Here is a 120,306-nt window from a genome sequence, read left to right as displayed (position 1 = left end):
TCCATGCACATTCTTTTATTCTCTGGCTCCTTTCCACACTGCCAGAGCACCCCCAGCCCTGAGAGTGCTGAGTGGGGCTGCCCTTGCTGCCCTGTGAGATGTGTGGGAGCACAGCACAGCAGCTGCAGGCTAATGCTTTTATTTCTGCAACGTGGATTCCTCAGAGCCTGCTAACAGGAGGTAGGGATCAAATCCATTCTTCTTGCATAACTGAACAGTGCATTCCCACTAGGCTACCTGGCAAGAGATCAAACCTCCCATGCCAGGCCTTTATAAAAAAATACATGAAAGAGAGAAATATTAAGAACAGCCGTGGCTAAGAGAAAAGCAACAGGTATTCTAAGGTCATCCATTTAGCCCTCATCCTAAATGACTTGTTCACCATAAAGTCAACACATACAAGACTCACAGAACCTGCAACATTCTATTTCACCCTGACATTCTATGACAACCATGCACAGAGTCTTATCCTCACATTCTGCAACACAGGGCTATTTGCCATGCAGTCCTGGCTACTCTCAGGGCTTTTGCTGGTCAGAGTGACCCTGACATAGGTTAGAAAGTCTCTTTTCCCAGCCTGGTGCTCCAAGAAGGAGTCAGAACTCTTAATTTCTCAGTCTTAAGGTGGTTTATTGTTCCTTATCTATAAAATTCTTTCTCCTGGCCTGCCGAGGTCTGCTCAGCAGGACACTGAGGCACTCTGCCTGCCCCCAGGGCACTGTTATCTTTTTATACTAAAAACTATGTGTACAATATTTACAATTACTTTCCAATACCTATCACCTATGTTAGACAGTGAGCTTCTACTCTAAACCACTCTAAAAGTGCCAACATCACAGCAGAAGATGGAGACCAAGAAGAAGAAGGAGAAAGACTGGACATGCCCAGATTCCTCCATCTTGCCCCCTGAACCCACATTCTAAAAACCCCAAAAATCTATTTCTCACCCCGTGACAAACTAATTATCATTCTACTTATAATTTCGTGGCTTGCAGATCCTCATATGAGGTAGGTAATTTGCTCCATGGGTCATAATCAAAACCACAGACACCTTGGGCTCTGTGCCAGGGTCTCTGAGCCCCCTGGCAGAGGTCCTGGCAATCCAGGACAGCCAGAGGGATGCCCTGAATTCTGACAGTCTACCACTTCATTTTCAAGCCAGAAGCCAGCTACTCAAAGCTTCTCCCCTTTGCTGCAGCCATGAGCCCCACTGCTGGCTGTCCTTCTGTTGCCACAACAAAGGCAGGAGTTGTCATGAATTCACTGTTTGCCCTCTGAAAAGGGTGAACCCAAGGAGGAAGGAGCCAGCTACAACTCCCAGCTAGAATGTGAGTGAGTCATTGTGAAGATCACTCTTCTTTTGATTCTGACATCCATTAAGTTTATTTAGAACAGTGTGGGTGCTAAATATTAGATGTTGCTTCCAAAAAAATTGAAGATTGATTTTTTTTATTTTATCATCCTGAAAGTCTCAAATAAAAATCAGCACGCTGATAAAAATTCACTGCACTCCCTCCCCCAGCTTTGGACATTACTTTTTTTTTTTTGTTTTGTTCTTAATTCTTCTGGACTTTTAATCCCTAAAAGGAGAAGAAAAAAGATGGAATTCTCAAAAACATTTCTTCCTTTTTATAAAAATAGCTCTTTTAAAATTTTGTATTTTTTAAATCACATATATTTAAACTAGGAACTTTAATAGTATTTTATCAGTTTCTAGCACTAGCTTCAATGTTTTTAAATGTACCTTTTAATGCTTCAATACCGAAGTCATTGCTGGATACAAATTAGGGGATTTCTGAATACATATGGAAAGGTAATAAAAAGAGAAGCATAAAAACAGATGCAAGACCCTACATTAAAGATTAGGACTAAAAGGAACTGGAGAGAAAGGTGCTCTATTAAAAGCCTACTGAAAATATTAGTGTGTATTAAGGCATTCTGACAAATGCTTGTCTGAATACTGACAGCAGGACACTCAAATCATTTTAGGACAGTCTGTTTCCAAGCAGAATAATGAGAGGTAAAAGCAAGGGGAAAAAAAAAAAAGAAGAAAAAAAAAGCCTTTGGCAAATAATCCATTTTCATTATTGTCACCATCAATTAGGATTCAGTCCTGCACCATGTAATTGCACTTTAGACATTGCCTCCTAAAAACATATTTCAGAAAATTAAGGAATATGTGATTAAGAAAAATTTGTACTTAAATGGAATTTGCACTTTAATAAAAGGTTGTTCCTGCAGACTTAGTTTCAAGCTGGAAACAATTTTTCATATCTTCAAAAATAAAAACTAAATAACAGAAATCAATATTCCCTGGGAACAAGACTCACAGCTGTGAGAAGTTCATCCAAACTCCTTGCTGTCAATAGCTAGCTTCTGTTTTAGGATTTAAGGGGATGTTCAAATTGGTTGGTTTGTGCAAATAATTGATTATTTGATTTAGTTGTTGAACCAAAAAATTAAACTCTGCTTTTTTTCCAAAGACATGCCCAAAACATTGTTTTCAGTGTATTTGGTAAATAATAAAATTTCCATAGTTTCAGGGTAAGTTATTTGCTATTTTTTGGTTGGAACCAACATTAATTCTGAAACCTTTTTTCCAGATATGTGCAATAAAAGCAAATTACGAGATTCATAGAAGAGCCTAGGCATTACATTCAGAGATTTTTTTCCCAGTTTCTACTGAAATGGAAATTTAGTGAAAACTCAAAATTCCTACCTGAAATATTTGCTTTCTGAATGAGAAGTGAAATACATGTTAAACATTTCCAATGAAATTATTAGTTTTGCATTTCAATCTTTCAGGTGCTTTGTATTGCTCTTCAGTATTCACATCAAGCTCACCTTATATGAGGCTATTATAATATTTCACATCAAAGCTTACTGTTTGAGGCTATTATAATTCCTCTGTGCTGCAGGCCAAATGTCCTGGTGGTCCTTAAAATTATGCCATATTAACTGCCTTGTAATAGCTGTATACCAAGGTGCCATGTTAATTCCACAGGAATTTTCTCTAAAAACATTTTTTTTTTTTTGCATTTGTGTTATAACATCAGATCCCTATTTAATTCTAAGACCTACAGATGCAATTTTTCTTTTCATTTACAAAGCAGTAGGATACATATCTCCCACTTCAGCCTTTAATTCCCCTTCCCTTTTGGAGTGATGTAAAGAGGCCAAAATAATAGTGTGCAACACAACACATATTTTAACAGCATTTTCTCATTGTTTCATAATAAAACCAGTGCTTTTGTTTAGTAAGTACTTCTATTAGTATTTCTACATGCCAGCAAAACAGCATAGCTCATTTTATAAAAAAGTAGTAGAGCTAAGCACCTGTAGATGACTCCAGGCTTTAATTTTTTCCCTGTTCCTGGGAAAAGACAAAGGGCTTAGGAAAAAAACCCAACAAAATGTAATCCTCATTGTTTTAAATCTCAAAAATATTCAGTGAGTGCATCTCAAATTCACAAAGAATTTTTCATTGTTCAGTTTGACAAATAAACAACTTATGACCACATTCATTTCATCGTGGCCTTCAGTTGCAGACGAGCACATCCACTAAAATGAGCCAGGAACCCAGGGTTTTCATCAGGAACACACAGCCAAGCTCCTAACCTCCCAGCTCAGGCTGAGCTTCAATCAACAACAAAAGACTTTTCTCAGAATGTGAATATGACCTTGAATTTCTCACTGAGCGCTGAGCATCAGGGCAGAGCCCAGAAATCCTGCAGGTTTGTGTGAGGAGGCCTCTTGGTCTATCTTTCTCCAGGTGTTTTGCTGCCAGGCAGAGGTGCTGGGTTGCATTGCTGAAGACAGGCAGCATCCTGCCCTGAGCAGTGGCACAGCAGCCTTGGGGCACCCCTGCCTTTGGCACAGGTGGTTCTGGATGTGTCCACACGTGTGTGGAGCAGGGACTTGACCTTTCTGGCATGCAGGGGAATAGGGAAGCACAGAGATGGCCAGGACAGGCCAGTGCAACAGCATTAGGAGCAAGAATCTGGCCTGTAAGGAAGAGTCAAAGGGCTCAGGACCTTCACAGAACAACTGCTACAGGGCAGAAAGAATATCAGAAAGGATCCAATCCTATAAACATAAGGAAGAGAAGGATTTTTGAGTGTACCCTACTTATCAGAAGGAAAATAAAAATATAAACCAGCCACAAGAATATCCCTTAAAATTCAAATTGGTCTAGTACTGGTGGCACTATATCCAGAGGACACTTGGGCTAGCACCTACCTCTTATTGTGCTGACTGGGATTTACATTTGAGAGGTCCTGACTTTATTTTGGGCTTTAGTCACAGAATCACAGAATGGCCAGGTTGATAGGACCTCTGGAGGTCATCTAGCCCAACCTCCCTGCTAAAGCAGGTTGCACAGGATCACATCAAGCTGGGTTTTGAAACTGGTGTCCAGTTCTGGGTTCCTCAGTTTAGGAAGGACATTGAGATGCTTGAGTGCATCCAGAGGGGCAACGAGGCTGGAGAGGGACTGGGAACACACACCCTGTGAGGAAGCACTGAGGGAGCTGGGGGTGTTTAGCCTGAAGAAAAGGAGACTCAGGGATGACCTTATCACTCTCCACAACTCCCTGAAAGGTGGCTGTAGGCAGCTGGGGGTTGGTCTCTTTCTCCAGGCAGCACTGACAGAACCATAGGACACAGTCTCAAGCTGCATCAAGGGAAATACAGGTTGGATGTTAGGAAAAAGTTTTTCACAGAAAGAGTGATAAAGTTCTGGAATGGTCTGCCTGGGAAGGTGGTGGAGTCACCATCCCTGGATGTGTTTAAAAACAGACTGGATATGGCACTGGGTGCCAGGGTTTAATTGAGGTGTCAGGGTTGGACTTGATGATCTTGAAGGTCTCTTCCAACCTTGTGATTCTGTGATTCTGTGATCTCCAGAGGAGACTCCACAGCCTCTCTGGACATCCTGTACCAGTGCTCTGTCACTCTCAAAGTAAATCAGTTTTTCCTCATATTCAGGTAGAACTCCCTGTGTTTCTATTTGTGCCCTGTGCTTCTTATGCCATTGCTGAGCCCCTCTGAGGAGAGTCTGGCCTGATCCTCTTGCCTGTATTCCTGAGAGTCATGCAAATGGTGGCACAATATTCTACCTTGTATTTTTTACTGCAGGGCAGTCCATCTGGACCAGCACTAGAAATAGTTTTGCTCCTTTTCCTCTCTGGAAATCCAACCAGGACAGGCAGACTATCACATGAAGAGTCCCTCCATTCTTTTGAATATAGGCAGCAGGACACATCACTAACTTCACAGAAGGGAAGGAAATACAAAAAAATTCATGCCAAGCCCAATATTGTTTCAGTCACATTTGGTATTTTATAGCCTGCTTTGTTCAGTCTGGTATAGTACTGTTTATGTCCTGAGATCTATGGTCTGAAACACAGGAATGTATGTTATGGAAGAATCCCCCCTGCTGCAGAATCTCAGCAGCCTCTCCATTTCCAGGAGCTCAGAACAACATGACAAACTAATGCCAGGTTTGCATTAAGAACAACTGGTTTTAATTTAGGTCCACCTGAAAATTAATTTTGGTCTTTTAAAACTGACTGGCTTCATTTCACAAGCAGAATTAAAGAATAAATATAATATTTTTTTCATTACATCAAAGGCCATATCAATAAAGTGTTAGCTGCATCTGAAAGAGTGGCAGAAGGAGGTAAATGGAAGTTGGCAGCTGATGCTTTGGCTAGACAGACTTTTGTGCTTGGCTTGAACTCACTGATTTCAAAATGAGGCCTCATGCACCTGCTTGCCTGGAGCAGCTTATAGGATTGGGGTCAGAACTGCAGCTACCAGGGAAGCCTCTCCCTCAACCCTGCCTCCAGTTTTTCTTTATCATTGTCATGCTTATATCATGTTTAGCAGAGCTAATGCAGCCTGATCTCTCTAAACCATGGCATACTAGTGGAAGAAAAAAACCAATGCTTGTCTGCCCTCTCCTCTGCACTCTCTTTCTTTTTATTTATTATTATTGTTACTATTGTTTGGTTTTTTTAAAATGATGACTCTGTGAGAATGCCAGATTTATTTTGGCAGATATGGCTGCTAATTCATATCTACTATCACTGAGAGACATGATCTGAATTTGTGATGTCTCTCTATTTATAATCCATTTGTTATCTTAATAAATATTTGTGATTTGTTTATCTGACACAGATGACATGTTTATTATTACAAATAAGCTTCTTGGTCATGATTCACATTGGTCTCTATTATTTTGGACTGTTTTCATTTATCTGTAGGCAGCTCATTCTGTTTTATATATTCTGTCACAGTTGGTTGTGTTTTGCCTTTTTGTGCTGATCTCTGTAAAAAAAGCCCAAAATATCACATAAAGTTAAAACCCAATGAGAATATGTCCAAAATCACCATTCTATGACATCTATCCAGCAGTAATTTCAATGTCAAACAGAGTACAAACCTGAACAGATGGGAAGCTTTTAAACAAATCATAACTTAAGTCATCAGCAAATAGCTCTGACTCCTTTAGGATCCAGACCTACACACTCTTCAAGTCTTACAAAATGGACTTCAACCCAACTTCCCAGTTTTGACTCTTCCTTTTGACTGTACTCAGCATGTCTTTATAACAAATATTCAGCCATTCTCCTCAGCTTACTGAGAGCACTTTAGGTACCTTTCTGCCTCTTTTTGCACATTCACTTTTCTTCTACAACTTGCACAGCAGTCTTGCCTGCAGACCAAACATCAGCCTCCCCCTTGCCTCAGTTCTGCCCAGCACGGTGACTGGCAGCCTGTACACCCTCAGTCCCTCCTTCTATCACTTCCACCAGTCTCCCTGTGTGCCATGCTGCCCAATCCACATCAGTTTTGTTCCCCACCATCCAGCCACTGGTACTGCTTGTGGCTCCTTAGCCCTTCCTTCCTCCAGAGACAAGACCCCTTGTCCTTTGCCATTTCTTTGCTTCCCAAGGTGAGCACTGCAGAGAGTGCAGTTCAGATAACTGAACTGTTATCTCTGCAATGGATGGAACCACAAAGCAGTGCTGCTGTGAGCTGTGGGGATTGTTTTCTTTATTTCATCCTTTAAAAATGAGTGTAGTGCTGTTTTTAGAAGATACTTCTGCTCACTATCTGAAAAGATCTGCTAGGCTGCTCTTACTTGAGCGGTGTACAAATAAGGTAGCCAGAACATCAGTGGGGAATTTCTTTCTGGACAAGGTAAATATTGTGAGTTTTCAGCTGCTTGCCTTATCACCAGATTGGCTTCAACCATTGCCAAAATCCCATCAGTTGTGAAGAAATTCACAAGACTGAATGGTTTGCACCAGAGCTTAGCCTCACTTTAAGCTAATTCATGCAACACAAAAGCCAGACCTGTGATCTGTCACCATTTGACCTAGTCTTTATGGGTCTCCCAAAACAGAGGGGCATTTTGTGTCCTCTGCATGAGGCACAGGTTCTACACTGTGGAATGAATCTCTGGTGGTGAATCTCTGAAACAATTCTGCAGTGTTCCTCAAAGAAAAGTCTGGAGCAAGTTCTTTCAGTTTTGAGTTTTGCCTGTTCATATGCTCCTTGAAATTCTTTCAGACACCAAAATAGAACAGAGAAATACTTGTCACAAGACAGCCTGTCTGAGCAGAAGGGATCCTGTCTACGAGCAGATTTGAAGACAAAAGCTGACCTGAGCAAAAGCCTGACCCCATAAATAATGAGCAACAAGAGACAGGAGCTCATCTCAGCAGCGACCCCTTCAGCAAACATTTGGGCTGCCTCTGGTTAGACCATGCTGCATAGCAGGAAGTCTGAGAGATTACCTCAAAAGCCAAAAAACCCCAAAGACTCGAGCTTTTAGAAAATTACATCATTTAAAGAGATCAGTCCATTTATCTTGTTAAAAATAATATCATCAGGTGATTTGATCAGTCACCTTCAAGAAGAGAACAAATTTTAGGACTAAGGAGCTCTTTACCCTGATAGAGAATGGCATAATTACTCATGTCTGGAAAATAAAAAGGATAACGAAATATAAGAAAAATATTCCAACTTGTCAACTATGACAGAGATAAACCACAGTGACAAAACATCATGGAATGAGACAAATTCTCTACCTTTTACTATCTTTCCAGTAGTACCAGAAGCATTTCTGGAGATACATTTTTCTTAAACTCATGTTCCAAGCTGCATGAGGTTATACAGTATGTAGCACATCAGGCCAGATGCTCTATTGATTTGTCCTGGCTTTAATTTCCCTGAGAAGTCAGCGTCTGCTTTCCCCTGTCATGAAACCTGAGCACAGACCAAACAAGCCCCACTGTCAAGGTGAACAGGACTGCACTGAGGCTCTGTGATCAGAAAGGGCTCTTTGTGCTTCACATGAGGATTGGGTAAAGGTAGGAAGAGTCCCCTGGTATCTTCTCCTTTAGCCCTGCAGCTAAAAGCCAGGTGTTGTGGTCTGCAGTCTTACCTTCTCTAAGCTGAATTCTTCAACAAGGTGAACTTTCTTGTGTTGAGGCTGTTGAAGTGTTAAGTTATACTGATAGCACAGAATTAGAAGCAAAGGGAAAATGTCTTCTATATACCAACATAAAGAGTTGAAATGTGGTAGGGACAAATGCTGTATTGTAGCCTGAGCTGAAATGCATCCTGTTCATGATGTTTGCTGTTCTCGTGACAGCATTTGATTTCCACCATTACAGAAAAACTTCTAGTTGGAGTATGAATTACACTTAAGATTATTCCATTTCTTTTTCTTTTTTATATTTTTTTTCCACTGTGTATCTTAAGCAAGGTCAGATCACATGAACTTGTCCCCTCTGAAATTTGGAGGAGCCAGTCAGATAATATTGGGAGAATCAAGCTCATATTCAGGTTGGTTTTTGGTTTTTTTTTTTAATTTTACTGCAGTATTTACAAAAGACTGAACAACTGTCAGCTCAAACAAAAACCTGACTGACTCTGAAGAAAATGTCTCTGTGTGGTTTTTGCTCTCTAGAATTAATCAATTAAGTGGTCAAAGCTTAATTTCATGAAAAAGGCAGAAGATAATGTAACATTTAGCAACATGAAAAGGGGAAGTGCGGTCTGAAGAGAGACCTTGATTCCTTTTAATTTGAAGTAAATAACAGAGGGCTGCAGTAGCACAGTTCAAACACAGTCAAGATTTTAAAATGTGTCAAAACCACACATCTCAACTAAGGCTACAATCCTGAATTTGTACCTTCTCCTGATGAGCAGCTGTTTTGAATACTTGCATTGCAGTTTAGCTGTACTCAACTGAAGAGGAAAAAAACCCAACCAAAACTGAAAGAAACCAAAGTATTTGCCCTTACTACATCTCAACTCTTTATGTTTAATTTATAAATTGAGATGTTTCCCACTGCTTATGGTATTATGGTATCAATATGAATTAACAATTCAACAGCCACAACACAAGAGAGAGAGAGAGGTTTCACCTTGCTGCAGATGCCAGGACTGCAGACCACAACACCTGGCTTTTAGGTGCTGGACTAGAGAGTGCCAGAGAACCCAAAGAACACTTTTTCAGTGTTCACTGGAAGCAGAGGAACCACTGCTGTTGATTCCAATGTTTTCTAATTACAGGCACTGAGCAGTGCCCTGTGTGACTGTGGGCAGCACTCTTCTCTTGTGTTAGCTTCATTTTATCCATCTGTTTAATGGGTGTCAGCAGATAGTGACTTGGCTTGGACTCAGGATGGTGAAACATCTCATTGATCTGAACAGTTTTGGATGCAGCCTCAAGTGAAAAAAGCCTGAGTGAAAGAAGCATTCAGGAGAAGCTTTTTGGTTTTTTTCCTCTGCTATAAATTATGCATGAGAACATTATTATTTTCTTGATTCTATCCTCTATTTCGAGATTATTAATCTAATTCCTGCAGAATTCTTTTTGGTCTGCAGCCTGTTTGCAAGCAGTTATGAGAAGCTTTACTTGAGCAGCTGCTAACTTCCAGGTGAGACTGAAAATGCCTCCATCTTCCCCCAGAAATCAGAATAAAAGATGGAAATACAGGACCATGATTCTTGCATCTCTTACCTCCCATCTTTTACTGTAGTTCTGTAGGGTTTTATATGGTTTGTGCTATGCTTCCTTGTGTGTTCTCCTTAAGAACTTAGATCAGATGGGAAATATCAGCTGTGGGGATTTCACTTACCTTTCTGACAGGAAGAAGGGGAGAAAATGTTAGATCAATTAAGGTGAGTTGGACAACATTCAATGTGTCCTTCCTTAAGGATCAAGGACTTGGTCTTAAACACAAATAATCTTTGTTGTATTCCATGTCCTTGTACACACCTTCCTAAATTCTCTTTCTCCTCAAACAAAGACAATATGCAGAAATGCAGGTCTTATAGAAGTATAAAATTCTTATCATAAGCTTATAAGTCCACAGAATCATAGCTGGGAACCTAAGCTATATGCCCTGCTTCTCCAACTGGAAGCACTTTGGATACTGAATTACCAGGGGGAAGTTGTTAACCTTGCAAGGTTAAGGCACGGAAGGTGGAGGAAATTGGGATCAAATGCAAGAAATGAGGAAAAGACTGCCTGGGTTTGCTGTGATGACCTCCTGTCCAAGAAGAGATAGAGTGTAACTGAGAAGGGAATGCCTCAAACAGAATTTCAAATGGAAAAACATGGGAAGTCTCTACCTGTCAAAGAGGCTGGAGTGATTTGCTTGCATCAGGTTTCAGTGAGCTGTTGAAAATTACAGCGAGATTAGGACCTCTCAGAAAATGTTACAAGAACATTCTGCAGTGCAAATTTTTCTGCAGTTGAAACGCTTACTACCTTCCCTATCATGTATGCTTCTTAGTATACCTTTATTTATGGATTAATTTTACTCTGAGTTAAATACCTAAAGAAATTTAAAATTAAATCATGTCGTATTAGACCTTTCCATTAAATCCTGAGGCTTGACTCATTTGCATTTTGTTGTGGATTTATAATGCATGCTTATTTTAATTACTACTGCTGCACTTTATTTGTAATTGTCTGTGCAATGCCCAAGCACCTTGCTAAGTGGATAAGGAAGCCACTTTATTCCATAAGAACATAATTAATCCATTATTATTCATTATTATTTTTCCTGGAATGGACTGAAAATAATCAGTACTTTGAAAAATACAATACCAACAAATTATCTGTGGCAAAAATAATTTTAACAGAATTCAGGCTTTCCTTATCTTTGCCATTGCTTCCTTCCAGATAATATCACTCCTAAAGAGAGAAGCAGCAGCATTAAATGACCTGAAGTTTGTGCTAAATGCCAAAGATGTTTGAAATCAGAGATCTGTTGTGTTGTGTGTGTGTGTAGTGTCATCACAGGTTTCTCCCCCCTCATCCCTCCTGCCGTATCCTCTCTCCCCAGCTTCCTGCACGGCCTTGGACAAATCATTTACCCAGTGTATGTCTGCATTTCCCTTTTTCTGATGGCTACAATCCTACCATTTACCTTGTACAGAGCAGTGCTTCACCAGCCTGCAGAGCTGTGCAAATGCTGCGTGCCAGGTATTGTGGCAGCATAATCAAACGGCCACAGTGATGGCTGGATAAAAGAGGAGGCGTTTTCCAGCCATGCAGGATCTTCCTCACAGACAGAAAGGAGACATTCACTTTCTGGGGATGTGCTTGCAGATTCCTCCTGGATGAATACTCCATCTTTACTGAATTTTCTTATTACAGAGGATTATGCAACTCTATTAACTCTTGAAGTTTTGTAAGGAAATCCTTGCATAGTCCCTCATGTTAGGCACAAAAGCATTCTGCTGCATTTCCTTTGGCACGTGTGCTCTCTTTAGAAACCTGGAAGGTCAGGGCTGGTTGTAGCCTTTTTGTCCACCAGTTACAACACCTGCACAGAAAACAGGTTTGTTTCTTTTTCTCCTGCTAATCTGCTTGGTTTTAGCTTACCAATACATCGTTGTAGGTCTCTGTTTAATTTATGACAAAGATTTATCAGTACAAATAAGGCTAATAAGGCTGGTCAAGCAAATTAAAGGTGCAGAAACCGGGAGTGAATACATCAGGTTCACTCTGTGCAGTAAAAGTCACATCTGATAGGCATTGAAGCATCATGACACAAGACTTCTAGGCTGTTTTGTCCCAGCCCCAAACATCCAAATCAGGATTATTTTTTCTTTTTCATTAGTGTTTCCTTAAGAATACATGCCATGACCTGGCTGGCTTTACCTGGACTGGCCAGTGTGATGTCTATGACCCTTATTTCTTCATCTCTTTTATCCAGCTGACCTGCAAAGGAACATGATGTCCACTGCAAAACCAGAACTCTGCACAGGGCTTGCCTTAAGCTTTAAAAGAACCTCCTCTGTTCTACCAAATAAGCAATCTGTGCCTGAAGTCTCTCCTAAAAATGCTCTGTGTGTGTGTGCATGCATATACAATTATGAGTGTGCACATAGCCACCCCTGTTTGTATCCCAGAATCTGCTAATGCCTTAAGCATGTTATTTCAGTGCTGTCCCTGGACTCTGTTCCAGTGAGGCAAGACTGAAATACTGCTGTTCAGCCCTGCCTTTGAAAGCAGACAGCATGCCAGCACAATTTCTCAAACCATCACTTCCACTCTTCCCCAAATATAGCTTAGGTGTTTTCACCTCCTGTCTTCCTGTGTGTGCCTTTCTTCACATTCCCCTGTAACCATCCCTCCCCTTGCTGAATAATGCCAGTTTCTGCTAAGTCAGTCTCCTGTCATAAAACATTATTGACACACTGGGCAATGAGATGGAGGAACATTTCCCATTCAGTTTTCCAATAAAATCATGAATGTGTCAGATTTGAATGCTCATATCCTTAAGAGTTCACTCTGGGGTCTTCCCCCAACACACAGGAGAAATGTGGCAATGTTGAATGATACTGCAAAGCCACCTCTAAGTGCCTGCAAGAGAACTGTGAATAGCAGCTCTGGTTTAGGAGAAGTCTGTGAACAGTTTCTAATCCTGGTGATTCTGTTTGCACTCGTTTCCATTCCTAAGGCTATCTGTGAACAGAAGAGACTGGAAATACACCTTTCAGCTCATCTGAAACAGAGATTCTCTTTCACATTTCTTCTATCCTCACTTCATGAAATTCTTGCTACAGAGCAGGTCTGGCTGATCTGAAAAGGCAAAATGAGAGTAGCTCTACACTCCTTGTAGAGTACTTGTACTATGAGTCAAATCTACTGGCATGCTTGTCTAAAACCTGACTGCTCGTGATGCCTCCTGGACCTTCTGCACTCACAATGAATGGATAGGATTTTACCCATTGCAAAAATAACTTCATGGACCTGCACAGAGGCTACTGAAAGTGATTTCATTACCCTTAACCAGGTTATTTACTGATGAATGTAATAGAAAGCACAGAGATAGTCTCTCAGACTCAAGGCTGTAAGTTTGCAAATACTTATGGCTGTGGATAAAGAAGAGCAAGAGAAGGTATTTCTTGAGAAATGAAGAAAACCTGCATGGAGTCTAACAGCAAAGGCCCTGCCTGTCAGCTCTCACATCCACAGCACCTACACCCCTAGCAAAACTCCACAATAAGCCCTAGCTTTCTTCCAAAGAACCTAAAGGACACTAAAAATTCCAAGCAAGTTCCTTTAACATCCCTTTTCCTCAGAAACTGCTTCTGAGACATTTAACCCTGCATTCAGGCTACACGAAGGACATTGAGGAGCTGGAGCAAGTCCAGAGAAGGGCAACGAAGCTGGAGAAGGGTCTGGAGCTAAAGCCATGTGAGGAGTGGCTGAGGGAGCTGGGGGTGTTTAGCCTGGAGGGGAAGAGGCTCAGGGGAGACCTTGTACCCCCTACAACTCCTGCAGATAAGAGGCTGTAGTGGGGTGGGGATCAGGCTCTTCTCCCAGGAAATCAGTGACTCCGCAAGGGGAAACGATCTCCAGTTGCTCCAGGGGAGCTTTAGGTTGGATATTACAAAAAATTTCTTCACTGCAAGAGTAGTTAAGCATTGGCTTAAAGCACAGGCTGCCCAGGGAAGTGTGGAAGTCCCAAACAGAAGCAGACATGGCTTTTAGTGCAATGATTTAGGGGGCATGGTGCTCTTCAGTCAAAGGTTGGGTTCATGATCTTGGAGAACGTTTCCAACCTTAATGATTCTGTTTCTAATCAGGTGAGCTAAAACCAGGGACGTTATCAACACGGCAGCCAAAACTAAACACAATTACTCAAATCATTTTAGAAAAAAAAAAAAAAAAAGAAAGAAAGAAACAAAGAAAGAAAGACATCGCATAGGCATCCTGGATAACGAAATCGCAAAGGCATCCTGGATAACGAAAGCACAGCAAGACTCAGAAAGGCCACTCAGGGATTCGGAGCCCGGGTACTGGAGGGGTTGCGAAGGGCTCCGCAGAGGGCTCGCCCCGGCACCGGCCGCTCCGTTCGGCAGCGCAGCCGGGCGGCACCGGCACCGGGGCGCGGCGGGGTGGGCGGAGGGCGGCGGCGGGCAGAGCAGCCGAGGGACCGCCGGGTCGGGACCGGGGGTCGGACGGGACCCGATTCCCGATTCCCGGCACACGCGCGTGCGCGGCGCGGCCGGGGGCGGGCTCGCGCGGGGGCCCCTCCCGCCCGCTCCCGCTCCCGCTCCCGTTCCCGCCCGGCCGCGGGAGCGCGCGGCCGCCGGCGGCGCGGGTGCGCGTGCCCGTGCCCGTGCGCGTCCCCGCATCCCGCGCCGCCGCTGCCGCCGGAGCGCCGGCGGGAGGGCGGGCGGGCGTGCGGGCGGCGGGGCCCGCGGCGGCGGCCGGGGCATGGAGAGCCTGCTGGAGAACCCGGTGCGCGCCGTGCTCTACCTGAAGGAGCTCACCGCCATCGTGCAGAACCAGCAGAGCCTCATCCATACCCAGCGCCAGCGCATCGACGAGCTGGAGCGGCGGCTGGACGAGCTGAGCACCGAGAACCGCAGCCTCCGCGGGCAGCAGCAGCAGCAGCAGCAGCCGGCGGCCCCCGCCGAGCCGCCCGCGGCCCCCGCCGAGCCGCCCCAGGCTCCCCCGGCCGAGCAGCCCCCGCCGCCGCCAGCGGGCCAGTCCGAGCCGCTTCAGCACCACCAACAGCTCCCGGCTCAGCCGCCGCCGCCCGCGGGCAAAGCGGCACCGGCGGGGCCCGGCGGCGGCGGGAGGGCTGCCGGCCACCAGCACCCCGCGGCGCAGCCCCACCAGCACCCCGGCGAGAAGGACGGCAGGGACAAGGGCTGCTGTGCCGCGCTGCTCCAGCACAAGACCCCCCAGGCCATCGGCAAAGGCGTCCTGAGCCGGAGAGCGGAGTAAGTGCACAGGGGAGAGGGGGCGGGCAGGGGTGGCGGCTCCCTCCGCGCCCGCATCCAGCCGGGAACTGGGTTATACCCCCGTGCAGCCTCGCAAGGAGGGAGAGGCAGTGTGTGGGTGGGTGGGGAATCCCTCCCTCGATGCGTTCTCGGGGAGAGCAGGCACGGTGCGAAGAGGAGCAAGGATGCTGCTTCCGAGACGCATCAGCCTCCCGCTTCACTGCGCTCATTCCCGTGGAGAAGTGTCTGTACCCCTTGGGCAGCGCACACACGGCATCGTGCCCTCATTGTCTGACAGAAATAAATAACTCCGTGATCGACGATGAGTGCGGCTTAGCCTCGCAAAGCACAGCAGCGCTGTGGTCGCTTCTGCTTGCCTTAAGTTGCTGGTATCTGTCTAAAAAACCCCCATCCTCCCTGGAGTGAGCTGGGGTTTTCCTGCCCTCGCTGATGTAAGGGGTGCATTACATTGCACGTGATGTATACAGATGCAGTGCTTAGGTTTGACATTTAGGGTGCTTATCACCCTCGCGTGTGGGTTGTCTTTGTTTTTTGGATTTGGGGTTTTTTTGGTGCGTGGCATCTGACACTGATCCAGCTCTCCAAAAGGACAAAGTATTTTTTGCTGGTGTCTCATCTTCAGTGAAGAAAGCTTGACTACTAGTATTGGATACTGAAATGCATTGGGTGTGCATGAATGTATAGTAAACAAGGATGAGCATTCCAGCACTATAGGTGGAGAGGGCTACTGTTGAAGAGCAACATTCTCTTGGATTATGTATTCACTATGTGCCATCAGTTCACCAGCTGGTAATTACAGCTGCAGTCAGTATTGTAATTTCCTTTGTTTAGGCACTTGGAAAGCAGGGGGATGTTTTCTGGTTGAAAGCCAGAGTTAGTAAAGTTAGAAGGAGAAGGAGCATAGTTTCTGCTGTGGCTTCTTTTAGATAAGAAAGAAACTAACTTAAGTAGTAAAACTAGATCAAATATCTTTCCTAGAATTGTCTCTATCGTCTTTGTTATAGGGATGTTAAAACAATTGAAGTGCACGACACACAAGTACATATGAAGCACACAAATGAAGCCTTTTGACAATTTCAATAAAGGGACCCTTCTCTCTCGTGTTTGTTTTGAATACACAAGCAGAACTACAACGTTGAGCTGGGTTTTCCACTGGTGTAAGCAGAGTTACACCACTTCATAACAGCTCAGCATCTATCATGTGATTCTGTGAAAATCAGTGAAGGTATTGCTATTGAAAGAAAGGCTATTAAAGGAATACGTACGGTCAAGGCATGCTTGGATCCCAAAAAGCATCTGCTTGCTTCTAAAATACTGCACTGTAAGACTCAATTTTTCAATCACAACTTAGAGGAAGTGAGTGGGCTCCTCAGAGTATTAATGCAGGTAGTAAGCCTTTGCAGGATCTGGCTCTTATTCATCATGAAATAGCTGGAGTTTAAAAAAAGAAGTGGGGCCAGATCCTGAACTCATGCCAATTGGTGTAAATCCAGAATAACATAGTCTGAATCCCTCAAGTCAATCCACTAAGAAACCCAAATAAAAATGCATAATCAACGCTATTGTTTTTTAAGGAGTGACTCCCTGCAGTGAAGGCTCTGTAAGAAGCATCATCTCGGCAAGGGCTTTCCTTGCTTCTGCACAGAGTTTCTAACATACGTCATTACACAGACTGAGAAATCAATTTCTCTGCATAAGACTAAAGACTTCCTCCTTATCTGAGCTCTTTTTGCACTGGGGTTTGACTGGGGGAAGAAGTGTAGGGTTTTTTTTCCTTCATGCCAAAATGCACGAAAGAGAAGAGCATTAAGAACCCAGCTGATTGCTGGTATATCATATGATGATCTTTCTGTTTCAGAGAGGTAGGGAGAAGGTTGGATGGAGCCTTTTTGTGGAAAGTCAGGGCTGCTGCTGGGGATAACAGAGCAATCCCTGCAGCGTTCTTCACTCAGGAAGATTAAAATAGACTGCTACTGTTTCCTTCTATAGCTTAGGCAAACCAAAATCTTTGTATAGAAAAGGAAATATGAGAGATGCTAAACAGTCTACATTTCTCATTTCTGCGGGTTCTTTTTTTCCCCCCACTGATTTTGTACACTGAGTTTCACACTCTCTCGTCTCTGACTGTTAGAGGGAAAGCAAAGAGACTGCAAAATCTAACTTAAAGGCAGCTTGGATGGAGGGTGATGAGTCTTTCACCACCAATTAACAGGATGCCCAATATACCTTATGGTTCAGCTTGCCAACCTGTGAGTTGTATTTTTGCTTTTGTGTGACAGCAGGGGACATATATGTTAATACCTGCACAGACCAGGTATCTGCTCTCTCTTCCTTCCTCCCCCCACGTCCAAACATGTTTTTCCCTGTTATAAACTCTGAAATTCAATGTTATCTTTTTTTTTTTTTCTTAGCCAAGAGTAGAGGACTGACTGCTCACTACAGAAAATGGCCACTCTAAATGGAACAAAAAGGATATTTTAGCATGTTTTGGGATACAGGGGCTAAAAGCAGGGGTTAAAGCAGCACCCAGGCAGTGCCCTGCTCTCTCTGCCCAGTAATGGAATTTCCTCTGCCTTCACAAAACAGGAGGTTCTGGCAATGTGTTTAAGGGTGGACTTGTTCTGGTCCTTCTCACCTCAGACACAGCCCATGGATTTTGCTCATTTTGAGTCAGGTTTGAGGGTTTTTTTGCAGCCCAGCTTACCTCAGGCTCTGGATAGAAGTGATGACCTGAGCTTTTGGACATGTGTGACTGTTCATGTCAGCTGGAACAGTCTTCTGCCAGGGATGTCTTCTGCAAAAGAAGCATCTCTCTTATTTTAAAGAAAACTTCAGTCTTTTTTTTTGCTGTTAGTTTTTGTAAAAATTGACAATTTTTTTTTCTTTAAAGCTTAAAAAAACCAAAACAACCAAACCCAACCAAAACCTACATTTTAAAAGGGAACAAAACCAAGATTATCTCTGTAAATGGAAGCATTCCTGACCTATGCAGAGGCCCCTAATTGTTGCTGCATGTCTTTGTGTGGGAAAGGTGGTACTCAGCTTTCCCGTGAAAGGAGAGGAGGCAAAGAAGAAAGATTTTTGCAGAGATTTTCAGCAAGAATTAGGCTGATTATTATTCCACGGCATCTGTCTCTTTCTACCTTAGGAGGCTATTGCATAAGCACCTCACAGTTTTAAAAACAAAAAAATAAGGTCATTCGTCATGGAATGTTTTACTTCAAAAATACAGGTTGCCAAATTAGCATAGCTCAGATCACCCTTACCACGCAGCCTCTTGTCTTAAGGGACCATGCCAAAGTGTCGGCAAATTCTGTGAATATAAATTTTCCATCCCTTTTTATCAGAACACAACCTTCCTTGCCAATCCCCAGTACCCTTCATTGAGTATCAGGGAAATGCCACAGGGTTGAATTTAGCAGATTAAGTCTAAATGACCCAAATCCTGCTGGCTTTTATCAGAGGAACTCTCAGTAGGAGCTGTCTATAGAAGGACTTCTGTTCTGAGCCCAGGAATTAGCAGGAAAACTCACTCTGATAAATACAATTAGAATAATAGCTAATAATCCATTATAGCTCCTTCCATCAAAAGACATGGCTGCAATTCACAAACATTCTGTATTAAAGTGGCATTAAAGTCTTCCTTTAACCATGTCATCAGCAGTGAAAAGAAGACATAGAAACAGTCTTTGTCTAGCATGACATAATGGATCTAAGTATTGTCTTTGAATTATTAGCCTGTGTTTGGTCTACAAGATAACTCTTCATGTAAAACAAACTCCATGAACTCTTAGAAGAATTTTTCTAAAGTCACATTTTCCCAGAGGTCTTAAAGCTCATTTTGGATTTGCCTTAGACTGAAATCTATATAATTTTATTTTGTACTGGATCGGGATAGAATTTTTTATCTTAGTAAAGAGGCAAGTTTTAAAAGATGATGTTAGAGTCACTTATTGCTCTTGTGTTCTGAGACTGTTTGCTGTTTTTTTTGTTAATTTCAAAAGCTCAATTATGTAACTTTAAAATGAAGATATTGCATATGCAGAGGTGCTGTTTTCCATAATTTTTCTTTTTAACTATGCGTTGATGTTCTATTCTATGGATTATCTCCAGGGTAAAGACATTAGAAAAAAATCCTACTGATTTCAATGGGAGCTAACAACAACTGTAAATATTATGGTTTACCATTAACATATTTTGCTATATTTGCGCATTGCACCAGCACAAAAAAAACCTGCAGCAATTAAAAAAGAAGATCAGAACAATTCCAAATGGCTCGTGTACCCCAGATATCCATTATTTTTTCACTTTGGGCACACAAGGAATGCTACTTTTGCCCTCTTCTTTCAGTGCCTCCAATTTCCTCCAGCATATTTCAGGGTTTAACTCCCCTGAGCTTTCACACACCAGAAATAGTTGCATTGGTGCTGCCCTGGGTTCTGCAAATCCCTGCTAGCAATGTTCTGTCTCAGCATCAGAAGTTATTTGGAGTTGAGTGCTGTAAGCAGGTTTCAAATGACAGAGGTCTGCATTGGCACAGCTTCACAGATGCTAAAGTCCTGCTTAGATGATTTTGGCATAAAGAGCACACTGAGAGGAAAACAGAAAGTAGACTCTCCTTGACTACATCTAATTTAAAGATACATCCATGCTGCTACCATTGCAGTCAGCTAAGACATACTTTATAACATATAACATACACTCACAATCAGCTAAGACATACTTTATAACTTCCATTTCAATAAGCTAAGACATACTTTATAACATATAACATATACTTGCAATCAGCTAAGGCATACTTTATAACTTTCATTGCAATCAGCTAAGACATACTTTATAACATATACTTTATAACTTGCATTTTACCTACAGCAGGGCCTGTAAAATGCTGGGCAGAGGAGTATGGAGTTAGTGATTCATGACAATATTTCAGAAATAATAGATGTAGTGAGAGATGGAAAAGCATTTAGCTTAGCAAGGGCTCAGGATGAAGTTCTAGCTATAAAATTGCTGAGTAAGGACAGCACAAGGACTTCCACAGGGAGAAGACTTCAGTAGGATGCTGTATAAAGTCCCAGCCAGAGCAGAACAGTGTCAAGGCTGAAATTTCTATTGTGGGAAATATTCCTGGTGGGATGGGAGCATCAGGGAGTAATATCAAGGAAGGAATTCTTGGGAAACAATGTCTAGCATGCTTTGGAATAGCAAAGATTTGTACTCATAATTTAGCAAGATGAGCTAGGGGCTGAAAACAACAGCCAAAAGCTGAAATTTAAAATACTTAAATAAGAAGGGATGCAAATGCATTATTTTGTGGAGTTTTTTTGTTTTGTTTTGTTTTTTAATAAGATGGTGACATTTTTATGTCACTCAACCTTTCTTCCATATGCTTTGTGTGGACCATTTGCTGTCGTTTCCCAGGCAGATCCAAGTTAAAGCTCTGTGAGAAGACTTTAGGACCAGGGGACTCACATGGCGACACAGTTAGCATTCAAAATAATACACACAGGGCTGGTTGGAAAAGTATTAAGGGGAAAATGTCCCAGCTGAGTCGGTGTTAACAATGTCCTTGAGAATTTCTGCCAGGGCCTCAGTGCCAGGTGGCTCTTGGGCTGGCTGTCCCACTCTTGGCAGCAACTTCCACATCCTTCATTAAATGATGTGCACAGGAACATACAGTTTAGGCATGGTTCAAACAGTTTGTGCATGCAGAAGGTGATATCTACTTATCTACTTATGTGAGAGAGACTGCACACATTCCCACCAACACCATATTTGAAATTATTTACAATTTTAGTCAGAATAAATCAGAGAAATCTCACTTCAGGATGCTCATCTAGTCCTTAGATAGTGCCAGAACAGAGCCTGTCAGCTGGAATTTGGGTCTTCTATTAATTATGGCATCTACTTACTCTTTAAAAAAAAGTTCACATGATAAAATGATGTGCACTTCTGCAAGCAAAAATACCTCTACACAAATATATAAATTAGACTGTAGAAATTTCTCAGCTGTAGTTTTTTTCCTTTTGCCTTGGAATGCAGGTTGAAACAGGAAAAAAGAGCTACTGCCTGTCTTTCATAATCTTTCTTTATATAGGGTTTATTCATCTTCTGCTTTCTCTGTTATTTTCCCTATAAATGCCATTTTAGATTGCTTGTTTTCTTCTTTCTTTCCTAGTTCAGCAGTGGTTTATTTCCTTTTTCCAGTCTCAGTTATGAAACCTTTTGTTTTTCTCCCTTAGGAAAACGTTATAGAAAGCCAGAAATAATTCTTTGTTTAAGAGATGGAAAATATTTTATTTGCTTTAGAATTACTTGTAGCCTGTGCTTGTTACTTGGTCCACATTACATGGAACCACATGAAAGCAACTAATAAAAAAATAAAAGTCATATATAAAGACAGAGTCTGAAAATTTTCTCTTTTTTTCCTATTTTTTTAAACATTATATATATACATACATATATATACACACACACATATATATATATATATTGCTTTTTTCCTCCTCAAAGAGATGTAACTTGAAACAAACTGGTATTATTCTTGTGTTCATCTATTCTGGAATATGTAATTTCATTTAGTTAAGCCCTTGGTGAGAATATGATAGTCTTGACTGTTGGATTTGTTCTGCCCAATGGCTCTATTTAAGATCTCAGTTCAAGCATTAGACTAGCAGTCCTAAAATCAAACTTTAATGCCTCCTAAATTTATTTTTAACAGACTTGTGATGCTGGACTGACCCTTTCATCTTTATGTATTCTAAGATCTGTGACAAAGCAGTTGGAGATCTATTGTTATAGACAGGAGTAGGCAGGTAGATCAGGAACAATCCTTTTTCTAAATTCCAGCATAGGAAGCAGCCTAAAGTTCCTGTCCTTTCTTGCAATGTGTACTGCAAAGCAATATGTATATTTGCACATAAAAAGAATGTATTTGCATGAGCATTTGTCCACAGCAGTGTCTCAGAGCCAAGCTGAAACAGCACCTAGTTTCTGTGCTTTTTACATACAGAAAAGCAAATCATCTGCTGGAGGAAATCAGTGCATCTTTACTGATTTCAGTACAGCCCTGACAATTTGCATCACCTGAGGATGGGAACCAGATTTTATGTATCTTTCCTCACACAGAAATACACATCCCTCCACTGGTGCAAATGAGTGCTGATAGCAGCAATGGATAGCAATGCACAGAGATAATAGTGAACAATGAGAAAACCATTAAGCAGCATTCTCATTCTCCCTGTAATAGGTTTCTGATGTTCTCTTACAGTATTTTAATACAAGGTGGTAGGAGTTTTGTTGCTTCAGGGTTATAAAGGCATATTTGCTCTTTAGATAATGAATTTTTTTTTATTTTCTCTGTGCTGTGTTTGCTCAGCCTGCTTCTTACACAGGTGTTATTGTATTATTTTATGCTCATTGCTCAGCCCTTATTTTCATGTGGTCTGAAGTTGCACTTTCTGAGAGAAATAGAAGTGGATCAATATCTTCCATGATTAATCACATCTAAGAGAGACCATTTTGATGAAATTGAAGTGATTTTAAATACAAAATTAAATCTTATCCCTCCTGCCCTCTTCCAGCTGAAAACAAGGGGTTCTGTGATCTGCAGAACTAATGAAGCTTGCCTTCCAGAAGATTTGTGTCACAGTTACATTTTCTGATGCATATCAAGATGTGAGTTCTGATCTAAGCTTCTCCTGGTGCTGAGGCTTTTATAACATCTCACTCCAACATGGAGACTTCTCTGTGGAGAAATGGCTTCAGTTCACTCAGCAGCAGCCTTTTCCTCATAGGAGAACCCACAAAGTTCTCTCTGTTACACCCTGCCAGCTACTTTTATGGAACTTGTTAGAGGTTAGTATCTCTGAAATCACTGTAACTGACTCAAACTTGGTTGAAACTCTCTGTAGGATTTGCAGTTACAAAGCAGAAACCAACACAGACACATACACACAGAGAGAAAGAGAGACACACAGGCCTAGGAAGAAAAAAGGAAAATATATATGGTCACAGAACTCACATTTTGCTTAGGAACCCAGGGAATAAAGATCAAGTCCTAGATCAATGAAGCAATGTACATCAGATGACTGAACAGTCCACTCCAAATCTGTGACCCTGTCTTGGAGCTGGTGTTCTGTTTTAATAGCTGCTTAAAAGTCTTGGAATATTAAAGGTAATGAAGAATTGGGGAATTACTGTAGCATTTCAGGGGACACACGGGTAGAGGTTTACCACTGGCAATGGAGTCTGTTGCTCCTCCTGGCTTTCCATATGAAGTTGGTGGATTATCTTGTTCCACCTGCCAATGTTTGCATGGGCATGGGCTGCTGCTGAGGAAGTTACTGCTAGAGAGTTTATATTTGCTGAAGCTCACTAAAGCATCTATGTCATTCTCAAGAGAAGTAGAAAATTGACACTGAAATTAATACAGATCTTAAGGAAGCTTGTGATATCCTTCAGGTTTTGCTGAACTTCAGACGTTTCTTCAAATTCTGACCTTTTATTAAAATTCAGGACATTGCTGTCAATCTGTTTGCCATGTTGGTTTCTAGGCACTCCTCTAAAGTGGTTCACATTATCCTGCTCCAGTGTGAGAATTGTTCTTACACTGTTTCTTCTTCAACCTCAACATCCAGCATCTTGGTATTGCAGTGCCTGGGTGGACCCTGCCTCCATGGAGCATCCTTCCATCTGCCGCCTGGAGCAGGGTTGTTTGGCCTTAAGGTTCTTCACAAAATTTTGAAGTCATAGCATATTTGAAAAGAAGGGTATCTCTCCATATTTATTGAGATTATTTCCTTTGGTTTTACCTCAGTTAAGGAACCAAGCTCAGGCCTCTTTTCTTGATTTTTTCCCCCACCGTGAGGAATCCTGATTCTGCCTCTTTTGGGCAGTTCAGCTCTTCAGTCAGTTCAGAATTCTCACAGATGTCCTTGTCTTTAATTTGTTGTTTTTTAATTTGCAAATCCATTCCCTGTAGGGCACCAGTAAATTGTCTGCCTAGGTACTCACATGGCCCCCTTCACCATAGTAGCTGAATATCTGGATTTGTCCTGATATCCAGGGACACTGGACAACTGACCTTCATCTGAACTAGCAGGGAAGCTGAGGAATCTCCTACCTTTGCTCTCAGGATTCACTGATTCCCTTACCAAAGACCTCTCTTCAAGTTATTTTCTTCTACAATGTTCTGTGCTAGTAAATCTATGTCCAGTCAAACTTCTGAAGTAGATAGACTGCATGGCTCAGTAATTCATGCTATTTTACAATCTAGGTAGGTCTAAGAGACAGATTCTGTCACCACTTAAATGCAAATCTGCTTGGCTGAATTCACTTAACTAGGTGGCTTCAAATTGGAAGAGACATGAGATAACATCTGATACACATCTGATGTTACAGATGTTCTTGAGCTGACTTCCATCCCACCACTGGAATTGGTTAGAGTTAGTTCTGCATACTGTCAGATTCTCTGCCTACTTGCCATGACACCCATTTGGGATGGCACAGCCAACTGCTGTAAAGCTTCCCCCAAGAATTCTTTATTACTCCTATAGGGACTGTGATCCCCATGTTAGCTTCAGGACCATCCAATGCTGTTTGCTTGTTTCTGCTGAGGAAGGGGTGAGTTTCTCTTTTTTGTTAAGCTGAATACAGAAATATTTTCCTCACTAGACATGCTCTGACTGGAACTATTACACCACCTTTATCACCTCATTTACCATGACTCCTACAGCCATGTGTGCAAGCTGATAGGGAATGCCAGATTGTACCCTTGTTGGAAGAAAAGTGTTGGCAAAAAGGTTGAATCTCAGACATTTAAAGGTATTTAGAATCTCAGTTTGAAAAAGTTTGAATCTCAGACATTTAAAGGTATTATTTAAAGGTATTTATCCCTAAAATGGAAGAAAGAATCTACTAGTTTTTAAGGCAGGAATCGGACTTCCGCCCAACTGTTTGCTTTCAGCAAGTTATTTTACAGGCAGGCAGAAGAAAGGAAGTACTGTGGCAGGGGAAGAGGAGAAGAAGAGGATGAGAGGCATCTACAGTGTCTCTGCTTTCTGCTAAGGGCAACCCTCAGGCTGGCTTTGAGTCTATATTAACTCAGTGTTCAAATCCCAAGCCTGGCAGCGTGGCTAGAGCGTTGCCTCAGGAGTGCATCGCAGCAGTGTGCACATCTGCATGCTCCCTGCAGCCTCTGCAGCACTCAGAGATGGGATATGCCATAACCTGGCCTTCAGCAGAGGATGTCTGTGCAGGAGGCTATGAGGTGATGGAAGAGTGGGCAGCAGTGGGGAGGAGTTACAAGGGTAAGGGGAGAAGACCCAGTGAAACTGTAGAATGCAGCAGAGGCTCCTGTGAAGTTTTTGAATGTGTGGTTCATTTACATGTGCAACTGTAATGATGCTGGGGGAGGGAAGGAATGACAGGGGTTTATGTTACATTTTTATGAAGCCTCTCATCAGCCAGAAATTAATAATAAACAGAAAACACTAAACTTTTATCCTTAACAGGTACCAACTGGTTGAAGCCCAGTAGGCAGCTCCTAGGCATAAGGAAGGAGCCCACTGCTGCATGCCCAGAGTTCATGTGACTAGCTCTCATCACTGTGGGGTGAGAGGTTTATCAGATCTCATAAAGCAATGCAGTTGAACCTGGCTGGATAATGCTTGGGAGATCTCCAAGAAACACCCAGAGTGCCAAGAGAGGACAGTGGAGTATGTCTGCAGATAGCACAATTTTTGGGATGTCTCTGCCTGCCATTAATACCTCTGTTTTTCAGGTTAAATGTTGGGGTCCCCTCACAGGATACACACACACAGAACAAAAGTGTTTTCCCTGTTCACATGCCAGAGTAAATTCATCCTCACACACCTCTCACTGTTTTGTCTCATTGATAACAGGCCTCCTTCTTCATTGTCTTCATCTTGTGAAATTGTTTTCTTTTGTGTGATGTAGGTTTGAGATGCTGACAAATCCTCACTAAGCAATTTACATCCTGCTACCTCAAGCACAAATAGTAATATAAAATAAAAGGAATCAAACCCCATGCTTTTGCTGCAGTTCTTTACAAGGCTTCATTGCAGTCTGCTATGAAAGAAACTGCAGTCTGCCACCAGAAACACTTGCATTTAAGAGATGAACACAAATACGTATTAATGTTACATTTTAAAGTGCTTTAGGAAGTAATGCACTTACTCACATGTGGAATATTGCTAGTAAATGTCCCTACCAATATCTAAAAGTGCACCAAGTAGCAAGCAGGTAAGCTCTAGTATACCTCTAACCTTGGAAAGGTCTTGTAGCAGGATGAATAATAGAAATACCGTGCAAATGTAAGTAATAATAATAACAATAATAATAATGTCTCTTCTGCATTACTGTCTAGCAGTAAACCCTTCAGTCCTTACAAAGGCAGTTCTCATTTGACAGGAGGGAATGAAGACATGGAAAACATTTTGCTAGAGTTCACCCAACCAGTCAAAGCTGAGAGTAAAACCTGTGTCCCAGGGCTCTGATCTGTCAAGTAGGTACAGTGAAAGAAAGAGACAAACGGCACAAGAAGCGTTAAATGTTATCAGGTCACTTCTGTAGCATAAATAATGTTCCTCTAAATCATGAAATTTGATTTGCTCCCTGGACAGCTTGATAACAGAAATAATTTTGGCCAATTAAAGATCTGTAATTTGGTCAAAAGTCTTAAGCAGACATTCATGATTTGTGTCAGTTATGCACACTAGAAAGAATGAGCAGTGGGGGCTGGAAACAAAACTGAATACTGAATTTGAGGAGGAACTGAGACACCTGGTTTCAGGTTGGCAGGGCTGTGGATGTGTATTACATGCAAGTCCAGCAAGGTTTCTTGCAGCAATGAACCATTTATGAGTTGCACAGAACAATGAGGGGTAAAGAGAAAAGGAAGGTTAAGAATCTATTGTCTGCTGTTTCACTCTGCTTTGATGGCAGAAAACTTAGCAAGCACATGGAAGACACCAGAAATATTCCTCTCATGGAAGCCAAAGGAAAAGCCTCTTACAGAGGCAGGCACTGCATGCAGCCTGGGGAAGCAAAAAGTAATTATCACACACAGAAGTGCACGTCAGTAAGCTGACAGAGGACCTTCTTCAAAAAACCCTGCCTAGCAAGACACACTTTCTTCTTCACTGCTGTATTTCCCCTCCCCCTGTTCTCCTGTTAAGGATGGAGCCAGAGAGGGGTCTGTGCCCTTGTCCCCTCATCACCTGGAACAATCACAGCAGTACATGCAATCACCAAGTCATGCAAAGCCTTGTGCTGTGAGATCTTTCCTGCCTCACCCAAGAAGAGCTCTTGTGTGATGGATGTGTCTGGCTTAATTGGATTCTGGGCTGAATTTTAATGTCCAGTAATAAGAAGAGCATTTGTGTTTGCTCATCCCTCCTGGTTGTGGTACAGGGTTTGAGGGTAACAAGTTTCATTAGCTTATTCTGATTAGCTTTTACCCAGGGACATCACTCTGAAATGGATCCTCCATCCTGCCTGGTTTCCCATTCTATGCTGGGGCAGACCCAGTGGTTCATAGACCCAAGTGCTCTGTGCACACTCTGGTGCATGGATGAGAGCAGGAACACTCAGGGAATTCTTACAGAACTTGTACCACAGTCAGTGGGTGTATTCAGTGTAGACTGGACTGCATTTGTTAGCAGCAGAGGTGGCAGGGGAGAGGGCAAGCATGCCTTCAGGATGTGAATGTGCCTTGGATGTTTATGGAGTTTCTTTCTCTTACCAGGAGGGGGTTATTTGTGTTAGTTACTTTCTCCTCTCAGCTTGTACTGTAGGATGATACTGATTTCTTCAGTTTGAAAAGACTTAGGATCTTGGAGTAACATGATCTCACTCTCTCTTCATTATCTTCCAGCTCTTTTTTTTTTATTTCTCCATTCTGGTGTTATTTGCTGCTGTTGAATTCCCTGAGGTGAGCACTAACCAGAGGCAAAATTAGTAACTGCTCTCCAGGGATCCAATGTGGCACTGGTTGGAGATATTTCACAAAAAAACAGTTAAAATATGACCAATTTAATGGCATTTCTCTATTACTAATCTTTCTGTCAAGGTCACAAAGAAAAGTTAGGACCTGAGTGCCTCCTTGTAGTACAGTGTCTTTTGCAAAGATAGCAAGAATGCTGCTGGCCTTCAGGAAAAGACCTTAGAGTCCTTCTCCAAACTTCACTGGCTTCTTCCAGACAGCACCTCTAGTTTGTTCTTACTGAGTTCACCTTTGTTCCTCTTCCTCACTTGCTATTTTAACCTCTTTTTGCCCCAAACCTCCGTTCTACAGCTCTGCTTTGAGAGCAGAGTGTGAGAGCTACACTGTAGTAGCTTTGTTTGAATCCAGCAGTGCTGAGAGCAAGGCTGTGAGGAAAGTTTCTGCTGTTCAATTCCCAGACATCTCTTGGGAGGACAAGGAGCATGGCATGCCAGCATGAACTGAACAGTAGGATAGGTAGGATGATAGACCTGTATCCTGATTAGAATATCAGAATATATTAGAATATCCTGATTAGAATATATATAGTCACTCACTATTGTCTCTGAATTGTCTAAGTGAGATGTGCTTTATGTCACCTCTACTCAGTTTTTATAGCTGGTGACTTACATGGGTTTCAGAAACCCACTGAATTAACAAAATCATCAGTAAGGAAAGATGGAAAGGAATATTTGCCCAATGTTTTTTTAAAATAATTTCACATTTAATTGTTTTATTTAGCGGTGCAGTGATGAATACAGAAAACAAGTCAGCTCTTTCGGCCTGTGTTTTCGGCATCAGAGTAAATGAGCACTTTCTGAACCTGGGACTAAAAATGCCACAGAGATAGCTTAGGAGAAACTCTGAGTAAGCAAAAAAGAAGTCATGCTACAAGAATGAAAAACTAAGTAGAGCATTCTAAGCAAGAGGAGTCAAGCTTGGGAAACTTCTGACAGAACATGAAAAACCACAGGTGGGAGCTCTCAGTAGGAAAGCAAAATGCAGACTGAAGCAGGCAAAATGCTGTCTACCTGTCACCAGTTCCTGCCCTACACTGAAACAGAGAGCCACAGCTACATGTGCAACTCAAATCAAGCATAGCCTTCCTCAGTATCAACCTTCAGACCACAGTCTGTGGGGCTAAAAGATTCCTCTTTTAGGAGGAGTCTCTCTCTCTCTCTCTCTCTCTTACTCTTTTAGACATCCTCTTTTGCCCCTCCGTTCCTGAGCTGTTGTAGCAGCAGATGTGTTGTGGCAGGTGCTGTGGGGTGAGCAGCAGCAGTGGCTTTGCTTTGGCACAAACTTCAGAGATTTAGTTATCAATATTAACGCTGCAATGGAGGATTCTCCTGTTTAAACTGAAATAGTTGGTTTTGTCTACTACTACCCTCTGCTAGCTGGGGAGATCTCCTATGGCAGACCATGGAGTGGCTGCCATCCCACAGGCTACTGTTGGGAAGGATGAAAGTTTGACAAGAAAGTCTCACAGATATGTATGCTTAGCAGAAAGATTTTTAAATGTTGAGTCTGATGAAGGAATAGAGATGGAAGCAAGTTTTGATATAGAAGAAAAGAATTGCTGAGCCAGTCTTACTGGATAACCAAGAAGGCAAAGGGTAGGTTAGGTAGAAGGGGTTTTTATGGCTTAGAGCAAAGGATAAACCCACCTCAAACAAGAAGATGTTTTTACCAAGCAGAAAGATGGCACAGGCAAACAAGTCAGCAAAGTTGCAAGTAGAAAAAAGGTCTCAGAATTTTCCACTGCAAGAAAACTGAAAAACAACTTCTAGCTTAAACTGTAATGTACTAACTTTTACTGACTGGAGAATAGTAACATGAATATGGTAATTATAGTAGTTATGATAGGCTATAGATAAAAGTTAAGGTATAGATTGGTTCTACTGTATTAAGATGCAAAGAAAAGCATATAATGCATTGTAACCAAAACCAAAGGGTCTCCAGGCCTGCCTGCAGCTGGAGCTGACAGCTGTAGGCACAGGCTCTGTCACCCATGATCCTGGTCTGCTGTAACGTCTTGGATCCAATAAACTGCATTTTGGAGAGCTGCCTGGAGCCCCACATCCCTCATTTCAGCTCTTACAGGCGACTATGTGTTTGGATTAAGATAAACTGAAGTGATCTTAGTGGTGTTTGTGTACCCTTTATGATGATGTTTCTGTGGCTGACAAATCCAAGTTTGCTCAGCAAAGATGCTGTGAAAATCCAGAACTCCATTTGTGAGGCTGGGGTTGCTGGGCAGGATAGAGATGAATGCAAGAGGTCTGCATTGTAAGGAAGAGACAGGGGGAACTGGAGGAAGTGATGCTGCAGGACTCAGATGAAGACTGAGTGTTGTGCAAAGGATTAGCAGGAGCTGCATTGGCAAGATGGGTGAAGGAGAAAGACTGGAACAGCATGAGAAAGAGCAGGACAGGGTTCTGTTTATCTGAAAGATGTTTATACATCTTTCTGCATGAGCAGAACTCTGTGGATGAGTAGGGCTGGGCTAGCAGGGTTTGGGCACTGCCAGCAATATGGGTGCTCAGGACTAAGCTAAAGCAGGTGCTGCAGGTGAGAAGAGCAGCAGAGCTGCACAAAGGATACCTGCCTGCACTCTGCTTGCCACAGACAGTTGCTATTAATCTTTTGCTTCCCCAAGCACTGATATTCATATAAATTATGAAGGAAAAAGGGAAGTTCCTCAAATAAGGAGGGAAAGGCTCTGTAGCTTCATATTTATGGACTTAGATAAAAGAGAACTTGATAGGCATCTGGAAAAGTGACATCTCAATTTTATCCTGCCTGTCACAATGATGAGTGCAAGCCTTGGCTGATTACTTGCCACGGACCCCTCCCTTTCCCTTGTCCTCTGTAAAGTTCTGTTTCTCAGGGTCTCATTTTCACTGAACAGCTCAGGTTGTTCTTTGTCCTTACAGCCTTGTGATCTCTGTTAGTACCAAGCCAGAAATCACCTCATTTGCTGATAGGTATTCTAGTTAATAATAGCAAATCCATCCACTGAGGATATTCCTGGCCTGCTTTGCAAGACAGGAATGCTGTTCCAATGGCACAATGCTGGCATACATGTGGGGATGCTTGCACCCACCTGTGTACCTGCAGGGTGCACACAGTCCATGCAGCCCTGAGAACATGGGATGTCCCATGATGCTCACCAAGCTGTATTTATAATGGTGGAAAGAGCATGACAATTCCATAGCTGGCTGAAAATCTCCTGGGTAGAAAGCCTGCTGAATTCCCATGCACAAGATTTCTCTCTGTGTGTATGACTGTTTGGGGATTTGACTATGAAGAATCTAAACCAATTTTCTCAATCAGTCTTTTGATGTTGTTGTTTTAATTATTAATTACATAAGAATAGGTTTTTAAAATAATTAGATGAAGCTATCTCCCAAACAGCATTCAAACCAGTCTCCAAGATAAAGATTTTCCACAGAATAAACCATAGACCTAAAAAGAAAATTACTCATATATTTTGTCTGTTTCCAGTGTCTTCCAGATGCTTAGTGTGACATTCCTGTTCTGAGACCTTGGCACAAATGGAGAGTAACCATGGAAGGCAATGAAGCCAATCCAGTGGAAGTCCACAGCCATGAACAGGCAGAAGTGAGGAGAGAGCAGGGGCTCTTGATGTCCTAGTGGACCTGCAGGCAACAGATTCCGATTTAATTAAACTTTTATTAGCTGGATTGAGCAGTTAATAGCAAAAGTTATTTCAGCCTTGGTAGAAGCACAGGCTGCATTGCTAACTGAAAAATAGATCTTGAATAAGCAAACAAGAAGGGCAGCACTGTCCCAGAAAAGGCTGTTGTCTGTGTGAGAATGATTAGCTGTAGGAATGGATATACAATGTGTCCCAGTGCCACAGCAGATTCCCGTGCACTGCTGCATATTTCAAGGTTCATGCCCATCCTGGTTCTAGCACAAGTGAGACAAAGATGCATGGGTAAATATTATTTTTCTTTTGTCTTGTGTTTTAACTTTTAGCCCAAACAGATTTTTATTTTCTAAACATGAAAAGTATGAAGCCTTTGTTACCCTATTTCCTATTGTTTAATTCAGTCAAGGATGCTGGAGAATCACAAATAGGAATGTCAACACACTCCTTTCCTTCAACACTCAAGTATTTAAATAAAAAAACCTCAAAGAAACTCATCATCACCAAGACCCTCAAAGAATGGAATGTAAGTTACCCTGCCTTTATCCCTCTTCCCCTACTTCCTCCCTGACACACGCTGTTGAGAAGAAGAGCCCCAGGTTCCTTTCAGTAAGGATCTGACACAAAAGAAGAAGGTAAATCTGAATAAAAACTGTGAGAGGAAAGGAGATATGAAATTAAAAAGACAGTGTCATATGAAGGCATCCTTTATAAATGCTAAAGAAGCAAAAAACAAAACACTTTATTATACCTTGCATTTCCCTGCCAATTATTTAGAGGGACACAAGAAAGCACCAGTCAGTCCATTGTGATACAGTCCATACTTAATAAGTTGCCTCTGTTTAGCCTCCTCCTTTAAAGACTGAGGGTCTTGAGACACACAGCAACACTTCCCAGGGAGAGATAATAAAGAGAACACTGATACAAGAACTTATTAGGAAAAATTAGTTTCAGGAGAGTGATTTATGTAAAGGATCTGGTAATCACCCCAGCCCCAATGCTGCCTGACAGCAGTGGTTTTTATGAAGGAAGTTAAACATCAGAATCACTGCTGCATGACCCTGTCCTTCAGAAGGCTGGCCTAATTAAACAAAGCAAAGCAAAACAACAAACAGCTGGAAGGAGGAGATGAGGCAGTAGCTAATGCTGTCAACTGCTACATTTCAGAGGCACAAAACTGCAGCACGTTGTGCACCGTGACACTCAGTCATCCAAACTTGCTGCTCCTGCATCAGACAGACTTACTGCTTACTCTTGAGCAGTCCATTCTCAGACCCAGCATTGCTGTTTTGAGGAGAGCTACAGGTGAGGTGGTGAGTTTCCCATTTTCAAATGTGTGAGTATTATCGCTCAATGCCAGAGGATCACAATTACTTCACAGCTTATGGAATTTCAAATGGAGCTTATTAGTGGAGGAGCCTCTGGATTTGTCTTTGAGGACCAACCTCCAGATGCATTTGAATTTCAGTTTGGTAAGATAGAAAAAAAATTAGGTTGTACATTCTTCTTGACTGTATTTTCCATTTCTTTCCATTGTTAACAATTCTTCATGTTACCTTTCATTTGAGTACTCCTTGGATTGATGTAAAAGCCCTAACTTTATTAGTTGCCAAGGCAGAATTGGGATGCCCAAACCCCATTTTAACACTCCCCATCCACCTCTGGTACTTCCATCACACTGTTTCCTTTTTTTTGTCTTGCTCCCTGAAGGTTTTTCTTCCTATAAATCTTCCATTGGTCAAAACCATCACATAGCTAGAAAGACAGAGGAATTTGATTTCATCTGAGGTCAAACAGTAAATGTGAGTGCCATTCCCTTGATCTTTTTGAGCAGCAGAGGCTACTAGTGTCTTTCTGAACCATTAGAAGAAAGGGAAAGGCTGAGGAAGGTGAAGGAAATGCTGGCATCTCCTAATTTCATCCTGACACTTGGAGCTCTCAGTACCAGCTGTAAAAAAGTTCCTGGCTCTAGTTCCTTGCAGACAAAAGCAGCTGTGCTGTAGATGTCTAGTGGCAAAAATCCACAGCACTTTTATTCTGTGTGCACTGCAGGCAGCAAAACCCTTTCCAACAAACTTGGAGCCTCCAGCAAAAGAGCAAAAGAAGAGAAGCCAGAACTAGAAAATGTCACAGAAAGAGAGCAAAAGAAAGCAAGAATATTACACAAGGCTTAATTACTGTAAAAATAAAGTGTGAAAGCTCAGACTCAATGACCCTGGAAAGCAAGCCAAGCTGTCTGCGGGAGAGAGTGAGGATTAAAAAAGACAGATAAGCTGAGGAACACTGATAAAGAATGCAGCAAATGTTTTGGTTTAGAATCTCCCAGAAAACAAATGGAAGAAAGGCACAGACTTACATATGCACAATCAAAGCAATCCCTCCCCATCCATAATACTTCAGCAGCCCACAGGAACCTGTCTATTCCTAGGCATCCACAGAACTTTGTTCAGGGCCCTTTGCAGATGAAAAGATAAACCTGTTGAGTTGGACTTAGATGGTCTGCATCTTTCATATCTACATAGAGACTATATTGAGAAATATTGAGTAGTATATAAAAGGAAAAAACCCAATTTCATAAAGATTCAGAACACCATTACTCCTTCTCTGCTTGCTAACATCTCATTGGCATCTCCTGGCCTCAGCTGGGGTTTAGCTTCTAAAAGGTGTCAGTCTACTTGCAGACACCTTCAGAGGTGTAAGAGTTCAGCTGTGGATTATGGAGAAGAGAGTGATAGGAAAGGTCACAAATAATTGTCTTTCCCATTTTAAGGATCATGACAGAAAATTTCAGGCTATGACACTGAAATGTTGAGTGAAGAACATCAAAGAATATCCTTCCAGCCTCTAATCTTTTCCATTCTAGCTAGCCACTGTTAGATTTCCAGAATTGGTGTAATATGGAGCTGTACACAGATGTGCAAGTTCAATTCACCCTTAGTCTCTTTGCTATTTAATATTCCTAAGGAAAATCAGACATGCATTTCCTTTCTTCATGGCCCTCAGCAGTGCCCAGCCCCATAGGTCATTCCCAGAACATCCCTTTGATACAACCAGGCAACACCACCTACTCCAAGCATGCTCTCAAGGTGCCCATGACCACTCCAATGGATTCTACTTCTCTTCCTCTATGATCCCAGATCTATGGTCTGCTAGAGGCTTTGGCTTGCTCTTTACAGGGGCTCCTACACAGTAGTGCAATTAAATTTCCATGTGTTTCCAAGAGTTGTGTGAACTTTATCAGGGCAATTCTTAGCATTCCTAGCTTGCACTGAAGCAGTTAAGAAATTCTCTCCCTCTATACCCCGCCTTAACAAGGTTTTTCAGAAGCACAATTCCCCTTAGAAAAAAAGAGTTTGTGAATTAAGGAGTTCAGAGCATATGTAATTGGAAACGAAACGGTTCCATCAAATAATGGCTGTGGACTGGAATTCCCCTCTTGCCCTGAGGGACATAGTATTTTTTTTTTTTCCAACACAGAAGAATATGAATTTCCATTTACAGAATCCTTTTTCTTTCTGAGCACTCAGACTGACCATTATTTGCCACTGAGACATGGCTGCCTCTGGGACAGGAGGCAGCAGCTCCCTGTAATCAGAATCGCCATTTACTCCACAAAATCTGTTGTACAGCTGGTGGGCTGAGACCAGGCTGTTACTGGTGCCCTGGTGAATTTTGTTAACCAAATGGAGTTTGACAGAAGACTCCATGTTTAGACAGACAAGCATGGAACAACAATACCAACAACAAAATTCCATTTAGTCTTACCAGGAGTTCAAGTGGCTTCAGCATTCCATGTTGCTGGGGGCACTGAGCCTTACAGCACCTGCCATGGCTCAGGTGCAGGGGTGCCTCAGAAGGAAGGGTACCACTTACTGCAGCATCCCCTTCAGTTTTTGTTGGAAGTCTTCAATCCAGCTGCATGCCCAGAATGACTCATTTATAACAGCCAAGGAAGTTTCTTCACCTGTGGGCCTACTGTGTATAGCTAAACAGATCTTTCCAACTCGATGAAGGAGGTCTAACAGCTGCAGCAAAATCTTGACTGTGGTATTTTCAGGGGCCCCTGTGGCAGGAAGGAATGATGAATCTGACTCCCTGTTCTTAGAAGGCTAATTTATTATTTTATGTTACTATATTATATAAAAGAATACTATACTAAAACTATACTAAAGAATAGAGAAAGGATACTTACAGAAGGCTGAACAAGATACTAATTAAAAACTTGTTACTCTCTCCTCAGAGTCCAACACAGCTTGACAGTGATTGGTCATTAAGTAAAAACAATTCACATGAAACCAATGAAACAATGACCAGTTGGTAAATAATGCCCCAACCACATTCCAAAGCAGCCAAACACAGGAGAAGCAAATCAGAAAATTATTGTTTTCATTTTTCTCTGAAATTTCTCAGCTTCCCAGGAGAAGAAATTCTGGAGAAGGGATTTTTCAGAAAATATGACAGTGACACTTGACACAGTCCTTCTGCTTTGGACTCTCAATATGACCCTGCTGTGAATTTTGCCATTCTAAACACAAAGATCTTACTCCAGTTCTTTCCAAAGGAGAGAAGCATGCCTTTGAACATGGCAAGGATACAACACAAGTAATGCCCAGTCTTATCCCTAAAACATTTCTATGTGCCAGTCATGAACTAGCTGAGCCTCAATCTGTGCCTGTTTCCACATTTTTTCTTATATAAAGGCATCTCACGCTGCAGTTTCCACTTGTGAAAGGAAACAAAGCTATCAAACACAAATAAAAGGGTAATTTCCCTTTTTCTAATCCAGTCAGCTGCAACAACATAGTCAGAAGTGCACAAAGGGTAGTGCAAAGTGATGAAGAATCCCAGAGAAGGTAATGGAGGTCTAAAAGCAGTAGAATGGCATACTCTTGTGGGAACTCACAAAATCCAGTCTGTACCCTTGCTTTAGGACAGTGAAATAATTTTAAGGAAACCAGACATCTTTCAAGGAGCACTGGTTTCTGAGGATTTGCTGCAGTCATGTGTGTTATCTTTAGCTTACCTGCAATGTACAGTGAAGCAGGGCAGCTCTTAGTTCCTATCCAAAATGGCTTACTGATCTGAGCATTTATTTGCAAAGAGAGTTCTGTTCAAAGGCAAAGAAACTGTCTTCTCAGGGGCTCGCAGTGGAGCAGCACATCTCAGATTTGGAATCTGAACAGCAGTGTTCCCATCTGCTCTGACTGGCTTTAAAATGCTCAGTCTTCCAAAGTCACCAGGACATTTCAGGTGCTCGGTTTTTATTAACACTCATGCAAAAAGAGCAGTTAGATCTTCCCAGAATGACTTAAATCCTTAAATAATCTTCCAGTATATTTTGCAAGAGAAAGTGTTTAGATATTCCTGGCTCAAAGCTCCTCCTCATAGGGCTCTGCAGCATCCTGACTGCCAGATCACACCTAAGAGATGGGTGGGCATTCAGTGCCACACTCTCTACTTTTCTCTCCCCACTACCTGCCTCATAAAGCACTTAGGGGATTACTGGGAGTATTTTAAAAGTTGCCTATATTTCTCATTCCAAACAGCTGCTCTACCTGAATTTTATGAAATGGGGTAAGTAGTGCCACAGAGGAAAAGCTGGCTTCACTGCTTTCTTCAACCAGCCATGTCCCTCATACTGGCTGAAGACTCAAGACACTCAAGTTTAGCATCCAGGCATTAATTTTTATCTCTTTCACCTCTTCTCCAGCAATGGAGTTTCCAACACCTCCCCCTCCTCAATACCAATGCAGTCACATTTGTATCCATGGTCACCACTACTGCATGAGGAAGACCATGTTACACCCTGGATCAGTGAATAGTTTTCCAATGTCTTTCCCATATCTATGGCATGGAAACAGACATCAGAATGCCAGCAGATGGGATGGGTGTGGGAGAGGAGGTGAGTGTCTTCACAGGTAGTTCTGAACTGTACTAACATGCTTTTACAGGAAAGTAGACTTCATTTCTCAGGTGAGGTTCAGCCACCTTAAGCCCAGCTGGATCATGCTGCTAAATGAGGGAGAAAACACTGCACTCAGTCTGGGATGATGGGACTGTGCTGCTGGAATAACAGCATCTAGTGCCTAGTCTCCAAGAAGATAAGTTAGAATTCAGAATCCCTTTCTACTGAGCACAAGCATAAGTTTTTGTAATCTCCCTCTGGCAATATTTGAGAATATTTATGGGCACTAAAACTGGTTAAGAAACCACCCACACATTTTCAATGTATGATAAAGTCTCATGAGAACCTGTATCTTTCAAAAAAATGCAATGCTTTAGAATCAGCAAACTGGTTTTTGTTCCTAGATTGTTCATTGGAAGGTCATTAAAAAAACCCCCAACATTTAAAAGTCTTTTAGTGTTCCTTCTGAGCCAAACAAACACTACTTGTCAGGAGGCTGTTTGGATTCTAGCAATTTTTACTAGTTATTGCTTAATGAATCGTCATTTAGACAATACCCTGAATACTTTGACTCCTTTTGCTTCACCCAGAAGTGATAATGGGTCATGGCATCCTTGGAGCAAGCTGTCAGAAAGCAACTCAACAATTTTACTTCTAATTGGACCCCTTAACAGAGCAAGGAAACTTCCTACGCATTATTCCAAGAATAGCAACAATGCCTTTTGAAAGAGGATTAGCAGGGTATTCAAGTGTGCCAGTTCTCCTCAACTCTGAAAGCTCCTCCACTGATGCCAAGCAGCCAGATTAGTCTGCAGGAGGAGGGAGCCTGCCCAGCCCTGATGGGGTGGTGTTCAGCATGGGTGACATAAGTTGAAATGGGGTGAGAACTCAGAGTGATTCCATGTGAGCAAGCACAGTTAGAGCAATTCCTACTGGCAGGCTCAGAAGAAGAATTCCCATCTACAAAAGCTGGCAAATTCTTTGAACCTAAAACCAAAGACAAGGCAAATGCTAGACCAACATGGAAGGAGGGAAAAAAGCTGCTTTCCATTCTATGCACATGGTACAGCCTCTTGCTTTCGTGTTCCTTCCTCATACTGTGAGTTCCACATAAAGGAATATGTGTTGGGATCAAGCACAGAAGAAGATAAACTTCATTATTTGAAGGCTGTACTTTGTTTGTGTGAGTTGTTTTACAAGGGGAAAATGTTTCAAATGCTTATGTGGAAATTTGTTGGTATTTGTTCCTGTTGGCTGGCTGAAATTTCCATTTTGCTGGGTCTCCATTTTATTTTTCCCTTTGCTTGCAGTAGTTTTTAGGGAAGGTAAGTTAGTAAAAGAGATTTGGTGTTGCCTATTAGGGCATGCTGCAACTTTTCAGTTTGATCATTTTATCATATCAACCCAAATTAAGTATGTTACTTATGCTGCCCCTCCTTCCTCCTGAGACACTTTCTGCCTGAATGGAAGCAGGCAAGCTGTGAGACTCAAAACATGTTAATGTGTGCCTTGAGAAAGGTAACATTTTTTACGATACCATGAAATAGACTCAAGTTCTAGACAAACCCTTTATCTCTGGTGCACATGTGCCATCTGCTTTTTTTGCAGTATAGTAGAATAGATGGAGAACTATTAGATGGAGTTTGGTTTAAGTAAACCTGGAAACTGGAATAGATAATCCTAATGACACCTACACATTCTCAAAGAGATCCTCCTTTATCTCAGTCAGGAAAAGATTCTTTCTCCATAAGAAGACATTAGGGCCTCCTCTACTCTCAAGCTACAGGTTTAGCCTTGTGCTGCTGCAAGACTTCCATGAGCTTTAGGGGTGATTCCAACAGAAAGGTATTGCTTGTTTTGTGTGCTGAGGAATCACTGGAGGTTCTCACTGCCTTATTGAGGTTCTGTGTTGTCTTCTGGAAAGGAGGAGACGGGTTAAAAGTCAGTGAAGCTGCTGTTAGTAACAAGTGAGCAGCACAGGTCAGCTTCATTCCTGTCCTTGTAGTTTATTAGTGAGGTGAACCCTTTCACTCCAGTTCATTTTGTGTTGCCCTTGCTACTTGCAATGAATGGCTTGCTTTGCTCAGCCTGTAAGCCCAGGTTTATGCTGCTCAGGTTCAAGGCTTTTCAATGTGAGCAGGTTACATAGCATCTGCAGCCCTGGCAGAGCAAGAATAACACCTAATCCACAGACACAGCATAAAGCTTTTGAGACAGACATACTCTGCTTCAACCACAGTTTAGGTTATGTAGTACAGCACCAGGACTCAGATGCCATTTTTGTCACAGAGAGGTGCCCAGTTCTGTTCCCCGTGCTGACTACTCAGTAAAGTAACTTACTTTAGGGAGACCTTTAGGGGAGCTACTGGGCAGAAGTGACTTGTACTCTGTTCTATGGGAAGTTTCTTCCTTATTTAAAGAGTCTTTTTGGTCTGCAAAGTATCACAAATCGGGGCAGAGGAAGGAGCCTGGGAGGGCTAGATTTCACAACGACAAGCTTTAGCAGTTAAGTGTAGGTTGTTTCTGTCTTTTAATCAGCACACAGCTCTTTCACCCCCTGACTTGTTTAATTCTTTGTGCTGGTTTCTTTCTCTCCTGTGAAATGAATTCTTTTGGCTCCTGTTCAATATGGTGTTAAGTACCTACTTAATCCTTTGCAGTAGTTTAAGTTGCTGAATAGAAAGGAAGCTTGGGTTATTGCTTAGAAACCAGGACTGAGCTGTTAAAGTAGGAACTTCATGCTACAGGCAGGCTTGCCGTGTGGCAGGGGACAAATTGCATGGCCTGGCTTCACTTCAGCATCCCCTGTGTGCACAGGTGAGGGTTACTCATTCCCCTTGCAGGGGGTAGCATGAGGTGTCTGCCAGTGGGGTTTGTGGGGGGCTTTGAGAATGCTGCCTTTGAAGGATGAACATTGTGGCTGCTGGATGGCAGGACACGTTTGACAGCACTCTGTGGAGCAAAAAAATGAGTGGGACTGTGCTTTGTAACAAAGGGAAGACAGTCTCAGAGACAGCTTTTGAAGCCAATTTCTATACATAATTGTAATATATTTCAATTTAGACACAATACAAGATGCCACAACTTCAGAAATGAGAGTAGGGGCTGAATCAGGCAGATGTACTGGAACATTCCTAGTGCTGTCCCAAAGCCAGCACTGAGATGTGGAACTGAGAGCCTCAGATGGAGAGAATCACATACTGTGCTTAACAACTCCATTTTCTCTTTGAGGCAGTTTAGGTGGAGCAGTTCGACTTACAAACACTGTTTGGTGAGAGAACTCTCAGGAGGGCAGTTTTAAATTGCTTACACATAATTCCTGTTTTTCCAGCAGCTCAAAGCAGCAAATATGGGTGACAAAACAACTTTCTCTCCCAACAGGTGGAAGATGGAGCCTGAAAGAGGCAAAGCTTGTAAGAGAAAGGCCAAGGAAAACAAAAGCAGAGAGAGCATTTTTCTTGTCTCTGACAAGGACTGATAATATTTTTGGTGTTTTTTATGTTTTGATGATTAGATCTGTAGAGATGTATGACACTCCAAATGCAACGGTACCATTTGCCGGTGGGAATACTAAGAAAAAGATGTGGAGGCTTAAATTTAGATACAGCTTAGCACTTTTTGCAGTTAAGATTCTTGGATTTAGAGCTCATTTGGGAAAGGAGAGAGGCATAGGTTCAAGTTCCCACTGATTCAGAGCAAAGATTTTGCTCTCCAGTCACTCAGAATTAGGCAGAAGAGGAACACAGGTCACTCAGTCTTCCACATGCCATATCAACAGTTGGAAAAGCCTGTTATGCAGGTCATTTATACAACCATCAGAGTTCTCCTTTTGGCCTTCTGCACACTCCTGAGAGGATGATGTAAGACAAGATACGAGATAACTAAACACAGAGATCATTCCTAGTGCTCTTTTCCTTTCAAATGGAATTTAGCCCTGCTGAGAAGTTCAGAGCTGACATCACTGTGGTCTGAGATTTCCTGTTTACCTCAGAAAACAAGTACAGCACAGGCTGTGGTGGCTCAGGCTTCCATGGAGTGCCTCAGCAAATCATCATCACCTCTCACCCAAAGGGATGCACCACAGGAGCACGGGGCTGTGCTCCTGCATCCACCATCACTTCTCCCTTTCAAAGTGTCTTCAGCCCAAGAATCAAAGGTCTTTCCAGACACTCCTAAATAATGTTCCTGCCACCCACAAGAGGTTCACTGATCTCAGTGAGGAAGTGGGGCAAGTACTTTTTTTTTTTTTCCTGAAAGTGATGTACTCACCCACCACCTGCCACTGCCAACTGTGCCTGCTCTCAGCATCAACTTAGTGGGGCACAGAAAGTCAGGTAGGACTTCGTAACACTAGCACACAGACTGAAGAGACATTAAGTGGGACAGTTGACACCTCTCTTGCTGTTGTTTCAGTCCTTTTGTGGCTCATACAGGATGAGATTGGCTCAGCTGGTTGGAGCATGGTGTTAGTAACACCAAGGTTGCAGGCTCAACCCCCATATGGGCCATTCACTTAAGAGTTGGGCTTGATGATCCTTGTGGGTCCCTTTCAACCCACTATTCTATCATCTGGAAATGAATATTATGTATTGTGGATTATATGTGAGCCATGGATTTTTCAGAACTGTATGCTTTTCACACATAATCTCTCTCTAAACACATTCTGTAGAAATATTCAGGATAAAATCATCAGGGGCACTTAAGATCAGGCTGTCGACTCTGTCTGAGTAAAATATTTCCATTTGAAAGTGTTTTGTTACAAATATAAAAAGATTGAAGACAGGGAGGACAACATAGGCATTGCTACAAGAGGTTGCTGTGGGAGAAGCCATATTGTTTATTGATTCTCCCACTTGCAATGGCAATAAATGACATTTCTCATGCTACAGACAGAAGAATAAGATCTGTTCATAAGTAAGAAGAGCCTTCATTTGCATGCAGATAGTTAGCATTTGAGTCAGGACAACCCTTAAGAGCTGAATTGGCTAGGATTCACTGCATGAGACTTGAAATCAGATTATATACAAACTCAGTGGAAATACTGTTTTAGTGGGAGCTGGAGGAGATCCCAGATGAATAACAATCAGATTCCCTTTCAACCCTTGCTCTTGGACAGCTGCTTCTTTTGTATGTGCTGGGAAAGATTAAAAAGTTTGGAAACAGTATCCATATGGTGCCTCATCACAGTTCTGGGGCATTCTTTGTCCTTCTCACTGCACAGAGGTGCTAGCAGTTTAGTAAGGCCAAGGTTTGGCATTCAGGAGTGTGATGTTAAAGGATTGTGTATAGGCAGCCAGGGTACATTCTGTTTCAATCAAACCCGTTCTGCCTTGGAAAAACTTAAAGGACAAAGGATGATTAGATGTAGCATCGAAGCCTACACAAGCAAGTAGGTGGTCAAAGACACTGCAAGCTTTATTTACCCTTCTTTGGCTGGCATATTGACAGCAGTTATTATATGTTTCCTCTGAAAAGAGTAAGAATTCCATAGAAGGCCTCCAAACTCCTCCCTTAGATTCTGTACCTCGGACTTGACATTGAGGTCTTGCTGTGTGTCATGGGAAAATTTTCAATCCTCTGGAATCCTTACAGGTTTTTGCTAATGGGGAATCTCTCAGTACATGTATTTTCTCCTTATATTTTATTTATGGGAAACTTCTAATATTGTTAACCTTTGCTAGAATCTCTGATCCTGTGAAAAGCCAGCTGCTTCATGCAGCACCTTAATAATGGTACTGAAACATGCAGTGGAGTCACGGCCAACAGATACACCCCATGGCTGATGCAGAAAAAAACCCCTATTTTTTTCTCTACTGATGCCTTTTATGCAATTCAGCACTGCTTTGCAAAGAGACTTGGGCTGTCCTATGGCAATATTAACTATGTGATCTCAATAAATGCTAAAAAATCATGATCCATTCAAGTGCAGCCTAACCACAAGAATCCAATCTGTAATGCAACCTGTTCAACAAGATGGGAAATTCTGTCTCCATCCAACTGAGAGTGGGTCACTGTTTGGAAGTGAGCATGGGAATAGAATCCAAGTCTTGCTATCATAAGACCTAATGAGACAAAGACTTCTACTTAAGTTATTTCAAGAGCATAACTTTGGCAAGGAAAAAAATTGCTATTCTAAGATCTTGCAGGTTCCAAAATAACATCCTGCTAGAACATCACAACGTACTCTTTCACTGAGCCTTGTCTGTGCTGGATCAAAAGTAGCAATATGATCTTCACTGCCTTAGTACTGTATTAGGGTAGAGACACTAGAATAAAATTGTTATGGCAGTGGTTGTTCCTTGAGATAAAGGAATTAAAGTACCTAGTTATGAGGACATAGGAACAGGGTCTGAAATATCTTATGTATTCCAGTTATTCTGGAAAATAACTTTGGAAAAAAAAAGATGGTGGTCTTCAACAAGCCTAAAAGGGTCAGAAAATCCCATTGTTTTGCTCAAAGGTATAAAGCCAGATGACCCCAAGTTGGGTGGGAGGGCTCTGTAGAGGGATCTAGACAGGCTGGATCAATGGGCCAAGACCAATGGTGTGAGGTCCAATATGGCAAAGTCCTTGCTGGGTCCCCTCCTTGGGTAACAGCAACCCTCTGCAGTGCTACAAGCCAGGGGAAGAGTGCCTGGAAAGCTGCCCATTGGAAAAGGTCCTGGGGGTGCTGCACCAGCTGTTGAACATGAGCCAGTGTATTCCCAGATGGCCAAGAAGTTTATTTTTTATTAAAAACTTATTTTGATGGTGTTCTTTTTCATGGGAGAAGCTTCACTGTCTCTTTTGTACAGCTCTGGGATCTCTTCATGCACCACACGCTTTTTATACCACACAGCTGCTGCCAAAACTGGAATTTCCCCCATCACACAGGTTCCAAGGCTAAACTGGAGTCTAGGCAGAATGTGTTCACCACAAGAATCAAGAGTTCAACAGCTCCAAGTGCTAAAGTAACCACAGATGCAGATACTGCCACTGCTGCTGCCTTTTCCCAAGATGGGAAATACCATCAGATCCCAACGTGCAGGGTCTGGAACCATCACTGATGTGGCTTCACAGCTGAAGTGTGAAAGCACAAATAGCACTGCCAGCTTATGCTGAGCCTCATGGTGTCAGCTTATGCTACAGCCCTGCTGGCACCAGGGTACTGAAGCAAACTTGTTAAATCTCAGTTGTTAGAGGAGATTGCCCAGCTGTAAGTACTGCAAAGTTCAAAAAGTCTGCATCAGCTGTCTTGTTTCAGGAGCAGAAGCATAATTAATCCCACAGCTTCTCGCTCTGAATTCTAGTAATTGTTTATGAAACTTACCTGAAATATCTCTACAGAAATCAGGCTCTTGCAATACAGAAAAATCTCTTATGTTTATGTTTCCAGAACCACACCTTAGAGGTTTTTTTTTTTTTCCTCCAAATACAAAAGGCATTTGAAGGAAAAAAATATGGCACATGGTGTGAAGTTCCAAACTTCATTAGGTAGAGAACAGTCATGGTTTTGGATGTGAAATGCTGAGCAAGTTCAGAGTCCCCACAAGGCACAAGTCAGCTGGAATAAGGCACTACAGAGATATCCAGGAGTGCAGTACAGTAGCCCACTTAATTCCAGGTGAACTGTACATATGGTTGCAGGTGAAGGCTGTACAGGTTCCCATAAGCATCACTGACTGAAGGACTGCTCCTTTGGCCAGATGTAAATCTATATCTACATATCTATATATAAGTGTTAACCAACATTGGTAACCTGTGCTGAGATAGGGCATGGATGAACAATTACTGTATACAAGGCTAAGAAGAGATGCCTTCTCCATTTTTGTGGTAATTTTTTCCCAGTTTTGCTGAACCAGAAAGAGTACAAAATAATCCAACTCCTGTGACTAAGACCAACCTAAACTGTCATTGTCTTGATAAATTGACTTGACAGAACACTGTATGTCCTACTAGTTATAAATCTCAGGAATTATTGAACAGTTAAGATGGGCAAAGGGAACAACTTTCATACATTTTCCAAATCTTAGAACACCTCATTAATTCCATCTGTTCTTTTGCAACTCTAGCAAGGTCACGATTTTATGAAGCTGTGAAATCTCCTCTTATCTAAAACCCAAGTATCTGTGATGATAATGTGCTGAGCATTCAAGGAGTGTCCTCTCCCCATTTGCACTGGTGCCAAATGGTACTTTCTTTCCAGGGCAGCTACTTATGCAAATACAGCTGCTCTTGGTGTCAGCCAGCTGCTGTGTCCGCAGCCAGCATCAAACACTGCCTGCTTTCCATATGTCAAGGCCCTGGTGGAAGCATGTGGGTGTGTGTGGAAGGGAAATGGGCAAATTAAATTTCCTCTGAAGCACTGGTGACTATTGCTATCTGTCCCCTGAGGCATTGGAGTCAGCTCTGCAACTGGGCCTGCACTTTTCCTCTGCTCTTCTCTTTCCCACAGCAGAAGCAACTCAGCTCTCCATCATTAGGGAGCAGCAACATTTAGCTTGGGTATGCCAGCAGGCAACCTGTGTCCAGTTCAGCATTCCTAATTCTCCTCGTGGTCCTTCCCCATTAGGAAATCACTTTCAGTTTTGAGGTCACTGATGCAGCAGCCCCAGATACCTGTAGGTGTGGTGGTAATTGGGTTTCCAGAGCCAAGGCCCCAAACCTGAGCTCTAAAGTCTTCTGCAAGCCAAGCCCTTTTCTTCCTCACTACATTCAATTGTAGGATTGTGTTAGAGTTTTGTGTCAAGCCTCAACAGCAGAGCTGGGGCAGCTCAGCCCTTGCCAGCAGAACTTACTGCACAGAACAATCCCGAAAATCCTTGGTGAGTGAGCAGAATGATATCACCACTGACATTTAGTGCCTCAGTCCAACGTGGTAGGAACGAGCTTTTCAGCTTTAGTTGCTGCTGCAATTCACTGTCATGCTGTGCTGGTATCAAGGGTGGAGCACAGAGCTGCCTGTGGGGACACAGAGCTGCTTTTGGGGGCTGAGACCTGCCTGAGGGGGGCTCAGAGCTGCAGGGGCACCATCAGCACATCTGGCCATGCAGTGCCAGCCAGGGACAGGTCTGCAGCAGACAGCACTGCCAGGGGGCACAGAGAGCTCAGAGGTGAGCTGTGGATGGAGCTAATTTGCATGTTTATGAGATTCTGCATTACTGAACAGTGCTCCTTCATTTACTTTTGTGTCATTCTCCCGTGCTAGGGACACTTTGATTTGAGCCTCTGGAAAATTCCAGGGCTTTCTTCCCATACTAAGGGGTTAAGATGAGTGAGAAGCCAGTAAAAAGTGTAAGCTTGATTAAAAACAGATCAAATACTCAGTCATAATAAAGATCCTTTTACTGAGTCCAATTCTGACACATTCAAAAAATAAAAATAATTTATTCTTAGTGAGGAAGAGACCTAAATTCCGTTTATATCTCACAGTCCCAGTAATTATGAAAGGGGTTGCCAATTCCACAAACACAAGCCTTTTGCTTTTTTTTTAGTGTTCATACACATTGGCCCAAAATAGGAGAGAAGAAAAAAGGTGTTTGCTCTGCTAGCAGAGCATTCAGGCAGAGTGCTGTTTCTGGATCTCTTCAGAAGAACCACAAACTCATTGGTATGAGGCTGACAAACTATAATTATTATATGAAGTACTGGAGGGGATTTGGAGCATGCTTATCAGTGTAATTAAAAGTGAGCTTTTGCCAGCTATTTCCATTTTATATAGTTATAAATCTATTATTTGAACAAAGGGCCTTTGCCTAGTACAAAATAGAAGAGGTATGAAAAGATGTTTCAAACTGCAGAAGATCTCTATCAGCATGCATTTGCTGACATGTAATTATTCCATTACATATATAACCTTTAAAAAATTATTATATTGTAGTTGGAAGTGAGGAATGTTGTCTTGGAAAAGGTCGCATGTTATCTTGGAAAAATAGCTTTCGATTAAGGAATTATTCGACACAGTTTCTGTTTATGGTAATTATTTAACCGAAATTATTTCAGGAACTTACACAAACTCCCCCTCACACATGCTTTGGATTTTTAGCAGCTTCCTAGTTGTGATATCTGAAGTGTAGTTTTGGCTACAACTTATGAAACCCCTGCTCACTGCAGTGAGTGCTGCGTGTGTCACCAGAGGATCCCTCCACATGATCAGATGCACACACACACAGAATATCAGACTGCTCTTTATACAGGAGCTGCTTTTCCTCAGTGCCACTACTCAGCCTGTGAGCAAGCCAAAGAAAATGATGTTGTGGCTTGTCTAGCACCAAAAGTCATCAACTGTTTCCACCACTGACAGAGGATCTGAAGGGGCTGAAGGTGCACATTGGACTGCAAAGCTCAACATACAGTGCTTCCTCCTCCCATGGCCACTTTGGCCTCTTCCTTTTTGTGCTTACAGGCACCAATCCAATTAGCAGACAGCCATGCCAATTTAAATGGAGTGAATGGACTCCCAATTGACATGTGATTCAACAATACTTCAGGAGATGGAGGCCCCCAATCCCTCTAGCAGCTAATGACAAACTCTCCTCTCCCCAGGAAGTTTTTTACTGAAAATTGATCATCAAGTACTATCATCTTCCTCATTCTTATTCCTACTGTCCCTAAGGAAAGAATAGCAAGAAAATAAACTTCTGAGTGAATCACTTCCACTGGGCACACAGGAGAGGGAACCTGAGAAGCATTCCGCATAAACCCAGAGTATTTCATCAACAAGTAATTCTGTAAGAGACACCAACACAGCAACATCAGAGATATGAGTATCCCTCTACACAGAGTTACCTAGCTTTTCCCAGGCCATCCAAATGTCACAAATTGGAATGTTTTGTTCCATCCTATTTAAGTACTATTTCCAAATCCCTTCAAGCTGCAATCTTTTATGAAAGTACTGCATGTGCATGCAATACATTACATTTAATTACTTTAGGGATCTAACTTTATACAGTAGATATTTGATCTTAAGTTTCCTCCTATGGACAATTTCTCTCATCTGTCTCTGGTTATAACAGAATTGGTCCACAGATAAATTGAGAGTGAGTTGATCCTCCTTAGTTCACCTTGGTATTTAATCCCGTCATAGCTGAAGCATCAAGAGCCACAAAACTGCACAAATGAATGCCCTAGCTAGCATGAGAAATGCTGAAAGTGGGTCCAAAACCTGGCCCCAGACTTTGCTTCTGGCTGTCACAAGGAGATATCAGTCAGACTGGGCCCAGAAGCCAGTATGGACTCTCCCTGCAGTTGATTCCTGAGCACATCCCATTCCTTTTCCCACTCTTGCCCATTTCCAGCATGTAGGAAAACCTGGCAGTTCGCCCAACCACACCTGGTAGACTTAACAAATGGCTGTGATTTCCTTCAAGTGTTTCTGGGTAACAAAATGGACTTCTCAGCAGCAATTTTCACTGAATACAGTGACAGGTGACATCTTTATGTCAAGTAGCCTGTCACAAAGACAGAACTATCTGTTTAGGTCCATGGCAGAGGAACAGACCCTGCTGAGCCATAATATGAGGCCACAGTTCATTTTCACCATTTACCAGGCACATTGCTGACTTTGATGCCAACAGTGCCACCTTACTTTAAAGAGGATCTATCACTTCATGCTCAGACCCTCTTTGTACACACCCACATGTCTACTAGTCATGTTCTTTGTACTAAAAATGTTGCAATTGGTGCAAAACACCACAAATTCTCTCTGAAATCCATGCACCCATCTGCCAGTTATGCCACATTTTCCCCCAAGAATTTCTTCAAGGTAAAAGTGAAGATGAACAGAAGAAATCCCTGCCACTTATATGGACTAAAGTAAGCTGAGAAACCAACTGTTCAGGAAGATATGGCATTAATCTCCCCATCCCTTGAAGCAGATGGTGATAAATGAATGGCACATGTGACATATCAGTTGTAGTCACCCAATGAGTTAACCAAAAAAGAGATCAGTTCACAGCAGCATTGGCTCAGACCCTCTTCCTCCAACACAGGAAATTCCATTTCCCCAGCACGGTGCTCTGTGCTTATCCTTGCAAGCTGTGCTGTTCTGAAAGCCCCACAATAGCTCAGAGACACTCATTTGCGTCACAGTGTCACACTGGATTGTCACCTTCCAAACAGGACTGTCTGCATATGGTATTTTATACTAGCAAGGGCAATTTCTTTTAAGATATTCTATAGGGTCTCTAAAATTGACATATTCTAGTGAGAAGCTGTAAATACTCTAGCAATGGGAATCCCATCTTCATCCCATCCCCAAGCACTGAAAGAAGAAATTTATAGTAATGCTGTGCAAAGGATGTGTGACTTAAAATGGATTTTTGTACCAAAAAAAGAAGATGATGATTAAGCAGGTGCTAGGTAAGTTTTAGAGGATGAGTGCTGATCTTTCAATAATCAAATTTATAGAGAAACATAATGGAAGAAGACATTTTCTCCAACACTCATGAGATGATCAAAGCAAGCCAAGTTCCAGACTACAAAACATATTTGATTTTTCATTTTTGGCAGGCAAGCAGAGAGAATAGATGCTCCTGGCAACTTCCCCCCACTCTTCCTCCCTCCTACCATGACTTTGAGTGGTGGAGAGAAGGAAGAACAGCTTTGAAAATTCTGAAGAGCTGTAGAATGACAGGCACTCAGGTGGACTGAAAAAGGGGCTACTGAGCATCCTGGCTAGGCTGGGCATGTCTGTGTGTGTTGTACATTTATCCATCGTGCTGCCATTTTGCAGCGGGGTTCCTTCATCAGTTTGCTTTTGTTAGGCAGGACTGTGTCCTGGAATTTAGACAGCATCAAGACACATCTTCATTTTTGCCATGCAATTAACTAGAGATGGAAGCCTGTGGAGGGTTATAGGCAGAACTAGACAGGCACTGGTCTGAAATAAGCTATGAAAATGCTTGATTCCTGAATCCCCTGAATCAGCGACACTCGGGTTGGGATTGTGGTAGTTGCTGGGAATGTAAAATAAAATGATAGTGATGCCTAAAGATTTCTAGCTTTTTGTATTTTTCATATATTTGTAGCTTTGTCAATTGCTAATGCATGGCTGTAGCTCTTATTACTTTTACCTCACATTTACCCCTTTCCCTTACATTTTGGAACAGTAAGCTAACCTAACTACATTCCTGAAATAATATGTAGTCTTATTCCAAGAAGAGAGCCAACTACAAGGATGTTCTGTTTTCTAACCAGAATCTGGAAAGACAAAACAAAGTGAGGAAAAGAAGCCCCTGGATGAATTCCAAAGGGGCAGTACCCAAGGAAATATTACCTAACCAACAACTCTCCTAATTGGACAATATATGATAGGTATACTAATCAACTAACCTTATAAAAATGGTAGAATTACGGTACCACATGCAGGTTTTGCCATATTGTGTACCTGAAGGCTTTCAAGTAAAGGTTTGCTTTTATATTATCATTCTAACATTGTTTGGGAAGGTTTGTTCTATTTCCAGGCAACAATAGCTTCGGGCTTGTTGCACTGCTACACTTCAATATCTTGGTTACTAAGGCCCGTGCCCCTCAACACAGAATTTTCTCAGTCAATCACTTTTGTGGTTCTGGTTTGTTTTTCTGAGATAGCCAACATCAAATGTTCAAGAGGAAATAATAAAAAAGAGCTATGGGCTTTCTAATGCTGGTAAGTTTGAGTCCTACACATTTGCTTTGGGAAGGATCTGCATTAAGTACTTTAATAGGATAATCTTTAAAATGTCCAGTTCCTCTCTGAATCTTACCAAATTCTTGCTGTCAAGAGTATCCCATAAGAATGAGAAGGCCATCAGATTTACAGGAACTTAATGAACTTAAATTCCAGAAATTACTTTTAATTTCTTTTTAAATGAAATGTGTATGTTTCCTTACAATATGAACCTTGTCCATACTCAGCTGCCTCCAAAACACTAGTCTAATGCCTTACAATTGAGATGACAGCTAGAAAATTTTGTGGTATTCTGCAGTGAAGAAGTGGGGAGAAGCAGCTAGCTGTTAGACAGTACTTTTGGAAACAGTGCCTTTTTGAGATCTCATTTCAACTCTCAGTATCAGGTTGACTGGAGTCAAAAATAGATCTATCACAGGAGGGAGGTGATAGAAGGAGTAACGTCTGCAGCTAACCTTAGCTAAGTTTTGTCACAGCTCCATGGGTAGGAGGAGCATTGAGCTACATTTTAGAGAGCCAGAGGACTGCAACTGGCCTTTCATTAACTTAGCATTGCTAAACAGTTGCTGTTTGTAGTTCTCCAGTGCTCATCTTAAGATAACAGCCAGTAAAACTTATCTGAGATGACTTCAGTTCTCCTTTGACTCTTTCTGCCTTTAATCTTCCCCTCCTAGGCCATGATTTTCTGCAACTCCATCTGTTCTCTTGGCAGCTATCTCAAAAAAGGCAAGATAGAGACAAGTGGCAAAAGACTCCAGGAAAGCTGAGATATCCAGCACTAAAACCAGTGACTTTTGGTTAAAGTCTCTTGCTTTTCTTCAAAATGTGGAGTTTTAAAGAGAAAACAGAAAGGCTGCATGAGCTGGACTCGTTATTTACTGATAGAGCATTGCTTGATTCAGCATTGTCAGATTTCTAAGAATTGCTGTGTGCTTGAGCCAAGGGCAGGGCTGCTGCTATGCAGGCCAGTGGGGCTCAAGGATCAGAATCCAGAGGCTGGTCGGTCCAGGCAGTGGCCTAACCCAGTGGTCTTCATTCATGGAGCATGCCAGCAGTCCTACAAAACTTACCAGAGCAGTGGGATGGATGCAGGGGTGTTGCACCATGGTAAAGAGAAGTGCATTCTGTGTACTCATGGTGGGAAGAATTTTAATTCTGTCTTGTTTTGGCATTTCTTGTAGTCTAAAATCATTCATGCAGAAAAACACAGAGCTTCTCCTTATCTTTGGGAACAGGCCACACAGGATATATGTTTAATTAAAGCTGACTGCTGGAGAACAGGGAGCACAACCATTTTCCATATGTTGTCTGGGGATTTGCTTTTGTGGGGGTGCAGGAGAACAAAAAGTAGTTAGGTTTTTTACCATAATACAGCTGTCTGCAGATGGGCATCTCTATTTCAAGACAGCTTTGATCAGAGCTAAACTAGTGGGCACTGATGTTTAGGGGGCAACTTGTATGGGCTAAAGTAAGCTGAGAAACCAACTGTTCAGGACTGTTCAAGACTCTGTTCTGACTGAGCAGAAGGCCACAGGCACTTACTTGTCCAAAGGGAGGATACAGTACTAAGGGAATTTTTAGGAAAGTTTTCTCCATTTGGCCCTGTGATGTGCAAGCTACAGAGACTTTACATTTTTGGACCTCAGTTGTTGTTCCCTCTACAATGCCAGTTTTTAAGAAAGAGGAAAAAAGCTTCTCCCCTTGGGATACATCAATGAAAGACCAAGGCAGCGTGAGTCATGGAGCCCCTTTGCTGCACAGTCCCACTCCCTGAGAAGCCAGAAAGGTAGAGCTAATTCCTGAGCTCACTAGACAGCTTGTGTTAGCCAGGAGGTTTGGCACAAGCCTCTCTAAAGTTCATCACAGAGCAGGAATTGCTGTGGCTGGACAGTTCATTCACAGATACCCCTATCGAGGCTGCAGGCAGCTGGCTGCATGACACCTCTTGTCAGGAGCAATGTTAAAGACAACTGAATAAAATTCAGTCAGCTGTTTTCTCTCAGAGGAGAGAGGGCTAATGTTTCAATTGACAGCATGGGTAAATTCGTGGCCAAGCTATCTCTGCATTTAAGATAGGTCTGGACTGTCAAATCCTTGCCTCCGGAGCATGCATCCCAGCTAGATGGAGCAAGGCACTGACAGGCTCAGGCTGTTCTCAGTCCTCCCTTTGCATCTGTGCTCACCCTTATCCTCTGCTGCTCCTCCACACTGGCCTCAGTGCTGGCAGCAATTACCCCAGCATGCCTCCTCCTCCTCCTCCCCCTGAGCCCCTTCCTCTTTTGTGCCACCCAACTCACCCAGAACACTTTTTCTTCTTGCTGGTTTTCCCTTCCAAGCTTTTATCAGTACACAGCCCAAGAGATAATAATTTGTTTATTTTTAAAGCAATACATTGGAAAAGAACAGTTCAACAGCATCCTGGTAGGTGGGGAGGAATTATCTCCACAATCACCAGCCTGATCAGCCTTCAACAGTGTGTGCTTAATTTCAGTCTTTGCAACGGTTTGAGGAAGGCAAAGCAGAGGATGTACAGAAAAATGTGGGCAAAAAAGCAAGCCCTGAACCCACCCTCTTAATTGGTTGACCATTGCCACCTACCAGGAGTACTTTAAAAGAAACAAAATTACAGATCCACACTCCAAAGTAGTGAGTGAAGTTACATTGCTCTTTCCCGATTTTTCAAAGGCTAAAACAAGACTCAGGCTTTCTAGGCTTCAACTCCGCAGAGGCCACATGTTCAAGTTATGTAGCCTTTCTGGCTTATGAAGTAAGATTTGTTTTAAAACACAACAAAAAGACAGCATAGAAAGGAAAAGAAAAAAAAAAAAAAAACAACAAACCACCATCAAAAGTATTACCCTGACTTATGACAGATACTAAACATCTCAAGGCTCACTTCAAACATCAAACTTGCAAAAGCTGACAACACCCCAGGGTGATAAAATCCAGGTAGCCACCAGACACTACAACCCTGGCAGGCCCTCTTGAATCACAGCAACAAAAATAACATCTTACCTGAAGATTTCACAGCATTAGGAAGACAGTTGCTTTCCTGGAGCACTTTCTTGAGGCTTAGAAGTGGCAGTGAGGCTCTAGGACACTTGCCTTTTCCATCCAGATGAGAGCTGCTTTCTCCTGATAACAATTAAGACACAACCTCTTAGGGTGGGAACGGGTCAACTTCTTCCGCAGGTTAACCCTCTCCCTGCTCCTGTCTGGGTGCTATGATGCAAAAGTGAGGGCTTGGATTTGAAAAATATCAGATATGACCAGGATCAAGAGATGGAAAGGAAGTGGAAAATGAACAGGAGTAGTCTCCAAGGTGGAACCCAGTCCCTCTGGTGTATGCCTGGGGATCACAAAAGAGAAAGAGAAGTTTATAGCGATTGGATGGAACTACTGTCAATGTACTTTTGCTTTGTGTGATTGGTCAAAAAACATTTACAGGGAGTTGTAACATTAACTTCTTGGTCTTCTGCCTGTAATGTGACCTGATAGCACCTTCCCATTGACAAAACCATGTAATGAGACCAATGCTGGAAAATAAAACAGCTCAAGACTCATTCCTAGCAGTCCTGCCCCATTCATGATTTGTACAGAGCCCCCGGCCGGCGATAGATATGGAGAAGAAAAAGTGACAACCACTGGTAACAAAACACCAAACCAATGAAGAGCAAGGAAATCCCAGACCCCAATAATGCTGTTGAGCTGTTGCATGACGTATGGGGAGTTTAGGTCATGAGGGTATAATTGTCCAGGGATTTCTTTTTTTGGGGTCCCTCTTTTGAGGCACCAAGCTCAAGACACCAAATACCATAACTGATTTCTTGCAATAAACCTATCTAATGGAAATGAGAACCCAGTGTCTGAAATTTCTGTAACTCTAGGATTTCTAACTTTGGATGAAATCTTTTGCCTTTCTTATCTAATAAACACATTTTTTGTGTTTTGTTTTCTTGTTTTGCTCAAGTAGATTACTTTTTTTGCTTTTCTCTTCTATGGTCTCTTTCTCTTGTAATGGTCTCAGTTCTCCTACTTGTGTTTGTCCTGTCAGTTCTCAACTATTATTCGTGATAATCCCCAGTAGTGATGTGCTAAGGCCATTTCTGTGCTCTAGGGAGGTTTCACAAGAAATGTCTGCTGAGGTAATTTAGCCACTGGTAAAAAAAGAAAATCAACTACTTTGCAATATATAGGAAAAATATACAAGAAAACACATTTAAGGACATATTTCTGTCCCAAAAGAAATAGAATGAAAGACAGAAAAAACTGTTTTTCATGAGATGTATGGGATTGTGAAACAAATGCTGCGAGAAGGAAAACTTTTGGTTTGTGCACTTTTGCCCCATTCTCCACCGGTTGACATCAGAAGCAGAACAGGTAAGGTAAGGGAATAGAGGGAATAGAACTGTCAGCCCCCTTCTCTCTGCTCCCCTCCACCTTGGAGTAAAAAATGTTCACATAATAATTAGACTACTCTTTCAGCATCACTGGGAGTCACTGTCCCCTTGGAGCAGCCCAAAAATAGCATTCTCCCTTGAGCTTTCTGCTGAGTGAAGGGAACCCTGACCAACTGTGGTTTGTTTTCTCTTACAGGAATGAAACTGTTTTACACCAGTTCTGTTGTCCAGCAGCTGACACCGAGCAGAAGCCTTCATCTCCAGACTCCTCACCAAGGTGGGAAATTGTTGTCAGCAAGACCTTTATTTTTTCTACTTCTTTATCATCCATCACTGATCTTCCTGCCCCAGACAAAACTCACATATTACACATGCCAATCCTCCTCCATGCTCCCCTCCATCCAATGTTCCCAGCATTGCTGTCCCTCTCTTTTCCCTCCCAGAGATTGTTGTTTGTACTGTGGTGAAATTGCCTGAAACCTCCTCAATCTCCACTCACACACAAAATGTTTTTTCAGCCTCTCTTCAAACATCCACTTCTGCTGACCCACATTCATGCTTGTAACTCTTCTTACTGTATGTGACACTGACACACAGATGCTTCTCTCTTCTCCTACAAATTATTTATCTCACACTATGAGGTTCCTGGACACACACATTATAACATTTAAAGTACAACAAAAGTCACCCAAAAAACTCAGGGTTCTGTCACACACCCTGAGATGGGGCGGGGGGAGCATTTTTACCTATGTGAGCTTGCCACAAACAACAGCTACAGACAGGTACTATTAACTTTCACCAGCTTGTATCCAGTGCAGCCAGGTGTGGGGACACCAGCAGTTCTCAGCTCTTCCTCATCAGGGAAAGATGTCAGTGCCAAGACCAGGAGGTCCAAAGAGCTTCAGAGGTACTTGAGATGCATATACTGCATTTAGGTTCCACACTTGGCCTTGTCCCTCTGTTCTTGCCATCTCCTTCCCCTCTCATGACTTCCCACCTTTACCTCTTACAGACCTGTTTTCCCAGGTCTCATCACCCTTCTGACAACAGCAAAGAGGTTTCTCTTTAAAGATGTCTCTCATTACACTGCTAGACTTTTACCTCTGACCTTTGGCACCTGTGTAAAAACCCTGAGTTACTACCAGGGCTCTGAACAGAACTGGGCAGCTGAGTTGCAGTAGTGAGGCTACTGCATTTTTATAATTACATTTGTCTTGTTCTACTCACTGGAGCAGACTGTGGTTTCTGATTCCCTTCCAAGCAAAAGTGTGAGTGCTGGACAACTGTGAGGAGAGCAGGGATGGCTGGGTGTGTATGCTCATAGATAGGGTTTGGCCACACTTGGAGACAGGGTAAAGAAGGAGCTCTCTTGCCCATTTGTGTATGAAGATGGAAGGGTTAACCCCCATGAGCACTCTGTGCTGGGAGCTTTCAGGCACTGGGGAAGTTTACATGGCAGCCCTGTCATGGCAGATGGGGAGATGCTGGCAAGGAAAAGGAGACAGCAGAGGAGGAGACCTTGGAGATTTCTGTGCTAGGGAAAGCCATCTCTCCCTTACATTTCCAGAGTGAGAGGGTTTTGTTTAAATGCTCTAGTTTGTCTAGAACTAAGGATCAGTTTTGCCATAGTGTTCTATCTTTATACCCTTATCCTTGACCCTGCCCCATTGTCCCGGCCTCCATCTTATTTCTGATCAGATCTCTTAGTTTCTAAGATGTTCTTATTCTACAAGGCTGTCAGTCCTACAGTCTAAATCTCTAGGATCATTTTTGTCACGTTCTTTGTCAAGCCTTCCTTTTGTCCTGCTAACTCCCAAAGGCCCTGCCTATCCCTTGAGCCCGAGTTTGCCTGCCCTCCTTCTGCTGGGATTGGACAGGTAAATTGAAGAAGGAGTGATCACCTGTTTCAGTAATTTAACAGCTTTGCATCTGAAGATGAGTCTGAGCCAGGAAATCGTGAATTTCGGATGAATGACAATGACCCCTATAGCATGTTGCAGCTGGGCTTCTCCTACTGATCTATGCCTGTCCATTTGATGCCTTTTGTAGCTTGCCCCACACTGCAGGCCTCATGCACTCCTTACTTTTTTTCCCCAGTCAGTCTTTCTTGGGTCCTTGCCATTTCTAATGCCTCCAGATCCCAACAGCAGTCCTGAATCTGCGTGTGACACTATATTCTATGCAGAGACAAAGATGGTTGAAGCCACCGTGGCTATTTGAAGGTGAGAAACAGTCAGAGAGTTATTGAACTCAATATTTAGCTTTATACTAGCCATAAAACATCTCCTAGTCTCTGCCAGGCCTTGAAGTCAGCACGGGCTTCCTTCATGTCCAAAGTTACACATACAATGCAGTGAGGAAGGCAAAAGAATGTCAGAGAGAGAAAAAAACAGAGTCAGCATGGAGCTGATATCCATAAGGTGTTCTGGAATGGCTCTAGGAGAAATCATATCATTTACAGAGTCTGTCACCGTGCTCAAATCATGAACAGGTTCCCCATTAAACCAAGGCAGAACAAAAGTCAGTCAAGACTGAAATATGTGGGTCAGACAGCTTGAATAGACAATCAGTTCCTGGGTGAGCCAAGCATATCCCTAAATAAGCTCATCAGGGCTCCTGGTGGGAGAGCCTGGTACATAGGGGCTCCCTGTGCAGCTCTCCTGTGTCCCACTGAATGGACAGCCAGTCACAAGTGGTGCTGCTGTGAATTCTGATAGACCAGCTCGGGTTTAGTCTCTCTTTCCCCCTTCTGATGATTTCCCTAAATGAGATAAATCCTGTCAGAACTGATGCCACTAATAACCATCAGCCATCTAGTTTTAATTAGAGTTTGCTTCATTAATGCCCCAACTCCTCTCAGCACAGCAGATTAAATAATGTACTTGCAGCTCATTTACACAAACCCCCAAACTGCAAGGCTGAGCTGCAATCCTTTAATTAAACAGCCTGGCTGATCCCTACCGCTGCCTTGGCTCATCAGTCTAAGCCGATTAAAGAGAATAGGGACTAATAAAGAGCATAAACAGCAAAGTGACTCTCAGCTCTTCAAGGGACTTGGAGATTCCAGTGGTGATCAGCTGCTTCCTCCTCCTCTAGCAGGAACTGTACCTCAGCCCACATCCCTTCTGTCTGGGACCTGCAAGAATGGTTCTGTTTTCAGCAGAAGCCCAGACTCGTCTTGTGGGACAGGAGTCCTTTGGGAGACTGAGGAAAAACACAGCAGAGAAGGAGAAAGAGGGACATCAAAACAGTGACATGAGTGGCTATCTGACTGCAGGAGAGACCAGCAGGAGCAGCCATACAGCTCAACAGAGGGACAGGAGGAGAAGCAAATGCAGGGAATAACAGTTGGAGGTTGAATGCCAGGAACAATCTGGGACAAAAGTTTGTCTCTGCTTGTGGTTTGTGATGGTCGTTGTTCTTGTGTGGTCTCTCCTAACATTCATCTGCAAGATTTCTTGCTCTTTCTTTGCTGCCAGCTAAAAATGCCTTGGCTTCACATGGATGGGAGTGATTAGTAACATGTCAGTGTCTAAACACTCAACAGAAGCCAGCTCAATGAGGTGGTTGAGATTATTCCCACTCATCTTGTTCTGCTTTGCTTCACTGACTGCCACAAGCAGAGCTAGCCCCCTTCTCTCCTCCCAAGTGTGAATTCCTTGTGGGGAAGTTGCATCTCCATGAGTTTAGCAATGCAAATTTCCCACCTGGCTGCTTAGCTGGGTTGCACCAGCAATTAGTAAAACTGGTGCTGTAGGCCATGAACATTAAGAGACAGATTTGATCCCAGATTCTGCCAAAAAGCTCAAAGCCAAAGTACTGGATGAGGTGATGGCAGCAGCAGCAGGCAGATTTCTGTTCCTGAGCTCTAAGGGCTTTCCCACATCAAAGGACAGTATAAATCCTTCACCATTGTCTCCACTGGACTTGTACACCACCAGCTTCATGACCATAAGCCATCTTGCAGGTTGGGTTTCTATAAGGGATGCCAAATATCTGGTTGAGTGACATGAAGAAACTCCAGGGATGGCAGTAGGAGCTAACCCTGCTCCTTTACTGAGGTGCTGATTAGACTCTAATTTAGCCAAACCCTGTAATTTCATAAAGCAACGGCTCTTTTTCTCACTGGCTTTTGCCTATTAATGGCAGGGTTTCATTCTAGGGACTTGAATAGCCCAGTAATTGCATTTCCCACTTCTCCCAGTCACATAGAGTGAAGGCTGGCATCCCAGAACAATGACCTTAAAATGTGTCCAGCAGCAGCCCAGTTCTAACGGGATTACAGACCATTTTCCTTTGTGTGAGGTAATAGGGCTGAGATTAGAAAGATTTGTTTCTATTAGAGTAATGAGAGGAAATTATGGAGTCACAATTGGAGGGAACAGTATATTCATTCAGTTGCCTTTCATAGGCTTTTCGAAGTCTGCCTCTGTGGTGCTGAATAGGAAATCAGCAGAAAATCACCTCTCCTCCTGTGATGGGAAAAGTTCTACAGAAAACTTTAAGCATCAGGGGCAGGTCTGCTTTGGCAATGGACTTGGGAATAGCACTGGAGTGCTGAAGCATTGTGGAAGAATTGCAGATGAGACCTGACCTGCTTTTGAGGCAAAGGAGACAGTTCTTTCAGGAAGAGAGAGCAATCTTCTGGAAGGGCTTGGGTGTGTACTTGAAAGAAGGGCTAGGATCTGAAGCTTTTCTTTGGAAAAGCTGTCTCTGTTCATATTTTCCACACTTTCCAATAGGGAGATGCTGCTTAGATCAGGGTTAAAACATGATTAGCACCACTCATTTAAAAATGTTTACTTCATGATTGTGGACCAATGAAATTCTAACTCAATATTGTTTAAACTTTCAACCCCTGTGGACTAATTTCTAAAGTGCCTGCTGGATTAGTCACCATAATAGATTGGCTGCTTCCTGGCACCACTTAGTGGTAAGGAGACATGTGAACCATTGGCTACTTCTCCAAGCCAGCCTTCCTAGCATTTCTGGAGAAATTCCTTCTTGCCCCACTTGTGGCCTACCAAAGTTCTGAAATGGAAGTGTGAATTCCACTATTCTTGCTGGAGGAAGCCCTTGGTGCTGGTTGCTCCATTTTTATATGTGGGAGGCTGATAAGTGGATGGGCAGATTTTGGACAATTTGTTCAAACCAAACCTTCAAACATCTTTCTTCATAGCTCTCTGAGCTGCATGAGTATGCTGCACCCTCAGCAGCACATGCTTAAAGTCCAAAATTTGATTTAATTTACTTCTGGACAACTCTGTCTCTTACTCTTCATGTCTCTTTACCTGAACTCTCTGTTTCCATTGAACATGCATTTGTTCTTTGTCCTGTGAAGTCATGTTGGAAGATGTTGGCACAAAGGAGCCATGAATTTTATCCACTGCACAGTCACAGCATCACGTCCCTCTTTGAATCCTCACTGCTGTAGCCCAGGAGAATCTCTCCTTCTGCTACAGCTCTCCCTTTGCCCTTGGGTCACTTTAGGTTCTCTAACAGTTAGATCCTCCTGAGAAATTCCCAAGACCATGTTTGGGTTGTGGTTGCTATGTCCCTTAAGGCTGAGGCCCGTGAAGTTGTTGAGAACTGAACCACTCACCAAGTGGATGCTTACTCTGGACATTACTGAAGTACCTTGATAAACAGTTGGACAGTGGCTCTTCAAGCATTACAGTTAAACAACTGAACTACTCAACATTTTATCCAAACTTGTGAAAGACTGACCTTGCCTGACAGGACAAATGCAAATCCAATTCATGAAATGGGAAATTATAATTTCTGATTTAGGATTGCTGGCAGGATATTGTATATGGAATCTGGAGGTCAGTGCTTCATCTCAGCTCAGAGCTGTTCTGTGGCTTTCGCTCAGGTGTGAAGCATGATGACGATTTTAGTCTGTATCAAATCAGATCTATAATCTTCCACTTCAAGAAGCCTAACAACTCTGCCTAATTGGCCCCCAGCTGGCAGTGTCAAGTGCATATTCCTAGAATTAGTGCACCAGGGAGGCTGAATTCTTCTCTGATTCTTAATGAGGAAGACTCCAGGTCAATCTGAACAGGATGTGGACATGCCAGTGCAAAGCAAGCCTCTACATTCATGGTCTTGTGTACTCTAAGGACAAATGACCATACACAAAGCTCACAGTCTGGCTTCTTCCCCAAAGTCCTCCAGAGCACTGCTTTTGAAAACACACATAAGTTGGAGCAACATTTCTGCTTTGCTAGCACATCCTGTTTGTACTTCTCATTTCTTTTTCTTATTGAGGTCATGGGCACAAAGAGAAGATTTTTTTTTATTGCTTCTTAACAGCTCATCACTTTTTCTTCCATCCCTGTAGACTTAATAACCCTGTTCCAGATAGTACCATTGGAGATTGCAGGAAGCTGCAAACAGGCAGATATGGGTCAACAAAGTTCACATAAATATTCCCCCAGCTCACAGTTTTCAGAGATTTGATTTCAGTCTGACACAAAGATGTGAGCCAAAAGTAATGTCTGTACCCAGATTTGGACTCTTCCTAAGCTTGGGAGTGAGCACACTCCTCACTTTTTATGGGTGTTTTGTACAGTGAGGACTAGGAGCTTCAGTTGCATAGCAGGAGCCTAAGTCCAGAATCACAAAGATGTTAAGTGAATGTAAATTTAGGGCAAATATGGAAACACTTAGAATTATATGCAAAAAATATTTTAAAAAACATCCTTAACATTGTAGCTACCAACAACCTTGGGAATCTCTTGCAGGGAGGTATAGTTGGGAAATCTTCTGGTACTATGACCTGGGAGGAATGGCTCTTTCTGGAAGCATCCAAAGAAACAGGAGGTCAGTTTCAGATGCATTGTCCCAGTTCTGTAGAGGAGCTCCACCAGGACATTTTGGCACTCTCTCCCACACAGGTATTTCCCTGCTCCTCTCCAACAGCTGGTGCAGCTACATTCAGGCAAGTGTGGAGAACATGAGGGTGGAGAAGTAAAGTGAGGAATAGATTGGCTCTTCAACAGGAAAAAAAATATTTCTAGTGGAATCTGGAGTCTCCCTGTCACAGTGGTCGCTTTGCTTGCTGCTATCAACACCTTCCTTCAGGAAGGTGGAAGACGCTAGGGGAGAGAGGCTGAAGAAAACACACTTGAAGTATCCTATTTTGAAACTGCAAAGATGCCCATCAGACATGTTTTCTGAGAGCCTGAAGCTGTATCCAGCCATTGCCTGGCCACATCTTCTTCCAGCTCTTTATTTTCCCCTGTTGCTTACGTGGGTCCTGCCCTAGAGGAATTTAGACCTGGATTCAAGTGCTTTTCTCCCACATGTGCCAGTACTTGCTGTTTCTTGGGCCATGGTGATATGTGTGCAAGGGGATCAATCATAGCCAACTTTACAGCTGTGGGAGCCACATTCTTCAGCTGTTGAGATCAAGTAGTGGCATTAACACTGGGCAATTCACTCTGGCTTGCAGATGATCCTCACATTCTCTCTCCTATACTGCAAAGAATTTCTTGTCCATGCCATGGCAACATTTTGGTACCAGAGGAATGCAATATAAACACCTGCTCTATCCTGTGTTTTCTGTGTGATAACGCTACAGACATGCATGGGAAGAAGCTGTGCCAGCCTTGGAAATCGCCCTGTATCTAACACTAGAAAATGGGCACAGATGCTTTGTAAAATAACAGCAGATGGACGATGGTGGAGCTCACACCATTCATCCTAATCTGCTGCTAATATCATCTGACCTGATCTGCATAAGTCAAGATGCACCCACCCCCAAAATGGAGCCATTCCAGACCTTTGTACACCAAGGTGTGCTCTGTTGAACTTGACAGGTGTTTTCTGTGGACCCTCTGTCCACATGCTTGTTAATGGCTTTCAAGACAGAGACACACAGGGCAAAGAGATGGAAAGAAAAGGGAGAGAGACTCATCCCAACAAATGTAACAGTGCTACTGTGAGAAAAATGGATGGCAAATGTACTATACAGAGAAGAAGAAAAACAGGAGAGAAGGACCAGGATAGCAGGAAAATAAAAAATAGTGTAAATGAAAGAAGGAACTGCAGGGAACAAGAAAATATGAGCAGAAGATAAATGAGCAGGGCCCTTGTCTGGAATAATCCTGTTCATGCCAGCATTCTTTGGCTGTGACACAATGAGACTGTGGCCTTTTATTACACATTTTTTTATAGTGTGATGCCAATCCAAAGGCCTTTGTCTTTTTGGTGCTCTGCAATACTAACTCACTCCTATGAAGGTTCATCTTCTGTTCCCCTATGGAACAGGCTCTGTCCTTGGATACACTAAGCTCTCCCTTTGGAAAAACATCTCTGTGCACTAGAGTTCCTTCTCCTGCATGTGGCCCTGGCAGATTTTAACATGCTTCAGTGTTGTCATTATATTGCAAAGGCTCTATTATCAGTACATTGCAAGGGTTCTATACTGCTAGAGTTTCGTACCTCCTTGATGTTTCTTGTAGGCAGCTCCTCTAAGCACTGACTCTTCCTTGTCCTCCCAGTAGCCAGCTGACTCCAGTTCCCTCTCAAGCAAACAACCCACTCTTTTATAGCACTCTTTTGATTGGCTACAGGTGTTAAAATCAGGCCTGTTCCCAATGTCTAATAATTGGCTCAGCTGCAACTCCTTAATGGGGTAAGATTACTTTCTCTACTACCTTTATTTCCTTATATTGTATCCCCCTACACTTCAGGAAGAACTGAAGAGTCTGAAATGCTGAAGAGGAGCACACTGTACAACTGCTCATGCCACAGTTCTGCAAACAGAAGTAGATAGCTGAGGGAGTGCATGCAAACAAGTTGGGAGGTATTTTGGACTGTTATCTCACCAAACCAAAAACTGCAGAACAGCTGTAGACTACTCCATTTTCTGTGAGAAAACATCATCCTGAAGAAAAGTATCATAAACAGGATCTGAGTTAAGTGAGATTTTTCTTGTGAGACTGTGAAACCTAATTCTGGCCACATCACTTGGAAGTGTGTTCCACTAACTTTTAACAACTTCTGCTTGGCACATTGATTCTCTAGACACACACCCTTAGATTGCAGCATCATCCCATTGGAAATGAATTGCCTGGTGATTAGAGCTGTGTGTCGCCTTTGTTATGTCCCACACTGGTATGGTGCTGCTTCCCTGTAAGCAGGTCATGATGCTGTTATTGTTGTCTGTGTGTCTGGGTTGACTGCATCCTCTCTCATTCCCCCTTTTGCAGAAAGAGGGGGATGGAGATAGGCTACCCTGTGTATACACTGCTAGTGCTTTCTTCCATGTGCCTCCAGAGGTCATTGGCAAAATAGAACTAGTTCTTGTAATCTCCCAGAATGCACTGATGTGAGAGGGTAAGTGGAGATGCACAAACCAGAATGGTGCAGAATGGTGGTGTGAAAAATATTGCTGTGCTGTTCAGCACAACTGGATCTGATAAGGATTATACAGAATGTGCTAAAATAGAGCATATTGGGCCAGATCCTCCACTGGAATAAAGCCATTTATAGCACCAGCCAGGATTCTGCTCAACAACCCAGTAGGATTGGTTGAGTCTAGGCAAACTTCATGGGTTTTTTATGATCTTGCCCCAAAAGTTCCATGTCTGAGTACAGGGAATAGGGGTAGGAAAAATTTCCATTCCTCATAGGTAAGAAAAGTTGAGGTGCCATAGGGAAACATGAGCTTCTGTGGCCAAATGTGTAACTTGCTAAGTCATCCTGTTTTCCAAATGGGAATTTAAAAGATAGAAAAAGAAATGGGGCCTCAGGGAAGAAATGTGACATGAAGTGGATCAGAGGGTAAGGAAGCAGCAGAGAAAAAATAGGTTAAAAACTGGAAAAGTAGAGCTTTGTGCCTACTGCATAAGGCTGTGGGGGTGGTCACTGCATTGGGGAAAGGAGGAGGGAATGCAAACCATGCTGTTTCTATCTTGGTCTGCAGCCAAAGGGCAATGCAAGCCTCTGGATCTGAACACAGTGGCAAAGTTAAAATCTAGATAAAGCTGGTGAATGCTGTTTGCATTGTCTGTATTGAGGGGGATGGTGACTTACGGCTGTGTTCCTCTTTATGTTGAGGAGAAGAAGGCTTCTTTCTGTTTGGTTTGACACAAGCAGTGACCTTCTGCTGGGCTGCAGTAATCACAAGAGATGAAATAGCTGAGATACTTGAGAATGGAAAAAAAATTTATCTGAGTTACACCAAGATCTACCTGTGAAGTGGCTCCTCTCTGCCTTGACAAATCAATTACCCTGATCCCTTAGGAAGGAGCCCAGAGGTGCAGTCCAACCTAGAGTCCAGCACAGCAGGAAGAAAAAGAAGACTAGAGAAGCCCTTGCCCAGGTCTATAAATACCATGTCCCTCACCCAGCTCATTGCTGGACTGGGAGAGCAATGGGCTGAGGGATATGCAAGCTTTCCTTGCCTTGTAGAGGCTCTGCTGCCTCCCAGCCCTGAATTCATCTCATTTTAGCAGTGCAATTCTATCTTCTGCATGATCGCACTGGCAGGCTTTTGTCAGCGAATTTGGTGATGTTCAAACCTGCCTCAGGGATGAGAGGCCAAGAGATCTGACTCAAAGTGGCAGAAAGACTGCTGCTGAGAAGCCAAGTTTCTCTTTCCCGGGGTGCTGAGCGGGCAGTAACACTAATGCAGGGTGCCATCTGTTCTTTCTTTCTCTAAAAGGTCGTGTTTACCAAACATTGCAGAAGCAAGAGAGGTCTGGGGTTAAAATAAAAGTAATTAAACCCTGCAGAGGAGGACCTCCTGTGCCTTTAGTGTCCACTTGGTGCTCTTCACACCTCAGTGAAGCACAAGCGGCCTGTTCAAAGCAGTCACAAGTAACCTTGTCTGCAGTGCCAGGCTGTGGGACTTGTGTCTAACCTGCAGAGACAGCACAGCAACCAGCCCGGGGTGCCAAGCCCCAAGGGGTGACAGGCAGCTCAGAAAGGGGCTACACTTCCTAAGCTGAGCCCTGTGCTCTGCAGCTGGTGAAACAGGAGGCACGGATGGGAAGAGGAAAGAGGGGTGTGCCAGAGAGGTGGCCCAAAGGCCATTCTGAGGTGTCATCCAGACACATGTAGCAACTATAAGAAAAAAAATTCTGACAGCCACCCACACCACCCAGAACAGCCAGCCTTGCACCATGAACACCACTTCTCATAAAGTGAGAGCTGCCTTAGCTATTCCCAGCCACCCTCTGGAGCCTGTCTGTCCTCTTGGAAAAGCATTATTCCTCTGGTAGATGAAATTTGTCATGCAGACCCAGGCCCTCAGACTGGTGGCCAGCCCAGTCTGACACCTGGACAGTCATCTTTGCACCAGGGTGTCATGGGGTGCTTCAGAAACATTTAGTTCCTGTAATGCTGCTCTGTAGCAAAAGGCACAACAGCACAACACTGTGGGAATTACACAGCGCATGGGGATCAAGTTTAAAGAGTAAATCTGAAATGAAGGTGTTGCAGACAACTTTTATGAAAAATCCTTTCCTTAGGATTTTTCCTCCTGAGAAGCTGAGAGGCCTCAGGAACAAAATGTAAACATGGATTATCTGCTGCTGTGGCATGCAACAGGTGGATCTGTGATTGGCCCATCTTGGATGTTTGTAATTAATGGCCAATCACAGCCCAGCTGGCTTGGACAGAGAGCCCGAGCCACAAACTTTTGTTAGCATTCTTTGCTATTCTATTCCTAGCTAGCCTTCTGATGAAATCCTTTCTGCTATTCTTTTAGTATAGTTTTAATGTAATATATATCATAAAATAATAAATCAAGCCTTCTGAAACATGGAGTCAGATCCTTGTCTCTTCCCTCATGCAAGAACCCCTGTGAGCACTGTCACATGAAGGCACTGACTTCAGCATGTTGGCCCCTGTGGGGCAGGAGGGTCTTGCTAGCGTTCCTGCATTCTCTGTCTGCTTAATGTACATCTCACCAAAAAGCTTCAAGTGGTGCTGAAAAGATGTTGCCTGGTTCAGTCTGTGCTAAAGGATGTTAAATTTAATTGATTTCCAACATATTTACTGTACCATACTGTCAAATCTGTTTTACAGGTGTGTGTGTGCGCCAGACCTTTTATGAAATAAGTAATATATTCTGGGATGGGTAATGAGCTTGGCTAATTACCATTAATTCCTCCTGGGTAAAACTAGTGTGAGAAGATGGCTTGATGCCACTGCTTTGCAAGGTGTTAAATGAATGTAGACAAAATCAGAATCTTGTTCCTGCATTTGTCTTTGTTGGGGGAGACTGTCTGAGAAAGCTGCAGCCTGGCTGGCAGGGGATGATTTGCCAAGATCAAGTTCCAAGTTCCCTGCCTTTCTGGCAGGGAGGACTTTTGCCTTCCATCAGTTTCAGCAGGCTCCCAGAGAGCATTGCCTCCAAATCACCCTAAAACTTGAACTTCTAAGCAAATCAGAAGCAATTCTTTTGCACTCAGCCCCCCTGCATGTCAGAAATCTCTGAACCTTGCAAAGATCCCATAATATATTACCAAGCCTGTCTCAGCCTTTTTTTTTTCCATTGAATTCTGATGAACCCATTCACCACATGTCATGGGTATCCTCAGGGAACACTGAAGTGAAATAAACTGAAAAGGCACTTTGGACCCTGCTAAGTCAGCAGTTGTTTTTTTGTTGTTGGAGTTTTTTGGGGGTGTTTTTTTTTGGTTTTTGGTTTGGTTTTTTTTCTGAGCAGGGAAGCTTAGGAAAGACAGAGGAAGCACAGGTTTTTGCAGACTTGGGGTCTGGACTCCATTCTGCTGGCATTAGCAGTGAACTCTTTTTCTAATTCTCTGTATGGTACTTTGCAGGGTTTTTTTTTTAATTCTGACATCTCTGAAGCTTTGAAGTCTATATACATCTAAGACCATGAGAGGCAATGAATCAGGCTATTAATCACTAACAGCAATTTAAGAACAGTATATGTACTATAACCAACCAATCCTCATAAGGAGCACTGAGAAATTGATGCATAAAATTTGTGGTCATTCACAACTAGTCCAGGTAGTCATTGCCTCAGTTACAGGTCACAATCCTGCTCTCTGACCTTGAATGCTATAAAGAAGGCATTTGGTAAGTTATACATGGGAAACAGAAATATGGTCTTCTCCTGGAGTGACACAGAGACACAAAAAAGAGCCAAGATCAGCCTCTGCAGTACTTTTGTAACACCTCACAGCCCTAGCTTCCTTCTGTATGATTAGCTAGACCTTTTTGCATAACCATTGTACCTGGCAACAAGAACATTCTGTTTTTCAGTTTCTTAAACCACCCACCAAATCCAGAGGAACCACTGCTATTTGTTGTTACTCTGTTATTGCTCTTATTTATGTGCACATTTTTTTCTTCTTGGAAAAGGAGAGAAGGCACAAAGAGATGAGTTTTGTGTGGTGACCACATGGGAGCTCTGCAGCTCTGGAGTGATCAGTGAGAAGGCTCAGTTTTAATTTCTTACAGGACTAACATTATTGTCCTTGAGAAGAATGGCTCTTCTTGTCCTTGAGCCCTGTTCAGTCACTCAGCCACCCTGCAAACACTTTTCTGAGAGCTCTGAAAACTCCTCTCAGACCGTGAACTCATTCTGGTATTTGACAGTGGTGCAATGGAATGTCTGGAGCATCCAACTTGTGTGTTCCTGCCTGCAGGTCTGCCTTGAAATGGCCTTGAGATGTTTGAGGGGAAGGGGCTGTGTGTTGTTCCTCAAGTCACGCAGTATGAGAATGTCTAAGCCTGACAGTCAAGATACAATAGATAACCATGGTTCATCTCCACAGTTGTCAATTAGAATTGCACTTCTCCTTTCCCAGCTGGAAACAGCTCCTTTCCCAGCTCCTTTCCCAGCTGGAAACATGTATTTCCAGCAGCAAAGAGGTGATGAGGAGTATGCAAGGAAGTGTAATATCCTGATGCTCTAGCAGGTGCAAAGCAGTCATATCTCTCCCAGGACAGACAGTGACACAACAGCTCTGTGCAGACATGTGGAGTTGATACAGCTAGAAATGGGTATATGGCTTCTCTGGCTTGGTCATTTAGTGTCACTGATTTGGTCTTTATGCTTCCATAAGAGCAGGGAGAGAGAAAAAAGAGAGTAATAAAAAAACCTCACTATTATAACATTTCTCCTCCATCTTCTCCCTTCATCCTTCCCTTACTCTAATCCTTATATAAAATCTTCCCAAGAAACCTGCACATAAAAGCTTAGTATCAGAAGTCTGATTTACTTGTGCTAAATAAAAATATATATGGGTGCCAGCTGAATTGTCTCAATGAGAGCTTTGTCACCATCCTGCCTTCTTGAAACAAGCACTGGGATTCAGCTCACAACCCTGATACCCCTGTTTTGAAATGCTAGACTGGGGATAGTACTTTATATGAGCCCTGAGTCAGATTGTCTGTAGTAACCATTTCTGTTAACAAAGCTGTCTGCAGCAGGCATATACATGTCAACCGTGCAAATGAGCAGGACATACCTGAAACATGAGAGATGTTTTTCACAGCAGATGGAATCTATTTGTAACAGTGACTGGGCTCGTTGTGGGTCATAAAAGTCATGTAGGAACATCTAGGAAGAAGAGAACAGCTGAATTTGTAGTTTTCCTTTTCACCTGATTGCAAACAATTCACATTAATATTGCAACTTTGAATCAAACAGAATTCAAAGAAATTATGAACCTTCTCTACCTGATTGTATGACTGTAAAAGCTGTGCATTATGGTGGCATATGATACTTGAGGACAGCAAGTAAAGAGCACTTACTACAGCTGAAACTGCAGGGGTGATGCTGGGATTCAAACTAATTGAACTAGTTGGAGTTTGGCTGGGACTTTGGGATTCACACCTTAGACTCTGCATGGGACTCTTACAGGTGGTTTGACCAATTGTTACAGGTGATTAGACCAATTTTTTCATCCAAGAAACAGAACAAGCAATAGCTCCATTCCCTTTCTTCATCCCACAGCCAGGGAGTCTGCTTACTGGCCAAGGGAAAGCAGGTGAATCCCCCTAATTTGCTTAATAACATTTTTTTTCCCCCAGAGATCTTTCATGCTATGCTTTCTATCCTTCCTCTCCTTACTTTCCTTACTGTTTGGTTTTTTTTGTTACTGTGACCATAATAGCTCTTGAACTTTCTTTTGTTAAGAACCCTGTGTCCTACCAATGCAAATCAACTGTGTCACTCAGGACAGAGGAAAACTTGTTAAGTTTTAAAACTTGTCAGACTTGTTACGTTTTTATTTATTTCACTGTAGCATCAGTTTTCATCCTCAACAGTGTATTTTATTTCTTATTTGTGGCTTCATCAGCCATTGCTGCTAGAAAACCAAGAATAGGCTTTCCCAAAACACTTCCTCAGAAACAGGTTCAAGATGAGAGTAAACCTGGGAGAAATAGAGACTTTGTACGTGGAACCATAGGGCTGTAATGGTAACAGTCAGACTGCTAATCAAAACCAGTCTTTACCCTTTTTTTCCACTGCTTAAAAGTCACTGAAGTTTACTGCTGAAACTGAAATTTCCCAGGTTTGTTCAAAGGTGAAATTTGCTTTTTTGTTTGTTTGTTCCTAGATTTTTTTCACACTAAAAGAACTTAAAAATAGTTCAATGGTTCAGCCATTTTATGATTTTTTCCCCCACAACAGAACATGTAGAAACTCCCACTCTAGCAGGAGTGTTTGCTATTGCGTCCTGGATAGCACCGCAGCCAAACCAGCATGGGGTTAAAAATTCTATATTTAGCATAAAAACATCTAGCTGACAAATGCCTTTGAGTGCTCCAATGGAATCTGAGTTTGACTTGACTGAATTTTGACCCTGAGGAAATTCCATGCATAAGCACAATCCATTCTGTATGGCTGTGTCCACTGGGCTCAGAGCATGCATGGAGAAGGAAGGAAAGGTTAATGTGTTTGTGTGCTTAGCTCATGTCCTTATCCCAGCACAAAGTCTTTAGGGACCTCAGTAATGCCCTGGGGGAGCAGTGCTGAGGGGGATGGTGCTTCTCACACATCTGTGCCTGAATAGTCCTTCCAGTCTTAGGGCCCTCCTGTGTCTTGAATAACCTAAATGCCTAATGAGGTTAAAGGAGGCTTCTTGAGCAATTTGGGTTGGTCCAACACCCTGTGCCTCATTGGCCAGGGTCAGAATTGGGTGTGGGGAGAGTACCTAGGGTCAGACAGAGCCCATTATCAGTAGGTCAGTGGTGTTGTGGCAAGTCCAAGGTCAAGTTAAGGAGTCAGTCTTTGGGGTCCAGATCATGTGTGTCCATGGCCATATAAAGGGGAAAGCTGCAGAGCTGGGGACCAGCACTCCTACAGTGTTGCTGGATCAGGGATTGGTGGGTCCAGGCTGGGGAGAGAGCCTGGGGAACCTTAATGTCTGGAAATGCTTAAGAGCTGCCTGGAAAAGGCCCAGATTAACTTTATCTGCCTCTGAAAATGGCTCTTCTTTGAGCAGGGAGTTGGAGGAGACACCTCCAGCCTTCCCTCCCAGTCTAGGTTAGTCTGATTCTACAAAGCCTGCTGATTTGCTCTTATATTGCCAGTGGATGCAGGATATCCTGTGAATGTTACTCAGGCTCTACACTCTGCGTGACAGAAGACCAAGCAGAGATGAACCCACGAGAGGTGATGTCCTCCTTACAGAGCAGCGGCACCGAGCGCTGCAAACCCTTACACACACTCCATGTTCTACCCAGACCAGCCAGTGGAGTCCTCAGGAAAACAGAGCTAAGCACATGTGCCAGTGCTTAGAGGACCATCATGTCAGGGAATATTTGCTGGCATTTAGAGTCCATTCAGGCTTCAAGGGGAGTCAGGGGAAGGCGAGCTCTCCATCTGACTGCCTCGGGGCTGACCTGCCCTAAAGAAGGTCACACCGGCCACTGTGGCCCTGACTCAGCTGAGCAATTTGGAGTGTGTGTCTTGTTGAATGAGAGCTTATGCATCTAGCTGAAATTGCTTTATAGGGCACAGTCCAGATCCCACTGAAATGCTCAGGAAGCTTTTGCCATGCACTTCAATGAAAATGTGATCAAATCTATGTCACCTGATTTTCCTTTAGGCTGAGGATAAAAACTGCTGCTTTGCTGGTTAAAGTCAGAATGGACAGTACAAGGGCTGCCAATAAAAATGTTACAGTAGAGATATGTAAGGGAAAAATCCTTTAGTAAGATTTCCTGCTATGTAGATAGACATAGAAGAGAAAGAATTAAAAATAAAGAGTTAAAAATATCTTTAGATGTAGGAAAAATTGTAGCATCAGGAATAGAACAATGCAAACTTTGATAAGGTGTTCAACCTAAAAGAACAGTTTTATGCTTCATTTTAATGTATTTCCTGACTGATGATTATGCAAAGATGTCACTTTAATACTCTTTGACAAAGTTGGTCATATAGCACTTACGTATGAGCATTTACGTAAGAGACTGATTTCTTCTGTGAATTTATTTTTTAAGTCTAACTGGTGACTATAAGCATGTGTATAAAAGAAGAAACTTTCTAAATTTAAATCCTTCATCTTTCTTAATTCTGAAGTTGTGGTAGTGTCTGGCTCATCAGATTTGGAGCCCTCTTAGAAACTGTGGGAATGTTTCTAAATTTGATTGTTAATCTATTGAACAGAAAAGCTGCCACTGGAGAGAATAAACTTCCTTTTAAAGTACTAGTAAATGTGCAAAAGTGCTCAGAGGCTTAGGAGGCAAAGTCTATTTACAGCTAGAAGATTTGGACTCTTAAGGGCATACAGCACTTTTGAAAATGAGACTTAAATGCTTCTAAGTAATTTGGGCACTACATAAAATCATATCTAATTTACCTCTCTTTGCTCTGACATCAACACCAATCATAAAATGATTTATTATCTAGTTGATAGCAGAACTGGTTATATGTGGAGCAAATCCAAGAGAAAGAGATATGTTTCAGAAGTGAATTAAATCATTTAATAGCATTTAAGTATGGGAGGCAATACACATCCTTGGTTTCAGTGAAATTAAATGCATTGGTTCCGTGTAATTATATCCAAACTGGATGTTGTTCTCAGCTGAATGCTCATCCCTTGGAAACCACTGGAAACGTGTCTGATGCACTTGCTGGAGTAGCAGCCAGTAGGCTTGTGCACTTTTGGAAATCATAAATTATTCCTCTGTAGCTACAAGAAGGAGGCTAAGGTAACAATGAACAAACACTCTCATGGTTCAAACAGAACCCCAGAACAACAAAATCTTGTTTGAATTTGGATGATTTTGGAATATACTTTTTAAGAAGGGTTAAGTACAGACTTCCTCATCACTTCAGTGGATCAGACATGCTAATCCCATCGTACCTGGAGCAAGATGTCCCCTTCTCTTAGGGTGCACTGTTGTCAGACCCTGGCTTCACACGGCTGCTGCTGTGGCTGACAGGAGAAAAGTGAACTTTCCTTTCTCCACAAGATCTCAGTGGCATAGCAATTTGTGGGTGAGGAAGAGGCAGCTTCTTTCATGGAAGCTCTGCAGTCTGCTATGGCTGTATTGGAGATACCCTTTAAAGGGTCAGGATCTCAGGGCTGGCTGGCTCTGTTGCCCCTTCGTATTCTCAGCTCTCCAAGAGTTTCTCTGGAAACTCAGCACCATTCAGCCGCCCCTGCCCCATTTCCCACATGCCCTTAGGAACTCCAAGGGGAAACTGGTTCCTTGGGATCCAGGCTCCATGCCAGATGGGACTCAAGATGTGCAGAGATGCTGAGCAGTAGGTGGCAGGTGCACAGGGGTGATTGCCAGCTGCTCCAAAGGGCAGGAAAGGTGTCCACAGACCATGACACCTTCCTTGGCTCTCCACCTCCTCCAACTGCAGCAGCTGGAATGGAGGAAACCAGGCAGTTTGAGGAGTCACAGGATTGGTTCATACAGGGATGCCTGCCCTTGGAGAGGGAGGCATCAGAGCTTTGGATAGATCAACCTCCAATCCTGATGCATCACTGGAGGAGACCCCTGACAGCCCAGGCTCCCTAGACATTTAAAACGCAGCTCAGGGAAGGAGTATAACAAACAGCAGCAAACATGGTCATAAATCAAATATAATATAAACAAATAAAAAAGCAAAACATTGCGTTTTGTTCACAGTGACGATCCCAGCGGTTCCACAAGCAAGAAAGCCGGGTGTGAAACGGAGGATCCGAAGGAGGCCGGCAGACAGAGTGGCCAGGAAGGCAGGTCCGACCCGCTAAGAGCCCAGCATGAGGAGCTCCAAGAAGAGCAGGCAGCGGGGTGTTCCCCTCTGGTGCAGAAGGCGAGCCTCCACCACACGGGCTCCCCAGTGAGAGTGCAGCGCAGCAAAGGGACGGCCTCGTGTTCCCATGCGGCTGCCTCCGATTATGAGCTCTCCCTTGACCTAAAGAATAAACAGGTACCAAGGCTTCCTCCTCAGGCTGTGGGAGAAGGGGATGGGGAGGGTGGGACTGTATTTGCACTGTGGTGGAATGACTTTCAGCAAATACATTAGCCTTTTGTTCACCTGGAGCTTCTGCCCTGCCTAGCCTCCACGTGAGGCTGATGGAGGAAGTAGATTCCCCTCTGTGACTGAGTCACTCTTTCACCCAAACTGCTGGCATCTGCTCCTCATTGCCTGGATTCAGTGGTCCAAAATGGACCTGGAAACCCAGTTGTGAGTGTAGGCTTAGAGATGGGTTGCAGGCAGCCAAAAGCAGCAGCATCCAAGGGTAGTGCCTTACTCTCAAGTGTACAGTGTGAACTGGGCTCCCAGCAAATGGTTGTTCCAAATTACTTCCCTCATGGATGAGTCTCCAAGAACCATCTTGCCATCTTGGAGCATGCAGGGCAGGCCCCCAGCACACTTCTGTACTAGCATGAGCTTTCAAGAGGAAGTGGGATTTATTCAATGAGTGTCCTGCACAGCATCTACCACAATGTTTGTGCACTGCTGCCACCACTGCCTTCAGTCCAGAGGAGGATGCTGAAGAGATAGGCAAGTTTACCAAAGTAAAAGAAAATTATTCAGTCCTACAAGTTGCATTCTGTGCCTGGGGCTACAGCCTAGCTCCAGAGCACAAGCATGCCCATCTCTAGCTGTGTGTCCCGGTGGACTCCCAGCAGGAGACAGTGGGACAGGGGCTAATGGCAGCTGGCCTCCTCCTTCACAGGTGCTATGTGTCCCCTCCCTTCTCATCTCTACAGATTACTGTCCAGGAGAGCTGTTGTGCAAAACAGAACCTAAAGCACAATTTGTGCCTTTTCCCTGGGAAGGCAGCTCAGTCAGAGGCTGTAGGACAGGCAGACCCTGCAGTCTGTGAGGTGAGGAGGACAAGTGACAGGGGGAGAGTTCAGTGGAAGCTGTGCTATTGCAGCTGAAGGGTCTCTGCTAATGAGGTTTCCACAGAAGAAGCTGCTACTTTCTGGGACATCTCTCTACCACTTCCCTCAAGGCACAGATGCTGTCCCTAAACATACATGTCAGATCAATGACCAATAGATTTCCGAGCAAAAGAGATACATTTGCTCTCTAATCCTGTCTTTCTCAAAATGCTGCATACTCAGACAGAATTCTTGCATCACACCAGGAAAAAAATAAGAGAGACTAATTAACGGGCTTCACAAGCTAACGTGAATATCTTCAGGGTGTGCCACATCTTGACTGCATGTTCTTAGCCTACAGCTGCTCTGGTTTGTCCTGGGGAGTGTCTGTCCTGCGTTATTTTAGCTTTAAGGTCATGTTGCCATATCATTGTTCTTGCAGCAGAGGCCAAATCTGCCCTGGATGCATGTGAACAAGAGAGACATGTTCAGCTGATTGTTCATTAATGTCTGGTGCCTCACAGAAACGACCTTGCAGGGACTGAGCCTATTTCCTCGGTGAAACCACGCACACCAAAGGGGCCTTACAATTTGTGTGCCTCTCCAGACTCACAGGTGTCTTCAGTGAATTGCCTGCAGCCTCTGGAAGGGGGGTTTTTCAGGCCATGAAAAGTATAATTCTTCCACTGTAGTATGTGTTTTTATAGATACTCCTCTCAGTTTACTCATCAGGTAGATTTCTTAAATGGGAATAACAGTGATAGGACCTGCACCGTGCTGTCCCAGTAGAACACTACTTATAGGAGAACTTGTAATACAGGAATAGAACTCACAGTAAAAGAAAAGGTGCAAGGAGACATTTTCAGTTTCATTGCACAATTGAAGTCACATTTACCTTTTGAGAGAGAATTGAGTGCTAGTAAGGAAGAAGGGTAAAGTGCAGCCTCCTCTGCAAGACTTGGACCAGTCATAGCCCCTCAGCATCATCCTAGAGAGTTGGTGAGTGGCTTCATGGCTCTCCTTGCTCCCTTCCCTGTTGTCATTATATTGCAAGAGTTCTATTGTCATTACATTGTAAGGGTTCCTTATTGCTAGAGTTTCATACCTCCCTGATATTTCTTGTAGGCAGCTCCTCTGGGCACTAACTCTTCCTTGTCCTCACAGCAGCTAACTAACTCCAGTTCCTACCAATCCACTCTTTTATAACACTCTTCTGATTGGCTACAGCTGCAGCCTGTTAACATCAGGCCTGCTCCTAATCTTTAGTAATTGGTTCAGCTGCAGCCCTTAGGGGATAAGATTACTTTCTATACTACCTTTATTTACTTATATTCTATTCCCCTACACTACCCCATGAAGCAGAGAATTCTGACAGTGCACAGAGCAGAAGTACTCTATGCTGGGAGGCTGGAACAGAGACTCAAGTACTAAAGTTCCCCTGTGCTTAGACTCTATTGTAATGTAGGGAAAATGCTTTCAGTCATACATACACTTGGGCTGTGCTGAAGGGCAGCACATGTCCTATGGATAAAGGAAAACACTCCATTAACAAATATCCCTTATAGCAACGTCCTGCATTGTGAGAGGCTGGAGGGAGGGAGAAGCATTAAAAATGAGTGACATGCATGCTTTTTAAGTATTTTTTTTTAATTTTTTTTTTTGCCTTAAGTGATTCAGATTCTGTCCCTGAGCCTGATTCTTTTCTGGTTATAACATGGTGGCAGCCTGGGTAGAAAACCAGTGCTAACAGAGAATAAGTGGTCTCTCCTGGCAGATTTATAAATTTATGCCTACGGCACCAAAGCCATGGGGTGTGCACCTCAAATGTTTGGCCATATCCAGGCCTGCAGTTTGGCTTGCCTTGACCTTGTTAAATCTCCCTTCATACGCAATCCCTCATGGCAGTGGATATTTCACAGCCATTTCTAATTCAGCCACAATTGCTCAGAATGAGTGTTCATACTGAGGCCCAGAAATGTATTAAGCTAATTATTCTTTGAAATCCCCCCCGATCCCCCTCCTGCTCTCCCCTTCCTTTGGCGCCGGCTGTCAGATCATTCCCCAGAGAAGAGTAGCTTTAAGTAGGCAATTACTTGTAATTCGTGGGGTTTATTAGGAGCAAGAGAAGGCCAATCATGTCTGGCCTTTCTCAGCTCTCAGATGAGAACAGAAGGTTCCTCCAGCCATCCAGACTTATATCTCCATTACCCATGACTGCTGTGGTGCTAACAGACGCCCTCCCCTCCTCTGGAGGGGAAGAACACAGGCTACAGCTGTGTGAAATCCTTAATTCCTTTGGACTGTTAGTTAGCTCAGTCTGACAGCAAATGAGTATGTCTCAGACATCCATAAGCAGCAAATGTCTGGGCAACAGCAAAGAAAGAGAGACAGAGACCCACTGCTAGCAAACAAGGGTGGGGAGGGCACTTCTCTCTATGGGGATGCTGCATATAGCTCTGCCAGTCTTCTCAAGCATCCCTTGGAACACTCCCTGTCCCTGTTATGCCTGCTGAAAGATACTGTAGGATTCCTCTTGCTTTGGACGGTGCCAGCAGGCAGCGGATCACATGCAGAACTCGGCCTTGCACCCCTGGTATGAACTAGAAAACAAACTAGTTGATGAGGAGCCCTCTCACTTCAGATCTTGTTCTGCTCCTTAATGCCTTAGTCCTTTGGGAGGACTGAGATTATGGACTGCAAAAAGCTGGTGGTGTTTTTTATCGAGGTACTGACAGCTTGCTCTGTTCCTTTAGACTTTTAGAAGGATCTCTCCTCACTAGCTATTAAAGCCTGCCATTTTTGGCACTGTCCTTGCATGAGATAAACTGGCCTTTTACTTTAGATCAGCAATGACATCTTGTCTTGGCCTCTAATAAGATCAGAGCATATGAATTTCTTGTTTTCAGAATGGCTGTCACCTCCTTGGAAACCTCAGATAATTGTAAGGCTCTTGCTTCTGCTTTATTTTGCACTTTACTGTTATTCTGTCTCTCTCATTTGTTCCTCTTTTTCTCCTAACACAATTAGCTCTACATTTTCATTATTCATTAACCAGATCATTATTTCAATGGTGAGTAGTCAGTAATAACTGTCTGGGTTGGGCCTTTGCAGGTTACTGATGTAATTTATATTTATTTGCATGAGCCTTCATCCTGAAGGAATGGGTCAAGGGATAGTTCAGTCTCTTTCCAGGCAGGCCAACTTTAAAGACATGTATCAGGAGTGTTGATTTTATGGCAGGATTTAAGATGTCCTTGTTTATCCAAAAGGCCTGCTGCCAGGTCTTGTGGTAAATGACACTGTACCCATGATTATTGGGGGGTGATTTTTAGCAACATTTATGCAGACCATTTCTGGGAGGGCAGCAGTGAAAGTATTAGGCAAATGTTCTTTAAATTAGGGGTAAACAGAGCTCTGAGCCAGCTACCTCTGCAACTGCAGTAGCCAACGCCATCACTAAGAAAATTGCTGGTATTTCTTAGTGCTGGGCTTTGATGTTCGCCTTGGACAGACCATGAGCTCAAGGGCAAGGCAGGCAGAAAACAGAATCACCTGATCACCTGATGTTTGAGCACAAGGCAAAGGTCCCTGCTTCATGTCCAGAGAGGGAAATATGAAAGGATGTGCTCCCCATCCCACTCTCTTCCATAAATGTCAGCCTCCCAGTGCTTGCTCCACAGCCAGGACACCAGCGCAGACACAAAATGGCTGGCTTAGGTTGCTCCTCTCTGCCTGTCATCTCCCAAGGTCACATTATCTTCCTCTACTTCCAGAGGAGTCAGTATTGGAGAGATTCCAGAGGTCATTTACACTTCTCATAGCTGTCAGATCAGGTCTTTACGTGTCCCTACATCACTCACTGGTGGTTTTATCTGTAACTTACGTCATGCTATGAAAAAGAAGGAAGCAGGTGACACAACATGACTCTGTGAGCTCATGCCTCAGTCTCACTTGGACTGTGAAAGCAATTTGCACTTAAATTCAGATCTTGTGGAGCTCAGCTTTTCAAACTGTGAGTACTGGGCCAACAAGGCATGGTGAGGGACAAGTGCTGTGTCTGGGGATGAGGATGCAGTCAGTAAAACTTGTCCTTTGGTTCTGCTAATGAGCTCAAATTCACCTCATGACTGATGCAGTGACTCCTCTGCTAATTCAGGACTGACTTCACCAGCACTCTCAGTCCTGCCTTTCAACTTTTTTTGGTTTTTCTACATGTGTGCAGACACACATTAACACTACAGTCTGCACCTGCACTCTGCCCTGTGAAGTGCCAATGATAGCTTATAGCCTAAACCTCAGTGAAGGTAGTTTGAGTTCATTCTCCTTTTTTTTTTAACCCCATCTTCCACCTTCATCTTCACACTGTCCCCCTTTTCCTCTGTCAGTCATTCATTGGAACCAAATCATCTGTCATTCTCCTGGAATTTGTTAGTGAAAGCCCAGCTGCAAAGGAAGAGTGGGGGATTTCCAGGAAGTTTAAATTCTAGACAACAGGAACAGCCATACACACCTGCTTTGCTGAAGCCAGTTGAGATGGTGTGTGTCGATGTATTTACATGTGCTTGTCGTTACCAGCTCAGGTAAATCCTCCTTCTGCATTTTTTATTATCTTGTCTCAACATTTAAAATACAGACTTTTTTCCTTTCAAAACTGAGAGTCTTTCTTTTTCTGGGTATTTTTCTTTTCATTGCTGGCTGACACCTGAAAAATTCAGATATCAAAAAGGAAAACACTTTGGGATTCAGAGTACTTTTTAAAAGACACAACTCAGAACAAGCTCAGCCTCCACTAACTTATATGGAAGTTTATGTTTCTTGCTAACTGCTAGATCAAGCCAGCATTCTTTGCGTTTAAAAATTAATTTTTTTTCCATTTTCTGAATGATTTCTCCTTTTGCTAAGAGTATTTCCTAAGGTTGCTAAGAAGGGGAGAAGCATTAGTAACACTCTGAGACAAGAGATAATGCTTGACATTACCAGAGCACTGCTGAGCAGGAAGACATATTGCTGGAATGTTGTATCTGCAGTGATGAACTTGCCCTAAAGGCCATCAGAAGTGAGTCTGCAAGGGAAGGGCACCTGCAGGCTCCAGCTTTTATGACTGGCACTCTAGGAAGAGGCAGGATCCCATTACAGCTGTGAGGAAGCTCATGGCGCTGATGATTTAGCCAGTCATGCCCAAATGGGAACCTTCTGTTGAAATCAGGGGCATGGCATTGCAGGGAAAAGTTAATTCGGTGTCAGAAGTTCCTTTGACAGTCATTGAAGACTGATCAGTGTAGGAAGTTGGACAATAAGAAGCCATCAGGAGGCAATCAGCAAGAACTAATGTATCTGCTGTCTGTTTTTCAGATCGAAATGCTAGAACACAAATACGGCGGCCACCTGGTGTCCCGCAGGGCAGCCTGTACCATCCAGACCGCGTTCCGGCAGTACCAGCTCAGCAAGAACTTTGAGAAGATCCGCAACTCCCTGCTGGAGAGCCGCATGCCGCGCCGCATCTCCCTGAGGAAAGTCCGCGTGCAGAACTCGGAGAGCTTCTCCGCGGAGAAGGCCCTGGTGGAAGGGTACAACTTCGTGGGCATCCCACTGGTGAGGTCCCCGTCCCTGCCGGCCACTATCAGTGGGGCACTAACCGAGCTGGAGGACTCCTTCACTGAACAAGTTCAGTCCCTGGCGAAATCCATCGATGACGCCCTCAGCACCTGGAGCCTCAAGACCATGTGCTCCCTGCAAGATGGGGGCTCCTACCAGATCAGGGAGACCTTCAGCGCTAGCTCCATGCAGCCAAACCAAGACTTAGAGGCTGAGCTACAGGATCAGGAGAAGGAGGAAGGTCTCCTGCCAGATACTCTACCCAAGAGCAGCAGCACTCTCATGATGGCTTTTCGAGATGTCACAGTGCAGATCGACAACAAGAACATCTCTGTCTCATCATCTACCTCGGTGTCCATGGCAAACTGTCTCAGCAGCAATGACCAGGCTGGGCTGTCTCCACCTACCAAGGCTGAAGAAAGCCCAGGAGAAGGGGAGGGAGAAGCCAGTGAACTACTGTCTGCCCCAGAGAGCTTACCTGAGAACAGCCTCACTTCCACCGAGGTGGATGTCAGTACCAATGGCACAGGGGACAGCAGCGCTGAGCCAGATCAGATGGCGGTGCAGAAGCTCCAGTTTGATGCAAGCAATGAGGCAGGACAAAGCAAAGGCTTGGAGTCTGAGAATGCAGACAACTCAGAGCAGCTGAGCAGCAGCAGCACCTCCACCTCAGCCAAGTCAGCCTCCGAGGTGTCCTCAAAAGAAGCCCTGCAGGCCATGATCCTCAGTCTCCCAAGGTACCACTGCGAGAACCCAGCCAGCTGCAAGTCGCCCACACTTTCCACAGACACCATGAGGAAACGCCTTTACCGCATTGGGCTGAACCTCTTTAATATGTAAGTGACTCTTCCTCTATTTCCCAGCCAGTGTTATGCTTCACAGGAACAGATGATGGCAGGTTCTTGGTCTAGATCCATCTCCAGGGAAGTTCATCCGTATTCAAGGGCATGACCATCCGGGTATGCAGTGCACAACACAGGTTGGCTTCCCAGAAGCTCTTTCCCTAAATTCTCCCAAGTACTGTCCTTCTCTTCTGCCTAACAGAGGAACAAGCCCATGAGCAGTGCCCATGCTCTCACAATTCACTGAACCTTCAGTTCCAGTTGCTGTCCCTTTGGCATCCACCAGCTGAGCCTGGGCTCACTCTGCTTCACTCTGTTGCAAAGGAGTCCTAAGCTACCGTCCTAGCTTAGTTTGGTGCAAGTCCTACCCTGCACCAAACATAGCTAGGACTGTAAACCCAGCTCTGGTTACTTAACACGGGGCAATTCCAAGTAAAGAGAGAGGGAGACAGAGGTAGAGCTGAGCTTAGCTAGCCCAGTATGAGTCATAATGATAAAATTTATCTCTGGCTGTCATTTTCCTTGAGATACTTGGGTATATTTTCACCTGACAGACCAGGTTTAGTCACCTGTCTCTGACATATCTGAGTTTGATATCCTATGAGAAGGCTGTAGGTGTGAAAGCAAAAGCAGAGCAGAGGTCACCATCAGAAGAGGTTAACTCACAGGGTCACACGTGGATAGGCAGAAAGGAGCTGAGCTCCCTTAAGATTTAGATTTGCTCATTGCCTTTTAATGAGACTTTTGTCATCTAAGCAAGCCATGAGAAGTACTGTGTTTTGCTTTATCATCACACTTTCATATCTCTGTCTTTGTTTCCATTTGAGTCCCCTAATAATGAGGATGTAATATACCCATACTAGGAGAACGTTTCTCCACACATTAGCGTGGGCATTTTAGTCAAAGCAAGGACTGATCATTATGCAGCCCTAGGCAGAAGTTTTTCACAGACAAAGGGGCAATGCACAGGATTTATATATGTGTACCATGTAGGCTCCAGGAGGCAGGGAACAGGAAGAGAGTTTTTTAGGGTTGGTCTCAGAGCACACCCAGAAGTGAAGTGATGTTAGGTCAGACAGATTTGGGACTCTTACAGATCTGAGAGGGACATATTTCCTGTTCTGAGTACAGGTTGGAGGACAGGAGTGAGAAAAATAACTTGTTAGCTCTGGGGAATGATGTCTTTCTTCAATCTCTGAGCAGTGTCTAAGGGACATGTGGCTCCCCTTGTGGTTTCTTCTCCAAGGGGCTGGGAGGGCCATTAAGCTTTCTGCAGTTATTTGGTTGTGGCTTTCCCTGTCTATTTCCAGGGAGAAGCCAGTTTACTCTTGTGAGGTTTGGGTTGTAGGCACTGATCTGTAGGCCATGGAGCTGAGGCTGTGTGTGTGTGTGTGTGTGCGCACATCCTTTTTCCTGGCTTTCCCTGGAGCAGGAGCTGAAAGCCTGCAGTTTCCAGTGGGAACTGCCACAGTCTCTCTGGCCTTGCTGTGCATTTTTGGAAGGGAGTGCTCTGGCTTGGAGCAGGCCCCTGGAAACACATCGATGCAGTGGCACTTTCCCCATCCCTGCTGCACCGTGAGGGGGTGAAATCCCTGGAATGGTGAGTGCTTCATTATGCAGCACTGCTGTGATAGCTCAGCGTGTGTGGGCAGCTGGCTGCGTGGGCAGAGGGAAAGACAGCAGGACTGAGGAATCCCGCAGCATTTGCTGGCTCTGCCTAACACCCCTGCAGCACCAAAAATGAATAGCAGGGACCAGGCTCAGGAGAGAGAGGAGTAGAGTTGTCTGCTGCACCTTTGGGTAAAAGCTTCGTGCTGCACTACGTGGGATACATCTGCAGGTGTTCAGTGGCAGAGATGCTGTATTGCTATCAGGATTTTGTGCAGAACAAATTGAATCCTGGGAAAAACTGATGAAAGGCTACTGTTAGTGAAAGAATTTTTTGAGTTATAGTCCAGGCAGTGCAGGAGGACTGTCACAGCTGTACTGTTTTATCCTGCATCCTTTGATGGCATTGTGTGTACCATCTCTACTGAAACCTGCACATCCATTCTAGTGTGTGCATTTTTCTGGCCAGATTAAACTCTCAGCCCCACTGGAGTGGATCCAAAGTCAGTCCAGTGACTTTGGAGTCACACAGGTATAACTGAGTTCATCCTTGTGTTGTGAACATCGTACTGTCCCTTGCAAAATACCACAGTGTGCAGGTGGATGTGCATTTTATGAATCTCTGGTGTTCAGTTTGACTTGTGTCCCAACCATATCACCTTTGCACTTAGCAGGGAACTCTGCCTGTACTCTTCAGCGGTGAACCAGTAGGTCTGTATGATAATAAAGAAGGTGTATTGTTGCTTTTCCCTGAAGAAGGCCTGGGGTTTTCACTATCAGATCTTGCACCTCTCCTGTTTATAAATTTAATGGGCTGATTATTCTTGCAGCCCTCTCCCCAGCAATGCCACACTGCCCAGGATATTTTCTTTTGACATTACAGAGTAAGCAGAACTATTTCAAGCCCATCTACTTTTTACATGTCCGTGAGGCCCCTGTAAGGAGCAGGCCATTCTGCTGAATGCAGCTCCCCTTATAGCTAGACATATGTTGCTCACCCACATACTTCACCACCTGACAATGTCACAGTCTGTGCCTGTGCATATCATGCATTCACGTGCTCTGAAATCTCATCCTATTCTTTCCTCACCCCAGGAAACTGCCTGAGCAAACTCACTCCTTGAGCCTTGACAAGGAACCCTGAATTTGGATTAATGATGGAAGCATGACATCATATCATGAAGTCACCCTCTTACCTCTCCCAGAGAACCAAAGAAATGTGGCAATCCTCCTGCCATTGCAGTGATTCACCTGTGCACAGTGCACCATGACAGAGACCCTTCAGTGGGGCAGACTGAAATATGGGAGGAAAACTTCCTGCACAATACACACGTACTGTTTGTTCTTGTCTGCAAGAAAAGGCACCACAGAAACTCACAGCACTCCCACATACACAGGGGCTTATAAACCAGGACAGAAAGATGGGAACAGATGTTTTATCAGGGCCTTTGGCAATAGAACCAGGGGTAATGCTGTTAAACTGAAGGAAGGCTGGTTTAGATTAGATGTAAGGAAGAAGATTTTTACAATGAAGGTGGTGAAACACTGGCACAGGTTGCCCAGAGAGGTGGTGGATGCCTCATCCCTGGAGATATAGAATATCAGGTAGGAGGGTTCTCTGAGCAACCTTATCCAGCTGAAAATGTCCCCACTCACTGCAGGAGGGTTGGAGTAGATGGCCTTTAAAGGTCACTCCCAACCCAAACCACTCTGCTTCTGTAAGAGCTGTGTGTGCAGGCACAGACACTGGCACATTAAGAAGCAGAAAATCACTCCCACAGCCAGGCAATCAGGCCCACTCAGCACCAGACCTGCTCTCAGAGAGATGCTCACAGCCACAGAGGGAGAAAAGCCCTCTGTCTGGGAGCTGCACACTGCTCCCTCCCTTCTTCCGACAAAGCATTCTCTGGGTGCCTTCTCTCACACACAAAGATTTCTGCCTGAGGGCATGAATCAATAGAGAAGGGAAGAAAATCACAGCTAAGGGTGGGGGGAGTAGAAGAGAAGCAAACAAATCTGAGTATGAGATTTCTGTTCAGGCAGCCAACATCAAGCTCAGGTGAGGAAGGTAAAAAAGTATCACTCTACACTGAATGTTGAAAATCTATGAAAAACAAAATTATTTGTTTAACAGAAAAAATGCCCACTTTTGGTTATTCCCCTTGGAGCCTTGAGCCTCATTTGCCCACAGACCATGGCAGCAATGTCTCATGAATTTCTTCACAGAGGGAAGGGCCTCTGACTGTGGAGCAGATGGATGGCAGAAGAGTCACTTATGAGGCGTGGTACAATGCAGTAGGATCTGTTGTGGCAGTGGGATGCCACTTGTGATTACCAGGTGACAGCAGGTTCTGCAAGTGACACAACAGGTCCTATGACATCATTTTGTCCTCAGCAGCAGCCAGGGGGGCACACAGCAAGTCACTTTTCCTCACCCCAACCAGTCCCATTCCTGACACGCCGTGAACACGTAGGAGCCCAGACACATACCAAGGGCTGCACTGATGCAAGCCATGGGGTGAGCCAGAGGCAACAATGCTCCAAGAGCTCATGCAAACTCACCATGTCTCTGTCCTTCCCTTCCAGAAACCCAGACAAAGGGATCCAGTTCCTGATCTCACGAGGCTTCATCCCAGACACCCCCATTGGGGTGGCACACTTCCTGCTGCAGCGCAAGGGCCTCAGCCGCCAGATGATTGGGGAATTCCTGGGCAACAGCAAGAAGCAGTTCAACAGGGATGTTCTGGAGTAAGTGTGGAAACCTCTTCCCCCCATCCCTCCACTCTAAAGGAGTTGCCAGCTCTACCCCTGGCTGCACCAGCAAGCACTCCATGCCCCTTTGCCCGCACTCCACCATTGCCAGTCCCTATCTGGCATCCCTCTACACATTTCCCAGCTATGTGTGTCACCCTTCATATCATCACTTCTCTCATTTCAGTCCTTCCTCAGCAGGCCTGCGGTCACCTAGCAGGAGCTCAGCACTGTCAGGTGGTAGAACAAGTGCTGCTGGCAGGTTTGGGGGCTGGGAAACTCTTTGGTGAGGTCTCATCCCATCCATATAAAGTACCTCTGATGCCTTCTGGGAAGTACTAAGAGAGACAGAGGAGGAAAAATATCTACTTCTTGCTGTGAGACCAGCAGGGAGAAGTGAATGCTGGCAACATACTCAGTTCTCTTTCTGTCCAGGTTGGAAATTGGTGGCCTTTTGAGTTGGTCCAACTGCATTATGAGGATAATTACAAGGTCCTGTTTGTGGTGATGAGGAGGCCTGCCTATGAAAAGATGCTACTAAGGGCTTGTCATTGCCACAGCAGCCATGGAGCACTGAGGAGCATCTCCAGTCCAAAATCTCCAACAAGCTGAGCTGTCCCTTTACAGAACAAAATCTGAGGTTCCCTTCCTGCTTCTGTTCAGTGGCTGCCTTTGCTGGATTGTTTCCTTCAGTTCTTTCACTGTGACCCTCTCCTGGTCACAAGCCATGCATCTCTCAGCCTGCACATATCTCCTCTTTCAAGTCTGGTTCATTCAGAGACTCATTTCAAGGCATGACCAGCACTCAGCTGTGTCTTTCTTTTATTATGCAGAAGCACAACTCTTAGTGAGAGCTGCCTTTCCATTAGACAGGAAGTCCTTTGCACTGCGTCCTTTATTACATTCTCCCAATTTTCCAAAATGTTCTCTATTTCCCTTGAATTTTGCAGTGGTTTCTCTTGAATCAAACCATAAAGAAACTCCAAATCCCATCCACATACCGCTTCTACTCCAGAGAAAAACTGGAGGATGCCAAAGTTCAAGAGCCAAATCTAGGCCTAAATTTTAAAATTAATTCCAGCTGCAATTGCTACTTCTTATTTCTGCAGGTACCCACCTGACCTTTGGGCCATCTCTTTTTTTAATATACTGTAGGAGTATTGATTTGTCCAGCAACAATACACATGTGCTGTCCAGTCTCTTCACACTGAGAACTACAATTAAAAGTAATTGCCTCTTTTTCCCCAGTAAGCATTGTGTGGGCTGCTTCCCCTCACAGATAATCTGCTCAGGTCCAAACCTAGCCTCTGCACACACAGAGGAATATTGCAACAACAACAGGCTGACACTTCCCTGTAACAGTAAATTTGGCATCATGTTCCTCTGCCTCACGTGGGACCACAAACTCAGTGTCAGCAGCTCCTGGGAGCAGTGCCTATTGGAAAGCCTGGTGTCAGCCTCCCAGCCTCAGTGCCCAGGAGCTGCTGCACTGGGGTTGCCTGTCCTTTTCCTGTATGAGGCATGGGAGCCATTGGAGCAGGTGGCCCTACTCCATCATGCTCATTACTTGCAGTTTCCACTGCCCCTCTCATGGTAACACTCCAAATATTCAGTGAAGGAGTGACCTTGCCCATCCTGTTAACATCTGTAGAAAACAAGGCTCAAAGATGGGGACTGAGATGTTGAGGCTGTGTGTGCATGGATACATCTGGGGCAGGGACTCTGTGTACTTGAGCAGGTATCAAACTTCTGGGTCTGAGTTCAGGGTTCAAACCTGTGTCTGATCTTGCCAGGCCACAGATGATATACTTGCACTGTCAATCTGTGCTGCCATCCCCTCTTCACAATAAATGCCTAATTTGTCTTCCATAAAGGCAAAGATAAAAACTGGAGGATAAAAGATAAAAGTAGACTTAAAATATATGTAGGATATTCTAAAACAGGAAGGAAAAAACATGCACATTCAGCTGGTTGTAGCTGTGCCATTTGAAGGTACTTTCTTCCTGTGCCAGTTCTGAGCTTGGGGGTATGCTTGAGCATAGTTGGTGAGTTTTGCAAGCAAATTTTTCATCAGCTGCTTGTGAGAGCTGGATGGGCAATAGCTGCACACCCAGCAGTGTGCCATGCATGGAAATAAGGCATTGAAAGGAGAAATCATGGCCCAAAATTATAATCCTGGATATTTTTCCTGTCCATGCTGCAGGAAGAAGAGGGCTGGCAGTGTAGTGTAGTGTGCTGGCATTTCCAGTGCACTCTATCCCAAGGGCTGGTCACAACTTACGAGCTGTTTCTATGAGAGCAAGAGGCAGATCAGGGACCTTTTGGCATTTTAGAGCTGTCTAAGACCTTGTCGGGTTCTCATTCCCCATCCAACTCCCATCCAACTAGCTCAGGAACACTGGCACAGGTTGGGAGGACAAAGCCTGCAAGGGCTGTCTCGCTGTCCCCACATCCACCCACGCTCAGTAAAGGTACATGGCATTCCCTGGAGAGCATGCAGCAGACAGGAGAGCTCATACAGTAGCTTTTGCACAATTTGCCCAATACCACAGTCATTTTTGTGGCCCAAATGGGCAGAAGAAGAACAGGCACTTAGTCCTGCTGAGGTCAAATGGCCAGGCAGGGTGGCCATGAGCAGGCAGTAGTGCTTGGACAGGCTGTGATCACCTGCAGTGAGGGAGCCTGTATGCAGGAAGAGATGTCTGTGCTCTTTCACATCCCAAACCTGACCCTGGAGCCTCCTCTACCTCCCAAAAGCAAGTTCAATTATTGATGCTACTTGCTGTGTTAGTTTAGCTTTTGCTTGATGTGAAAACTTATGTTGCAATTGTGTATTGTGAGCAATGTTTCTATTGCATCCAGGTTGAATTAACTCAGCTGCATGAATAAATAATAGCACAGCTCTTAAAACATCTGCAAAAGTGTCAGCCTCCCTTGTGCATTCTGAGGCAGGGCAGAGCTGCCCAGGTTATAAACTCCAGACTCAGCTGTAATGTCCAGACTTAGGTCTGTACTCTGCAGAGTTCTCTTGGCTTCTGGAGATTTTGAAGCTGTGCTGGCTGACAGAGAAGGCTGTTCCTGCTGTCAAACAGCAGAGCTCAGGAGTGCAGGGTGGCATTTGGCACGGTGAAGATGATCCCACTTTACTGCCACCAGTGAATGTAAAACTCCAGAGAAGTGCTATGCTGGTTGCAAAGCCTTTTATGTAAAAGGGCAGGGGTTTAGGTGAGGTAAGCATTTTATGAGGATTGAGCACTTTGGTGTGCTATTTTGCCTTCCCACACCTTCATGCCCAGCACCTAAATGCCCTGAAATTCTAATCTTCTTTCCATCTTCATGCTCTTATCTCTCAACCTTAAACTGATTTTCTTGGAACTCAAAAAAGGTGTCTGGATAATTCACAAGTAGTTCTACATGCTAGCCAGAGGAACAACAGAGAGAGCAGGAGATTTTCAACAGTTTCTGACTATAATTGACACACATGCATTGATAACACTGAACCACTCTGGTCTGTCTCTTTAGGAAGATGCAGTATGTAATTTCCTTGTATAGAAAAGACTTCAGTCTTTAAAACTAGGATTTATCTCACTTGTTGTTGGCCACCACCAAGTTTAGTGTCTTCTAGAAATTTATGAATTCCTTTTGTCAATGAGAGACAAAATGGGGCCCTCAAGAGTGTTGTTTTTCTCAGTGTGCTAGTTTAGTCTGGGTGTGCAGCTTTTAGGCATTTTTTGTTGCAGGGCATAAATCCCATTTATAACTTATTTTAAGCACCTCACAAAATAACCATTCACTGTGATCAGCATCCAGAAGGATCTAAGAAGATCCAGTGAGATCCAAGAATCTACTACAGGCTGTCCTGCAGCCAGTGAGAGGGAGTCACTGGAGACCTGCCCCAGGGTTTCAGTGTCTACCAGTCCAGGGAACACAGATGGAGAGAAGTAGCCTGGCCCATTAAAGGACCTATGTGGTACTGAGCAGTTTTAATCAAATCTGTTTGTCAAATACTGCAGAAAAATAATTCTGTTGCTTTGAAAAAGTCAGGCCCAAGTCATTAAACACATAGTTTTGATATAAGACACGTCATCATTCTTGCATCCTTTCTTCATTCTGTGTTTATTTGTTGCTTTTGTTCTCCTTTCTTCATACTTTCCTTCACTTCAGTCCATTCTTCCCCTCCACCTGTTCCTGACTCAGGAATTACTTCCATTCATAGTTCATTCATGAACAAGATAATGTGAGTGATTTCATGAATGGAGTCAGCTGTGCTGGTACTGGATGGTTTGTGTTCAGCTTGTGGGATTTGGGAGTGCAGATGTGGCTGTCCTGGTGCACTTCTTCAAGAGGAGAAATGGGCAGAGATGCCACCAGAGGAGACATTGTGCTGAGTTGGGTCTGGCTGGTGTTAGGAGTGGAAGTTGCTGTTGGAGACATTCTCCCTGGGGTTGAGGAGGTCTCCTGTCTGTCAAGCCTGTGTTGTCTTGTCCTTCTGTCATGGAAAGTCAGGGAGAGACAAGCTGCTCTCAGAACATGCAGAGCTGGGAGCCCAGCAAAGGGACTGCCTCTCAGAGAAGAACTGGGTTCCTCTTGGACAGACAGATGGACTTGTCAGGTTAGCCCAAACTACCCTTCTTTCCCTTTCTTACCGAGGATGCTACAGAGGGTCAGTAGGGCACTTTCATCACAGGAGGGTTTGAGCAGGAGCAATAGATAAGGATGTGATGGAAACAGGACAGAGGGAAGATTGTGTTAGGCAGTTCTGACCTCCAGCTGCAAGCAGGGCTGTGGCACACACCAAATGTAAGAACAGGCCTCCCAAGCCAGGCCTGTACAGGCTGAATGTGCAGCTTGAGCCTGCCTAGTCCCCAGGAAACTCAGGAAGGAGTAGATTCCCAAGTAAGTAGCCATGTCAGCTACCAACAGCCATGGGAGGGTGAGCAGGCATGACAGCCCAGGGCAAAAACAGGCAATACAGCAATCCTGTAGCATTCCCCAAAAAGGGAAGACTAGTGTGGGCATGGTCTCCATTGTAGAGACTGTCCTTCCCCTCCCTGGGGAGAACAGCACTGGGACACACACCTGTGCCCACTGGTGCATGGAATCAGGGAGTCCTGCTAACTTTTCTTTCTGTTCAGTTCCCAGATGCAGGGCAGTCTCCTTCCAGGGAGCTGAGCTCTTCTACAATGCACCCAAATCCTGATTCACCTGCAGAAAGCCTGTAGAATTAGAGAGGCTGAGAAAAGGGGTGGTTTTTATTAAATATCTATGTGCCTTGTGATTTTAAACTTTCCACCTGGCTGCCTCCCTCCTTGCTCCCTCCCTGAGTGGAGGCTGCAGGTTCATTACAGATGCTTTTAGCTGCATCCCAGCCCCTGCTGCATTGTCACCTGAGCGGAAAAGCTGGAAAATAGGTCATTACACTTGGGTGAGCAGATCCCAGCCCCACATGGTACAGCTGCTTCCTGTCTTCACTGAACCCTTTTGCCACAGGCTCTTTTGCCATGCTTAGCCCTGTGCTAAATCCTCACAGCTCTTCTGCCATTATGTCCACTCACTTTTAGGGGGATCTTTTCCCTGTAGTCTAGGAGGCTACTAGAGAAACAACAGCTAAGCATAATAATCCATCTTGGAACCCCCTCTTTGGTCCTGGAACCTGGTGTGGAATTCTCTGCTTGTGTTGCAAGGTGCCTCAGGGCAGATCAAACTCCTCGTGTACACAGGTGGCCCAAGAGTCCTCAACCTCTACCCCCTTGTTCATGAGGCAGGGAGCCAGCGCTTTTCCTGCTCACTTCAACAGCATGATCCAAATATCCAAAGTCATATCCTTGCAGATAGTGGGCTAAATGAATCTCTGGTTGCACTGTGAGTTCAGTTTGTGTGCTTGTTGCAAGTTCCTGGGCAGGAAGGAGTTGAAACATGAGATTTTATAAGGTGATTACTGTGTCCCTGTATCATCATCTCTCAAGCCTCCTGGAGGTCCTGGAATACTCATCTTGCAGGTGTCCAGGTGTTTGCAGGAAAAGGAACTCAGCACTGGTTTTGGCATGTGCACATAAGCTTTTGGTTGATTCCTTGGATGCAGAGAGCCACCCACTCTCATATCCTTTGTCAGCTTCCATGGGCTCTAGCTTGGAAAGAAAAGATCTCCTTGCTCTGGTTTCATGAAGAAAAGTTGTGCTGCACTTCGGGGGATGTTTGACACAGTTACCAGAGTGCCTTTGGAAAGATAATGCTAGTCTGTGCAGGAATCTGAAGCCAGGGAAGGCTGCAAAATTTCCAGCTGTCTAGAAGAGAAGAAGGAACATGGCAGACCCATAGCACAAGGAAGAGGAGGAGGAACATGGCAGACCCATAGCACAAGGAAGAGGAGGTGGAACATGGCAGACCCATAGCACAAGGCTGGTTGGCTCTTTGAATGGACTTTGCTGTGTCAAATTTGCACACAAAAGTAACAGACAAGTCTGACCCATCTTTTTTTCTGCCTGTCTAACAGCAGAAATAGCAGCTTGGTACCTGATGGCTCCTCTAGGAGCTGTTCTTCAGACCTTTGGCACAGGATTTGTCAGATAAATCAAATCCAAGCACAGGCTGACTTTGCTTGAATCAAACATTCTTCCTAACCTGTGCTTTCTGCCTGGTCAACTTTTCTCAGTAAGCAGGACAGGGGACACTGTTCTTTGGGCTGAGAGACAAATGGAAGAGACTCCCAGGAATTGGAATTTACAAAGGAAACCTGCATCAGTCAGTCTGTGAGAGAAACCCTCCTAGGAGAATCTGAGCATAACTCAAGTAGCAATGCCTGTTTGAGTTTGAAAAGAGCTGTGAACAGCTGCCTTGTCCTACTTGTCCTAATGAAGGCTCCATGTTTTCTGTATTAAGGGCATTGGCTTTATTACTTGAGATTTGTACACAAAGGGGAGGATGTTTTAGGGCAGCCTGTGTGGAGAGGGAAAGACTGCTCAAAGAGGGAAGGAGTAAGCAAAAGATAGATGATTTAATGCTGGGGGACTGAGGCTACTAGGGTGACCTTAGTGGGTGTCCCTGGGGCATGCAAGCACACAGTGTTCACATGTCTGGAAGCAGACAATAGCAGCAAAATCACCGGGGTCAGTGCTGAGAAACACTTGCACACTGGAAAGGATTAAAAAATAATAACAAAAGCTCAAGTGCAGAGGTGGTTGCAGCTGTGAACACAATAACAACTAACAAGAGGAAAACTGTTTTTACTATCAACGATAAATTCCAAGAAGCAGAATGCCTTGATGTTAACCCAAGGGACCGAGTGTAAGTATGAGAAAAATAAAAATAAAAAAGGAAAGATGCAGTGAAGGAAGTTTTTCTTATTGCCAAGTGTTCCTGCAGTCCACTTCTTGGAGAGATAAAAACATGTTTCATAGAAGATTTCCTATGAGAGCAGCCCCTTTGATTCTCTTCCCTTGCTCCCTATTTGTTTCTGAATTTCGATTATATGGACTTTGTGCAGAGAAAGAGCCCACAATTCCTGGCTGAGGTTGTAACAAGTCCAACCTCAGGAGATACAAAGCACTTTTATGTTCACTCTGAGCTCTTGGTAAGTTATTCTGCAGGTGTCAGCCCAGCTAAATGATGATAACTCCTGAATCAATAAGGCAATGGAGGAATGCAGAGACATTTCTGAGTTCAAATCTCTGTCCTTCACCCATCTGAGGAATTGTGCAACAGATTTTTATTCTAGCAAGGCTGCACGAAGCACTCAACAGCTTAGTTCACAAACCACTTTCCAACAACCCACAGGAAACTGCAGCACTTAGAAATGACCAACTGACACAGCCCCAGTTTATCTCAGAAAGGAAGAAACTGGTAACAGTATATCCCTTTATTAGTAGAGGTTTCTTTGGCAAAATTTCCAGGTAATCCTGGGAAACAGAAGGATCCAGAAGATAGCCAATCCCCTCCCCCTCTTTTTTTCCCTATACCACTCCTCATAAAGTCCTGGGGAAAATTTCCTTCTTAATAACCTTCAATGGGGGATCAGTTTATCCTTTACCACATGACATGTCCTTTACCCCTAACACAATACAAAAAATTAAATAAAGGGGTTAAAGGGGCTAATAGAAGTAGCCTCCAAGGTAAAAAGCAGCAGAAAATATGGAGTTCTTGAATTTTTAATGCACTTCTAATGTCAAAGTGGCCCCATTAGCAAATTAGTGACTTTGTATTTAATGAAGGTTTAAAGAAAATGGGACTTTGGCACCTGTGATTTTCTTCAACTGTCAGACAGAATTTCAGTTTTGAAAATTTATTTTTGGGAAAGAATAATGACAAGCAGGAAGATAAATTGTACATACCAAAGTCAGTGGAAAATAGAGTCATTCAATGCTTGTCTTTGTTAGAATAACTAGTTTTCTAGAGAGGGGACACGCAGAACATAAATCTAGACTTCAGCAAAGCTTTGGACATGAGAAATTTTTTGTTGAGAGTGGAAGAGAGAGAAATTAGCAATGGAATAATAAACAAGGAAGCAAATTGGTTGATACAGACATTAGTGCCTACATACTCTGCTGAAATGGGAAGTTGGGCCTGAGGGACATTATGAACAGGGGTTTCTTTTGATTAATGCTGCAGTAATGACCTGAGCACAAAAGGTAGGAATATGCTAACAGAATGTGCTGAAGCCACATGAGAAAGGTGTTGTCATTACAAGTGACTGAAATATCATGCAGTAAGAATAAGAACAAGTAGATTATTTGACTAATACAGAGAGCAAGTACTGTAGTGGTAGGTTTTGGAGACTAACAGCAGGGCCTTTATAAGATGAGAATGCTTTAGTGGGAAATAAGAGAGGTGTCATGCCCTTCTTGGGATATCTAAATTGGCCATCAATTTCCAGTGGGCAGTGAATCACACCGAAATGCAAAGTGACAGCAGATGAGCAGGTAATGTTGCATGTCATTTCTGCACAACGGCTTCCATTTCCTATTTTCTCTGAGCTGATTCTGATCTTATTGATATTGATACAGGTGTCTAAATATCTATGTCAATATAGATGTCTATATATCTGTATAGATACAGGTAAGTATCAATACATATATATGTACACGTACTTTCTCTGTACATGCTCATGTGAATGTATACGCTGTCTGTGGTGTGATCTCAGAATCTCTGCTGCTCACAGTGATCCCAAGATGCATTAGAAAGTCTCTTTTCCCAGCCCAGCAGTTGAAGAAGGACTCTTCTGGTCTCATTCTCAAGGTTGTTTATTGTTTCTTATCTATAAAATTCTTTCTCCTGACCTGCCGAGGTCTGTTCAGCAGGTCAGACAGAGGCACACTGACTGCCCTCAGGGCAGTGTTATCTTTTTATACTTAAAACTATGTGTACTTTATTTACAATTACTTCCCAATATTTATCACCTATGTTAGACAGTGAGTTTCTACCTTAAACCAATCCAAAAGTGCCAGCATCACCTGGAACATAGAGGCTAGGAAGAAGAAGGAAAAAGGACAAGGCATGGCCAAATTCCTCCATCTTGGGACCCCGAGCTCCCGTTCTAAAAACCTCAAAAATCTATTTTTCACCCTGTGACAAACTAACCATTATTCTACTTAAAACTCTCTTGACTTGTAATTCTTTGTATAAAGGTGGTAATTTGCTCCATGGGTCAAGATCAAAGGCACAGGGGTCTTGGGCTCTGTGCCAAGGTCTCTGAGCTCCCTGGGCAGGGGCTCGAGTCTTCCAGGGCAGCCAGAGGAATTTCCTGAGTTTTGACAGTGTGATATGTATATATGATGGTGTATGCACACACACACACACACACACACACACACACATATGTATGTATATATAAATATATAGTAAAGCACAAGAATTGCTCACCAGCTGTAGAATGCAGGAATCACTTGAGTGAAATCACTGCCTGTGGTAAGCAGGATCCAGGAAGCCTTAGCGATGTCTCAGGGCCTCTCCCATGGGATTTCCCTCGGGGACTGGGCCTCAGTGCCACAGTGGAGGAGCCTGCCTGGTGTCATCCACGGGAGGGTGTTCTGATGAAGGCTGTGTCCCCCTCTCACAGCTGTGTGGTGGACGAGATGGATTTCTCAGGCATGGAGCTGGACGAAGCCCTGCGGAAATTCCAGGCCCACATCCGCGTGCAGGGGGAGGCGCAGAAGGTGGAGCGGCTCATCGAGGCCTTCAGGTAAGAGCAGGAGCCCTGCAGCCCCACTGCTGCAACCAGGGCAAGCAAGGAACACAGCACAAGGCAAAAAAACCAGCAGTCATGGAGAGAATGTCCACAGAGTTCCCTTCCAGAGGGGGGGATCATGGAGGGGCTCCTGAGGGATGGATTCCTCTGTGCTGCGTCACAGCTGTGGCCTGGTCAGAGCTCCAGTGGCATGAAGGGTACCAGGGGCCTGTCCTGATATGGCTTCCAGCGAGGGATTCCCTGTTCATTGGGAACAGGGAAGAGAAGCAGAGGGGCTTGCAGGGCTGCTTGGCTCTCCTTGGTGCATCCAGAGGAGTGCTGAGCAAGGCAGGCTGGAGCACACACCACTTGTGTACTGACACACTCTGGGTAGTCCACTCCTGCCTCGCTTGCTTTTTTGCTTCCTGAGGACAAGAAGGCTGAAGTTTCAGTGGCTTACTTCAGCCATTGGTGGGGAAATTTGCCTTCAGAGAGCAGTGGGTTCCTTCTCTTATGTGTGAGAGGTGGGGTGAAAGGAATGTGACCTGCTTGTGGTAAAGCATTGCCAAGCTGGAGCAGAGGGCTCCCATGTTCCATGCTGAGTGTGTGCATCCCTCCTGCTGCAGCCAGAGGTACTGCATGTGCAACCCAGATGTGGTCCAGCAGTTCCACAACCCGGACACCATCTTCATCCTGGCCTTTGCAATCATCCTCCTCAACACAGACATGTACAGCCCCAACATCAAGCCTGACAGGAAGATGATGCTGGAGGACTTCATTCGCAATCTGAGAGGTAAGGGCTCTGCCTTGATGTTTCTTTTTTGCCCTCTTGCTTTTCTAAATTCTGCCTCGATGAAGGCAGGAAAAACCTAGTGGAATTGCCTTTCCTCAGGTCTTCTGCTGCTTGCCTGTGAGCCAGACATGGAAGGCTCTTTGAGATGCCTTCTAGGGTGCTGGGGAAGGGAAATTCTAATTAACTTTGTTTTCTGCAGAAAGATGTCCAGCCTTCTCAGAAACCAACCATTTTCCTTTGAGAGATCTTTTAAGATATCTCATTTCTTGGAAACAGTCCATTGTATTAAATTTTCCTATTGTTCAGATCTATCCTTCTTAGACCCTGCTGGGTTGTGCTAAACAAGCCCTACTTGCTGCTTTGAATATATGAACACATTTTCCTTTTATTCAGGCTGAATCTTCCCCTTCTTAATTGCCTGCAATTATTTATAGTAACTGTAGGCATGACAGAGTTCATGCATACATTATTTCTTTGCAATTTCTGATACATCAGTTCCCCAAATCAATTTTCTTCTATTTTCAAGGTCAGTCTTTTCTATCCTGGTAATATATTGTTAAAAGCACTTTTTCAGATGTGGTCACAACATACTCATATATAGAGCTACTGCCTTGTTCTTATTTTCAGATCTAGTAACTCAGCTCAGTATTGTTTGGCCTTTTTGACATAATGTCTAGACAAATTATTGTCTAATTTCCCAGCCATATTCATTCCTAGGTCATCCTAGGTCAGCCATTTTCCAAGTTTCTCTTAATGCACATCTGCAATTCATATAAAGCTCCCTCAAAGTTTTTCCAGCATAAATTCCTGTCTTTTCTAAAGATTTTGCATTTTTCTGGGTTCCTTTGACTTGTTTCTTTGTCCTGATTTCTGTTCAGAAAGTGTCATCTGAGCCTCCCACACCTTCCACAATTTGTCACCTGGTTCAGACTAGTATAATGTGACACTGAAGCCCTCTTTCAAGTGAATTCCACAGATACTGAATGGGTCTGCTACCTGCCATCACCCCCTTTAGTATTACAATTGACAGCACTAACAAAAGAGGGTGGTTTTTTTTAAATGTTAACTTACACTTAGAGTTGCCTTAAAAACTGTCAGTTCACACCACAATGAATTAAATCAGCATGAGGGTCACTCATCTCCAGTGTGCAACACACCTCAACTCATTAGAGCAAGTGAATGTCACCCCATCACAGCCAGGCAGAGACACTTCAATCCAGACTCACCTGCAGGCCAATGCCCAGGCCAGCAGCTTCAGCAGCCTGTGTTGGAATTGTTACTTGGGATACATTTGCAAGGACGTAGGTAAGGGAGCAGGACATCTCAATGCCTTTCCATTTTTCAGCAGGTCCTCACCTGCATCACTCAGGATAGTACATCTCAGACCAGGGAGCTGCAGGGAATGCAGAGAAAACCAATATTAAATGACTGCAGGAATTCTGTTTGGAGGAAGGACTGGAAATTTGATTTTCAGTGTTTGGCTCAGGGAAGGGTGAAAAAAACCTTTTCTGCCAGGCTCTGAAGGGTCACACAGCAAAATCTGGAGAATTATCTAAGGAGATGTAAACGAGGAAAGGGGCAGGGTCAAGGCAGAGATACCACAAACAGAATAGCAGGAAAGCATTATTCCTAGGAGACAACACAGAAGGAAAATGGTGGAGGTCACCAAGAAGACAAGGAGAGATGATGCCTGCATTGGCAGCAAGAGCTGCTGAATCCCATCACAGGCCTTTTCCACATCTAGCACTTCTGATGATACAAAATCAATGCAGGGGTTACTGCTGAGCGGCCCGAGATAAATGAATGTGAAATTGTGGCTATAAAACCTTAGGGAACACATGGAAAGGAGCCACCATGCAGAGCAATGGAATAATGAAATCAACTGCATTGGCCTTAGAGATGTCAGTCTCTCCTGCTGGTGCATTAGATGCATGAGAGAAACAAAGGAGACAGCCTAAAGTGAAGTATTGCTATTCCCTTTCACTTCTCAGCACTGCACAGTGCAGAGGCAGTAGTGACCTGCCAGGGACCACTGGTTCTTCCCTTTTCTTTTCTCTCTGGCTGGCCTGCCCAACATTTTCTGTGTTTGGCAGGGGTGGACGACGGTGCTGACATCCCTCGGGAGCTGGTGGTGGGGATCTATGAGAGGATCCAGCAGAAAGAGCTAAAATCTAATGAGGACCATGTCACTTATGTCACCAAAGTGGAGAAGTCCATAGTTGGAATGAAAACGGTGAGCACCCAGAACCCTCTGGCACCCATTCAGCCCCTCTGTCCCCACCTCTCTCCCTGGCCTCTTTTCTGTGTTTTTCCTCTATGCCTTTCTTCTCTTATGTAATACTTCCCTTGCTTGTCTCTACAAATGTACTCCTTTTTCTCCAAACTCTTTATTTCCTGCTCTCTCATTCTTTCCTAATTTTGAGGGATCTCCTTGGCCAGAGTTTACACTATCTAGTGCTGTAATTGTTTGCCCGTGAATTTTACTGCAGGTACTGGCTGGCTCAACTGATAGGTCTGCAGTGTTTCAAACTTTCAGGCCTTTTAAGGGTGTAGGAAGTAAAAGGCAAAGTGATAGAAAACAATCTTATCTGTCTGTCTCTAATGTGTTCCCTAAAAATTGCTGGGGTTAAAAGATCCCCAAAGTACAGACATCTTCTTTGGGCAGTAACCAATCTGTAGTGCAAGAACATACATACTGTTATCCAAAATAAAGCAAAATGATTTCTCAAAGCCCAGGAAACCTGGAGATGTCCAGTGGGGTGAGAGAAGATGAGCAGTACCCAAGGATTGGAAGCCAGAGATAGGATGTGTGAGGGAGAAGGTTGCATTTAGTCTGCCCTCTGATTGACCCGGATCACAAAGGCTTTCTCTGTTACTGCACCAGCAGGAAAATTGACGGCAATGAGCGGTGCTGAGGGGAGGTGATTTGTCTGGGCAGACTGGGTGGAATTGTGTCCCTGGGAAGGGCTGTGCAGTCAGAGGGTGGGGGAGACCCCCAGTGGCCCCTCCTTGAGCCCCTGCCGTGCTCCCTGCAGGTCCTGTCGGTGCCCCACCGCCGGCTGGTGTGCTGCAGCCGCCTCTTCGAGGTGACCGACGTCAACAAAGTGCAGAAGCAGGCAGCTCACCAAAGGGAAGTCTTCCTCTTCAATGACCTGCTGGTGGTGAGTGTGCCTTGGCAATTAGGCACTGCAGTAATAAAACCTGCCCTGGTTTCTGTAAGAAAGTCTGAAACCAGCCCACAATATCCATTTTCCCTCTGTTCTAAGGACAGCTCCCAGTTCATCAACATTGTAAGACACAGCTCTGGACCCTTCACCATTAAAAAACCTACTAAATCTAGAACTTCAGTTAAAAAACCAAACTGTCACATCCCACAGCCATCCAAGCAATGTTATTGCTCTCTCTCATGCCTTTGCCAGCAGGGAGGTTCATTTCATGAAAGGGAAGTTCATTTCTTTGTCTATTTCTACTACAGTACACAGAGCCCTCTCATGCCCTTTAAATCTCTCCTGCCAGACACTTTAAAATCACTGCCTTCTAACGTGGAAAAGGCTGTAGCAGACTAGATAGTACTTCTCAGACCCCCAAATGTGCAGAATATTTTTGAAAGTGTCCTGCCCCGGCAATGGAATTTTGCAGGTACAGGAGAGCAGAGTTACACTGAGACTGGAAGGAGGCCAAACAAAATGGAAGTTTGCTGAATTTAATGGCGAAGTAAAACTGAGGAGGCAGCAGATGCAAGGCTAAACCCAAACCCTTTTGTAGAAGGAGAGGATAAGAGAGCTTCACCCAGCTTTTCCTTTGCAGCCATTTGCACAGTTATGAACCTGGGGACAGGATCTGCTCTCTGCTATCCCTCTACTCCATGGGATAAACCAGATCCAGAAGAATTGGAGGTGCAAGGTCCATGAGTGCTGAGGTACAAGGGCAGCACAGCATTCTCATACACTCTTGTTCCCAGCTCTAAGGTATTTATGACAGGCTTCCCTTTGCCTTTTGATCTGTTCCTTGGTGAGGAGAATTCCCCTTTCAAAGTCAAGATGTGGTGATCAAGCACCTCTGGGAGAGAGCTGAGTGGGCCTAGGGCAAAGCCCACGGGATTCCAGAAGTGTTGTTACAAGGCAGCTCTCCTGCAAAGATCCAGTCACACAGCAAACACTGCTCCCATGTACACTTACCAGAGCTTTTTTTCCTTGAGCAGCTTGCATAGTTCCTGCCTCACTGTTCCCCAGCACCAATGATGCTTCTCTCCCTCCAACAGATCCTCAAGCTCTGCCCCAAGAAGAAAAGCTCCTCAACATACACATTCTGCAAGTCAGTCGGCCTGCTAGGGATGCAGTTCCATCTCTTTGAAAATGAGTGTAAGTCCCCTGCTCCTGGGTTTCCTGGAGGGGTTTGGCAGGGAAAAGGAGAAGGAGGGAGGGGGCTGTGTGAGTTTGCATTAGGAGAGAGATTCTGTCAGAGTTAAAAATGGAGGAGAGAAAACTGAGGCTTGTGCCAAGGAGATCACTCTTTGGGTACACTGTGATGAGAAGAAGCTCCTGGTAGCTCTCATAGGTCTGAGCATCTGCAGAAGGGCCTCATTGAAGGATCTGGCTTCTTATGGTGGCAGGGACAACACCAGTGGTGAAGACTGGGGGAAACAATCCCCATATACATCCCACTGAGCTCCCAGAAGCCAGCTGTTGGTGCAGAACCTTGTTGACAAAACTGCTGCTGCCAGCTTTAGCCCCTCTCCCCTCATGCCCAAACCCCCACTGCTGCTTTTGATGCTGGCAGAGGCAGAGGTGCTGCTGCCACCTCCCTGCACTGTGCCATGCTGTGCTGAGAGCTTCCAAGGCAGAGGCAGAGCCCTTGGAACAGTACCCACCAAAGCATGGCAGGAGGCCAGCCCTAGTCAGCCTGACCTTGATGGTCTGGGAATAGAGCCATGATGTGTCATGATTGGGGCTGGTTGTGCCATGCAGGAGCTCCAGAAACAGGCAGGCTTCCTGCTGGCACAGGCACAGGCACAGGCACAGCACTCCCAGGCAAGCATGGCTGATGCCCCTGGGATCAGGGGCACGATCCCCTGGGATCACAGTGCTCTCCGTTGTGAGCACATGGAGAACATGCTGCAAGGAAGGCAAAATGTAGCTGCACTGTGGCTATACTAAGTCTTTTCTATCCCTCCTCTACTCTACTGGCAGCATGAGTCACTCTCCCAACACCCTAGGCTGCAGCATGCAGAGGCTCCCACATCCCTGTGAGCTAAAGGGCCATTCATACCTGAGCATCCCCAGGAGGCACCATCAGAGCTGGAATCAGCTTTCAGGGGTACCATGACCATCCTGGAGTGCCCAAATCTTCTGGCAAAGGTGCCCTGTTGTGTATCCCCTGCAGAGACAGTAAAGCAAATGTCACAAAGATCTTGTGATCTGAACACATGAGAGAGACAGGGTGGGAAAAGAGTTTGGCATGCAAACAGGGGGAGCAGAGAGCTGGCTGAAAATAACAGGTTAGGCCTTGGCTTGTTTGGGAAAGGCTAATAAAGGAAGGCTAATGAAGGAAGACTGCTCATGGAAGGCAGGCAAATGTAGAAGCACTGGAGGAGAAATGAAAGGAGGACAGGGGAAGACAGAAATTAAATTTAGATGAGTATGAAAGGAAAGGAGGAAAGGGATTGAAATTACCAACCACTGAGCAAATGATAGAGGAAGTCTAGTCAAAAGTGTGGCAAGTTCTCTGCATTCTCATGTTCTCCTGATTCTGTTGAATCTCCAGTCACCACCTGCCTGCACACAAACCTGATCTTTAAAGCATAAGGCCTTTGGCTGTTTATTTTCACTCTCTGGGCATGGCCCCTCATTTACATTCCTGTGTGTTTTGCCTGTGAGGAGCACTAAGCAGAGACCTACAAATACAGATCTTTCCCTTTACCATTCTCCCTGCAGAGTGCAATGAGCTCCCCATCTGCACCGTGCCAACACCTCTCTTGCTCTCTGCAGATGAAAGGAGAGACTGGGGACAAGTCCTGCCTCTGTGGATGCAGTGGCTCTGACCCCAGAGACAACCTCTCCTACTGCATCTCCCACAGGAGAAAAAGTACTGTTGGCCTCATAAACACTGTTTACCCTTCCACAGATTGAGAAAGGCTTTACAGTTTTACCTCTGTGCCCAGGTTCCTAGGCCCAGTGCTGCACTAAAAGTGACTAAGAACTAGAGTTCTCTGGTTTGGGCAGCACTGTGGTGCTGGTGACACTTGCCTTGCTGCTGCAGCTTGATCCTTCTGTTCTCTTGGAGGGCTGCAGTGCTGCAGGTTCCCACAGCTGGCAGTGTGACAAACTCTGGGTGTGCAATTCCATTGAAAACTCTCTGTCCTTCAGATGTACCAAAACAACCAACTACTCCATCAAGAATGCCTAACACTTCTTTGTTTTGTTGGCACATCTTTTTTCAGATTACCCCCATGGCATTACACTGGTGACTCCAGTTTCAGGCTCAGAGAAAAAACAGGTACTACACTTCTGTGCTCTGGGTGCTGAGGAAATGCAGAAGTTTGTGGAAGACCTGAAAGAGTCAATAGCAGAAGTGACAGAACTGGAACAGATACGAATTGAATGTAAGGGTCTCTCATACAATTCACACTGCAATGCCATCACACTGCATGGGACTACAAGGCAAAAAGGGTAAAGGGAAGTCTTCCTCAGGAACAGGGACAAAGAGGATGAGCAGCACAAGTCTGCACAGGATGTTCCTGGGATCACTGATAGGATGAAAAAGCACTCTGTGACCACCAGCCAGCGGGAGAAATGGAAGGACTTAACTACTTACAATGTTTATGAGACAGGGAGTGTGATACACAGCCTGGAATAGGGAAGCTTGGACTGTCACACCCAGGAGATTCTTTTCTGTCCCATACTCCTTTGACTATGCAAACATGACCTGTAAATAGCTGGGGTAGATCTGTACCTTTAACATGGTTGTCCTGAGGGCAGGCAGTCTGTCACTCCATGGCCTTACACAGACAAGATGTCCATGTAGCCTTTGATGGCCTTTTCCTGTACAGACTGACGAGCCAGAGTAGCTCAGCTGCAGTGGTCCCCATCTGTGCAGCACTAGCCAATCCTGTATAAATCCTGTAGGTCATATGTAGAAGGTCCTATAGGAGAAGGTCCTATAGAGATATCTAAGTTTCTTCACATATCAAATCCTCTCCAGTTTCTGGTTTTTCTTGGCTGTTCCTCTCTCCCTTCTTGACATTCACTTGTGATTTCCTTGAATTAATTCTCTTTGCTGATTTCCCATTTTGTTCCTTCAACATGCTGGTGACCTTGCCTCCATCCCTCCCCTCATTTATTTCCAAATGTGTGTTTTGCAGGGGAACTGGAGAAACAGCAAGGGACAAAGACTCTCTCCTTAAGGACCAACGGAGCCCAGATGGAGCTGCAGTCTAAGCAAGGCTCTCCAACAGGTAAGAGGGCACCAGTACCCAACTTTTTTTTGGTCTAGTAGTGCTGCCTTTGCAAATGTGTTCTCACTGGTTCCTGTGAGAATAACTGCAAAAAGAAGTGTTCAGTTTTGTACCCTTTAGCCTTGGCCAAATAGTGGAAATACGAGAGCATATACATTCTTCAAATACTCTAGAAAAACCCCTGAAGTCTCATTATCCAGTCTGTAGCTGTAATACCTGGTAAAGAGCTGTTACTGATAGAGCATAGGTAACTTCTGAGGAACCTGGCCCAATTTTCTTCCCTGAATTGATAAAACTTACTCTACTAAGCAGCTAACAGATTGCAAGAGGGTCTGGGTTGGCCTTGCACCTCTCCCTCTAACTCTCCAGTCCACTCTCCAGTATGAGGGCCAGCTCTTGCCTAGAGGGGCAGATCTTATAAGTGAGATATTCTGTTTTATTTCAAAGGCAAGAAGGATTTGGGGGAGAAGGTCTCGGACAGCACAGTGGAGGTAAGTAGAGTGCAGAGCAGCTGAGGTAAGTAATTCTCTCTCACTTCAGCACTTCTCACATTCTCTGTTGTTTCTTTTCTCAGGTTTTAATCAATGCCTCCCCAGCCAGACTGACAATTTTACCAATTTCCAGAGATACAATTAAAAGTTACTGCTAGGACGGGTAATACAACTTTCAAATCCAAACTAAACTTCAAAGCATTTTCAATCCGTTTCTATAACTGTAACATCCTTCATGGACCAAGCTCCCAAACGCTGTAGACTAACCCACCCCACTGCTTCTGGGGAGACTGAAAACCCCACTAAGGACTTCCCTGACATGCTAACTCCATGCAGCATCACATGCAAATCCCCCACAGCCCAGCTTTCCTGCACTATCTCTGCAGCTCTGTCTCTCCATCCCCATGAAGGGGATTAAGCATGGCCTTTGTACACCAGACTTTCCTTAGAGCTTCACCTTCCTAGGCAGGGAGCTTGGCTGTCCTGTGTGCATCTATCTTTGCAGGAATCTCTCAGCATCCAGTGGGTTGCCTGTTTCTTCACATATACCCATGCCCTCACTGCCTGTGAGGAAACAGGAAAATGCAATCTTCACACTGAAAATCTTATCAACTACTTCCTACTCTCTCTCTGTCTGAAATATCTCCATTGTCCTGAACCTTCCCTTTTCCAGGGTAGTTCTTTCCCCTCTTGTCAACATATATTCACTTAAAGAATTCAGCTTCTCTGTGGGGAGTAGGTGCTGCTTCTTTTCCCTGGAGAGCACCCTATTTCTCTGCAGACACCCCCTTCCTGGGAAAGGTGCCTCTGCCAGCCAGCTTCCTATTCCTGCTGGGAGAAGTGTCTCCCTGTGTAGAACAGCTTCCATGTATCCTAATGTCATTGGCACTTCCTGGCCCAGCAACCAGCTTTTCCTGTGGGATGTTCCAACACCTGAATAAATACTGACACAAAATTGTGTCCTGCTGTGTGGTGAGTCTGAGCAACCTCCATGTCTGGATAGGGACAGACAGCTCATCCTTGTTCCAGCATGGTGGGCAACTTGGGCACTTCACAGCTTCTCCTTCCCAGTTGCTGGTGCAGCTGCTGACTCTGCCAGAGCCTCAGGGCAGCCCCACTGTCTCACCTGTACCCCTGCCTGGCTGGAAGTGCCACACCAACCTGCGAGCACTTGTTTCCTACACAGGGCTTGTCACTTGACTGACATTCTGTTTTAAGCCAGCAACTTAGCTCTGGTTTGGGGTCTCCATCAGCCCATGTCCTTGCCAGAAGGAACTATAACCTCATCCATCATTTGGGAAGCATTATTTCCCTGCTGCACTTCTCCTGCTAGGGACCTCCCGTCCAGGCCAGCTCGTCCTTTTCAGACTGGTCTCAGTGAGCTCCCTTATTTGATTCCATTATCAGCATCTCAATGTGGAAACCCTGATGACCTCCTGCTTCCCTACCTGCTTTCAGCTGACCAAGTATTACTCTGCCCGCAGAGGAGCATTTCCATTTCTCTGAGATTATCTAATCTGCTGCCATTTCATCATGAGTTTCTTTTATCATTGTATGAGCCAGATGGGCATTTTTTGTTTCTTTTTTTCTTTTGAAAATCATTTTCTTTCACTGACAAACCATCAAATGGAGCAGAGGGAGCTGCCTTTTGCTAGTCTATGTCAGGTTTCTGCTTTTTCCTTTGTAAAGAGATTAGCCAGTTATGTGGTGCACCTTCCTACTTAGAAAGGCAGGGAGCTGGGAAAGGCTTGAGTTTCTCTGTCGCTCTCTATCTCAGATTCAGCTGCTGTCATTGCTGAAACGTACAGCCTTGATTACCTGAAACCTTGTGGCCTGGTGCCCCTCTCCTTTTCGCTGGTGGGGGCAAAGTCATGGCCTCGAGGTCTGTTCATTTCCATGAGAATTCACAGACACTTCCACTCTTAGAATCGATTTGTGTTCCCTGTGCTGTTTGATAACCAAAGCTGCACTGCATTGGGAACTCCGGCTCTGCTGCCTTTGACCTGATGGAAAGGACAGGGACACTTAGGCTGGATGGGGACAATGGGGCTGTTGAGGGGAACTGTGCAGCCAGGGTTGTACCTATTCTGGATTTTTGAGGGAGAGAGGGTTGGATGCATGTGAGGCCGTCCGGTGGCGGGGGTTCAGGGCAGCCAGTAGCAGCGGATGGGAAAAGTCTTGTAACATTTAATGCTTCTTTGGCTGTTTCTAAACTAGGTGTCAATTCACAACAGGCTTCAAACGTACCAGCACAACTCCGCCCTGGGGCCCGAGAGTGGAATGCAGCCCAGCATGCGTCTTAACATGCCACGGGAGCAGCTGGAGACAGCACTGGTGCCCTCCCACCCCGCCTCGGCGGGGACACTTGTACAGTGCCAGCAGATTGTCAAAGTCATTGTCCTGGACAAGCCGTGCCTCGCTCGGATGGAGCCGGCCCTCAACCAGACTCTGACACGCTACGTCACCTCCGACTCCTGCACCTCCACGCCGTGGCGCGGTGTGGGCAGTGGGCTCCCTGGGACCCCCATGAAGCTGGTCCATCAGCCTCCCCTGCCACCTCCACCCCCTCCCTACAACCACCCCCACCAGTACTGCCCCCCCAGCTCGCTGCTTCAGAGGCGCAGGTATTCCAGTGGCTCACGCAGCCTCGTGTAGCCATAGCACCAGCACCAAACAGCACAGACTTCCTCGCTCCCCTTCCCCAGCACCTCCCAGGGACCCTTTCTGCCTACAGAGATCTAGTTTGTGATTTATTTTTTAGTAAAATGAGAACAAAAGAAAAAAAAAAAAGCCAACTGACCTAACTCTTACCCCGTCTCCCCTCAAGATGATGCTATTTGTGAGGAGCCATCTGTAGAAACTGCCAGCCTACATGCTCACACATCCTCACACCCTGCCAGCCCAGCTGGCCTCTGTGCTCGTGTTGTCCCCATGTAGCACTTTGCTGCCCTGTTCCTCAGAGGCTTGATGACCTGCTGCTTTCTAGGCACCGTGTCTTCCGTTTCCTACTCCTCAGCTTCCTTTCCTGCCTTGCATTTACCTGGCCACAGGTTCGTACCCACCCTGAAATTTCGCCAGCCGCAGAGAGAAATGGACTCACCTGTGCCATGCCTTGGGGCATTCCTGGGGGTGGAGTTCTCCCTGCCACCATCACTGCCACCTGCTAAGCTGGAGTGAGAACTTGCACCACTTGCCACGCTTCCTCCTCATCGCTCTCCAAGTTTTATCTCCTTGCAGCAACCGGCTCCAAAGGAAGGAGTGCACGAGTGGAAGAGAGCTTGAGAGGAGGAGAGACTGTCCTGAGCTGCAGTACAAGTACACAGAGATGGCCTCACTGAACACCAAAACTTTTTCTGTTGTTATGTTGGAGCATTGTACCAGAGACCTCTGCTGAGACCTAGCAGACCTCACCACATGTAAATACACCTGTATGGTAGCATATGTATGAGCATGCTTACTAAGGAAACACCAAGCAGTTCTGAGGGGGCAGAAGGGAGGGCTTCAGTCCAGGGATCTTCCTGGAATGAATGGATGTGTGCTTTTCCAAAGAGACAGCACCGAGAGGTGCCCTCCCACCTCAACACACACACACACCCCCACACACACACAGGAGATTGTCTTCTCTAAAACAGACCCACCTCTGCTTTCCTTCTTCTGGCTGGTTTTGTGTTTCCTGCCCACCTGCATTTTTGTATTCTGAAAGCAAAGTGTTATGTTCACCTTTTGGGGTGGGTGTTCCATTCACTTGGGCTCTTCCACCTGTGTTAGAGGGAAGGGACTTTTTGGAGACCACTCATGTGAGGCCCCATCTGTATCTCTTGCCTGTTATCACTTACCCCTATATTCTTACATCCATCAGCCCTTCCTAGAGGAAAGCTGCTCAGATACCAGACTCCAAGGCCTCTTCTCTCTCCCTCTCTATCCCAGATTCAAAGTGAGAGGAGAGGCAGATCCTGAGATAGAGATGACAGCTCAGCTCCTCTGCTTTATTGGGGACATTGATGTGAAGGAAGACAGCTTTAAAAATGGGCTGTGGATGTATTTTTAGAAAAAAAAAAAATCCGTGCAGTAGGGAGGGGAAGGTATTAATTAGCTTAAAGGCTTTGGTCTCAGTCACTCATTCTATCTCCCTTCGAGGTTTAAGAAGATCAACTTTAGGATTCTAAAATAGGACAGAATGCCTTTTAGGGCCTTTATTTTTATTTTATGTTATGAGGGAAAGACAGAAATGCTCTTCCTTCCCGTACAAGGCTGAGACATGAGCACTGGGTGCTGATGATGTAATGGTAGGGTGAGGAATGGCAGGAGCTGTTGCCAGTGGTGGGGATGTGCAAAATGTCAGGACAAGAGGGACAGCAAAGACAGATGCAGAAAACTTTTTTTAACCTTGTGGGGTAAAAGCCACACAGCAATTTCCTTAGGGATTGTGCCAGTGTGCTGATCTCTGGGGCCATTGCCAGTGAGAAAGCCACTGGCAGTGCATCAGGGATGGGCTTGGCTCCCTCAGTGCTCCCTGGATGCTTGCTGGCTGTGCTGGAACGTTCAGGGAGAGAGTTCACACATCTGACCTGGGCAGAAGCCCAGCTAGAGTTAGGGAAACAGACAGGGGCTGGAGTGACAGATCCCCTGCACTTAGCCAGCCCTCCAGGGCAGGAGCCTGCTCACTGCCAGGTCCCCCTCAGTCTGAGCATGACCCATGGACCCAGCTGTGCCAAGAGCTCTGACTTGTTTGCTCAGCTGGGCACCAGGCTGCCACTTCTATCTGCAACAGCAAATGTACCAATAGGGAGCCCACAAGCAGAGCCTCAGGGAAGACTGCAGCAGCAGATGACAGAAAAGACTGTAAGAAAACCCTGACTAGAAGCCCAGTCTCCCTCCAGACCAGAGAAGCTTTCTCCTAGCCAGCCCCCCAGGACAGTTTGGATGCTCTGCATCCTGAACTGGGTGCTGGGAGAGCCCCTCACCCCCAGCCAGCTGTGAGGCACAGCTGGCCTGGTCTGCTGCTGACTCCCTCCAGGGTGACACCCTGCTGCCTCAGGGCAGCCAGAGCCTCATCTGAGCTGCCCATAGCTTCCCAAGAAAGCATGTGTGCCAGCTGCCATTTTTGATCATGCAGCGTGTCGCTGCTGCTGTTTTTGCTCACTGCTGCAGTGGAATGGGTGTCCAGGAGGCACTGGCACTGTCCCCCCTTCCCAGTAGTTATTTCACTGTCTGAGAGGAATGGCAGTACTAGTTCAGGTTTTTTTCCCAGAGTGCAGTGTGCCAATGAAGCTCCATGTGTGTGTTAAAATAAATAAATTAGATTTTACTTGACATTTAACACAAAGTGACAACAGCAAAAAACCTTGAGATACTTGAGGAAATAATTTTTTTAGATAAAATATTTATAACAATGCCTACGAAGTTCCTACACAAGATGTTTGCTGCTTTAATAATTGATTGGGAGAGCTACAAGGATCTAAAGAGGAAATAAGGAAGCTGCTTGAGACTCCCTTCTCCATGCTGGATGAAGGGTAGAAGTGACTGAACTGAAGTGCTGAGGTACCTGAGGCAAAGTGTTCTCTCAGGGCAAGCTGGTTCTGTTTCCCTGACCTTGCAAAGGCAACTGCTGGCCTTGAGCTTTGGACAGAGAAGCAAATGTAGATAACTCTTGCTGTCTTCTGGCCTGCTGGCTACCACATCTTCTGTTGGGTTTGGCTGGAGAGGCACAAAACTGCTCTGTTCCAGGTTGTCATGGAACAGGTTGGTCAAAATTCCACCGTGGAGCCGAGCCCTTCGGACTTCACTCCAAAATACAGATTTGTTTTTTTTTTTGTTTGTTTGAAGGTTGGTGTCAAAGGATGACAAGCACTTTAAAACATATCTGCACCTCGTCTGATCTATTGTTTTGTCTGCTCCTGCAGTCCTCCCACGTGCCAGCCAGACACACAGACTCAGTGTAGCCCTAAGCTGTGAGCAGACACCCTGGCACACAGACTGACAGGGTGCAGGCTGGAAGGGGCACCTCAGTGACAACCTAACGAAGGACAAAATGTGCACCACAGCCCACCTGGAGGGACCAGCCCAAAGAAAAATCACCAGCTCTTGACAGCAGGGATTCTGATCATGAACCTAGCACAATCTTTCAGGTGGAGGAGTCAGGCAGGGAGCTGCTGCAGAGATTAGCTCAACCCAAATGAACCAGTGTCTTTTTGCTGCCAAATTCATGCCCTTCTATATTAAAAAGGAGTGGGGGGGAGAGAGAAAACAGAAACCTTGCAAAAAGTGTTCTGCAGTGAGTGTTGGGTAGTCAGTGGCCAAATGAGAAGGTAGCTTTGCTGAACAGCAGGAGAGACTGAGCTGGGTTACATCAGGCTCTATCCTGATCCTTGCTCAGGCTGGTGCAGGCCCAGTGAAATGAATCTGCTTGCACCAGTAGCAAAGGGATGGGAAAATGTGACAGGAGAATTGAGCCTTGCAAACAATTTGGGTTTAATGCAGTGCTTTTCTGCTGCCACAGTAATTTTTAATGCCATAGTCTTGGCTGCTGGGTTAGCAACACTCAGTGCTTTCACAAGGCTTTCAAAGCATCCCACTGTTCACATTTTCTCTCCTTCCTGTAGATAAAAGGTTAGGGTATGGTCCACAACCTGAATTTCATCAATACTCATGCTGAAAGGTACCACCAGATTTGGATGTATTTGAGGGCCTCCAAGCCATAAGGCTTTGAGTTTTGTTACCTGTTCCTCAGAAGGCTCAACCTGCAACTATGTGCACATGTTCCTGAGGTTTCCAAAACCAATCTGAGCCCTCAACCAAGGATGCTGCTGCTTTGCAGAGCCTCTGCTTTGAAATGCAAGTTGCTGAGCAAACTCCCCCCGTCTCCCACTCCACCAGCTGCCTCACTGTGCTAGTGTAGGCTCCAGGGACTGCTGGCAGTGTTTTGTGAGCTAGAGCTGTCCTTGTCCTGCCCTCTCATTCGCAGCCACGCCTGGGACAGCAGCTTTGAAGTCACCCAGCTCTTCAACACTAGTCACAACCCCATCTGAATGTGTCTTTTTAAAATCTAACAACAGAAGTGTTACCTATGCGTAGGCTTTTGAAAGCACCTGTCTGTCTGTACCTGTCTCCTGCTGTAAATATCACCAACAAAAGCTTCCTTTGGGATAAGTGGTGTGGTCACACCTAGCAAAAGAGTCCAAATGGCTAATATTTTGTAACAAAAATAACAAAAAATAGATCAGAGGTATTTTATCTGTTCAATCAATAGAGTTTTAGAAATTATATTGAGATAATGTCACTTGTGCTCCAATGTCTTCTTTGCCTCAGCCCCCGGTGTCCCTGGGCTCCAGCAGCGTGCACAGGCACACAAGCACACACCAAGGGTGCTCCATGGAGTGCTGAGCATCCTGGCCTCCTGCTGGCCTCAGGGGCAGCCTGCCCCAGCTACTGCTGTTTTCTTGTCAAAAGCAGCAGGAGCCAGCTCAGTGCTCAGGCTCTCTGAGGATCAGATCCAGAGGAAAACAGGAAGCAATAAACTTGTTCAGGAGGTGGCAACTTAACTGTGAAATTCACCCCTGCAGGGAGGTGGAGAGGAAAACGGTGAGGGGGAAGGCAGAGCCCTTCTGTGCCACAGCTCATTGCTGGATGCTCCCAGCTGTGCAGGCTGCACCTCTGGGGAGGGAGGCTCACAGAGCCTTGCAGAGCACTCGCTGCTGCTGTACACTGTGGGACATGTGGCCACACAGGAACCTGTGCCCCAGAGAGCAGCACACACCGTGGGGCAGTGCTCACACCACACAGGACTGCACCTCAGAGAGCATGGAGGTACCTCTACAGAAGGTGCTGGACAAAACTATGGGGCACAGGCAGCATGCACTGCCTGAGCAGGACAGCTTTGCTGGCCGCAGCATCACCATTGCAGCACATCTCACCAGCTACACAGGCCCAGCCTTGGGGAACATTTGGATGGGAGACACGTGAGGAAAATCACATTTCCTGTGCAGATCAGATCTAAGTGCATATTTACACAAAGCATAACCCCAAGGTTAATGAAGCTGACCTTTGAGGGAGAATCAAGCACGTGCACACAAAGCGAGCTCTCCTCTGCAATGAGTGGGGGAAGGCAAGTTCCGTCTCTGCAGCTGGATCCAATGATGCTGGATTCACATTGCACCTGCTAAAAAAACCCTGCCCATAGGTTGCAAATTCTTTGCTGGCTTCAAAGAATCCCTTGGATCCCCAGGCCCACCATTAAATACTTGGGAGGACAGAAATCCCTCCCAGAAACAGACAGTATATTTCCCAGGGATTCAGAGGCTTCCATTTATGTTTTTGTGTGCCATGGATATATTATAAACCAGCCCATCCCAAACAGGCATTTTCTAAGATGTTTTGAAACAGAAGATTATTGAAGTTCCTGGCTGATGTTCAGATCACACACCTGGCTGTAAAGTGAAGATGAAAGCAATAAAACCAGATTGTCTATATGTGAAATACTCCTCACTTGCTCCAATGTTCAGATACTGTTATTAATCAGAAGATGGCAAGTGTCTCTGGGAAGGATACTATGTAGACATATTTAGGTAGTGCTGGTATAGAGGATTACACCCCAAAAAGCAAATACCACAATTGTCACAGTGCATCTGTACCCTGTTATATCTATACAGCATCCATTATGTGCAATAACTGATACATACTGTGGTTGGAATGGATCAAAATACACTGCTCTTTTCCACAGAGAATCTTGAGATGCAATTTTTCTCTGAAACTTTTCAGATGGGCTTTTAATTAGGCACATCCTCAAATGCTTTGCTGTAGGTGGGCTCTATCCACCCCTGCCAAACAAAATGCAGACTCACCACTGAACTCAGCTCTTCACAGCCTGCTGCCTCCTGCTTTGGAGGTGCTGCCTCCGGGGTCACAGACCCATCCCGACACCTGCACAGAGAGGGGAGTCCTCCAGGAGCACTGTGGTGGCAGGAAGGTCGGCACAGACCCAGAGCTGCCATGTGCCAGCAGTGTCACTGCTGTGTGCAGGTCATTATGGGTCCCTTTAACCTCATCTGGGGCACTCTGGGAAGATTGTGCTGAAAGGGGGTGCCTGGGGCACAGCTGATCAGAGTCAGGCTTCACCTTTCCCCACAGACTGAGGTTTCTTGTCATCAGCAGCTGCTGGGGAAGAGGTGCCCCTCTGTAAAGTCACTGCCCAGATCCTTAATTCAGCAGCCTGGAGTCATGCACATATACCTGCCTGACCTGAGAAAGGTGGCTGAAAATAAGCAGGTGCCTCAAGGATGATGATGCATGGTTAGCAGGGCTGTGGGATTTAACCAGTTTAGGAGCTCTGCCACACCTGGTGGGTCTTGGAGCAACTTTTCTGCAACAGAGGTTAAAAGAGGTTAAACAGCTAATGAGTGCAACAGAGGTTAAAAGCTGGCTGAGGAGCTGTTTTCTATCTTAAACCATACAATCCATGAGCTGGGAATGTTCTTAGGTATGTAGGGCAGGATCATATTTTATAGAGCACCCATAAATCTTACAGTGTGGCACAGTTATCAATGAACTTTTTGAAAACAAGAATCCTGTCTTCCTAATCCTCCTCCTCATTGAGGTAGGGTGTCCCAAACAATATGAAGATCATTAAAAACAAGCAAACAAACAAACAAGAAACAACACAGGGAACAGAAGGATCTTCTTCCACAGGAGTGTAGGACCAAGGCTGTGGTAGTAAAAACACTTAGAGTGATATATACCCATCCTGATATTCTATGTACACCTTTCTATTCCCTCCCATTATGGAAGGCTTGACTTTTGAGTACATTTTCTTTATCTTGTGGATTCATCCTAGCCAGCAACTAAGTACCTTGCAGCTGCTCACTCTCTTCCCCTTCCACCCTTGGTGGAATAGGGATGAGACCAGAAAAAGGTAAAACTTGTGGGTTGAGATAAGAATTGTTTAATAACAGCAACAACAATAGCAATAATAATAATGAAAATGAGGGAAAGATGCACAATCCAGTTGTTCACCACCTACTGACCAATGCCCAGCCTATCCCCCAGCAATGGTCAGCAGCTCCCAGCCAGCTCCCCCCAGTTTATGCATGGGACATGAAGTGCTATGGCCTGAAATATCCCTTTGGCCAGTTCAGATCAGCTGGCCATGCTCCCTCCCCAGCTTCTTGTGCCTCTCCTCACTGGCAGAAAATGGGACTCTTAATTTAGGGTAAGCACTACTTAGCAATAACTAAAACATCAGGGTGTTATCAACATTATTCTCATGCTAAATCCAAACCACAGCACTCTATGAGGCCACATGAAGCAGGGCAGAATGATCTTTCCTTTCTAAAAGGAAAGGAAAGAACCCATCTCCTGGGATCTGACCTCAGCCTTCAGTTTCAACTCACAACTTCTGTCATCCCTTGTGAAAAGGACAACCCATCCAGCAGCTCAGGACATGCAGCCAGGAAAGAAATGTACAAGGCAAAAGCCAGAGCCCTATTTAAATAGCTTGTTCAAAGATAAAACCCCAGCCATCTGTCAACTTGCCCTAGGAGAGGCACAGCTATAATAATTAGCAGAGGGAAAGGCTGCAGAGATGCCAGTGAAAAAAACAGCAGTTTGCTAACATTTTACACAGGTCTGCCATGAATGCAGTGGGAAGAAGGAGAAAGAGTTAACAAATACAAAAGAAGAGAGATCAGTGTATTTCTCCAAAGCAGACACTGCTGGCAGTGTGGCACAGAAGCTTTCCAAGGGCTGCAGGATGCTTTGGGCTGGTGCAATTTGACACTGGTGCAATTTGACACTCGGCATCCCAAGAGCAGATGCTGCCATGGGGGATTGGCAGCAGCTGAGAGATCCCTCAGATCCCAAGGCCCTGCCCAGCAGAGGAGTGCCCACAGCTGGAGGGTCATCCTGCGGTCTAGGGTGCTGCCAGGGAGGGGGGCAGTCCCCACGGGGCTGGGTGGACACGATCCCCAGGCAATTGCTGGGATGCTGTCAGAGGGGCTGGGCTGCCACCTCTCTCACTATGGCTGTGCTGCCCACCTGCATAAATCCCATTTAAACGGTGCTGGCTAATATAGACCTGCCCTCCTTCCCAAAGGAAGAGCCCCTTTTTTAGGGAATAAAGCTTCTTTTCAGAGATCAAAACATCTGGAAACCCCTGTAAATACAGGTGCAACCTGACAGTGGTACCTACACGGTGCTTGGATGTGCTCCCTGGTGCCAAGGCAAGTGCCCAGTGGTGGGATGTCCCCTGAACGCTGGGTTTGCAGAGCCCCCTGCACACACACTCCCACTTCCTGCAGAGGTGCCTCTCCCACAGCCTGGAGCACTCCAGTGCCGCTGAGCCTCGGCTGCCAACGCCCAGGCAGCTGCGGTGACCGGGGCTGTGACAGCTGCTCTGCCACCACCTCCCCCAGGAGCATCACGCTCAAGTTCCCCTCACAGAGCTGGAAAGCCGCTTTAAAATAAGAATCTTGGATTATAACTCCTAATCCTTTCATTTGCAGTAAGTGCAGAGAGGGAACAGAGATGTCAGCTCTCTCTCCCCCCTGCAGGACCAAATGCGCTTCAAAACCACATCGAAGCATTTGTGTCACATTTGTGTCACGGGCTGGGCAGGCAGCGACCCAGGGCGGCGTTGGCCGGGACAGGGCGACACCACCGGCAGGGTGAGGAGAGGCGAATGAGGATGTTGTCCCTCTCCAAGCGGGGAAGATGTCCCTCTTCATCCCCCTCCATCTCTTGCCCTCCTTCACACCGAGGAGTTATTTTTAAAGGCGTGTCAGTCAGCTCTGGCATGTGCTGGAGGGGGATGCACAGAAAAGAGCACTCAGACAGCAGCAAACTGTGTCCAAAAGGAACACGGGCTCCCTGAGGATGGGCAGAGAGCAGGGCAGGGAGCTGGCACTGCCTGTGTGCTGAGACAGGGGGCACAGTGCCACCATGTCCTGTCCTGGTCACCCTGGGAGCTGATGTACCCCCAGGTCTGTGTAAGGAGCTCTGCAGCCCCTGAGCAGATGGTGGCAGTGCTCCTTGGGTTGATGGCAAGGGATGAGTTTACTCCATAGAGCCTTTTATCTGGAAAGATAAAATGGAGCAGGATTTTTCTGGATCTGGGTCAGCAGCATCAGCACAAAGCTAGTAGGTGCTTTTCTTTATGGGGTCAGTGCAGGGATATTTGTATTTTCCTGAACAGCATGAAGCAATACAAACTGGCCAAGAGCCTTGTCTAAGCCACACAGCCTTCAAAGGGAGAAAAACATCCAGCTGTGCCACCATGCCCTGCTCTGCCAGTGGGCCCTGGGCCCGTGGGAGATGCAGGGATCAAGCAGCAGTGCCCCCCAGCACTGCCCCCATGTTCTGCTATGGGACCCTCGGGGCCAGCCTGCTCCCCATGCCATTACAGCAGGGATTCAGACAAGCCCCTTCCTGATGAGTTGTTTTCTTCATCTGGAAGCAGAAAGACCTCGAGTGCCCAGGGTAAATCCCTCCATGAGCACTCTGCACAGGGCTGTGGGGGTGAGGGCTGCTTGTCCCCAGGAGCTGAGCTGGGGACACGTGTCACCCCACGAGGGCCTGTGGCTGGTCCCTGGGACTGCAGTGAATGCCGGTGCCACGTCCCTGGCAGCACAGGGGCTTCATGCCAAGCTGTCAGGAGGCATCTCCATCACATCATGGCTGTCAGGTATCAGCACGGGGAGCACTAACCTCTCCTGAGCTTCTCCAGACACGGACACTTCCCAACTGAAGGCATCACAGGGATGATGGGCACTCACTTGTCAGGGCCTGTGGCAGTGTTCCCTCAGCCAGGGCTGCAGTGGGGATGTGGGATGCACCCCATCCATTCCCTGCTGTGTTTTATGGGCACACCATGTGGCCTCCAGGGCCAGTAGACACCCAGAGCTGAGCACTGCTCAGCTGCTGAGGAAGGCAGGCAGTGCTTGGTGAGAGCTGTAGCCCTCAGCACAAGCCAAACTACAGAGGATATATCCCAGCAGTGATGCAGACTCCCTCCTCATCTGGCCATCACCACCAAATCACAACCAGGATCCTCCAGTCCTGAGAGAAGCCCCCTGGAAGAGGCAATGGATAAGGACAAATTGCTCATGCAGAATGACACCAGCTTTAAGGGCACCCCTGATGCACAACACAACTCCTCTCAACACACCATTTAATAGAGCTGTGGAGAGACTACAAGCTGCACAGTGGCTGGCCAGCCAAAGCCTTCCAGTGCCACACAGCACCATATCCTGCCATGGACATGGCACGAGTGTTTTATAACCAGCTGCCAGCTGTTGGAACACATCTGCGAGGACAGCAGCAGGAAGAGCTCCCCTCTCCCAGGGGAGAGAATCACACCTGGGTCTCCAGGGGAAGCAGCTCTTGAGCAGCAGAAGAACAATCCTGCCTTTCCCATGGCCCGTGTCACCCCCTGCTGCAGCAGAGTATGGGGGCAGGGACATTTATTTTATATTTTGCAGGCCTCAGGAAAAAGAGGATTTCAGAGGGATTTGAACACAGGTCCCTAAATAGCTTCTTAGAATTAAGAGATTTCATAAAGGATTATTTCAAGCAGCTGCCTGTGGTGGGGGGTAGAGGCTGGCAGGTGCTGGGGAGGTGAGGGGACAGGGAAAAGGCAGGAGTGCTGTAGGGGAGCACAGCGGAGAACAATCCCCATCTGAACTACAGCAGTGAGGAGAGGTGAGCACTCCACAGCCTGGCTATGTATCCTCTCTTCTGGGTGAGTCAGAAGGAATGAGGAGCAGAGGGGTGGTCAGCAGATGTGGTGGGAACAGGACAAAAGCAGTTCTTACAGTCAATGAACAGATATGGCTGCTTTGACAGACCCACCCACAGTGGCATTTCAGAGGTGTGGGATGAGCTAAAGGGGGTCCATCAACCCCCCTGACTTCTCACTAGATGGAAAACCTGTGTGTGGAGGTGGGAAGGCTCTTCTAGCTAAAGAGGAGATGAGTTTGAAATGCTGGAGAAGGGGTTCAGTCCATCTGACAGAGCCTGACTAAGGGCAAATTCCTACCTGCAAGGTAATGGGTGCCAGACTTCACAGATCCAAATATTCATGGTGGAAATAACAGTGCAAAAACAGGAAAGGCCACAAAACCTTTCAGAACAGCCACAGCTCTGTGCACACTGGTGAAATGTGGGCTGAAATGTCTTTCTAGTAATACCGGGAGATAGTATTCCTTGGCACAGCATTTTCTGGTGCAAAGAGGAAGAGAAATACCTGGAATTTCATTATAATTTTGATATTGGGATAGAAATTGGTTCTTAGGGACTAAATCCTGTGAAAAGCTGGGCTGCTCTGTGGGATCCTGGGCTCCAGCTTTCAGCAGGCAGAAGTGTTGAGCATGCACACAGTGAGAGGCTAAGCCACAGGCATGCAGGAAGGAGTTCTAGGT

The 120,306-nt window shown here is 44.7% G+C and overlaps 1 protein-coding gene across 5 annotated transcripts; it reads left to right on the top strand.

The window, feature by feature from the left end:
- Nucleotides 1-14,640: 14,640 nt before the first annotated feature.
- IQSEC3 (IQ motif and Sec7 domain ArfGEF 3) lies at nt 14,641-114,373 on the top strand. Of its 5 annotated transcripts, none has more exons than XM_071422257.1 (15): nt 14,641-15,276; nt 56,129-56,209; nt 75,019-75,301; nt 81,559-82,637; nt 86,838-86,999; nt 97,054-97,176; nt 97,788-97,954; nt 100,048-100,187; nt 100,990-101,115; nt 102,216-102,315; nt 104,394-104,555; nt 105,315-105,407; nt 105,855-105,898; nt 105,982-106,061; nt 108,133-108,272. In XM_071422257.1, exons 1-14 carry the CDS (start codon nt 14,765-14,767, stop codon nt 106,054-106,056), a joined length of 3,147 nt encoding a protein of 1,048 aa, XP_071278358.1. In that variant the 5' UTR covers nt 14,641-14,764; the 3' UTR covers nt 106,057-106,061; nt 108,133-108,272. The 5 variants fall into 5 exon arrangements, with proteins under 5 accessions (XP_071278358.1, XP_071278357.1, XP_071278359.1 ...); XM_071422256.1 differs by having other exon boundaries at nt 108,116-108,255; XM_071422258.1 differs by lacking the exon at nt 105,982-106,061 and having other exon boundaries at nt 14,642-15,276; nt 108,133-108,340.
- The last annotated feature ends 5,933 nt before the right edge of the window (nt 114,374-120,306 follow it).

This window comes from Agelaius tricolor, unplaced genomic scaffold (genome assembly GCF_023055355.1).
Source record: "Agelaius tricolor isolate 1412-34295 unplaced genomic scaffold, bAgeTri1.0.p SCAF_3, whole genome shotgun sequence".
NCBI lineage: Eukaryota > Metazoa > Chordata > Aves > Passeriformes > Icteridae > Agelaius > Agelaius tricolor.
The sequence above is the reverse complement of the archived record's forward strand: the minus strand, read 5'-3'. Positions and strand labels throughout refer to the sequence as shown.

What these genes read in the sequence shown, in the direction of transcription:
- IQSEC3 (XM_071422255.1), top strand. Translation starts at nt 14,765, where the DNA reads ATGGAGAGCCTGCTGGAGAACCCGGTGCGCGCCGTGCTCTACCTGAAG. An exon ending in GGGCTGAACCTCTTTAATAT is followed by an intron (nt 82,638 to 86,837) that starts GTAAGTGACTCT and finishes CTTCCCTTCCAG; the next exon opens with AAACCCAGACAAAGGGATCC. An exon ending in TCTTCAATGACCTGCTGGTG is followed by an intron (nt 101,116 to 102,215) that starts GTGAGTGTGCCT and finishes TCCCTCCAACAG; the next exon opens with ATCCTCAAGCTCTGCCCCAA.